General features: G+C 40.9%; 1 protein-coding gene across 2 annotated transcripts; it reads right to left on the reverse strand.

Annotated features, from left to right (window-relative positions):
* Positions 1–14,707: 14,707 nt before the first annotated feature.
* On the reverse strand, positions 14,708–101,452 carry CHD1 (chromodomain helicase DNA binding protein 1). 2 transcript variants are annotated; one of them, XM_007054090.4, is made up of 38 exons: positions 101,065–101,417; positions 99,857–99,917; positions 98,940–99,148; positions 73,959–74,163; positions 72,782–72,889; positions 71,266–71,333; positions 69,104–69,253; positions 68,500–68,762; positions 61,192–61,417; positions 60,040–60,140; positions 58,797–58,975; positions 58,277–58,404; positions 49,858–50,074; positions 48,384–48,473; positions 47,065–47,255; positions 45,192–45,380; positions 44,557–44,719; positions 40,128–40,280; positions 39,656–39,727; positions 38,183–38,332; positions 36,924–37,072; positions 36,499–36,595; positions 36,311–36,406; positions 34,412–34,588; positions 34,104–34,264; positions 32,680–32,721; positions 31,702–31,832; positions 31,099–31,237; positions 30,149–30,299; positions 28,588–28,710; positions 28,088–28,225; positions 25,506–25,769; positions 25,049–25,189; positions 20,976–21,154; positions 18,984–19,080; positions 18,677–18,734; positions 17,384–17,594; positions 14,708–16,251 (listed from the first exon to the last, which is right to left on the reverse strand). In XM_007054090.4, exons 3-38 carry the CDS (start codon positions 98,990–98,992, stop codon positions 15,888–15,890), a joined length of 5,424 nt encoding a protein of 1,807 aa, XP_007054152.2. In that variant the 5' UTR covers positions 98,993–99,148; positions 99,857–99,917; positions 101,065–101,417; the 3' UTR covers positions 14,708–15,887. The 2 variants fall into 2 exon arrangements, with proteins under 2 accessions (XP_007054152.2, XP_027686476.2); XM_027830675.3 differs by lacking the exon at positions 99,857–99,917 and having other exon boundaries at positions 101,065–101,452.
* Between the last annotated feature and the right edge of the window lie 42,727 nt (positions 101,453–144,179).

Here is a 144,179-nt window from a genome sequence, read left to right on the forward strand (position 1 = left end):
CTGCCAAACACATCGTATAGGTCTAATAGAAACCAAAGGCAAGGAAATTCAGGCAGATGGCTGCTAATTTGTCTATAACTCACTCTGTTTTGCTTTGATATTGTGTCTCAATGCGTGCTGCAATACAATAGCTAGTTAGCCCTGAATTTCTTGGCATCTCTGTGTGCTCATATTGTGTTCCTTACCACAATACTTTGCTTTGCTTTTCTGGGGGAGGGGGGTCAAGAAAGGGGGAGAGACAGACTGGAGGCATTGGGGGGGAAATAAGGTAATAAAAAAACTGAATATTAGAAAATGTTAATTAAATAGAAAAATATGAACACAGAGCCAGAAATAAAGCAAGACTGGTTTAAACCAACTAAGGATCTGGCTCACAATCCCCTAACACTGGAATGGGCATTTGAAGGAAAAAAAAACACTTCCATGAACAGCCTGTTTAGCTTGTGGTTCAATCAGATCCAGAGTGAAGCTGATGAAGTAATTATGATTCACTCACTATATGATACTTCTCCTTTGACTTCATATAGGGTGGACTTGGTCAGATACAATATTACAAGAGCCCTTATGATCCTTCCATTGACAATAATGTAAAGGTTCAGAGAATTATACAATATCAGGGCTGGAAGGAACCTTAGGAGGTCATCTAGTCCAACCCCCTGCTCAAAGCAGGACCAATCCCCAATTTTTGCCCCAGATCCCATAAATGGCGCCCTCAAGGATTAAGCTCACAACCCTGGGTTTAGCCAATGCTCAAACCACTGAGCTATCCCTCCCCTCAATGATAGCTTCTCACTGCTCAGAGAGGACGTTGTGAACCCAAAAGGTTGCAATCTAACAATTTCAAACTCAATTCTTCTTACCAATATGCAGATCTTGTAAAATTAACCCAAAAGTGCAGTAACTGATTTTATAAGTTAGCTGATGTGCACTTGAATATCAATGGCAAAATCTAGTCCCATTTGCAGCAATAAAAAATGGTTTGAAAAGGAACTGCTGAATAGGGGGACTGGGACCTAGATCCATGAAGGTTCTTAGGCATTGCAATGCTGAGCATCACAGCACCCAACTTTTAGGCACCTAGAAAAATCACAGGACCAACACTGATCACAAAGCAGAGTTGGGCACCTGGACTCCCTATACAACGCATGGAGAGAGATAGGAACCTTAGAATGTGATACACAAAGCCAGCAGACTAGGTGGGGAGCTGCCTACACTAGCCAATGGGAGAGGCCAACCAGAGGGCTGTGTTCTAAGCTCTGCCCCGTCACAGAGATGTAAGTCTGGGCTGCAGGTTTGTGGGCAATAAGCTTATTGCAGGTTTGTGGGCAATAAGCCGCACATAAGCTTAGCTCTGCTAGTCACTCATGAACCAGGGGAAATTAGGCATCTGGCCACCCAAGTTGCATTTGAAGGCAAGTATTTGGTGTTACCATTTTAATGTTGCTTTTTAATGCAAAAGGGTCACCAAACTCCACTGAAGTTCTAGGTGCCTATGACATTGCAATTTTTAAAATTCACTTAAAGAATGGATCACAGAAAATATTTAGAACTAATCATTTTAAAATAACAGCCTATACTTCAATTGCTTATCAGATTCAAGCTATTTTGGGAAGGATACAAGTTATGCAATCCAAACTAAAACACATAACATGTTTTAATCAGACTCAAACTAAAATGGCAGATCATATTATGTAATTCCATGAAAAATTGGGTTTGAAATGTAAACAGCTATTGATCCTCAAGTCTAATGGCACCTATGGAATTTGCTCCCGAAACAAATGGGGATCAGGGGAAATCAAAAATCAATAGTGCGAAGTACTCAAATTCACCGTTGTTGCTTAGGAAATAGGCTACTAAGTGTTGCTTGAGATGTAGCCTCTATATGACAATTATGTTCAGTCCCACACAGTATACTGTAATAATCTAACCTGAAAGTGATGAAAGCATTGATCCCTGGGGGTTGGTCCTTGTCTGAGAGCAAAGGATGCAGTCTTCTGGTCAATGGAAGATTGAAGAAGGCATTTCTTGCCACTGTTGTAATCTGCCCAACAAAAGGGAGGAGTCCAGTATCAGCCCATTGATGGTCTGCTGTCCTCGAGGCCAGCAATGTTTGACTGTTGGCCCATGACAAGACAATAGGTAGGGGTGTGTGTGTGTGTATAGTCCTAATTATTTTGTTCCATTTCTAGTTATGGTACACAGGTTAAAAAAAACTGTGCTTCTCAAATTACAATGATTTTACCATCAGTTTAAATATTAATGTCTTAATGTTGTATTCAGAAAAACAGGGACACACTGTAAACACTACATTTGAAACAGCAGCTAAAAATCAATTAAAGACCAGAAAATAATACACCAGTATGGTTGGAAAAGGGCAGTGCTAATTTGTGCCAGAGCTGAATTTACTGCATCAGTTATGAAAGTAAAAAAATTGTTTGAGCCCCAGCACCTCTTTCATTACAAATTAAGCACTGGAAAAGGGCACTGTTACTTTAAAGCCTTGAGTCTATTTCCATTGTGTTCAAAAATGGCCTTGGATAGGGGCAATGCAAATCTGAAAAGGAACAAAAAAAAAGAGTATGAAACCAGGAGTATCCCTGAAAAGTAGAGATGTAGCTCTCTACCAGCTGTAGTAGCAGATATCATGGCAGAGCACAGTTTGGCAGCTAGCTTCTGTCAACAGTTTGCAGGGGAATGAAGAATCCAAAGCCCCCCTTAACTTGTGAATTTAAAGTCACCTCAGCGCCTGCTCAGAAGGGAGCAGGAAAGAGGAGATGCATCCCATCTGATAAGAGAAGCCTCAATGGCCTCTGAAGCAAATCTACATCCCACAGTTTCTGAGTGCCAAAAGCCCCAGCTCCCCACTACCCACCTTTCCCCTGGCACTTTCTAAACATCAGTTCTCCATTTAGATACAAAAACCAACAGCACACTGAAAGCCTAGGGGCAGCAGAAAATGAATTAAATGTATAGTAAAAGAAACAAGGAGCACTGCACTGTTTGGATTATTTATTTTCTTATTTAATTCATTAGAAACCTCAATTTTTTTAACTGACTTTAATCTGCCACAGACTTTCTGAGGGAGTGCTGCAAACACAGGGGACTGCGCCACTACACTTAGGTTCATCTTAATGCAGAGCATGGGGCCTGGCTCCTGAGGTGCTTTGGTTTGAATCTTGTGGACTTCAGGGAAACCATCTTGGGAAGTAGGTGGGCTGGTGGCTTTGTGGTTGTAAGGGGGCTTGAAGGACAGCAGACTAGAGGGGAAGGGCATAGGTGGGACCAAAGAAGGTCCAGTTCACTTTAGGAAAAGTGTAGCTTTCGTTTGCTGAGCCATGCCCCCCATTAGACTGCAAGATCTTCAGAGCAGGGAATGAGTCGATCTATATTTTCTATAAGGTGCTGAAGTCCATTGTGCTATGCATTTAAAAAAAAAAGTAGTAAACAACAATAAAAATGATGATAGAATGATAACCTTGCAAGAGAACGGAAGGAAGCTCTGCCACTCAAGTATTGGAAAATTTGAGTGGGTGACATGCTAGCAACAAATCTGCATTTGCAATAGGGTAGATGAAAGTCCTAGATCACTGCTGGAAGTGCTGCTTCTCTCTCCTACTCATTCCTTTGCACTTACAGTGCTCGGCTCCAGGGCAGTGCAAGAATTCCAAGGGACTTTACAGTATGAAGAAGTTCACTAATCCCTGTCCAGGAGCTGGGGGATGAGAACTCCACTATGAGTGGCTTTGTCGTTGATAGGGGCAGGGAAGCAACTGCAACAGAGGAAGGAGGTGGGAGGGAACAAATTGCTCCTTTCCTTGGCGTCCGTGGGGCCTTAGCATTTGAGTAGGACTCTGCCAGTTTTTCTCCCTTGGCTGGTGTAGTGTGATCCCTTCCTCATCTGGGTCACACTCAGCCAGTGGGTACCTGCTTGCAGCCTACCTTATGATCAAACCCACCAGCTAAGAAGCGCTGTACCATCCAGTAGGTCTTTTCCATCTCTAATTTTTGCAACTCTTTTACAATCTAATATTTGAACTTTCTAAGGCTATGCAGTGATAATTTCCCTAGAATTATAAACTTGTAAATTAGTTCAGCCACAGACATAACTGATCCCCTCTATATTTGTACATTTTGACTGTTTTTCAATATGAAAATCATGTAGCTATTTCAGTTTATGATTTTAGCTGAACATATTGGCTCCACCATCTTCAAAATTCCAAATTCTGGAGTGTAACCAAGATGATCGTTCTGCTCTGGAATTCAAAGCATGGCTAAATTAAATTTCCTTTACATATGAATTAGGATCAAGAGCAAATAGACACTAGCACAAGCCACACTGAGCATAAAAATCTTCCCTGTTGGAACATCCACTGGGCTTGTAATAAAAAGAAGTTTATGGTTAATCTTCAATATTTCACTATCTGACCAATCATTGCATATCCTCAACTCTTCAGGAGAAATCATCCATATTAAACTGAAGGTCACACATTTTTGGAAATTATTGCCCATTACAAGTAAACTATTTTTAAAAAAAATCAGTATTTACTAAACAGGCATAACTATATAAGCAAAAGTTAACACCTTGCCCCTGGAATTTATTTAGGCATTTTAAAGAATAGTCTTTAAAAAAAAAACAGACACAGATCTGAATTTTCTATAAAATATGCTTAAGCCAGGCTATTGCTCAGCATAGTAACTGAAGGCATACTCCCCTCTAGTGGTTTGAACTGGTCCTTTAAATATATTGGTAGAAAAAGATTTTTTTCCCCCACAAAGATTAGAATGTGTTTTCTACCATAATACCCACAGTGAAAGATTAAACCATAGTTGCAGGACTGCATCTATGCCGCCTGAGAAGAATTAGCAAACACGAAAATGATGAAAATATATATATATAATGCTAGAGAGACCAAATAATTCAAAGGCAATTTAGAAAATAAAAATCAGAAGTGATGAAGTTTGGTAAATAAAATACTGAGACCTTCATTTACAGCAATGCCTTTCAAACTGTGGTTGACTGAGCACTTCCTGCTCACATAGTGCTCATTCTCATTTTCAGTTGCTAAAATATTTTAAAAAACTAAAAGTACTTCACTAATATCAGAGTTTGAAGTAAGCAATTATAGCAGTTGTCACAGGAATGTTATTCAATAACGAATGGAAGGGGAAGTGATCTATGAAGGGTGAGTGTGGGACATAAGTGCTGGAATTAGAGATGCTGTGGGTGCTGCAATATTCAGGTTATTCCCAATCCCTGGCTTGAAGTGGCTTCCATCATACACAGGGTTTACAGTTTGGTTCAATGGCTCTCAGCACCCCCACTTTACAAATTGGTCCAGTACTCCTGATGTGGGATGATTCATGAGACACACTCTCCTTTAAAATATGATTTACTCTGTCAGAATTTTGGTAACACCTTGTGACAGATATGGCAATTTTCTGGAATATCCTTGAAAAAACCTTATTGAATTAGGTTTAAGTATTTTGGGAGCCAACCCTATTAAATGCAAAGGGTATATATTGTTGTGAACATAGATGTATGGAACCTCTCTAGGGGAAGATGGGATGTGAACCCAGGCAAGCAGTATCCTCTCAGGACCACGGCAATGAGGAGTATCAGCTGCATCAAAGATTGAAGTACCACTCTCCCAAACAGGGCCGGCTCTAGGTTTTTTGCCATCCCAAGCTCAGGTGGGGCTGGGGCTCGCAGGCGGTGCTGGAAGCAGAGGGAGTGATGTCATCTCCTCCCAGCGCTTGCAGGGGCTTTGCCCCCTTCCCTGCCTGGCTGCGCAGATGAGGGGTGGCACAAGGCAGTGCAGCAGCCAGTGCGCAGATGTGGTGGTGCAGCCCCGGCTCCCCGGCAGGACTCGCCCTCTCCTCCCCAGGTAGCAGCTGGGCCCTGGCAGCTCAGCATCCCGGGGCTGGGGCTTCCCCTTCCCGCTGTGGCCAGGGCCTCATGGCGCCCTCGCCCCATTTAAGTGTGTAGCTCCGAGAGCGCAACTTATCTGGGGAAAAAAAAAAGGGGTGGCTGGAATGATGCTGCCCCTGGAAATGTGCTGTCCCAAGCACGTGCTTGCTTTGCTGGGGCCTAGAGTCGGCCCTGCTCCCAAATTTGGCATCTGAGCTAGCAGCTAAGTCCAGCGCATAGTGCTTTACAAATATAAAAGTATATTGCGCCGCCTAGCAGCCTCGTAAATTTCAGATATTGGAACATTTTGGAAACTGGCTGAGGATGTTGCCTGGGCTTTGGTGGAGTGAGCATTAATAGACAAGTGGGAGAAGTACACTCACCAGCTGGTAGCAGAGTCAGATACAATGCATTGTCCATTTTGATAGTCTTTCTGATGAAATCGCCTGGGTGTTGGAGAGGCCAGCTATCCACACAAATAAGTATGGGAACAGCGTGAAAGATCTGGCCCTGTAGATGTAATATCAAAGAGCTCTGGAGATGCAAAGTGCTTAGCTTCTTCTCCCTTTGTGAAGAATATGGTTCAGGGAAGAACCGAGGTGAATGTAATTGATTAACTTAAGTGGAAGTTGGAATGAATTTTGCACGAGGTCTTAGTACCACTTTGTCCTTACGAAACTTATGGACTTGAACATGAGTGCCTGCTCACTCTCCTGGCTGAGGCAATGACCACCAAAACACCATTCTGAGGGTGAGATGGTGGATGGAGTGCTCCAAGAGCGGCTCAGAAGGGCACTCCATCACAGCTTCAGAAGGATGATACTGAGGTCCCATGCTGGAGCAGTTTCTCTGACGGGTAGATAAGTGTGCATTAGGCCTTTAAGAAACTTGAAAACTGGTGGATGAGAGCAGTGGCGCTGGAACACTTTTTATAGCAGGGGTCCTGAAAGCCAGCTAACAAAACTATAAACCATGTGTGTTGAAAATAATGTGAAAAAGCGGGTTTCAGAGTAGCAGCCGTGTTAGTTTGTATGCGCAAAAAGAAAAGGAGTACTAGTGGCACCTTAGAGACTAGCCCATTTATTTGAGCATAAGCTTTCGTGAGCTACAGCTCACTTCATCGGATGAGCTCACGAAAGCTTATGCTCAAATAAATGGGTTAGTCTCTAAGGTGCCACTAGTACTCCTTTTCTTTTAATGTGAAAAAGCACAATTCCTGCTCACACCACACGGGTGCAGCACAGCTCCTCGATTCTGAAGAATCATGAACTAATGCTAGCTTCCTTCTGACAGCACCTGCAAACTTTTCACAGTGAAACCTGGAGGTGCTGCAGCACTTGCTGCTCCCCTAGTTTCCATGCCTCTGGATGAGAGAAGATTGAGAGCAACTGCACTGGTGGATGGTGTGCTCGTATTGCTGCTAAGTGGACTTTGAGCAACAGGAAAGGCCAGAGCCGTTTAACTGCAGCAAGAATTGGGGATCTTTTGTATCTGCACCAGATCTAGGCGGTGTTAAGCAGCCCTTATCAAGAATCTTTTCAACTTGGTGGAGTAAGTTGTTGGGTGTTTTTTTTTTTGCCCTCCCCCCCGGAGGTTTTCTCGCTTTGTAATAGGATTTCTTGACCAGAGCAGTCCTTCTCCATGGTGCTTCAGCAGCCAACATCAATTGTAGGGACTGTAGGGCTGGGTGGAAAACCTGGCCCTGATCCAGAAAAAATAAGTCTGGCTGGCCTGGAAGCTAGATCAGTGACTATGTGTACATCTGCAAAAGGTCTGTCAGCCAGAACTGTATTGGCCAGTAGGGAACTGTGAGGATGAGTGTGGCCTGGCTTTGGCAGTCACCCTGGGGATTAGTAGCACTGGTCGGAAGGCATATAGGAGGCCTTAATTCCACTGTAGGCATCTGGCAATGATCCAAGTCTCATGCCACCTCCAGAACTGAAATTTGTACTGGTTCTTGGTGGGAAATAGGCCTATCCGTGGCATCCCCCACAGACTTGGTGATGGACCTCAGCAGTGACCATTCATGATTCCTGAGAAGACAGTCTGTCACCAGGTCATTGCGGTCTTCTGGGGGGTGCAGCTATTGGGGTTATGACATCTGGCACCATTTCCACAGCTTGACTGCTTCTCTGCAGCAGGGGGAAGAGCATGCTTGTTTATGTAGGAAGTGGTGCATGGTTCCATGTTCTCCGAAGGAATTTTTGCAGGCAAATTTGGAGAAACCTTCTCAGGGATGAAGACAAAGGTTAAACTCTTGATTTTTCACCCTAGTTGTTCATTAGCAATACTAACTGCTGTCTTGAAAAGGTGAGGCTTGCTTCAGTATCTGTAGTGGGATCCTCACTGACACATACTCAAAGAAACTGTTTTGGCAGATCAAGAAGATCTGTATTTCTGAACTGTTAGGTCTAAGTTGGGCTACCAAGTTTCAATACACCTTGTTTGCTCATTTTTTAGAGTATGTGTGTGGGGAGAAATGAAGTCTGGCAGACTTCACTACTGACTTAATAACTCACATTGGTTTTTATTCTTGCTGCTCACATCTGCTGGAGAGAATATATTGACAATCATGTGAAGAGCCGATGTAAAGACTTGGTTTAGTATAAAAACAGTTACCTACCTTTCTGTAACTCTTGCTCTTTGAGATGTGATACACATGTCCATTCCATTGTAGGGGTGTGTGCACCTCATGCACAGTTGTTGGAGAACTTTTTCCTTCAGCGGTACCTGAACAGTGATTGTAGGACAACCCACCCAAAATTGGCATTGTCCCTGGACTGACAGGAAATGGTATAATGAGATGCAAAAATGGAGACTGATGACCAAGTAACTACTTTACAAATATCTGTGACCAGCATTTGTGCTAAGAAAGCCACCGAATTTGTCTGTGCTTTAGTGGCATGCATCAATACTCTATCTGGCGGGGCTATATTACCCAACTGGTAGCATAAATGAATGCACAAAGAGATCCAGGATGAGATTCTCTGAGTGGAAACTATTTGGCCCTTAGCCCTATTTGCAGCTGCATGGAGGATCTAAAGGACTTAGTATACTCCAGGTAGAAAGCTACAGCTCACCTCACATCCAGTGAATTAAATGTCTCTTGCACCTAGGGTTTTGAGGAGAGCATCAGAAAAGAGAGTGCCTGGTTAACACACAAATTAGAAACTACCTTCATGAGGCTGGACATAAACTTTTTCCTTATGGAAAACTGTATAGGGAGGCTCAAATTAGGGCTCTCAACTTGCCCATGCTTCTAGCTGAGGTAATGGCAACTAAAAATGCTACCTTCATAAAGAGGTGGAGCAAAAAAAAAAAAAAAAAGTTGCAAGGGGTTTAAATGGCTGTCCCATTAACTTCGGTAGGACCAAATTCAGATCTCAAGGAGGGATAGGACTTGCACACGTGGGTACAATCTGATCAAGCCTTTTAGGAATCTGGGGCTGGAGAAAAGGGATCTACTATCCACCAAGGTATGGAAGGCTGAGATAGCTGCCACATGTACTCTTACAGAGCTAATCTCTGATGTTTTAGGTATAGAAGTTAGTCCAGGGGGGCATGCTCTAGGGATACACCCATATGCCAGGACAAATGGAGAAGCGCATCCATTTGGCCAGGTAAGTGCCCCAAGTTGAAAGTTTTTTCTACTATTCAGAAGCATATCCTGGACATGCTTAGAACAGGATCTCTCAATTGGGTGGGGGAGGCAGAACTAGTAATAGATATCCCAGAAATGGTGGTACCAGATCATTGGAGGCTTGCCCTTTGATTACATCAAGCATGGGATGTTACGGTACCATGAGTTTCTGACACAGAGGTAGGCGCTGCAGGCATCAGTACCAGTTGCAGACCTTCTTTCACCACTGTGGATAGTAGCACCAAGAGGCTAAGCAGGTCCCTCTAAGCAGGGTGGTTGGGGGTAGAAATGACTGACGACTCTGCTGCAGAGATCTTTCAGGGAATGCCTTTGATGATCTTGGCATAGGCTCAGGTCTTGGCAATCCCTTCTTCTTAGCTGAAGAGTGCTCCTGCAAGAGACTCTCCCCCAAATGTCTCAGTCTCTGCTTCTACTCTGTTTTGGCACAGACACCCCTGAACATGGAACTGAGTCTGAGGAGGGTCGAAGCCTTTTCTTTCATACAGGTAAACGGGACAGAGGAACTGCAGACATTTCTAGTGTGCTCTGTACCATGGGGGTCGAAATGCTGCCTGCATGAGCAAATATTTGAGCCTAGCCACTCTCTTTCTTTGAGCAGGGTTTAATTCCCTTACAAATATGACATTTGTCACTTATTCAGGATTCTCCCAAACATTTCAAACAGGATGGATGTGGGTCACTGACCAGCATAGGTTTAGCGCAAGTGCGGCAGGACTTAAAAGCCGGTGAGTGTGGTATGGTTCCAGTACTGATCCCGGTATCCAAAGATGAAAACTAGTCCAAAAAGACCTAAAACTAAAATCTATTGCTAAAACTAACTTAAACTTAACTAACTACTTCCTAACAATAACAGGGTTTAGAGACAAAGGCTTGAGAGAAGCTTATGACAAGTCTGAAATTGCTCCAACAACTGTCATGGGGGGGGGGAGGGGGATGTCGCTGCTTCCAGGGAGGTGCAGAGTGGGGGTCCCAGGCCTTGCACCACCACCCACCCCCAGGATCCATGGCATGTCCCAGGCCTCCCCCATACCCCAAGATTTAGTCAGGGGGTAGATAGTACAAGACAGGTCACAGGCCACGAAATTTTTGTTTACTGCCCATGAGCTGTCTATGACTTTTACTAAAAATACCCATGACTAAAACATAGCCTTACTCATGAGAAAATTAATAATTCCGCATTCAGTGCAGAATTTGGATGGTGTGCATTACATAACTCCTAGGGCCAAACACTGAATGATGAGGATAAAAGGGAATACTGAATGGTTACCCTTTCAGTGAGCACTGTCCACCCTAGTAAATGAAGCTGGGGTACATGGGAAAAATAGTCTTTAATTACATGGCCACATACTCTCACAATGCATACACACAAGGGGGCTGACTTAAGGTTGCACGAACAACTTTAAAATCTGGTATTTCCTAAATTGTGAGTGCTTGAGTTTGCAATCTTAACACATTTTTGCAAATGTTCAGCTTTGTGGTGCAGTAAAGTGCCAACTAGTGAGGTGGTATTGTAAATTCTTTTAAACACTACAAAACATTGTAGATGGTTTCTTCCTTATCCTTGAATATTTAATATGTACAATGTTCTGAAAGTATTCTATTTGAAATTCACAGGTTGTCAGCATATCTATTAATTTTATGACATTACAAGCTTTCACTGTATGTTAAACCTCTGTTATGAATGCAAAAATAACGATTCATTATTAAAACAGCAAAGTTAAAATTAATAATTTTAATGCATACTGCATCTTTAATTATGGAAGTACTGGATGTTCTTGCAGATCCATAGTTAAGACTGAGTTGAATTCTGCACTTAAATCAGGGATTCAATCTCTTTGTTATGTATGAAGAATGCAGTGAATCTTCCTTTTGTACTCAGAATAAATGTAATTTTGAGGAACTCTCTGAAATTTACAAGTAAATCAATTAGCTTGAGTTAAAATTGATGCTTTAAGAAATTGAGCACCCTGTCTCAGACCCATTTTTGTCCTGAATGATTTTAATAACCAAATAACACAAACTTTTCAAACTTTTCCATAAAGTTACAATTTACTGACATCTAGTAGATTGGCCACTCCTGAAGAACTTTAATTAACATTCCTTTTTTGCCATTATTCTTCATAATGGTAAATTTCTCTCATCAGAAATTGACAAATGTTTTTTTCTCAGAGAACTTCACAAAGAACTGCATTCTTTCAAAATGGTTGCCATCTTCTATGGTTCCCAATGGGAACGAGACTAAAGGCTCCCTTAGCAAAAATAGCTACCTCCTTCCCTTGGCAACAATGAGAATGATAGCCCCTAGATGTTTAGAGACCTTAGAACATCCAGCTCCAGTAGTATCTTCTGTATGGCTTTCAGAATTTTCAGCAGTGATGTCTTTGATCAGTGAATAGGTACATCAGAAAATTTGTTACTTTATGACTTAATATCTATGACCACCAACCTACGTTCTCTTCCTATGAATAGGATCCAAAGGTGGCTAAACTCTTTGTCTAACAACCTTTTGCTTCATTATATCTCTTCCAATGGCCACCTCAAATGTTTGTAATGCTGTATAAATAACTCATCAAATTTGATCATCAGTGAAAATTCAATTTTAACTTTACTTTTACTAATACACTTCTAATGACCACCCACAACAAAATTGCTATTAGTCAATTACATCATCACTTTTTCTGGGTGGTATGAGCTAGAAGTCTAGACACAGAAAAGAAGTGATCTGGTAAAATTTTTAATTTTGTATAAGTGGCAGAGTCCTGTGGCACTTGTAGACTAACAGATGTTTTGGAGCATAAGCTTTCATGGGCGAATACCCACTTCGTTGGATGCATGCATGCAGATCCAGACTAACATGGCTACCCCTCTGATTTTTAATTCTGTTTCTTAACTTGGGAAGTAGCAAAATGCTTTCAGTTTATGATTTTTCCATTACAATGAGGAATATGAAGTGTAGCCTATAGAAAGAACTTCTCTGATGAAGTTTGTAGGAGTTGGGTAAACATCTTTGTGATCTTAAGACTAATGCCTAGACCTTCACAAAGGTAAATTTCACTTCGGAGGTGAAAACAATCTCAAACCATAATAGCTTTGTAATTGGTCAATTCAGAGAAAAGAGAAATGAAGATTTCCTATCCATCTGCTTTCATCTTCTTGTCCCTGAATCCAGGACATGTCTAAAGGCTTTCCGAGAGTGAAACATATAATCCATTATATCCAACATATCATCCAATATATAAAGTTTCCTCTTTGAACAAAAAGGATGAGGTACTTGGAATAGAAGACTACACAAGAGCTGATTGGATAGATTGGGATTTCACACATCAACAATTTGACTGAACACAGAGTAGAGGAGGGGCTACAGAGTGCTTATTCAAATTCTTGTCGCCCGCAGATCCTGGTGTACACCTGATCAGAGATCTTTCTTCCACTATTAACTAGAGATTGTCTCGATAGAATGTGCTCGAGAGAAATAATACGGTTTTAGAGGAAAGTTTCAGGGTCTTTTTTGCTTCATTGAAATTGTTAGTGGAACAGTCTATTCCCAATCAATTTCCCTCTCTAAAAGGTTTATGATTGATTGGATCCTTACCCTTCAGATTCAGGAACTTGAAAATTGCCTGGGCTGAGTAAGCCCTCAAGACCTCTTGAGGATACAGGTAAGTCTCCTATCTTGTTTACTTAGAGTCCCAAGGATAAAAGGGACACAGACCAAGGAGCCCCAAGGAGAATGCCCTCCTCCTTCCAGACATCTTAAATATACTCTTCTAAAATGGACATTTAGGTCAGACCCTGCATTACCAAATTCAATAGGAATTTTGTTCACGTCAGTTGGGCAGGATCACCCCCTTTACTACTGCAGATCTTTTAAAGCCTGATCCCTTTTCCTGCTTCTCTATCCTGGGAAGAAAGACAGGCCACAAAGTCACTAAATCTAAATTTTACAAAGAGGGGGTGAAAAAATTAACCACTAAAAATTTCTTGCTCAGATAAACAATTTCCTGACTATGATGATACCAGAACTGAAGAGAACAAGATGCCAGGTTTGCGTGCACAAGATACACAAATCTACAGGGGGATCCATGTGGGCCAATTCTTGAACTCTCATTTCAACTTTAATCTTTTCAGACATAGAAAAGTTTTATTTTATACAATTAGAGATAAGAATGAGACATCTGAGTGATATATAATCTGACATTAGTCTGAAATTTAGGGATGATAAATTCCATGTCACACACAGTTACCAAACCAGACCTAACTGTTCTGAGGTATTTTATATTACAATTTTATTTTCGTTCTATAAAACAATCAAATTATTTAGGGAAAAAGCTTATTTTTCTAGATTTATTCTGTTCCAACAAAGCCAGCTGACAGACAGATTGTGGGTTAAAAATAGAAGAGCAACTATTTTTTTTTATTATTTGTTTCAAATGTGAAGTTACATTTCTCTTTTATATATATATATATATATATATTGCCAAGATCTCAATCTTAACTTATTCACTTTGTGTCTAAGTATATTGGATTTTTGTAGATACTCATTTTTTTCTGTTAATATTTTAACTGTCATCTTCAGGAAAAAGTTTGGGAAAATTCTGCTTGCATACCTTTTTTCTGTCATTTGTCTTCCGCATTTTATTAGGGACATCCGTATAAACATCCAGGATCTTTGAATTTTCTTAAATTGCATCTGCTTATTATCCTTCTGGACTCAACCTCTATTTGTGACATCACAAATAATTACTGTTCAGATGATGATCATAATGTAAAAAACAAAAAAAAAATCCACAAAGACAAATTGTAGGCAGGGATCACAGAACATGAACTAACTAAACAAAAGAGATGCTGACCTAAAAAAATATGTCCTAAAAAAACCACCATAGAAAATAAAGACAAATATTATCTAAGCACCCTAAAAATATAATTTGAAGTATTCCATCAAGTCATTGTATTTTTAACCTTATTAAATTATTCCTCCTGACATACATTTTAGAGTATGATTTTGCTACAATATTCTTAAATTTGATATAATCACTAAAATTAGTATACATTTAAGGATTGAACATTTTAATAATGTTTAACTTGTAAGGAAGGCAACACCATCAGAAAACAGCATCAGAAAACTACAAGAGCCCATATGTCCTTTAGTTAAATTTAATTTGTCAGATAGAAGTTATCTATTTACAATCAGTGTGCATTGTAACAATTTCTATTAATAAAGTCACTCAAATCTTCTAAAATATTAACTGGCTGCATAGCACATTTGACATTATTGCCTATACTGAAGAGGGAAAACAAAATGATTTACAATAAATTTTGGCTGATATGGATTCTGAAGGGTTCATGTGTTGAACTTTCCTTTTAAAACAAATCACCTAAATTTTTTTTCAGAGCCTAATTTAGTTGTATATTTCTCACCATTTCATTACAACAATCACAACACGGACATTTTAATAGAAAAAACAAAACATGTATCGCACACAGTATCAAAAAAACAAACAAAAAAAAGGAGCACTAAATGGAATAAAGTGTTCCCTTTCCCCAATTTTACATTCTGAACAGTGATTCCATCAAGATATTTTATTCAAAAATGTAATACACTGATTTTGTTCCATACTTGTGACAAGAAGGCCTGAGTTGGTGGGGAAAGGAACAGTCAAAAAAAGCCTGAGAGGGGGAAAAAGCTCATTTAATTAATTTACAATAATTTACAGCTCTTTTTTGTAAAAAGGCATTACAATTGATCACAAACAGGAGAAATCCTGGCTATTTTACAGTTCTCGGTACAGAATTTAAATATTCAAGCTTGTGATGAAAAGCGGCAAGGTGGTCGCAGTGTACAATGTAAACAAGTAGCTTTGGAAAGTGAACAAGGTCCTTGAGAGTTCTTTACTAAGAAAAATAAAACAAAATAAAACCCAAACGCCTCATTCCTTCCTGATACACGATCACAGGTCAGTGTGTAAAAGTTCATTTACAAACATAATTTAAACTGTATTCAGCCTAAAAGCACTTTGACATGAAGAGTTTTATAGTAAGATCCAGTCTGAATGGGGCAGTGTTGAGGTCCCTGTAAAAGTAAACATCTTCCATTTCTTAAAAAAAGTGCCACAACATTTGCAGCACAGTGCAGCATAAACTTTAAATACAAAAATATTTTTTTCTTCTGTTGGGATAATAGACCTTGCATCCTGGAAAGAAGTAACAATACTGCTACTGATAGAATATCCAGTCCATGTCTTTCAAGTCATGTAAGGCAATTACTGTGTTAGTTTACTGTATATGGCTAAAAGAAGGTCCAGAAAATGTTAGTCTTTGTTATGTTTTCCGGCTACTCCATGTATGTTCAGGTGTACTTTTGTGATCTGCTGAGTGTTCAAAGGGAGATCTGTGTCCTAAGGGAGACCTTGAGCCATAAGGAGACCTCTGATCTAGTGGTGACCTTGGGCCACTACTGGAAGCTCTATGGTCCATTTGCCAGTCTGAGTGGTATCTATAGTCCCTGGAAGATTTATGATGGCTGTAGTCTGAACTGGATCGGTGATCTGAGTGTATCCGGTGGTCTGAATGGGAACGGTGGTCTGAATGAGACCGACTGTCTTTTAAATTTCCTTCCAGGCTTGACCTGTGATCTCTACTCCTGTGGTCATCCAGCTTTCTATGTTTACTATCACTGTAGTATCTGAAAGATAAGATAAATTGTTATTTTGGTAACAGTAATAAAACCAAAGGTTAAAATGGTGGCAACCTAGCAGAATTACTTTAAGAGCGCATTCTTTTAAATTCTGCACTATACACAAAAATGAAGCTTTGGTGCTCAGAAGCTTGGCTATTCTTGTGTATGTCAAAGGGAGCATGGATATAAAAAAAACAGATGAGATATATACTTTGTCAAATTCAATTAGAAAAAATGAAAGTGTTATAAAATGAAGAGATTCCAAAGAGCCTGGTAACCATGTTTCGTTCCATGCTCTCATGCCCCATCATCACTGACGGCTTACTTGTCCAGTGTTACTGAAATACGTCTACCTCTTACGATATCAGAATATCAACTTTTCCTCCCATCCAACACAATTTCCTTCATTTTGATTACCTATTACTTCCTGTCTTATGTTATCTTCTGCTGCTTTTTTTTTTTTTTTTAGGGTCAGAATATTCACTTATCAGAACTTTCTATTCCTTGAACTGACTTCAAATCTTACCTTTATTGCTATTTATGATAAGTTTATAGTAGAACATAATGTGCTAGGTATTTGTCCAAAAGAAAAGAAGACAAAGTCTTTGAAGAAAGGAGCTCACAATCTAAGAGAGAGAGGTATGGGGAAGTAGTACAGAGGGAAAGGATTTGTATATGTAGATGCACAGGGGGAAGGAGGTATCCAGTTTACTGGTTTGATCCTGAAATAACTAGTTTCAAAATGCTGCATCTTGGCAAAATAAGGTCTCTCTCTCACACTCACACACACACAGTCTTCAAGAGGGATTTAAATGCACAGAGGGTAGATGGTCTTGTGGATGAACTCAGGAGAGGCATTACATTATTGGGTAAGTGTGGAAGAAAGCACATTTTAATTATAGCACAGTATTCTAATCAACTGAATTTGAGTTTCACTAAGTTTCTGAAATCTTTGTATGTGAAAACATGTTGGATAGGTATCTACAATGACCTAACAAACTGGCAACTTGTTTTTGGTATGAACCACCTACTTAACTGAAATACAATTAAAAAATCCCCAGAAACAATACCAACAACAACAAAACAAAAAACAAAACATCCCTCCCCCAGATTTCTATGGATTAACAACAAAACTCACCTGCTGTCCTGTTTGTAGTGATCCCAATCCCTGTGATCTTTTCCATTGCTGAAGGCAGAATAGGGCCTTTTCCTAGAGTCGCTTTTTTTGTAAGCATCTCCCTGATGTCTGTCTTTGTGATGATCGTGGTATTGTGACAAATGTCTGTCAGAGGAATAACTGTCCCTGCTACTGTCATCATGGTTTGTATTCTCTTTCAGTCTTTCCACATCTGCTTAATAAAATAGATAGCTATGCTGAATATGCATTTCTGTGTCAGGTAATTTCATAAACTACAAAACTTCTAGTTGAAAAGTATGAAAGGATTATTGTACAGGACAACACTTCAACTTCTTAGATTTAACTGTGTGAGAAAAATATAATGATTTCTAACAGAAGCTGATAATGGGAGCAAAAATGTGTGAACTGAGAGAAGTGGGGGTGAATAGGCAGAAACAAGAGTAGAAACGCAGGGTAGAATTTAGAGGTGTAGAGATAGAGATTATGTAGGATCTAGAATGAATTGATGAAAAGTTCAATTTGATTAATTAAAGGACAGGAACCCAAAAAAGTGTTTCAATGAGAGGTCAATGTGGGTAATGTTGCCTTTACCAGCGGAATGTTGAACAGTAGTAGGGGGAGCAGAGAAAGTTATAGTATTCAAGGTGAGAAATGTCCAAGGCATGGACAAAAGTTTTAGTTGTGCAACTAATGAAACAATGGCATTTTAGGGTAATTCAGAGGAAGTAGTACCATGGCTTCCTGATCAGATACATATAGTGAAAGAGGAAACACAAAAGTCAAATATTGCATTGTGGATGCAAGCTCATGAGAGCGGGAGGATAATGTCACTGTCAATGACAAAAGGCACACATTGCATCCTACACATAGATTGCTGGTCCCTGCTTTAAATGAAGACCTTAGAATCCATGATAGTGATTACAACAGCAGCAAGAAAACAAAAAACAAAGAAAAAACCCACGCTGAAACTAGTCTAGAGTCATCAAGTGTTTCTCTTTCTTAACATAATTAAACACAAAAGTGTATTTTCAAATGTGTTCTAATAAAAAGGACTGCCAAATAGCAAATTATTGTTAAAAACACTAGCTGCAGTTGGATTTGTGCTTGACTTAGTTTCATCAACAAAAGTATGTATGCTGGGGCTCACTAAGTAAATCTATCCCTCTGTAGGGACAAGTTCACTTAGTGCTAGGAGGAGTTTTAGAAGGTTTCAGAGTTATTGAAGTTTTATTTCATTTCAAATACCCTACTCGACAACATTTCAACACACCACCACCACGCAGAACATCTTACCTGGATTTCTAATCACATGTGTGTTCACATTGCTGCTGATGTTCTGGTCATTGTGTTGCTAAGAGAAATAAATACAACATTGCTAAACATGGCATTGCTAAATCTCAAAATTACAAATAGTAAGTGCTAAAACATTCCATCTGATCAAAAAGGTGATATTATTAAGACACAAAAATATATCCTCTAAATCAGACATTTTCATTTGTACAAGGTAAATTCAGAGTCCATTAACACTTTATCCTTAAAAGTTTTAATACTTCAAAAAAAATCTTTTCAGAATGTCTCTAAATATAAAACAATATATTACCTGAGATTCCTGGCGTTTTTTGATTGCGTGTTTATATAGTTTGTGCAGCTTTCTGGCATCAAATTCTGTAAACTTTGACACAAAAATCCACAAATTTCTAGAGAAAGGAAAATTAAAAAAAAAAAAAAAAAAAAAAAAAAGACAGGTTAGCCTTCCCGCATGCACGGGTTTTCCTTTATGCTACTCTACAATGGGCCTGATTCACCATTGTGATATTTCAGAGCCACACTGGTGTAACCACATTGAAGTCAATGGAGTTGTACTGCAGTGGTGAATCAGGTCCCATCACATGAGAAGGTAGCATATCTAGCAATACAAGAAATAATTTTGCATAATTCTTGGAAGATATAAAGCACTAAATGCTACACATGTATTATTAATTCCTCTCTTTTTCTTTACTGCTGTGTGATGTTTATAATAATTAGTTTAGAATGCAGATATGACCATGAAGATGTAACTGACATCAGTGAAAACTCTGCTAATTAAGGGTAGGATGGACCTGCCTTTACAATAGGAGCTGAGTACTCAATTCTCTTAAGAGAAACAACATGGGTGAGGTAATATCTTTTGATAGACCAATTATTAGTGTTGGACAAACTTTTGAGTGTTGATCTCTTCTTCAAGGTCAAAAAGCCCCCTTTTTTTGAAAATCCCCTCTAAAATGGAAACTCAATGATGTAACTTCCAAGATTTTTCCCCCCAGTGCAAGACTTTTGTGCTCCATGCCTAATTTCCTGAAAATAGCAGAGGCAGATAGGATGCATCCATATGATTCCAAGGGTTGGTCATGTATCTACTGCCTTGAAACCAGATTAATTTTCACAAATGAGTAATCACAAAGATACTAGTGGAAATGAATCCTAATTCATTTTCTGGAAGTTTGTCCAGACTGGGAGAGGGAACAATTGGTGATAAAGAATTTGGTGGGAGGTCCCATGTGGGGAACAAAGTCCTTGAAATTTCAGGCCCCTATTGATTCAAAAGAGAGTGGGAAAGATACATTTCCTTGGTGCTGTCCCCAATTTAACTTTAAAAGCCAGGATTGCAATATAGAATGTGGACGCTTTAAGTGCCACTTTGATTTTCATGGTTGAAAGAGAAATTTGAAAGAGAGGGTGGAAGTGGCAAGGCTAAGCCTGGAACTACTCGGAACTACCTAACACTATTTGGAAGGAAGTAATGAGGTGCAGCCCAAGTTCTTGGGTTGTGGAGAGGCCATTATATTTACTCACACAGTGGCTGTGCAAACTCTGGCTTCTTTTTGGCCATACATAGGGCACTGAGAGACAAACTACACCAATATCTGATTGGACAAACAGCATGCTAAAGACAATCATTCCCTACAGTTCTCAGAGATTCCATGTATGACCAATTATACAAGTGTAATTAAACACAGCTATTGTGTATACTTAAATAAAGCTCTTAGGCCAAAGTAGTAATAATAAATCATTTGCCAGGACAGAGCAAAGTTTAAGTGTACTGAAGAAGTAGTAAACTAAGCACTGAAGATGTGTTTTGAAACCCTATGAGAACATCAATGAATGCTCTGTGGTTTGTTTTCAGCACTACATCAGCAAACTTCACAAGTACAATGTCTTCTCCAGAACTGAGAGTTGGAAACTGACAGAAATCACTCTAGTTCAGTGGTTCCCAAACTTTAACAGCCTGCGAACCCCTTTCACTAAATTGTGAAATCTCGTGAACCCCCTCCTAAAAAAGAATATTTCCAGGGATTTAAGTTTAAATTTCCTCTGCACTCCGCGGGGCTCCCGCTGCTGGACCCTGTTGACTGCCCTCAACTGGGTCCCACCCGCTGCTTCCAATGCCCAGGGTCCTCTGGCCGCCATTAGTGAAATTTTTCTGGCGAACCCCCTGTAACATTCTGCGAACCCCCAGGGGTTCGCAAACCCCAGTTTGGGAACCACTGCTCTAGTTAATAGAAACAGTGATGGATTTTTCCCTTTCATTCATGAAAAATGTAGGATTACTTACTTCCTCCACTGCTTAATTTGTTCCGGATTTGTGTACTCTTTTAGACATTCAGTGATGTGATCCCCAATTTTGATCAGACACTGTCTAGTATGCTCCAGCTGTTCCCTTTCTGAAAGACCTTTTTCTGGTCTATCCAGCTGTTTCAGCGCTGCTTTGACAGGCCTCATTCTTTCTTTGCACTGTAAAGTGGAAAAAGGAATATATAAGTCAGGAAGGAGGGGGGAAAAAAGCTAAATTCTACAACATGACCCACCTTACTACTGTGATATTTACACAGGCAAAGACAGTGCTACTCTAAGCCAAATGAATCATCAAGCCTCTGGCTCACAGTTCCTAAAATTCTTTTACACTACAGGTTTCCTTTGGAAAAGTAATAATTTAACCCGCTGCGATATTAGCTCCTATATGAAAGCATTAGATTGTATTTAAGATTTAAGAAAATACTAATTTACATGGTAAGATTTTCTTAGAAATAGGATATTAGAAACAGATACGATGACTCTAGGTATTACAATTCTAATGTCTTTTTTTTTTCTGACCTTTCTGCACAAATACACAATACAAGACCTGTGTTACTTTCAAGAAACTTGTATACAAATTCAGTGTCAACCATAAATGGCAGTATTCAATAAATCTAGAATAGATGAATCCTGAAACAATTGGAGCCTAGAGGCCAAGTGACATTCCACTCAGGAGAGGATCTGCATTCCTTTTCTTCTCTTGTTTGGGAGTGGTTCCCCACCCTTCAGAAAAATCTCTGCAGCTCTCTCTCAGACAATCTTGCCAGTGGACTGATCCCTCTGAATGAAGCCAAGACTACCAAGGAGATGCTGGTATGGACAGACAGACGAAACTCAGTTCAAGTTTTCCTTGCACGGGGAAGAGTGGAAGAGGCTGGCTCTCCTTGTCCCATATCCAGCCCTCCCAAACACCCATTTCTTCATGAACCAGTGGAAAAAAGGGGCTATTAGGCTCTTCTTGTACCTATCTTGATTCTCTAAGTAAAAAGAGAGAAGGGGGTAGAAGAGGACAGACTGAACTGTAATATCTTATAGTGGAAGTGATGCTTTCAGTAGGTGAATAGGAGAAATTGTCAAAAGCAGGGCCTGATTGGACTTTGTAGATAAGCTCCTGCCTGGTTCACTGATATTAGAAGGTCTTCTGGAGAGACTGCAGCAAAAGTGCTATGATTTCCATCACAACTTTGCCTCCTTCATCAACCTGTTCAGTGTCTTGAGCACTAAAAGCACCTGGACTACTCTCTTATTGTTTTCTTATTATGATGAATATGGGGAAGAGTATATTTTTTAAAAAACTCACACGGCCAGAGCATTCAACAAATACTCTTTATTCAGCCATTTGTAAGCACTGAGAGAATAACAGGATAATAAGCAATAGCCAGCATAGATTTGTCAAGAACAACATTGTGCTAAACCACAATAAGTCCCTCCTTTGACAGGGTTACTGGCCTAGTGAATGGAGGGGAAGCTCATACATGATAAATCTTGTTTTTATAAGGCTTTTGACATAGTCCCATATGATATTCCCATAAGAAAACTAGGGCAATGTGGTCTACATGAAATTGCTATTAAATTCTGATTGAAAGACTGTACTCAAAAAGTAGCTATCAATGGTTCACTGTCCATCTGGGAGGATGTATCTAGTGGGGCCCCACAAAGATCAGTCCTGGGCTGGTATTACTAATATTTTCATTAATAATTTAGATAACAGAGTTGAGGGTATGTTTATAATATTTGTGGATGACATCAGGCTGGGAAGAATTACATGTACTTTGGAGGACAGGATTAGAATTCAAAACGACCTTGACAAATTGGAGAAATGGTCTGAAATCAACAAGATGAAATTCAATAAAGAGAAGTGCGAAGTACAGTAGATTTCACTTATCAGCAACCTCTCTGTGGCTAGCAAAAAGTTGCCATTATCTGGCAGTTGCCAATAAGCAAAAGGCAGGTTTACAAGGCTGCAGCTGGAGAAGGAAGTGCTGGGACGTCGCTTCCCTGGCTACAGATCTTCTTGTAGCCAGGGCAGCCAGTGGGGAGAAGGGACTGAAGCCCAGATTCCGGGGCTTTCTATATGAAACGGGGCGTGCTGAGGGACCACAAAGCTGTATACCACCTTTCCCTACGCTCTCCAGTGACTGGGGCTCACCATTTCCGAGTGATTTCTTCCCTGCATGCAGTCACCGACAAGGCAAAGCCAGGAGAGTCAGGGAGTGGTCTGACATCCAAGCTACAGCCCTCTCCACATTAGTGCCCTGCCCATAGCCTCCCCTCCCAGCCCACAGCCTTGACCTCATGCAGGTCCCCATGCACAAGTAGGTTTGTGGGGCTGCAGTCCCAAAAAGAAGCACTGAGACATGCTGAGCACTGGTCAAAGGCAGCTTTGTGGGGCTACAGCTGATGCCTCTCTTCCAAAAAATGTTGTTAACCTGTTAATAAGCTGCGTGCTGATGCAAACGTCTGAAGCCCCATAATATTAAAGGCAGTGAGAAGGGATTGGTTCTTGGCAACATGTTGCTATTAACTGGAAGTTGTCAATATCCAGGTTGCTATTAAGTGGAATCTCCTGGATTCAGTGTACAAGGGAAAAAAAAAACAAATGCACAAATACACAGTGGGAAATAACTGTCAAGGTGGCAGCACTGTTGAAAAGGATCTGGGGGATTATAATGGATCACAAATTGAGTACGAGCCAACTACATGAAAAAAGCTAATATTCTGGTGTGTATTAATAGAAGGATCATATTTAAGACACAAGAGGTTATTACCCCACACCACTTAGTGTGGTGTCCAGAACACCTGCTAAGAAAGATGTGACCAAATTAAGGAGAGCAACAAAAATGACAGAAGGTTTAGAAAAACTTACCTGTCAGAAAAGGTTGAAAAAACTGGGCATGTTTAGTCTTGAGGAAAAAAAGACCCAAGGGGGGAGTTGATTTTCTTGTTACCTATCTCTCTTATGGTTCTCAACTTTGAGTTAAACCAATCTGGATTCCTTTAGATTCAGTGGGCCCAATTCAACAGGAATGTAAAATTGGTTAGTAAATTGGGTATGGATGTTAGTCAATCAAAGTCTGCACAGGTACAATATACACAGTGAGTGCAAAAAAAAAAAAAAAAAAGATGTAAATCATCTCTGTATCTGACATGTTGTGCTACACCCAGACGGAAAATTCAATTGAGGGAGTCTAGGCAGTCTGAGAACTCCATGTTGCCTAAGGTAATCTGTCACAACCTTCCGCATTAACATTTTCTATTAAGGTAAGATGAGAAACCGAGTGACAGTCAGCATGATAGTCAGTGTTAAGAAATGCTTCTTGAGCATGAACCTGACTGCTAGTTTGAACGAACATGGCATATTGTGTCTCAGTATGCATGTTTTATGGCCAAACAATGGCCACAGTACATGCATCCCTCTTGAACACAGACAGGCCCATCTTATAGATTGCAGGCCACAGCTCCCTCAGCATAGGCACAACCTCAATGATCAAGACGAAACAAAAGATGAAATATTACATTCATCCATTCCTCTCACAGACCAACAACAAGGATCCTCACATAGACCTACAACAATCAAAACTAATTCTAACCTATCTTGTCTGTGAAGCACACAGATCTCAGGATTTCACATTTTTAAATGTTATATGTTGTTGGGCATATACATATCAAATGACCTGTGAAGAGATCAGAGCATTATTTAGGCACCATGATATCACTGGGTGATCATTGTCATAATGTTTTCATAGGACCTCACTAAAAAGGAGAGTGCATATTCAATATGTAACTCAGAAGTGCAAGCATACATCTGAAAAAGCTGCTATTGGGCTTGTGCAGAAATTTTGTAATGTTTGTCTGCATAAAGACAGAACTGAACCTTTTATATATATCTTGCCCACGCTTTTGGTGTGCTATTCTGAGACCTCACTGACAATGGATCAAGTGCCACATGGCTAGGCACATTGGCATTAACTGAGCACATGGAAGCAGTTTTAATTCAGAACGTCATACTTTCTGTGTTAAAAGTCAGCATTAAGATAGCAATAAGCAACTTACTACACTGAATGTCTTCTGATCCAGTTCTTCAGATTCTTCAGATATAGGAACTGGGTCACTAATTGCAGTAATATGGACTGGAGTATCTGCTGATGTAGCTTTCTTGGTTTTGTCTTTGTGGTCAGATTTGACTTCGTTTATCTATAAATAAAATATTAAAATAGATCTGAAAAGGGAATTGCAGTTTAGGTCTACAATTACACTATCTTACTACACATATTTACCATTCACATATATTTAATTTTTTCTTTCGTTTTTTTGCCTAGGGATGTGGAAAGAGAGGGGGAAAAGGAGTGTGAAAGTTTCTTATCCCGCTTGCACTTTCAGACAGCAAAACTAGGTGGCAGTAACAATAACAGAGCACTAAAGTGATCTGAAATGCCTTTCTGCCTCAAAACCAACCTGTGCCTTTTTTTAAAAAAAAATTGTATTATATAATATACTGAAGTCTAATTACCTTCTCTTCCTTTGCTTCTTTTTCTTTCTGTGTGGACTCCTTTACTTTGCTTTCTCTCTTTTCTTTCATATCTTTTTCCTTTAATTCTTTCTTATCCTCTTTTTCTTTTTTCTCCCTTTTCAGCTCCCTCTTATTTTCCTTTTCTTTTGTTTCTCTCTTTTCTTCTACCTCCTTCTTTATACCAATATCTGGTTCAGATTTTTCATCATTTTCTTTTTCTGCTTTTATTTTTTTATTTGGATGTTTCACTGAAGCGATCTCATCCTGCAATATTTAAGTATAGGCATCACATTGAAAACTCAATTCCTAGCTTTAAAAATTTTACAGTAGTCAGATTAAAAATAATACCATTCTTCCTCTAAGTGTGATTTAATATCTATAAAGTGCAGCTAAATCACACAGTGATAATGTAAAAATCAATTACAATTCTGAAGTTTAATAGGCATGTGCCAGAGAACATTGAATTGGTCAATGCCAGCTTTATGGGAACACAAGGGCATCACATTCTAAAAGTTTTATTGAGAAGGAAATAGAAAAGTCAGTTGGGCAGTCTCGTGGATCCTTTGCTTGGAATGGAGGTGAAGAAGCTCATCTGGGGAGTGGACTGAAGAGTCATTATTTAGCTTTAGTATTCCATTGTTCCTCCCAGAAAATAATTTAGCAGGTTAAGCTTCTGAGGCTACGCAATAGCATGACTGTAGTCTAAAATATCAAGGCTGATTGGAGGAGGAGAAAAACAATCAAAAGGGAATACATACAGGAATTCTTAACTAAAATTAAGTATTGATCCTTATAGTAAAGAAAACCAAGATGATTTACATCCGGTTCTGTTTTTGTTGTTGTATTTGTATGTATTCCTGATCTACACGAGAGTTGTACTGGTTTAACAAATTATTTTTTTTAAAACCAGTTTAGTTTAATTTATAGAAACCTACGTGGATGCTCTTATTTCAGTTTAAAGGTGGCTTATTTTAGTTTAGTTTAAAACAATTCCTAATCTACTGAAGTTAAACGAAAATAAGCCTGACTCAAACCAAAATGACTTGCACCAGTTTATCCCACAAATGCACCAGTTTATCTCAATATTGGTTTAAAAATCACATCTTTAAACATGTGCAACAAGGCCTTAGACCTTAAATACATTTTATCTTTTTTTATTGCTTTACATGATACATTAAAAACAAATGGTAGCAAGGAAGCCTGGAGGTAGGGAAGGTATGTGTGAGAGAAGTTACTTAATCTTGCTGTGCCTTGCTTTTTCCAACCGATAAATGGAGAAAGCATTACTCAATATCATTTGAACATTTGACCGAAAATGCTTCAAGTGCTAAAACTGGCTGTCTTTGAGGGTTTGGTTCAGGCACCGACAAATAACTGTTAAAAAAAGTTCCACATGAAGAATCAGTACAGCTAGTAATGATGCCCTAGGCACAAAGCAGTACAGCTTTATCTATAGCTCCAATGCTGGATTAGTATTTCTAGCAAATTTGAAGTCATGGGTGGGAAACCTATGAAATCACACAATGTCATTTTCCAGACTATAATCACACTATTATGTAAGAATTCAGAATCCCACACTTTATTATGTAAGAATTTAGAATACTGCCATAGTTGCAGTTTTCTTTATAATTAGGGCCATACCAAATTCACGGTCAGTTTCATAGTCATAGGGTTTTAAAAATTGTAAATTTCATGATTTCAGCTATTTAAATCTGATATTTCACAGTGTTGTAATTGTAGTGGCCCTGACCCAAAAAGGAAAGGGGGGGGGGGACTACAAAGTTATTGTAGGGAGGGCTGCGGTACTGCTACCCTTACTTCTGTGCTGTTGGTGGCGGTGCTGCCCTCAGAGCTGGGCAGCTGGAGAGCGGCGGCTTCTGGCCAGGAACCCAGCTCTGAAGGCAGAGCTGCTACCAGCAGCAGCGCAGAAGTAAGGATGGCATGGTATGGCATTGCCACCCTTACTTCTCCACTACTGCCTGCAGAGCTGGGCCCTCAGTCAGCAGCTGCTGCTCTCTGACCACCCAGCTCTGAATGCAGCAGCGCAGAAGTAAGAGTGGCTTGGTATGGTATTGCCACCCTTCCTTCTGCACTGCTGCTGGCAGGGCGCTGCCTTCAGAACTGGACGCCCGGCCATCAGCTGCTGCTCTCTGGCCACCCAGCTCTGAAGGTAGCGCAGAAGTAATGGTGGCAATACTGCGACCCACCTGAAACTCCCTTTTGGGTCAGGACCCCCAATTTGAGAAACGCTGGTCTCCCCTGTGAAATCTGTATAGTTTAGGGTAAAAGCATACAAAAGACCAGATTTCACAGGGGGAGACCAGATTTCATGGTCCATAATGCGTTTATCATGGACGTGAATTTGGTAGGACCCTATTTATTATTAAACTAAAAGGGATTAATCCTCCTCCATAATGTTTAACTAACATAAGATTAACAAGAGCTATCACAGAAAATATGAACAACTCAAAGGTTAAACATGCTTTGCTAGGAGAATGCCATTCTAACTATTTTGTGTAAAAGCAATATTTAAGTGAGATGGAACAAAATGAACTAACAGAAAACATTTCAAAAATACCCACCTTGTTATCCTCCTCTTCCTCTTCATCAGATTTTTCTGAGAGCAGTGGAGAAGAATCACTTTTTATCTCCTCTTTAACTTTTGCGAGTTTTACCACTTTATTCTTCTTAGCTCTTGTCTTCCTCCTCTTTGAGTTTCCCTGAATACAAAAACATCATCTTAATTCTGTCAACTGAAATGCCTCATTGCCATGAGCCATTCAGAAAGATTTATTTCTATATTAGATAGAAGTTGATTTTATTAAATGGTATTGAGATATACAAGTTACCTCGTTAGACCAGAAATAGGAAAGGGATCCAGCCTGACAATAAAGAGCACATACAAAATAAAGACAAAAACCCTACGTAATCTGATTTTATAAATCATTATTTGAGCTAGCCAGACACGCTCTGATTAAATGGTCATCAGTGTGACGAACAACTGGCGAGAGCAGGGGTGAGGATCTGCTAACAAGCAGATTATTACTTTATCATATTGTTAAAGATCTGAAATTTCACTTACTGCACCAGAAAGTCTTTGTGCTTCCTTCCTGGCAAGATCTTTATTGAGTAATTTAATGAGGTAGTCTGCTCGGGTCTGCAACTGCTTGGCCTGGGGTTTCTTATCTGGATCATCTGGTAGAATCTGAGAGGAGAATAAAAAACATCAAGTATGAATAACAGTATTTCCAATTTGGAAGATGCCAGAGTGGAAAAGCTGCAGCAGGCTGGAATAGCAGAAATACAGAGGAGAAGAGCACTGGAGGTGGCAAAAAGCTGCATGATTCTGGATCCACTCTGACGCTACGCTGTAAATGTGCTAGTGTGCCTGAAGGAGTGGAAAACATCTTGAAACCCACCTTCAACTTTTTGCTCCTTCCCACTATGTACTGTGACAGGGTCAGGCCAGATGGCTACAGGAGAGTGACAGAAGGCAGATATATTAGCCCGAGGTTAAGTAGGTCCCTTTTCCCTGGGTAAGGTAACAGGGGAAGGTTCCAGAACAATCAGGAACTTTCTGGAAACAATTAAGGCAGACAGGCTGATTAGAACACCTGCAGCCAACCAAGAAGCTGCCAGAATCAAATAAGACAGGCAGGCTAATCAGGGCACCTGGGTTTAAAAAGGCGCTCACTTCAGTTTGTGGTGTGTGTCTGAGGAGTTCGGAGCAAGAGGCACTAGGAGCTGAGAGTGAGAAGGCGTATTGCTGGAGGACTGAGGAGTACAAGCATTATCAGACACCAGGAGGAAGGTCCTATGGTGAGGATAAGGAAGGTGTTGGGAGGAGGCCATGGGGAAGTAGCCCACGGAGTTGTAGCTGTTGCACAGCTGTTCCAGGAGGCACTCTAGACAGGGCATTCCACAGGGCCCTGGGCTGGAACCCGGAGTAGAGAGCAGGCCCGGGTTCCACCCAAACCTCCCAACTCCTGATCAGACACAGGAGGAGTTGACCTGGACTGTGGGTTCACAAAAACGGCCAAACCGAGGGCAGCTATGAATCTCTGAGGGGAGCAAATCCGCCAATAAGCGAAAGACCCACCAAGGTAGAGGAGGAACTTTGTCACAGTACGCTAATACGAGAGCCTCAAAAGCAATTCAACAACACAATAGTTACCAGCCCTGGTTTTGTGTTTCTGCTCTCATAACACATAATTCAGCTAGGAGAAGCTAGGCTCCTGCACCACATGGACATCAATGGATGGAACTTCCACCTCAAATAGCATACTTGCTTCTAGTGAGTGGGGGAAATGAGTCAGGTGAGCAAACAGGGATGGGGAGCAAAAAACAAGAGTAAAAATGAATGCAAATAGCCAAAAAAGAAAGGGGATGAGAGGTAATAGGAGAGGAGAGTGTATCGGACTGAAAAAGAAAGATAAACGTTGTACCAGGACATCGCACAATGGGGTAAAGATGGCCATGACATCTACCAGTCAACCACAAGAAGGGTTCCAATAAAGCAGAGTTGACGCATACTTTTTGTGAGATTTCAAATTACCATAAAATAAACAGTTTCAATGGCTCTTCCTTACCAACTAAGCAAAATGAATTTAAAATATGCTCACCAGCTGGATGACAGGACATACCTTGTGTGTCAAGCTGAGGTCAGGATCCATTTTTATCATTTCCCAACTACCATACCCATATTCATAGATGCCTATTAAAAGATTGGAGTCATCCTCTTTGCCCCAATCTATATCAAAATGAGCTGCCTTAGTGTGACATGGAATGGCATACCTAGAGGGAAGAAATCAGAAAGACAAATATTCTTATTTCTGAAAACTAAAGAGGTGGGAGAAGATTTGCTGAGAAGGTAACTCAGATGTATTTTCTAAGGTTTTCAAAAACATTTCACAACAATTTCGTTTAATTAAATTAATACTGTGATCTTTGCGCTAAACAGGCCAAGATTACTAAAGAGGCATGATAAGGCCCGTGTCTGGGACCATCATTCTTGAAGTCATGTGACTCATTACATTCTTAGCACTCATTTTAAAAAGTTTCTAACTTAACATAGCTGTGAATAAAAGTTGAAAATGTGACCTAAGTGTAGCCAATGCAGTGTCTGCAGACAGGCTAAAACTATAGCTATTAGAGGTGTGAATCTCAGTGAGTTAACCCAAAAGCCACACAGTTTGGGAGGCCCGGCCATTACCACCAGAGCAGAAGCGTCAGCATATGGCTAGAGATAAGTGCCCATCTCAGCCATCCAACTAGATACATTCCAGTAACCAGGGTAAGTACTGCCATACCCCATGCTTCTTCAGTGATGGGAGAGGGAGGAGGGAAAGAGAGGGGCCCCCTGTTGTCACTCCTGGAAGGGAAAAGAAGGGAACTCTCCACCACCATTCTAAATAGGGGAGAAGGAACCACAGGGGAGCTCCCCTCAGGTCCTGGTATGCCTAAAATCCAGATTGCTTTAATCAGGCCTGGGTGCTAAAAATGTTTGCATAGGTCAGTATATAAAGGCATTTAATGTAATAAGTTAACAGAAAATAGCTTATTTTTCATATTAAAAACAATTACTACTACTCACCGTTTCCTTTCTTCTGGATCTGAAGGAATAGACTTGTGCAATGGTGCCAACTCTTCCTCATGAGAGATGACTAGCTTTGCATTCACTTGTACTCCTGATATTCGGAATGTTGGGCCTTTAACTTTTCCAAGTCTGCCCCCTTGAATTAAGAACCATAACAATGTAAAATATATTGTACATAAAATGGATAAATGTTAAGTGTATTTTATCAACTGGCAAGTTTAAAGAAAATATAAGCCAGATTCTGATCTTATATGTCCGTCATGCAGCGGTGCACCTTAACATTTTATTCATCTACTCAAATTAATTTTGGTTAAAACAAAACTCCAGTCAACCCCCAGAATCTCAAGTATTGTCAATTACTGATACCCAGATTTAATTTAAACTTTTGAATAAAGTGAAAATGAACTGTCTACCCTTATAATTCACCCAGAAAAAAACCTTACACACACTGGTATTGATTTCACAATCCACCTATTTGATGTTTTTAGTGTATCTGCAATAGTTAGATTAATAACTCTGATATCATACTTAATAACTTAACAAAACTTATTCTTGATAAGTCCTTTTTATTCCATTTTGTTTTGCTCAAACATACTGTACCTGCTCTTTCTTGTCCAGAGGAATTGTCCTTTAAAGCCTTAATGCATCCACTGTGTACCAGTTCCCCCAAGCGCCTAAGGTCTGTCTCAGATTTATCAACTAATTCAGCATCTCTAGCTATAGCATCTAGCCTGTAATAAAACACAAGTTCTTCTTACACCTCTGAAGTTTTGACACTTTGTGAAGGACTCCTTCAAAATACAAAACTAAAGAGGTAATGTCAGTCTGCATTCATCCTACGCATGCACATCTGGTATGTTGTGTGCAGTTCTGATCCATACAGTTTAGAAATGCTTTAGAAAAACTAGAGAAACTGTAAAAATGTCAGTAAAAGTGATCTAAAGATCAGAAAACAAGACAAACAGGAAAAATAAGGGAGCTAATTTTACTTATACAGTATTGGAGTGTGTACATGGTGGGTGTTTGAGACAGACACACCCACACTGACAATTGTTGGTAACATGACCCAACAGTTTATGGAAAGAAAGACAGAAAGAAAGACAAATTGCTCACATAACGCAGAGTAACACAGTTTAAGAAGAAAAATGAGGACTGACATGAAAAACATACTTAACAGTAACACTAACTGGGCAACTGGGGCCTGACCATTGTGAGTCTTTTCACACACTTCAATAGGCATTGAACAGGCTTTATGATAGCTTACAAAATGAGGTGGATGAATAACCATCACTGAAGATGACTTAACACTGTGCTAGTTAAGACAGGACTCTGAAGGACATAATGAAGAGTCCTGCAAAATGCAAAGGGTCAGGTTAAATGACCTGAGGTGTCCTTTTGGCATTCAGTATATATATAAAAGAAGAAAAATAAAGAATATGAAGATAATTTAATATTATTATTAAGGTAACAGACTAGCACAGTGTTCTCTTTTCAAGATATGGACTCTTGGTATATTGTTTTGATGTTTAATCTTATAAAATTCCAAATTGTTACGTAACTATAATCAAATAGGTTTACCTTTCCAGAGGGCCACCAAATTTCTTGTAACTCTTGATAAACCTAATAACAGAAAATAATTGCACCGTTTAAGTGTAAGATTAACTAATCATGGTTTAAAAACTACAGTGAATAATATGCTTATTGCAATATAAAAACCAAGTGATATGGATAATGCTAAAAAGAAAAATCACTAGGATAGTTTAATGAATCAAGATAATCCACATTTAAAAACAAGTGCTTCATTAAGTTTACTAGAGAATATAAATAAAACAATAGAAGCTACAATTTATTTCAGAAATTACTTTATTAGTTTCACAAGACAACAGATATTCAAAGCAACTAGATGAGTTTAGTCATAAGATCAAATGTGGATTTACAGTAAATAGTGAATTCAGAGATATTATCTCTCGTATAGTTAAGAAGGGGTAATGATTCAAGACAGATTATTTCAATTAGGATTTAAGATACATGGCAGAAAGGAGAAGGAATATTATTGCAATTAAAAGAATCACATGTGGATGGTAGGTTATTAAGAAATATGAAACATCCGGGATAAAGAAGAGAAGCAAAGCAGCTCAATTTCCTTTTCGCACATGATCAGAATCCGAGTTACTACTGTAGTCACAAAAGCACCCTTGAAAAAAAAGCAGCAATCCATTAATGTTGCTAGATGAAATGGAGAGAGAATGAGGATCTTAAAGTTTAAAATTATGTTTATAACCCAAAATATTCAAGTGTTACAATCGTTTTAATGGAGATAAATTTAAATACTTAAATTATAGAAACAAATCAGCATTTTGAAAAGGTAAGATTAAAAAAAGTAATTATTATTCTCCCTCATGCCAAACGTTGTTTCCCGAACCAACTATCTGAAATGATCATGTCATGTAGTTTACATCAAAAGATCACTTAGCTTAAGTGATTTCTTATGGTTTTAAAAACTTAAAGCATCATGTCACAGGAATTCAATTACAAATGGTGAGAAATTCAAAACAAAACCCACTCAACTTCTTGTAGGTCTCCCTGCAAAGACGTGCAGGCTCTTTCTCCACCTACGGTTTATAAATAACTATGAAAAAGAAAATATTTAGCCTACTCATACATCTTTTATAAAAATTTCTCACCATTGTAACAACTGGTTTTTGAAAGTGCAGTATCGGGGGAATGCAGGGATTAGGAGCTGTACATACTATGAAACAAGTCAATCAGGCATCACACTCAACTTTAGTATACCATATTAAAATGGGATCTCACTGTGTACATATTAATAGTCCATTATGTCAGCACCATATAAGTACTTAAAGGAAAATACTCAAATGCCTAGAATAAAAATTCTTAATCCAAATTCAGTTAAAATTGACTTTGTTCCATAGTTTTAAACTATAATCTGATGAAATTTCATTTCACAGCTATAACAAAGCATTTCTCCCCCCACATCTTACCGCCTAATCTCTGCATCACTAAATCCTTTAATATTCTCTCGTGGAATAGTGCGTGGTCTTCCTCGTTTTTTGGGTCGTTTTCTTTCAGAGATAGAATCACTATCAGAACCAGAGTATCTTCTGTTCCTACTACGCCTCCCTTCACTTCCATTGAAGCTGATCTGGAATTTTGAAAAGGAGTAAGTCACAAAGTTATATAACCAAAATTCATAATAAAATGTTTCTCAGTTTATCTAAAATACACTGTAATTAATAAAAGAAAAAGGGGAATGAGAAGGGAAGAAAAGTTTGTCATAACCCAAAGATACCTGTTTTGCACAGTTTCGCATTCTTGGAAGCATATAAATTTCTTCAAGCTCCTTCTGTCTTTCCTCCTCTTCTAATCTTCGCCTGTGGAGCTCTGGAATGATTTCTTCCCAGTTCCTTGAATTTCGTTCAGGCTCCAACCCTATGTCATCTTCATCCATATTGGAAAAATTGGCCACCTTGTAAAGCAGAACACATTTAAGAGCCAATAAGAGTATAGGAATCTACCTCTACACCATCACAAACTATAATATTAGGAAAATATGGTTCATATATTTATGACAGCACATGCTTTTATATATATACTTTTATATTTACAACTCACTCCAATTATACCTACGTATAATGTATACCTTATGTACTCTTTTTTCTCATGTGCATGCATGACACACAACACCTTGCCTTGTAGTGACACTGGGTGGTGGCGGGGTGGGTATGAAAAAAATATGGAGTACAAACATTAAAATGCCTTAATCATAGTTAGTACTACGACTTTGTCATGGAGGTCAAGGAATCCATGACTTCCAGAGACCTCTGTGACTTGAGCCTCCAGGGCATAGGAGCTGTAGGGTCCCCACCAGCCCTGGCAGCTGGGAACTGCGGGGCCTGAGCTTCCAGCCACAGAGGACGGCAAGGGTGCCCCGCAGCTCCCAGCTGCTGCTGGGTCGCTCTGCAGCTCTCTGCTGCTGCGAGCCCCTCCCACAGCTCCTGATCACTGTGGGCAGCGGGGGTAGCCATAGCCAGCCCCAGAGCTCCAAGCCAGAGCCAACACAGGTGGTGGGGGTGCCCTAAGCTTGGAGCCACAACTGGTGTGCGGACCTTGCAGCTCCGAGACAGGCCCCCCCGGTGGCGTGGGGAACTTGCAGCTCCCCATTTTGTCATGCATATTTTTAGTAAAAGTCACTGATCGGACAGGTCATGGCAATTAAGAAAAATTCATGGAAGCCCGTGACCTAGCCATTACTTTTACTAAAAATATGCATGACAAAAATCTTAGCCTTAATCATAGTCATTTGGTCATTTCATGGTATCACTACAAGGTTAAGGTTGTTTTGGTGCCCTAATTGTACATTTCTTATCTTAATATATTTGAACTTTGTTTAAGTGCAACTTTGACTCTCTATTTTTTAGCCTTCTAAGGCTTGATTTGGGGATAATTACAAAATCTCTGTAATGTTTCGTACCCTTAAACTACAGATATATTCTCTCAAGCCTATCTCCATTTTGATGGAGCTTTTTCCTCAGGAATTATTTTGATACACTGCCAAAATTTTCCTCAGGAATGCAACCAAGACTGGCAAATGGTTATTTTAACCATTTATAATTCAGTTAAACCCAAGTAGAATTTCATGGGACAAAGACAAGATACTTCTCTAGCCCAAGAGCTTTCTCCATGCCAAACTTCAAAGGCCTGCTGCAAGCAATGAAGGTGTTATAGCTTCTCCAGACAAACCACCACAAGAAGCTTTTAAAAATGAACGTATTAAGCAACCTAAATTTAGAGGCTGCGACCAGCTCCCATTAGTATGAAAGAGGTTAGACCTGAACACTCCCCCGACACCCTTTTAAAATAATGTTAGATGTATATGACAATCTTGACATGAATAATTTATAGATATCACAGTAAAGTTGCAACTAAACCGACAGCAGGTGAATTACTTGATGTCTTACTAATCAGGCAAAATTATTCAAGTTTCAGGTTTTTTTTAAAACCTCATGTTGGAGACAACCACCTTGTGCATGTGAAAAGAGATTTATGAAAAAAAGTTTAATGAATTTCCTTAATTTGATATGGTTGTTACATATGAATAAAGATAAGATGGATATTTCAGGTATTTCTGTAAATTAACAAATATTGTAAAGGAAACTGCCGCTAACAGAAATAAATGAGAGAGCAGTACCTTAAACTGGGAAAGCAACTCGTCTCCTACAGTTAATGGGCCTGGCTCATTTTCCCGTGTTTCAGCCCTCTTCAAGATTTCATCTATATCCATTTCCTGAAAAAATAACATTTCTTGTTACCATTAAAAGACTGAAAACAAGATTAGATTGATGTGTCCAACATATGTAGAAAGTTAGCCCTGCTTACCTGTGGCTCCTGCTCTTCTCCTTCAGGTTCCTTAAAAAGTTCCTCAGCACCAAACTTTAAAATTGCCGACAACTCTTCCTTATTAAAAGGAGTAGAGCTGAAAATACAGGAAACTAAATTTCACTGTCAACTACTTATAGAAAACACCTTAACTTTAGATTAGTGTGACAAATTCTTCATCATGATTCAAGCAAGTTTTCTTCTCAGTGCATTGTTAGAAAAAGTTGCATCTAAGATGCAATATGAAAAAAAGTTTGTGAAGGTAGCAAAAGTAATTTTGAATCAGAATTAAGAATTCTTTAAATTTTACATATACAAGTTCACTAGATACTTCCTCACTCAACATCTAAAAAAGTAACGTTATTTTAATTAGATGTCAATATATTAAAAAATCATCACCCTTTCTGGATTGTGTATCAATATACCTTGAAGGAGCGGAACCTGTGTGGAGTACGGTCTTCCCTGTAGTGTCCATTCTCTGAATTACTAAATGATCTAACACCATCTTCTTCTTGGCTCTTTCAAGAATATCCTCCTCTACTGATCCCTTTGTGACTAGCCGATAAATATTAACCTATGTACAAAAACATAAAAACTTGACAAACATTTGGAAGTTACACATTAAAACTACATTTAAATTAATCTAAGACTAACAAAAAAACTTATGCAAAAAGGGGAAGAAAAAAAAAATAAAGATGTCAAATCTTTGTTTTCAATCTCCTGATTGTTGTTGATCTGTGTTTCCAGATTTAAATTCAGTTTAGAGACTAAGTCAGCTCTTTCACTCAAGTCTCTCCATAAGCAGTTTCATAACTAGTATAATTCCAGAACTTTTAATCAAACTCCAGTGATGAGGCACATAGATTCAGTTATCTTCTAGAATGACATCCATGCACAATTTATGCTTAAATCATACTACACTTGTGGCAGACCCACAGCTTCCCCCATACTACTTGCAGCTGTCATCTGGTATTCATTGCCATGAAGGAGCAAGTTCCAGCTGTTCAATGAACAAGTCCTATTTTAGTCAATATAAGGCTCAGTTAAGCACTAGCAAAGCAGAAATTTCACATTATATTTGATGTAGGGAGCACAGCACTATGAATGTACTATTACAAATTTACTAGTGTGACAATGTTGTAGCCAAGTCCGTCCCAAGATACGAGAGAAACAAGGAAAGCTCATCTCTCCATCAACAGAAGTTGATCTAAAAAAAAAGATATTACGTCACCCACCTTGTCTCTCTAATTGCTCTAATGTGTATTTTATAAAATGAAAATTCTTTAGCAAGTAACATGGTTATTGTTATTAAAGTCAGCATCCTACTTACACAGATTTTATATATATTATACACAAAAATATACAAACACATTATACTGAGACACCTTAGAGACTAACAAATTTATCTGAGCATAAGCTTTTGTGAGCTACAGCTCACTTCATCGGATGCATCACGGAAGCTTATGCTCAAATAAATTTGTTAGTCTCTAAGGTGCCACAAGTACTCCTTTTCTTTTTGTGGATACAGACTAACACGGCTGCTACTCTGAAACCTGTCATTATACTGAGAGTTATCTATGAACCCAATATTTATTGCTCTAAAAATATACGCAGACTTTGGCCTCCAATCCTGCAACTGACAGAACCCCATTGCAGGTTTGGGGCTTAAAGCTGAAATACATACCTGTTTCTTTTGGCCAATCCTATGAGCTCTAGCCTGTGCCTGCAGATCATTCTGTGGGTTCCAGTCAGAATCAAATATAACTACGGTGTCAGCAGATGCCAAGTTTATACCTAGCCCTCCAGCTCTCGTAGACAGTAAAAAGCAGAAATCCTGAAAGTAGGGAAAAAAAAAGAAATGCATCATAAATACAATATCAAAATCCAGCCAAAAATCAATCTGAACTTAAATGAATTTAGATTGTGTAAGCTCTTTGGGGCAGAACCATCTTTTAGATTGTGTATTTGTACAATGCCTGGTACAGTAGGATCTCAGGTCCATAACTGGAGCTTGTTCCTGCTGCTACCACAATATAATTAATTGACAAATAAGAACTGACATCAAGTGTATTTTTTTTTAGTAAATGTTAAAGTAGATTTTCATGCTGATCGAAGTCCCAAGGATGTGGGGACTCCCTACTGCAAAAGGTAAAGCTGAACCTATCTTGCTAAATTTAGATGACATCTTTTGGTGCAAGTTATCTCCTACTGTTGGATGACAAAAGGAGCCAGAATTCTAGAAGGTAGACACCAACAGAAAGAATAAGTGAAAGTTAAACTATGAAGCGGAGTATTTGTGACCATTTGGATAAAATTAGTTGTAGGTCTCATTTAAACCTAAATAATATGATCATGGGCACTTTATGTATACACAAACGGATGTGAAACAGTAGAAAATTCATAATCCAAATTGTTTTTAACAAATGAATTTTTAGCTACATGCCTAGAAATCAAATTAGAATATTGCAATGGACTCTTTTGGACAAAATGTTGGTTCCTTTGTGAGGTGAGGGGAAACAGCTTCCCAAGTACAGACATTGAATTATGATGTAGACAGCAAAATCCAATAAAGGAAATAAGCTCTATTCAATGTAAGAAAAATCCTATTTTTATAAGAATCATTTTATAGTGTTTTGTTACATAACAAAAGGATAATCCAACTAATATCATTCAGATCTAATCTAAAAGTATATACTTTTCTTAAGGTTGAAGAAGGTATTTTACATAAGTGATCAGGATCATACTTTATGTTAAAAGAAGATGCATAGTCTTGTTGCAAAAGCACAGAAATAGAAGTTATACCCCCCACACGTGTGAGGTTTAACTCTTTATGTTTGTTAAGTGTTCTGAAATATTTGGATGGAAGGTGCTGGAGAAGTGTGAGGCATTAGGATATGGCCAAAACACTCTAGTGAACTTGTTTTGTCAATGTTTCCAATAATAAGTTCTACTTAGGAGATTTATTAACAGTTGTAAACATTCCAGATAGATAAGGATGACATTTCAATCTTAATGCTAAATTTCCTTGGTTTTAAGCCCTGAAATCTTGGCTTTTACTGTAATGGTTTTTATCATAATTATTAATAGCAAGAAACAAAATATAAATAATTGAAAAAGACATAGCAAATTCCATAAATGAAAATACACAGTAGCCTACCTCTGATCCTTCCGCGTTAAAATGATCCAGTGCTTGCTTCCTCAATTCCCCTTTTATTGAGCCATCTAGTCTCTAGAAAGATTGAACGCTCCAGTTAAAATACAAGTCTATATAAAGGTTAGTCCTTACAATGTACACTAATTACAGTAAATTTGAATTCTGAATTGACAAAAGTACAGCCATAAAAAAATACAGTAACTTGAAATCTAACCCCCCACCTCAAGTTCCCCCTAAATCCAGCCAGGCAGTTTCAAAATAAGTTTTAGGCTATATTATTAGTCTTAGTCTTCTGTTCATAAGTTCAGTCTTCAAGAAGGGTATACAACACTGCTGATTAATTTTTCTTAAGAAAAAACTGTACAGATCATTTGGCAAGGCATTTTCTGCTAAATAAAGGTGACATTAAGACATTAAATGCTAAAAGAGAATGTAGACTCTTTAGGCCGGTACAAGAACAAGAATAAACTCTTACCTGAAAGGGGAATTGACGATACTTCAAATATTCTGCTAGGATGTCCAGCATCCTCACCATCTGAGAGAAAATAAGAACTCTGTTGCCACGCTCCCTTAGGCGAATCAGTAGCTTGTCAAGAAGGATTAGTTTCCCGCTGCTACGGATTAAATGCTGCAGGAATAATAAAAATCTTTACTAATTTATGTGGATTCATTTTGTAATATTCTGTGATCAGAAGAGTACATTTTTTTTATTATATTGTAGTCAGTGTACTGTGTGAATGAATCAAAAGTTGAATCATTAATGAACAAAATAATCAGGATATTATATTCAATTCCACCCCAGTATAACAGAAGAACAGTATGAATTTAGCCTGCCTAAAGCAGGCAAATGTGTGCAGTGAGAGCCATGGTTGTTAGGCAGTTGATGAGAGCTTTCACATCATACATATACTTGTAACTTCTTGATACTTTAAACATTTAATCTAAAATGACTCCTCATTCCCAAAAATATAATTTGCTGGGCTGTCCTAGTCAGTAGCAGCAGTCAGAAGAATGTTCATGCTATTTTAATAGAAAACTTTATGATGAGATTACTGGTTCTGTGGATGAAGGGAAAGCAGTGGACGTATTGTTTCTTGACTTTAGCAAAGCTTTTGACACGGTCTCCCACAGTATTCTTGTCAGCAAGTTAAGGAAGTATGGGCTGGATGAATGCACTATAAGGTGGGTAGAAAGCTGGCTAGATTGTCGGGCTCAACGGGTAGTGATCAATGGCTCCATGTCTAGTTGGCAGCCAGTGTCAAGTGGAGTGCCACAGGGGTCGGTCCTGGGGCCGGTTTTGTTCAATATCTTCATAAATGATCTGGAGGATGGTGTGGATTGCACTCTCAGCAAATTTGCGGATGATACTAAACTGGGAGGAGTGGTAGATACGCTGGAGGGGAGGGATAGGATACAGAAGGACCTAGACAAATTGGAGGATTGGGCCAAAAGAAATCTGATGAGGTTCAATAAGGATAAGTGCAGGGTCCTGCACTTAGGATGGAAGAATCCAATGCACCGCTACAGACTAGGGACCGAATGGCTAGGCAGCAGTTCTGCGGAAAAGGACCTAGGGGTGACAGTGGACGAGAAGCTGGATATGAGTCAGCAGTGTGCCCTTGTTGCCAAGAAGGCCAATGGCATTTTGGGATGTATAAGTAGGGGCATAGCGAGCAGATCGAGGGACGTGATCGTTCCCCTCTATTCGACACTGGTGAGGCCTCATCTGGAGTACTGTGTCCAGTTTTGGGCCCCACACTACAAGAAGGATGTGGATAAATTGGAGAGAGTCCAGCGAAGGGCAACAAAAATGATTAGGGGTCTAGAGCACATGACTTATGAGGAGAGGCTGAGGGAGCTGGGATTGTTTAGTCTGCAGAAGAGAAGAATGAGGGGGGATTTGATAGCTGCTTTCAACTACCTGAAAGGGGGTTCCAAAGAGGATGGCTCTAGACTGTTCGCAATGGTAGCAGATGACAGAACGAGGAGTAATGGTCTCAAGTTGCAATGGGGGAGGTTTAGATTGGATATTAGGAAAAACTTTTTCACTAAGAGGGTGGTGAAACACTGGAATGCATTACCTAGGGAGGTGGTAAAATCTCCTTCCTTAGAGGTTTTTAAGGTCAGGCTTGACAAAACCCTGGCTGGGATGATTTAACTGGGACTTGGTCCTGCTTTGAGCAGGGGGTTGGACTAGATGACCTTCTGGGGTCCCTTCCAACCCTGATATTCTATGATTCTATGAAAACTTCACTGGAACTTCCAACTAAGGAACTCATTCACCTCGGTATACTACACATAAGGCCCCTTTAATTTTTTTTTAAAAAAAACTGATTTTTACCAAAAAATCCCCATGTTTTACAAAGGCTATTCTTTTTTTAAAAACAATTTTCACCTGAATTTTGGACCACTCAAGTACATGAAAATATTGATTATGTTAAGAAAACCCAATATTACACGTTAGGTAGATGTGTGTAAGTTAATATTAACTTAAGTGTAAATGTGCTGTAAGGCAGCATAGTTTCAGATACACATATATACACACAAATGGGGTGTGTGTGTACATATGTCAGTGCTTGAGTCCTAAAGAAAAGTAGTGCTGGAATTCTCTGGACTTGTCTCCTCACTAAGGAAGAAGAGATGCAGCACTGATAATCTGATCCAACCTGACCTCGGGGGTACAAAGATTCCTCTCTTTTCAGGAAGAAGCATGTACAGTAATATAGTATTATGCAGCTAAATACACTTAATTAAACAAACAACCACAGCATTAACCTTTTTTTCCTTTCAATACTGTTATTTTTCTCTATTTGTTGCTTTTTTCCTGCCTTCCCGTCCCCCAATATTAAGCCCACTATTTATCCAGAAAACTGGGAAAGCAACATTTGGCACCAATTTTTGCCAGTTTTTAATTTTTTGTAATAAATACTGATATTTTTCCTGGGAGATTTTAAACAAAACAAAAACCGAAAACAAAAGATCTTGACTATACAGAGTTACCTTTGTAACTAAATACAGTAGCTATACGAATACGTTACTACCCTAGGTGATGTTCAGGTAGCGGGGAGGTTATCTGGATATTTTATACCAGGAACATCACTATGGTATCTGAGTGCCTTAAAGGTGAAACAGAAGTAAAACAATGTAATGCCTTAAAAGTGAAACAATATCATCGGGGAAACTGGAAACAATATAAAAGTGAGTGGCTTAAAAGTAAAACAATATCGTATTTTTCCTCTCACACTTTCTCTTTCCCCTCTCTCCTCACATCCAATCCTTTCCTTCCCTCTACAAAAAAAATTTAAAAAATTGCACTATAACTAGTTGGATTTGTTTAATTTTTAGTTTTCTAGCCTGAAGGAATGTTGGGTATTGCAGAGTTCCTGCAAAAAGTGTGTTGTCCCCTAGGTACAGTAGCACATTGAGTTAACCACCATTCTCTTCTGTACATAGTAAACATGCATTCATTAGAAATTAATATTTATATAGTGCAATAGGTGCATGGCACTTTACACATTGGTATGATTAACTAAGGTCTTAATCCTGTAAAAATTTACATACATGCTTAACTATAAGCATGTGAGCAGCTTCACTGAAATCAATGGGACTACTCAGCTGCAAACACTTAAGCACAAGTATAAGTGTTTGTATCATCAGGGCACAAGAAATATCCTAAGGTAAAATTAAGATGGAAATTACACATCATTTACAGTTTTTCACTAATGCTAACTCATTATCTTATTAAACTGGAGCAGGGAAGTATCACTTTGAATATGCATCTATTAAAAAGATGAATGAAGAAGTATTTCTGACAAATATGGCCCATGATTTATGTATGATTTACACTCAATATGCCTAATTTTAAGATAACTATCTTTCAGCCTTCTTAAGAACTACTTTAAAATGCAGACTGGGTTGAAATCATGGGCTGTCACTGCAAAATTCAGTACTTCTGCAAAAAATATTTAAAATGAGAAAAGATCCAATGAATAATTTTTCCTCTCTGATCTTCAGAAACATACAAAAAAGGCCCACACTTCTGTCACTACAGCACACCGTTACTATAACGCCCTTCACAATAGCAAACCTTGGGCTATAGCGAACCTAGTCCATGGATCCCACCTCAAGCCCCAGGGCTGCTTTGCGGGACTGGGAACTCCTCTGGCTCTGGGGCTGCAAGCATGGGGGTGACAGCTCCTCCGGCCCTGGGGCTGCGGCAGAAAATTCCTCTGGACTCATGGCAGAGTGCTCCTGAGGTCCTGCGGCCAGAGGAGCTGTCTGCCTCAGAGACAGCCGGTCAGCTCCACTGTGGGGCTTGAGGTGTCGGCCACAACCCTCATCCCCACAGTAGGACACTTTCCCTTTAATGAACCCCTGGCTAGAACAACCAAATGGCTTGGATCCGCAGGGGTTCCTTATAGCAAGGGTGTACTGTATTAATTGTTTAGAATGCTATATTTGTCATCAGTTATTCTATAGTCTACTTGGCTACAAATTCGCATAGGTTTATACTTATACGGCATTAGAAAGCAATCATGACAGAGGCATCTAGGCCTTTTAATTTGTTCTATTTCAGATTGATTTAAAATCTGTCAAGTTTTGCTTTGGTTCAAAATACAGTCCCAAATTCTCAACCCAGTAGACTACTTCCTTTTTAATTTAATCAAATCAGCTCTATTTTTATTCAGAAATAAAGGATGGATCACACTAGTAACTACGACACAAAATCTATTCAATACGTATCTATAATACAGAATGCACATCACAAGTTCAGGTCTTCACTTTACACAGTATACTTCAATAAGACAGTTGATAAATAGATAAATGCTGTATAAACCACTTGCATGCATATTTCAGAAATAAAACTAAGAGAATAATTTCATTTAAAAAAAAATGTTTTTTACCTGTAAGGCCTCTTGTTTATTATAGAATTCATTATCATCTGGTGGTTTAATGAGGTAGCAATGGTTACAACACTTCTTGAGTTCCATCATGATGTTCAAAAAGCCTGAGGTACTGCCCTTTGAACCTTTACTCAGGGCTTTGTAATTCCTGGTTAAAATCCACCTATAATAATAGAATATGTAGTGTAATTCTTAACCAGATTTTTTTTGGGGGGTGGAGGGAAGGAGCAAAGAGGAGACGAAAGGTGGCAGGCAGCTATTAAAATATGCAGTAACTGCAGGAAAAGAATGAAGCTCCAAACATAAAACTCACAAGTATCCCATATAAGACAAGCTGATTGAAAGGAATTAAATTAATATGAATTACACTAAAACAAATCTTAAAAGCAGAGAGCATATACTAAAGGAAATCCAGGATCCATTCAAGTCAATGACAAAAATCACATAGGCTTGAATTAGGCCAGGATTTTACCGAAGCGGTTTTTACAAGTTTTTATTACAAGCTGAAAAATATCTGTTTAGCAATTAGCATCATGCAAAGACTCAATAAAATACGGCAATCACACTTATATAGGAGGTGGATGTATTTGTTTTTTTGTTGGTTTTTTTTGGCTATTTCAAGGTAGCCCACTTACTTGTAATATTGCTTCTGCAATGCACTCATCTCCATTCTCAAAATCTGTTCAACCTTGGCAGGTAGAGATTTTTCTACATCTTTCTTAACCCTCCGTAACAGAAATGGCTCAAGTTCTCTGTGAAGACTTGCATAGCCAAATTCTCTCCCTTTGCCATGCTCCTCTTCAAAATCTTCCCAGGAAGAAAACCTTAAGGTAACATAAAAGATTTTAGTGGTATCAAGTTTTTCTATTCCTCTGCAGTGTTTGAAAAATGAAGCATTGATGCACTGTGGATGACCTGAGAGGAATGTGGACTAGAAAGTCAATATATGGAGAAAAGAAAATGACTAGCCGTTAACCAAACTAAGAGCAGATTGGAGCAAAATTCAGATCATAATCCATGTGTGGTGCATGCCTCTCGCATTTGGGGAGGCTAGCCCGAGCGCTGGAAGCTACCCTGAAGAGGCGGAGTGCAGATGCCCAAGGCATCCATGCTCTGAAAGGCAGGGGTCGGCGGCTGCACCACAGGGGAGGCTTAGCCTCCCCGGTCTATTATACCCACCACCTATGATATCCACCAGTAAAAAGATGTCAACTTTTCAACATTTGTTTTAATCCTGAATTAGGATGAAAAATTGAAATTTCAAAAATTTTTCTGGAAAGGGAATTCTGATCAGGAAACACAAACATTTCTTTTTGACATATTTGATCAAGAAATGAAACATTTTGATATTCCGGAAACTAAAATGTTTCATTTTGGTTTATTGAACAGACCGAAAATGCTTCATTTTGAGTTAGTTCAATAAATAAACTACATTTGCTCATAGTGGTACACTGCCTCATAGGAACTGTAATACGAGAGCCTGGTGCTCCTAGCTTCCCTATGGGTCAGGTTCCCTGGCCCACACTATATTTCCTGTACTTCATCCAGTCACATTTCTCCCATAATGTACCATGTAGCTCAGAGGCAAATCCACACTGCATTATGGGAGACGTAAATCCTCTGAGGAGCCCAGCCCATAGTCAAGAATGGGGGTCAGAACTACAACTCCTATTAAGCAATGCACTAAAAGGGAAATGCAGTTTCGTTTGCGTTCAGATCAGTTCAACAAAACATTGATTAATCCAATTTGGGTTAAGATGACCAAAAATGAAATATTTCATTTAGATTTTTCCAAAAAAAAATCAAAATTTTTCAGTAAAACTGAATTTTTCATGGAAGAAAAGTCTGAGTTTGCAGAAACTGCATTTTCCAGGAGAAAACCATTTCAATGAAAAACTCCCAGCCAGCTCTGAGAGAAATGCAAATATATTAACAGCACAGTGAAAACCAAATTACTGTTCAGATTGCTTGCATTTTTATGTAATCGTAGTTTGGGGGGCGGGTTTTAGCCAATGATTTTCAATAGCGTTTAGTTTAGTGCAATGGGCCATACAGCATCACTGGTTCTGAATCAATACGGACTTCTTTATAGGAACCAATGACATTGTATTTCCATTGTATTTTATGGGCAAAAATATGTGACAGAGAGGCATTTGCTATGCAAACATAAATGACATTAACTGATAACCTTATTAGCTGTCTCAAAGACAATGATTGAAAGGATGTTGAGAATTAACTGTACAGAGACTATCCTCCAAAACAAGGTAAGGCATACTGTCAGGGTTGTAACCCATATAAAGGCATTTGGTTTTCAGTACCAATCCATTTATTTTAATGGTTTTCTAAAGCAGAAAAGTTTTAAACTATTTGTCAGATGTGGCATGAAAAATAAGTGCATCTGCTACATGTTTAAATATTATATGATATTTTAAAGTATTTTTCACTGTGAAATTTTCTGTTTAAGAATACTATAACTATGTTAACAAGAGTATGAAAGATCTTATTTACTTTTCTGGCATGATGAAGTGCAGCAAAGACCAGAGCTCTTTGAGGGAGTTTTGCAGAGGAGTTCCAGTGATAAGAAGACGATGGTTTGACTTAAAGTCTATTAGTGTCTTGTATAGAAGGGAATCATCATTTTTTAAACGATGAGCTTCGTCCACTCCTATAAATGCCCAATTTAGACCACCAAGGAAAGACTTAAAAAAAGAAAAGAAAATTATGTAAAAGAAGCATTTGATAGTTAGAATTATGAAGGCCATATACTATTATTTTTCTACAATAAATAAATAAATTAAATAAAATTCAAACCTTAAAAAACTGACTACTAGTTCTGCCAGTCCCTTTTCACACGCCAAACATGAAGCAGAGTAACCAGTAACTGGATATAATGTTCGTTAACAAACCTTTAAATTAATGTTATATGGACACCAGTGTGTTTTAATATTGAACTATGTCTTTTAAGTTGGCTGGGATCAACAGCAGAAAGAGTTCTTAATTGTTAAAATATTATAGTTAGCTGAAGTGTGAGCTATACCAACAAAAACTCAGGCCTCAACACTTCATTAGCTTCCATTAGCTTTCCTCTGGATCCATTAGCTCAGACCTTCAATTAGCTTTCCTCTGGTTCTGAAAGAATTCACAGGAATGCTACCCATCACACATGAGGCAGTACAAAGTACATTACAAAAAGAAATAACTATGGTCCTTCTTCCCAGAATATATAAAACAGAAATGAGGGGAGAGAACACAGCACTTGCTGCTAGAAATAGGGAGAATAAGAAGAGAAAAAAACTGTCAGTTAACCACAAAATAATTGTGGTGGGATGCTCTGACATGCTTTTGTGATGTTTGTATTGATAATTAAGGTATAAAACAGTTTTTTTGTTTAAAGCTCAACTCTGAAGTTCTAAGTGCTCTGAAGTCCACAAGGTTAACTGGAGTGCCTTCAAACTGATATATGAAAACACTGCATTACTGTTCATCATCATCATCACACATTGACCAAACCCTGCAATTGAATTACAGTATATGGTGCCGTATTTGTGGCTCTCTGATGTCACTCCTCAAGGTTCAATATCAAAATTGAAAGAGCAGCAGCAGGTAGCAGCAGCATAAGTAGCTGGAGAAACAAATCAATGTGTCTCAGAAATTTGAACAACAATCTAAACTGCTATAGAAAATCTATCATATTTATAAACCAAAGTGTGCACATTTCCAGGAGCCAAAATAAATGTAATGGCAAGTACAACTCTATATGTTGTGGTACAGAATAAATGGTGATCTCTATTAATGGAAAATAAAAATAATTCAAAATTATGACCTACCTTATCCTTTAGCAAAATTTCATAAGTTGTCAAAAGAATATTAAATTTTAACCGTTTGGTCTGTGGATGCATCCATTCGTGAGTTCTTATCTACAAAGAAAGATTGTAAATTTGTGAGAAATTTAAGATAGAAAGTTGGAATGGTCATTTTCAACCTGATTATCTTTAAATGCTACAGAAGTATGAATGTTAAATAATATACAATAATCTGACTTTTTTTTTCTATTTTGTGCTTGTTTAAAATAATCACTAACAGGAAAGAATTAGACTTACAAGTAGGATAATATATATTTGATAAACACACAAAAGTAACTTGTTAGATATAGGGGCAATGTCATAAAGTGATCAAAGAAAACCACGAAGGTAATTTGCTCCTCTAAAGTGAGAAGGTGCATTTGAAGGAGGAAGGTGAAGAAAGAGTTAGTCAACTATTTTCCATTTTGAAGTATATGCCACGTTGGTCTACAAAAACATTTGAGATACATTAGCAATTTATTCCAAAATAATAACCTAGACAAGCTTTAATGTCATTTCTGGCCATCAAATGATTTTATTTCTCAAGTAAACATTCAGTAATCAACTCATAAAATCTGATCACTGAAATGATACAAATCTATTGTAGTATTTTAAATTAATTTTAAAAGTTATTGTATGTTCATGGTGCATCATTAATCTGTGTCCTAAAGCAAGTTTGTAGCTAAACAATACTTGGCTACTTCATTGTTACTTTAGTAAAATAAGAACTGTTTAAAGCCTCCTTAACTGCAAAGGAGAAAAAGTAACAGGTGATACGTGGACCGTGCTTACTTATAGAATATTCCACGAATTTTTGGGAAGCTAACATGAAAAATTAAAGGTTTTTGATTTTTAAACTTCCATTCTGAAAGAAATTCACAACTCAGAACATTACATCCAGAGGTTGAACTGGAAGAGAAAAAAAAAATGGTACTCTTCCAAATTCTGGCCACAAATGAAGCTCAGCAATTCTGCGGCTCCACTCACATCAGATCTTATGTAACTGTTGTGACCAGCAATGAAATAGTCATCTATGACATTTAGTTAACAATCCCTTGATGTGAATAGGGGCAGTTAGCACTTTTTAAAGTTATTGTTTTATGCTTCTCTGCACACCCGGACAGATGTCATTGTATTACTTTACATTCTGTTTACAATTTTAAATTTTATCTACTCAACCACAAGGGAAAGAGAAAATTTATTTTTAAATGGAAGCTTAGATTTTTAAACAAGCTCCCTGAGTGTAGTAAGCAGAGACTAAGAAGGAAATAAAAGAGCATATATAAGTAATTATTTTAACCAAAATCTAAACTTTCAAATTTTCATATTAAATATTGTATTTCAGGCAAATACACGTTTTCTAATTTTTAACCAAACACACAAAAGATGAGTAAGAGGCAAATGTTTGAAAGAACCCTTTTTAGCACTGTGTTTTTCATTACTGTTCAAATGTACTCACCATGTTTCTGCTATTGATGTCTCCTAAATAAACCACAGCGTTCATCTGAGGAGCCCACGTCTGAATTTCTCTTTGCCAAGATGTCAAAGTAGAAAGTGGCACTACCAGCAAGAAAGGCCCATACAACTGATGTTCATGAAACAGGTAGTTCAGAAAAGAAATAGTTTGTATTGTTTTACCCAAACCCATTTCATCTGCAAGAATACAACTGTTCCCTCTGCAAAATGAAAGAAATATAAAAAAATTATATATCATACTGCTAATCACCAGGATAAAAATTACATTCCTTTAAGCATTTGTAAACAGAAGTTCATAGATGTTTTGCAAGATTTTTCAAATGTATATCCTCTGAGGAAATTTAATTAGCTCACAGATTATGAGGACTATTACTTATAACTGTATATTCAGCAATAAAACAAAGAATGTTTTCATACTACCAATTCAGAAAAAAATGGTTACAAACTTTTTTGTAATGGTGGTTCCTTGAGATGGGTTGCACATGTCCATTCCACTGCAGGTGTCGATGTGCTCCAGTGCACAGTTGTCAGAATTTTCCCCTTAGTGGCACCCATCAGGGCCGCACAAGTGCCCTCTGCTGCCTCATGCACAGGCATAAAGGACCAAGCCACCCAAAACTGCCCTCAGCTCTCTCCTACCGAAAGACTCAGATAGAGATGGGAAGGAGGGTGGATCATGGAATGGACATGTGCAACACACCTTTAAGAACAATAGTTATGGAAAAGATAGTAACCAATTTTAGTTCGAGTGACTGCACATGTCCATTCCACTGTAGGTGACTCACAAGCAGGCTCAACTGGAGATGATTTCAGAGTCTATTTGAACAGGGACTGGAGGCCCACTCGTCCAAAAAGCATATCTAGATTACTGAAGGATAGAGTAGTGAGAGGCAAATGTGTGACATGATGAACAGGTTACCACTTTGCAAATATCTAATATGGGCATATCAGCCAGAAAAGCCACAGAGGTTGCTTGGGACCTAGTCGAATGAACCAACACACTATCTGACAGCTTCACATTAGCCAACTGGAAACATAGTCAAATACAGCCAAAATCCTTGGTGTGGACATAGGAATGCCCTTCATTCTGTCCGCAAACGTAATGAATAATAGGGAGAAAGACCCGAGAGGTTTAGTCTGTCCCAGATAAAATGCTAAAGCTCTTCTATCATCCAGACAGAGCGCGTAGTCTCTCCTCCCCTTTACTACTTACTATCAGTCTTCATATTAACCCAGCAATACTCTTACCGACCTTTCAGAAAGAATGTCCCTACAGAAATAGGTTTCAGAGTAACAGCTGTGTTAGTCTGTATTCGCAAAAAGAAAAGGAGTACTTGTGGCACCTTAGAGACTAACCAATTTATTTGAGCATAAGCTTTCGTGAGCTACAGCTCACTTCATCCACAGTATGCATCCGATTAAGTGAGCTGTAGCTCACGAAAGCTTATGCTCAAATAAATTGGTTAGTCTCTAAGGTGCCACAAGTACTCCTTTTCTTCCTACAGAAATAGTCTGTCCAAACCCTTTAAAAATCTTTCAGCCATCAGGTTGGAAAAGAAAACGGTTACCCAGAGATGGGTGAAGTGCCAAGATAGATGCTATGTGTACTCTAACTGAGCTAATCACTAATCATTGATGTTTCAGGGACTGAAAGTAGTCCAGTGTGTGCTGAATAGAAGCAAGAACAGGCGGAAACCCCTTTCAGTCTGGAACAGGAGGAAAAGCTCTTCCATTTAGCCAGGTAAGTAATTCTAGCGGATGGTTCCTACTATTCAGCAGCATATTCTGAAATTTTCTAGAGCAGGACTCCTGCCTAAGTTAAACATGAAACCTCCCTGCCGTCAGGTGAAGGGCCTGAAGACTGGGGTGGAAGAGGCAGCCGCAATTCTGTGAAATCAAATCTGCGTGGTGTGGGAGTAACAGTGGGGGTCTAATTGAGAGGCTTAAGAGCTGTGAAAACCACACAGCGGCAACCAGTGTAAAATGGGCCTCATCCTGCTTGATCTGGGCAGAAGATGGATTGGGGGTGGAGGAAAGCATACAGAAGATCCTCTGACCATGACAGTAAAAAAGCATCCACTAACAAACCCGGACTATGGGCCTCTCAGGAGCAAAACTAATATATTCTGTTGTCTTTTGTTGCAAGCAGATCCACTGGGGATCTCCCAGAGCAGGAAAATTACCCTTGCTATATCTGGGCAAAGGAACAACTCGTGGTATTGACAAACAACCTGTGTACTCTATTCTGAGCCCCCCCCCCCCCAGGAGGCAGGTCACCTTCAGAATTCCTGATGCAGAAGCCCAGAGTAGGATTGCTTCCTCACAGTGTAAAGAGGACCACCTCTGCGCCCCATCATATTGGCAGTCAACACTAACACATTCCTTCCGCTGACATGAGGAAGGAACAACATGCAAGCTAGTGGATATCTCAAAACTCCCTCATGTTTATGTCTAGACTGAGATCTGGGATAGACCAAAGACCTTGCATCTGCAGGGGTCCCAAGTGAGCCGTTCACCCCAGGTTCGAGGCATCCATGCCTAATGTGGCACTGTATGGAATATGGGTGACCATTTATAATATTATTGATATCAATATTACAAAATCACAATGAATCTTATATAATATAAGCCATGTAAGGTATCAGTGGAAAGGTTATGATTTGCTAAATATGATAAGCTCATTTATATGTACCGTCTTTGTTTTGTGAGTTATACATATGCGTAGTATATTTGTATCTCAAACTTGTGCTGCGTATCTGGGTGACATCCCCAGACAGATTGGCATCAGCATTATCCAGCCTGCTTGATGGCCCATCAAGGACAACCAGCAGTACAATGAACCCATTGAGAGAAGCCAGGGGCTAGCTTATGAGTCACCAGGACATATAGGAACATGCTTACGGATAGGGGACTCTACATACTCTTCAATGCCCATGTGCTGTGAGCGAGCTTATGTTTGGGGCAAAGGATGTACAAGTCACACGGCAAAGGATATAAAAATGCAGCTACATCATCTCCATTTTGTCTTCAATCTTGCATCTCACCTTTGGAGTAGCTTCTCTACAAACTGAAGCTTTGAACAAAGGACTGATGGACCCCTCCAAGCTTTGGATGTGTTCCAGAGGGACTTCACAAGCCAGAAAACTCACCAATTCTGCTAAGATGCTGCTAAGAAATCATATCTATGTACCTCATTGCTTTGGCCATTTAACAACTCTCTTCTCGTTCTTTTTTTTTTTTATTATAATAAACCTTTAGTTTTAGGTACTAAAGGATTGACTGGCAGATTGGTATGATCCAAACTAGTATTGCTCTGGTAATGTGGCTGGCCCTTTGGGGATCAGAAGAACATTTTATATAGTGAATAGAGTTTTAAGTAACTTCTCATTATAATGGACCTATTTGCTGATTGGGAGCCAGAGACTGGAATGCAATAAAGGGGACTGTGTGAGTTCTTTTTTTCAGCTTCTTGATAACCACTGTGGGGAAGCAGGAGCACAGTTTGTGACTGGTTAATGAATCTAACTACAACCACCAGTTTTGGGGGAATCTGCTCTCCTTTTTCCAGCCTGCCCTGACCTTGGCATTTTCAGTGTGGGCTACTCTTCAGGTACCTCATGTCACACCTAAGGTAAAACATTGTTGAGGCAGGCCAAAGGGAACTCCCTTGCAGACACTGGTCAGATCTGTCCACCAATCTAGGGAGGATAAAATCCAATTCCGTATGTGCAGTAACATATCTATGTGATGCCTCCTTGGTGAATACACCTCAGCCCATCAACCAGCCGTGAAGGAGTCTGAAACAGCCTGGCATATTGGACTACATAAACGCACACTGCCTTGTGTGCCAGCAGCCTTGATCAGTTTCTCACCATGATGAGGAGATAAACCTTTAAGTCTAGAATGAAGTTTTGCATTGAATGAAACCTGGCCTGCAATAGTAAGGCCCTCGCCATTGTCAAATCCAGGACCAGTCCAATAAATTATATTTTTTTCAACTGGAAATGGGACTGACTTGTCTGTGTTGATGAGCAGTCTGAGCACATCGAAGGTGGATCAGCTTATGTTTATGCTGAACCACCTCACTGTGACCTGGATCAACCTCTTATACCAATCATCAAGGTAAGGAAAGACATCCCCTTACCACCAGAGAAATGCTGCTACCACATCCCCTGACCACCAGAGAAATCCCCTTTGGTCTCTTGTCTGCCTGGTATGTATTTACAAAGTGTATGGCGGTGGTAGCAGCATTTCTCTGGTGGTCAGGGGCGTCTTTCCTTACCTGGATGATTGGCAATAAGAGGTTGATCCACGTCACAGAGAGATTGTTCAGCATAAACATAATGGATGATAAGCTTCAGAGGGATAGCCGTGTTAGTCTGGATCTGTAAAAGCGGCAAAGAGTCCTGTGGCACCTTATAGACTAACAGACGTATTGGAGCATGAGCTTTCGTAGGTGAATACCCACTTCCTCGGATGCATGTAGTGGAAATTTCCAGAGGCAGGTATAAATATGCAAGCAAGAATCAGGCTAGAAATAACGAGGTTAGTTCAATCAGGGAGGATGAGGCCCTCTTCTAGCAGCTGAGGTGTGAACACCAAGGGAGGAGAAACTGCTTTTTAGCTGGATAGCCATTCACAGTCTTTGTTTAATCCTGAGCTGATGGTGCCAAATTCGCAAATGAACTGAAGCTCAGCAGTTTCTCTTTGAAGTCTATAATGGATGATGCCATCTGCCTTAATAAACTGGCAGATACAGATGGTGGCTGTGGGTGTCTTTTGTAACCTCCGCTTCTTCTCTTTGGCAGATCCTAGGCTCAAGGGGCAACCCCCTGAAAACACTGGGACTGGCAAGGACAGAACACCCTCTGCTTCACTGCAAGGGTGCAAATGTGCAGGGATTTCAGGATTCCTCTCATCAGTTTTTTGTGATAGGAGTGATGGCCCTTCAAATTGGGGTCCTGGACTGTTGGTTGCACTTCTGGAGGGAGGCCAGAAGAGCATAACCAAGATGAGTGCCTCATCGTGATGGCAGAGGCCATGCCACGACTGTAGACAGGGCTGGATTAATGCAGGAGCTTTAGGGGCTGCAGCCCAGGGCCCTGGAGTAAGGGGGATCCCGGCGCAGCAGGACTCAGGCAGACTGCCTGCATGCCATGGCCCCTCGCCACTCCCGGAAGTGGCCAGCGCTGACACATTTCTGCGGCCCCTGGCAGGGGGCGCAGTGGGGAGGCAGCTCTATGCGCTGCCTATGTCGCAAGCACCGTCCCCACAGCTCCCATTGGCTGGGAACCAATGGGAGCAAGCACCGCCCCCTGCTCGCCGGGAACCAATGGGAGCTGTGGGGGGCAGCGCTTGCGGGGGTGGGCAGCGCATGAAGACATGCTGTCTCCTCCCCCGCCAAGAGCGTGCAGAGACATGGCAGCAGCCAGCTGCTTCCAGGAGCAGCATGGGGCTATGGCAGTCAGCCAGCCTGCCTGAGCCCTGCTGCGCCACCGGCCAGGAGCTGCCTATGGTAAGCGCCTCCCTGGTGAGCTGCCTATGGTAAGTGCCACCTCGAGCCCCCTCCTTCACCAGCCTGGAGCTCCCTCCTGCACCCAAACTCCCTCCCAGAAAGAAACTAATACAACAGATGTTCTAAGGTAAGAAGTAGGCTATTTTGAATTAACTTAACTATATTCTACATGTTTTAAGACTGAAATGTAACCACAGAATGGCTTTATGTTAATTGAAAGGCAAGTTTAGTATAGCGTTAATAACCTCGATGCCATAATTGTGATCATTTTGTTTTAAAATTAGGAAAAAGACTTGTATACAGGGGCCACACAAAATCTAATAGCCCCAGGTCTGCAAGAGTGTTAATCCAGCCCTGACTGTAGAGGCTTCTGCATCCTCCTGCAGAGCTGTTCTGGCAACCAATTTGTCTTCCTTGATCAAAGTCTGTAACATCCTGTTTCGCATCATCTGGGCGCTTGTCCTGGAACTTTGGAACTGTATCTCACAGGATGAAATCGTAGTGCCCTAGAAAACTTGCTGGTTTGCAATATGAAGCTGTAATCCACCTGTAGAATAAAGCTTCTTCCCAAGTAAGTCCAGCTTTTTGGCCTCTTCATTTTTCGGGGTTGATGCCTGATGACCTTATCACTCTCTCTCATTGGCTGTCAACACTACAAGTGAGCCCAGAGGGCAATGACAATAGAGGTGCTTGACCCCCTGACAGTGGACACAGCATCTCCTCTCCAGTCTTTTTGTAGTCAGTGACAGGGAAGCTGGGGTCTGCCAAAGGCTTTGGTAGGCTCTAAAACAGCACAGGAGAGATATTCTAGCTGAGGTCGCAGATGCCAAAATGTCCACCAGTTCAATGGATTTTTCCTGAATCTCCTCAGGGAGAATGTCCAGGGCCACAGACATCCTCCTCAACAATTCCTGATGAGTCTTAAAATCATCAGGAGGCAGAGAGATAGGTTCTACCACAATTGCCTCATCAGGGGATAGAGGAAAAGGATGACAACAATACCAGGGACTGGTCCAGTTTCCACTGCTTTCGTGGATACTCGTGAGAGGTATCCTGAATGTGCTCAGTGCCAGGCTTAGTACCAACACTAGGATGTTTGTGGCATGGATGTTCCTGATTGCCTGTAGATGGAGCCAGCTGAGATGGATGTGGGGACACATTCGATTTGAGGGGAATCCCCACTGGTTCCAAAATGGCCCCTGGTATGGCCCCGATCCCCAAGTGTATTTGGCTCAAGGGTCGTTTCGGTAAGCTCCTAGCTGAAATTGAGGCTGAAACCAGGGAAAACAGGCGGTATTCTCTTGATGGTGAGACTGGCTAGGGACACACAGGATTTCACTGCAGAACCTGATGAAGAAAAATACTCTTCCTGAGACCATGGCGGGGTTGTACAGTTCGGTACCAGAGAGGACGGTTCAGACCCGGGGAGATCACCTCGATTTCCCTAGACAGTACCATCTTGATTGGTACCCTGATGGCCAAATCAGTTGGATCTGCCCAGTGCAGAGGTGAAGCTGCTAATTCCAGTATCTTGGGCACTGGTGCCAGGCAAGACTCCTGAATTGCCAGTGACAGCAGCACCAAGAGGTTCAACAACGCTCTCACAGCCTCAAATGCCTCAGGAGTAGATGGTTCTGGGAAAGTACTCTTCAGTACTGGAGAGTAAGGTGATCCCAATGATGGTGCTTTGAGAGCCAGTCTCAACAGGCCCATACTGGGCTCTGGAGTCAATGAACTTCCCTGCTTAGAGTCCTTAGCACCCTCCCGAGTCCTTAGATGACCTCAACCTCTTTGCTTCCTTCCAAGATCCTGGTATCAAGTCCAATTTACAGTGCCTCTTCCTTGATAATAGCAACGCCGATCTACCGCTCTGTGCTGGTAATGCCGAAGACACACTACTGGTGCTGAGCAACGACAGTATCTGGATTGAGGTAGATGGTTGTGATAGAGGACACAGTGCCGATTCCAGCAGCAGATTTCAGTCTAGTTGCCCTGTCCTTTTTGGAGCGGGGCTTAAAGCCCTTACAATCAGCACATCTGACACTCAAATGAGCCTCCCCCAAGTGCTTAAGGCAGCTGGGATAAGGTTCACTCTTAGGTATTGCCTTACCACAGGAGTGACAAAGCTTGAAACCCAGAGAGCACGACATACCTCTTGTACCTTGGCCGGTATCCACACAGGGTGCCAGATCCACACACAAACACAATTTAAAAAAATATATATACATTTACTTACTACTGTATTAAACTATATTAATAATACAGGACTACAACAGGTACTATTCACGTGCTTGACTAGAGACTTGCAGAAGGAAAAGGAGCTCTAACAACCAACATGGGCAGCGGGAAGGAACTGAGGGGGGTCAGGGACAGCTCAGCCCTTTATGCCTGAACATGGTGCACGAGACCTCAGAGGGGAAAACTCTCTGACAATGTGCACTGGAACACAGACACCTACAGTGGAATGGACATGTGCAATCATTCAAAGAAGAATCTTAATTACTATCATTACTGCAGTTTGAAAATCTTTCATTAATCAAATGGTAAAAAGGGACCCAAGATAAATGTTGTTCTATATACAGCTACTAAATAGTTCCTGTGCATGAATTTTAAAAATAAACTTCAATGTGTGATATTTGAGGATAACGTAGTTTATTTTGTATTTCACCTACAAGCACCAGAGGGAAAAAGGAAAACCATAGAAGTCTTGCCTGTACAAATCAACTACGTGCTAAACTTATGTATTTGCAGGTGAAAGCAATCCCTCTCAAATCTTTACTGTACAATTTACTACTCCAATGACAAAATAATCCATTCTGCTAAGGTTTTCTGAATTTCTACCATTTACAAGTACTAGAAAAGCATCAGACTTTCAGAACATACTTACTTGCACCAGGAGTGAGCGAGCCAGTTTAGTCCATTTAACTGATAGTCTCTTAACTCTAAACCTTCATGGCCACCAATATATGATGGTTGCTTCTTCAGTGCAACAAACCTTGGCCTCTGTTTTAAAACCTATCAAAGTGATATTGAACATTAGCCCTACTACTGAATGTTTTAAGATTCTAAATATAATTTTACTGAAGTTGCAGGAGAAAATGGAAAATAATTTAAATTATGTTTATATACATTACTATTTTAATTTCTAAAAGTTAACATAATTTCACTTTTGAGTGAAAATAATCACAATGGGGACATTTGTCTGCTTAGAACTAATAAGACCACTGACTCAAGTTATATACCTTAACAGTCATTACTAAACTAAACAATTTTAATATTTCATTCTGTGATCTGAAAAACTTTATAATGCATACCATCCCTAATGCAGGAACAAAACAGCCAGCTACAAATATTTTTATTGTCTCAATTCTCAGACGTCTATGAAAATTATCTTAAATCTCACTCACCTTGCAGTCCTTAAAAGGAGTTGTCTTGGATTGATTTCTGCTAAAATACTCATCGATGCATGACTGAAATTTTTTGGCAATGAGAGCACCATCTTCCCAGCTGCACTCTGAGTAAGGGAGACCCTGCCACTTGCAATAATAATCTGGATAACCTGCTGCTGACTTCTGATTTGAATGAGCTGTAGAATACATTTGAATGTAGAATACATTCATCAATAATTTTGATTTTAATGAGACATTTATTTCATTTTTGTGACACAATCAAGTGACAAAGTGCTCAGAATTAAAGAACCCATGATTAACCTCCATCCTAATTTATATACATATTATTTTAGTTTGAAAGTAAAATAATTAAGAATTCTAATAAATTTATTATCCACAGATATAAAATTTGGAGAATTGGGTCTGAATTCAACAAGATGAAATTCAATAAAGACAAGTGCAAAGTACTTCACTTAGGAATTAAAAATCAAATGCACAATTGCAAGATGGGGAATAACTGGCTAGATAGTACTACTACTGACTAGGGTCTGGAGGTTTAGTGGATCACAAATTGAATATGAGTCAACAATGCAGTGCAGCAGCAAAAAAGGCTAATAATATTCTGGGTGTATTAACAGGAGTGTCATATTAAGACATGGGAGGTAATTGTCCCAGTCTACTCGACACCGGTGTGGCTTCAGCTTGAGTACGGTTTCCAATTCTGGTTCCACATTTTAGGAGAGATGGGGACAAATTGGAAAGAGTAACAAGGAGAGCAACAAAAATGATAAAAGGTTTAGAAAACCTGACTCATGAGGAAAGGTCAAAGCAACTGGGCATACTCAGTCTTGAGAAAAAAAGACTGAGGGGAGACCTGATAAGTCTTCGAATATGTTACAGGCCGTTAAAAAAAGAACAGCAATCAGTTGTTCTCTATGTCCATTGAAGGTCGGATAAGTAGTAATGGGCTTAATCTAACTGAAGGGAGATTTAGGTTAGATATTAGGAAAAATGCATTAACTACAAGGGTAATTAAGCTCTAGAACAGGCTTCCAAGGGGGGCTGTGGAATCTCCACCATACAGGTTGGACAAACACCTGGGATGGTCTAGGTTTACTTAGTCCTGCGGCAGCACAGGGGGCTGGACTTGATGACTTCTTGAGGTCCCTTCAAGCCGTACATTTTTAAGAATCTATAAAAACAGAAGCAATGACAGTATATTATCCTTATTGTTATTTCCAGTCTCCAATTTGTCACTTACCAATTATTCTCTCCACTATTTGATATTGTTTATGAAGATCATCTGTAAGTTCTTGCTGGCAGTTATAATATTCCACATCTTCTGGAGAAGCATTTTTCAGCCTGGAATGGAAATTATGAAAATAGTCATTACATTGTTTCATTCTAAAACTAAAACAATTTGACAGTCCAAAAGCCTTCAGTGTAACCACCAAAGCAAAGTTAGACGGAAAGCTTCTTTGAGAAAGGAACTAAAGGATATCTCAGTGGAGAAAAAACACCTGCTACAAAAAATTCCTTATCTCTCCTGACTGGAAGCTGAGGAAAAACTACTGAGAAACTGTACTAGTTTCAGCTACACCTGATAAAAAATAATTAATGTAGATATAATACGGAATGTCCACTCCCAACAGTTAAAGTATTTTACTCTGTAGGACACTTTTTTCACTTAACGAGAACAACATTTGAAGGGGGTTAAATCCAGGGAAATCCATCTCAACCATTCCTAAAAGTAATGGACAAGAACCACCACTTTTCATATAGGACACTGAATAACCCACTGGAAACCAGCGTCAAAAGAAGGCAGTAGAAGGTAAAGATTTTCTCCTGAACGAAATGTTTGGACTTCTAACAACATTGATAAGAGAGTGCTTGTTGATCCAGACAATGGGCAGAAAAATTAGACAGTAGAACTGGAAACCCTAGCAAAGTGAATAGAATTAAAACTTCTAAGAAAAAGTGTGGAGAATGTAATGAACAGTTCTGTTAAAGTACAATGGTCAAGAAAAGCAAATGGTAGGCTATTTGAGTAAACAGTAAACAATGCATACTGTTTATTGTGTAAATATTTTATTTATACTATGCATATTATAAACATTTAAGAAAAATAACTTCCAAACAACTTAGCTATTTATTAAAGGCATGATCCTGCAAGATGCCACATATCATCATTCACTCATGAGTAATGAAGTTGAGGATGCTGTACACCTTGCAGGACCTTAAAATGTCAAGGTGGTTTTAACAATAAAAAGATCATGTATTATCTTCTTGCTGAACACATACTATGGAAATATATTCTCATACGGAGATCAATCCCCTTACAATACTACATAAGCACAAATGCTGGTAAAAAAAAAAATCTGTATTATGAAAGATGACTATCGATAACATTCACCATCGTTTTGTTTCCTGATCCTTTTTCTTGTAGTTGTCCAGTTTCTTCATTCCTTTAACATTCTGCTGCTTCAAGGTTTCTTCAGTCTCCCATGTGTTATGGATATGAGACCAGCCTTTCCATTTAATTAGATACTGTGTTTCTCCTGGCTCCTTCGATTTATCAAACCCTGCATTTGGATCACCGTCTGCCTCAACTGCATAGATGGTGGTTGTAGCACCAGTGGCTGAAAAGGAAATCACAAGAGAAGTTTTAATAGAGCATAAGTACCGGTGAATCACCTAACAATGAATTTGATACTAATATAATTCAATTGGTAATTTTTTATAATATGAGCATTTATCAACACATGATCAACTACTTCTGTAGTTCTCTTCCACCTAGTGTTACTTGCGTAATTCTGCTGCAGAAGTATATGCCAGTCAATAAATAGTCTCAAAGACTTGATTTAATAATAAGACAATGTAACCAATAAAACTGAGCATCTAAATTAACTGAAGGTGAAAGGAGGGTGGATGAAAGAAGGGGTAGACAGCCACCTTACAAATATCTAAAATAAACTGATAGACGAGAACTGACAAGCTTGTCATGACATCTCATGACAGAGAACATCAATCCCAGCACTCAACGGACTTTTTTATGGGACATATAGTTGCTAAGAGGGAGCAATTATCATAACCAACCTATTGCAGGCTACCAAAATTCCAGCAACACCACATTCCTAGATATTCTGGTGATCCAGGAAGAGGTGACAAGGTCAAATTCTACCAATGCCCACTTGTCTACCGTGACTTTGCAGTGTACGACTACAATGCAATCAAAGATGTGACTAGCTGAGATAGGAACACCCATGCTAGCGCTAATCTAGCAAACAAGGCTAAAAATTGCAGTGAAGATGTGATGATGGTGGCTTCAGCATGGGCTGTACATGTTAGTACAGGACCTGGGTACATACTTGCATTGATCACACAACCATTTGCATACAACTTGCTTTGAGAAATGCAAACCACATTGTAGTCATCCACCATCTGAATCTCCACCAATATAGCGTCAGTGAGGTCAGAAATAGGTGGCATGATAATCCTACTGCCACCAATACCATCCCACTGATAAATGTCCTATTTAGCAGACTTTCTGCATTCTTCTGAAAAGGGGTTAAGTTTGTAGGAAGCTACTTAGTTGTGCATACAGTGTAGCACACAATATGAAGCTCATTTGCATGGCACTGAACTAGCTTCCCCTTAAACTCCTTCCACAGCAGCTGTCCTCTCATTCTCTTCCATTCCTTGACCATGGAAGTTTCCCTATAAAGTATTCAATGAGGCTTATTTAAAAGGGCACTGTCAGTTTTAACACACTTTCTGTCTGAAGCTTTTAACCTAGCATTGTTACAAATTAACACCTAAAGCTACCTATAACTGAAAGAGATAACAGAAAATTCCACTTGTTTACTCTTTTCATTTGTCATGCTGTGCATAGTTAATTTCATGGTTTCACCTATATAGTCAGTCTGTTTCCCCTTCTGTTTGGTGGTTTCTCTCATACCAATAGGGGGTGATAAACATTTAAAAAAATCAAAAAGTGTTATTGTTAAACAACAAACATTGACAATGGGACTCATAGATATGTTTAATACCTGAAACTACATTTAACTTTTTTGTTAGTTTGTTTTAAGTTGATGAGATTTCATGTTGTTGATGTCGTTTTAAAGCCTTGGAGTAATGGGATGATGATGATGATAATGAGATGGAGAAAAAATCAGGAACAGAATTTCTTATGGTGAGAGCTGTCAGACCTTGTCTACACTGGTATTTTACTCCAGAGGTGAAATTTAGACTCCACTGAAGTCAATGGAAATTCTGCCATTGGCTTCAATAGGCAAGGATTTCACCTCTAGCGTAGGCATAATTTTCACCAATGCAGCAAAATTTGCACCAAGGTAAGATGGACCAATGCAGCTACACTGGTAGATGACATTCCCGAGAAGACAAAGCCCTACTTTCTGGAATACCAGAAGCAATAAAAGCTTCATCGCTTGGGATATCAAGGCCAGGTCTACACCACAAACATTTGTTGGCATAGCTACGTTGCCCAGGGTGCAATGAGGTGCAATTTACAACCAAGATAGCTGTGCTAGCAAAGCCACTAGGTCAGATACAGTTATACAATCAAAATTGCATTTATTTTGCTTGGAAATGGGGGGGCAGGAGGACTGGAATAAGCAATGCTTGCAAAAGCAGAGTGCCAGCAAAGCACTTCTAGCATAGACTTGGCCAAAACCAAGACTGTACAGAGCCCTAAAGAATACACCCTAAGGTGGCCAACCTGTGGCTCTGGTGCCACATGTGGCTCTTCAGAAGTTAATATGTGGCTCCTTGTATAGGCAGCGACTCCAGAGCTGGAGCTACAGGTGCCAAACTTTCCAGTGTGCCAGGGGGTGCTCACTGTTCAACCCCTGGCTCTGACACAGGCCCTGCCCCTACTCCACCCTTCCCGCCTCCTCCCCTGAGCCTTCCATGCCCTTGCTCCTCCTCCCCCGCCCCCAGCCTCCTGCATGCCACGAAACAGCTGATCAGGAGGTGCGGGTAGGGAGGAGAAGGTGCTGATCAATGGGGCTGCAGGTGGGCGGGAGGTGCTGAGAGCGGGGAGTGGAGCTGATGGGGGGCTGCTGACGTATTACTGTGGCTCTTTGGCAATGTACACTGGTAAATTCTGGATCCTTCTCAGGCTCAGGTTGGCCACCTCTTCCTTAGAGTATCACAGCTGGCTCCACAGAGAGGATAACATGCCCTAAAATGGACCTTTTCTAATTTAGTTCTGTTATTTCCAAACACACTTGATAAGCAAAGTAGTCAGTTGTTTCTGTTAAAGTGAACTATCAGCAGTGATTAGCAATGGAACTGTATCAACATTTGCCTCTCTGATATGAATGGGGCAGTTTAAACCTCTACAAACATAGTTTCACAAAATCACAGAAATGTAGCGCTGGAAGGGACCTTGAAAAGTCATCAAGTCCATCCTCCTGTGCGGTGGCAGGACCAAGTAAACCTCGACCATCCCTGACAAGTGTTTGTCCAACCTGTTTTTAAAACCTCCAATGATGGGGGTTCCACAACCCCACTTGGAAGCCTATTCCAGGGCTTAATTACCGTGGCAGTTTGTAGGTTTTTCCTAATATCTAACCTAAATCTCCCTTGCTGCAGATTAAGCCCATTACCACTTGTCCTACCTTCAGTGGACACGGAGAACACCTGATCCTCACCTCTTTGTAACAGCCTGTAACGTATTTGAAGATTTATCAGGTCCCCCCTCAGTCTTCTTTTCTCAAGGCTAAACATGGCCACTTTTTTTTTTTTTTTTAAACCTTTCCTCATAGGTCAGGTTTTCTAAACCTTTTATCATTTTTGTTGTTCTCCTCTGGACTCTTTCCCATTTGCCCCCATCATTCCTAAAGTGTGGGACCCAGAACTGGAAACGGTACATAAGCTGAGGCCTCACTAGTGCCGACTAGAGTGAGACTATTACCTCCCATGTCTTACGTAGGATACTCCTGTTAATATACTCCAGAATATTAGCTTTTTTTTTTTTTTTTGCAGCCGCATCGCATTGTTGACTCATATTCAATTTGTGATCCACTAACGTCTCCAGATCACTGTCAACAACCATTTAGCCAGTTAGTCCCCATTTTGTAGTTGTGCATTTGATTTTTCTGCCCTAAGTAAAGTACTTTGCACTTGTCTTTATTGAATTTCATCTGGTTGAATTCAGACCAATTCTTCCAATTTGTCAAAGTCATTTTGAGTTATAATCCTGTCCTCCAAAGTGCTTACAACCCTTCCAGCTTGCTGTCACCTGCAAATTTTATAAAGATAGTCTCCACTCCATTATCCAAGTCATTAATTAAAAAACATGGAAGAGTACCAGCACCAGGACTGACCTCTGCAGGACCCAACCAGACACACCCTCCCAGTTAGACAGTGAACCACTGATAACTACTCTGAACATAGTCATTAAACCAGTTGTGCATCCACACTCATAGTAATTTCATCTAGATCACATTTCCCTAGTTTAAATATGAGAATGTCATGTGGGACTGTGTCAAAAAGCCTTACCAAAAGGCTTCAGGTGGTTAGTAGACTCACTGAGCCTCAATGCATTCCAAAGCCGCCTTCACAACATCAAAAAATATGAAAAAAAGTTTGGTTTGTAGAAACTAATAAGGTGGAAGGAAGAGTGTGCTGGAAAGATTCTGGTGCACTTCAGTTCACTTCAAGCCTCAAACCTAAGCAAGACGAGGTTAATACATTCCATATTGGGGCAGAGATGGGAATGTTTTTATAAGTTTTCTAAAACAGAATGAAGGAATTTAACTTCATTAAAAGAAATTTCTACAGAAGTACAACCTGGTCATCGTAGGTAAGAGACGCGTAATTAATGTATAAGTGTAGGCCCTGATTTTGTCAACACATGTACATCTGAATATAAGTGAAACAGTGAAATTAAGAAAGAGTTGATAAATTTGAGTTTTTGAATTCGAATCTGGAATCAGTTGGGAGAAAAGATGGTTTATCCATTATATTACAAAAAATTAAAGCCTCTTATTATACAATAGGCTTCAGAAAAAATTAAGTGTTTGGGTATAGGGCTAGCTGAAATTATTTATCAGTGTAAGGAAATATGGAGATGTGGACAGATCTTCCACTTACTTACAGAAGAGTTAAATATTCTAATAATGAATATGCTCCCTAAGTTTTCGCCTCTCATGGGCCAGTTTTTCCAAAATGAGGCATAAAGTTATTTACATTACTTTAATGGAAAGATGCTCCTTAGGGTTACATTCATTAACATTTTGTTTGCCATAGGGGTGGTATTAAATTACAGCTCCAAATTATTAATATTGGGATGTTCTAGTTCAATCCTTTTGTCATCAGTACAATGTGTTTTGACATCCTTTGCACAGAGAGACAAGGTGGGTGAGGTAATATCTTTTTTTGGACCAACTTCTGTTGGTGAGAGACAAGCTTGCAAGCTTGCACAGAGCTCTTCTTCAAGTCTGGGAAATGTACTGAGTGTCAAATATACTAAATGCAAGTGTGCTAAATACAAGGTGGAACAACTAAAGAGTGTATTTAGTTGTGATAGCCCGAGTATCTTTCCCAGACCTGAAGAAGAGTTCTTTGTAAACTTGAAAGCTTGTCTCTGGTCCACTAAAAGATATTACCTCACCCACCTTGTCTCTATAATATCGTGGACCAACACAGCTACAACACCCCTACAAACTGTACACAGGATAGATCAGGTTATTTTAGCATATTACAGTTTATATTTTACCTATGTTTAGTTTAAATGACACATAGGTTCAGGAGAAGAGTGGAATATATTTCATAAACGTAAGACTGTACCATTTGTATTACAGTTAGGCCATGGAGTTTAAATCAGTTATTCCCTTTGCAGTGAAATTTTACTTTGTTTTGGAGTTGCATAGAAAATATAAAACAGATTGAGCTGGTTTTGAATATGGTTTGGAAGAGCACTAATAATGCAAACCTTTGATCAAAAGGAAATTAATAAATAATTTAATAGACCATATTAAGTATCCATTCAGATATCACCCACAGACCTTTGAAAATGAAGATACAGAACCCATATTTGAACTTACATTTGGTATATCTTTGATTATGAAGTTTATTGTTTCTTTATATGTTTAGGCTCATCCAATTAGGAATGCTACTGTATATTTATAATTTAAATAATTTATAAAACAGCACATATTAAAATGTAAGGGGACAGTAGCAGTGGTGAATTTCTGGTGTGGATCAAGGTTATTCACTACGTCAGCAGTTCTCAAACAGTGCGTCGTGTCATCAGAGCTGGCTTAGTCTTGCTGGGTCCCAGGGCTGAAGCCAAAGCCCACGGGCTTCAGCTCTGGGCGGCCGGGCTCAGATTACAGGCCCCCTACTTGGAGCTGAAGCCCTCGGGCTTCGACTTTGGCCCCCTTGCCCAGGGTGTTGGAACTCAGGCTTTGTCCCCTGTTCCCCTGCCCCACCTTGGGCAGCAGGGCTCAGGCAGGCTCAGGCTTCAGTCCCCTCCTCCTGGGGTCGTGTAATAATTTTTGTGGTCAGATGGGGGTTGCGGTTGAATGAAGTTTGAGAACTCCTGCAGTACATACATGAGCTTGTGAATTCCCTTTCAAAACGGCCTATCTAGTCTGAAGAAAAAAGATTTCATGATATTATGAAACTGTATTTTCCCCAAATTCTTAATACTTCACTACCAAAGAGAAATAATTCACAATGTGTTTTAAATTTAATGTATGTTTAACATTATTTTGGGGGAAGAGGACAAACATAAAAAAGTTATGCACGCTATATATTTTTTGAAATGTAAAAATGTTTTTTTCTTTAACTGTAAGTTACAACAAAAGTTTAAAAAGAATTTAAAACAGGATTATCAAAAGCTCATTCTGGACAGAGCCAAATTGCAATTTTAATTATGGCTGTGGGACAGGGCATAAATATTGAACTCCATATACTACCCTCATAATCAACATGAAATTCCCACTAATATCAAAGGAAAGTTTGCACACAAAAAAAGTGTAAAATATGTATTTTACATCTTAACTAAAGTTTTAGTTATCATTATTTATCCACTATCTTATTGCCACATTCAGCATCACTCAGTGAGGAAGTATGCTCACCTCTATGACCATCATTCTTTCTAACCTTCCCTCTTCATCCTCTCCCTCCCCGCCCTCCTTTGTGGCCATATCAACACCAGGAAGAATGGTGTATTTTAGCACATGTTAACTAACACGTTAAAATCTTAATACAGACAGGGTAAGTTGTGGTTTTAAAATGTTAGCTGGTGGAGATCAACCCCTAGGGCTGAGACTAGGGTTTTCCTTGACCAGTTAACACACATTAAAAAGGACATTTTTTCTTAGACATCTGAATTTCTTTCCCTCAAGCAACTCCCAATTCCCACCTCCAATGGTTTCATTCCTACACCCTTCTCTATTTTACCCCCCAAACTACTAAGCAATTCAACAGTTAACGCAGATACATAAACCATTATCATTACACTGGGGAGCTAACATCCAAAATGTATGCAAGCACGCACGCATGAGCAAGAATACTCCATTTGTTTACTCTGAATTCAAATTTAGGAAGTTATCTTTGCATTTATTAAGCTATAAACTGGTTTTTAAATGAAAGTTTAGATGCTGCAGAAACTGAAACAAATACATAAAAGTTGTAAAAACTGCTCTTGGATTCACTGTAGCATTTTGATAATATAGGTCAAAAATACCTCCTTTTCGTCCAACACGACTATCCATAAACTTTTCTATAGTTTCAAATTCATCTTCTTCAGGTTGTGGGACATCCTCTCCACAGACTTCCAGCAAGTCATCTGAATCTGTCTTTGTTTCTTCAGCTTCTTTGTAACTAATATTGACTGTTGCCTGGCGACGAGACCCTCTTTTATCATAATCATCATCCTCATCCTCATCGGATGAATCAAGTTGCCTCTTTTTCTGTCCTGCACTCTTTTTCCCACTTTTTGGCTTAATTCTTAAAAAGAACAAGAGTTGACAAAACAAAGATGTTTTCAATATAGAAATACCCACAAATGTTCTGCCATTTCTTACAGAGTATTAATATTTCACAGTGATTGTTCAACTGTACCACACTCAATTAGATAATGTAGGGAAAAACATTCACTATGACTCACTGCTGTGATAACATCTTTTGTAACTTCAAAAAACAACTTCCATTCTTGGGATACAGAACTCTACTAATAAATAGTTACATCTGGATTTGAGCTTAAAGAGAGAGAGAGAGAGAGACACACACACATTCATATTTCCATCAGAAATCTTATAACAAAGTATCTTAATTTCCAGAATTCTTACCTGCTTGGAGGTTTCCTGCTTTTCACTTTATTTTTTGGCTCATAGTCAGATTCACTCTCTTCACAACTGCTTTTCTCTCTCTCCTCCTCTGATTCAGAATCTGAACCAGTCCCAGAGACAGATCCTGATCCAGACATTTGCCAGTCTTCACTGCATATATTGAAAGGCAGAAAAGTCAAGAATTAGAATATTCAGCATTACTGTGAAGTCCATATATATGAACGCCAGCAACTGGAATAATCTTGTTGACAGAAATAAGCATTAAGGCAGTTAATAATTCAGTGTCATTAAAAAGATAGAAAATGTTATGAAAACTCATTGATCTCTCTACTGCCATGAACATGGATACTGCATCTGGAAGCATGGAATACCATCCAATTTCTGAACGCCCCCCCCCCCCCCCCCCACGTCAGATGGCTTTTCATTAAGCAGTAAATCAGGAAGTAATATAATGACACTAGAAACACTTTTCTTCACTTTACCTCTTACAGAAACAAGAAAGATTATATTTTCAATGTTCAGTGTTCCAGTAAATGGATAATTGTTCAGGAGTTACATGAACTTTTAACGCTACAGTGTTACATGAACCTACTATAATCAGAAAAGGAGGACTTATGGCACCTTAGAGACTAACCAATTTATTTGAGCATGAGCTTTCGTGAGCTACAGCTCACTTCATCGGATGCATACTGTGGAAATCGCAGAAGACATTATATACACAGACACCATGAAACAATACCTCCTCCCACCCCACTCTCCTGCTGGTAATAGCTTATCTAAAGTGATCACTTTAGATTGTTTCATGGTGTCTGTGTATATAATGTCTTCTGCGATTTCCACAGTATGCATCCGATGAAGTGAGCTGTAGCTCACAAAAGCTCATGCTCAAATAAATTGGTTAGTCTCTAAGGTGCCACAAGTCCTCCTTTTCTTTTTGCGAATACAGACTAACACGGCTGTTACTCTGAAACCTACTATAATCAGGGTTTCTTCCATGGATATTAATTCTGGGCATCCTGACAAACTGATATGTAGGTTGGCAAGTGGCTATTTGGACAAAGAGACAACAGCTATGAAAATTTGTCTTTTAGGGCTCAATATTCTGTTTCAGGAAACATGGACAGAGGTCTCTGCGTATTTGGTAAGATAATTACATACAAATGTACTAGTTAAAATATTCTTAAAACAAAACAATTGTTTATATTAGATTATTACATATATAAATTCAACAACAGTTTTTGGTTTTACATACTCTAATATAGATTTCTGTGAATTTTTAAACGACAAAGGATAGGAAAAAAATAAATAACTTTTGTCAATCACAACCAAAAAGAACTAAACATACAAAATTACACACTAATTTTAAAAGAGAGGTTTTTTGTTTTTAAAGAGTTCATGAAAAGTGCCAGACTGACAGTCCTAGAAATTGAAGTGGTTTATTTTCCACAGAAACTATATCACACAGGCAATGGCAGTACAAGCTTCCCTACACTGCACCTCTAACCTTCCTCAACTCTGACCAGGTGAAGGGCATGCTTCTTGGGGCGATAGGATAGTTCTAATTTCCATAAGTCATTCAATCCTTGGTTGCTGTACTGAGATCAGTAAGACTGCCAATTAGTGTCAAACATGATGGTCATTTTTGCCCTTGAGATTTCAAAAAGATGACAAATTGTAACAACTTTGTCACTAACTGCTTAATTCCAACTAGTAACCCAGAGATAAAATGACCTATATAGCCTATTCCCAACTACCTTGGCCATATATAGATAATGTTCAGGATATTCAACAGGAAAAGTAATGTTACAACTAATACACTCCACTGTAGATTCTACAAAGCATTGCTGGAGGTGCTTTTGAACAGACACAGTCAATACAAGTGTACCTGATGCAGGGTATTTTACTAATTGGGGAATTTAAAGTCCTGTTTTACATATAGGACTCAACCTGAAATATATGTTGCATCTAAACATCTATGTATTAGAAAATACCCCAACATTCTAATCAAAAGAGAGAAGTGATAAAATCAAGTCCAAAAACCAACCTGAAGTCAGAGTAGAACTGAAATACTTTTATATATTAGATGAAGTATATATAAATACTAAAATATGCAAGTAGGAAGGACATTTTTATATAGTATTCTTATATGTAAAATATCCTACTCTTTATGTTTTTTCCTCTTGGTCTCACTGGATGAGTCATCCAAAGTGTCTGCACTACTAGAGGAATCCTGCAGAGAAAGCAAAGAATATATAGAATTCATTATCAAATATTAAAAGAGCAGTGCAACTGTTAGCAATCTGGCTTCCATTCTTGAATTGGTATAAATTTATTTTTCATGTTTGATTCCCTCTCCTTCAGTACACAATGATGCACTGAATACGACTAGGGTTTCCATATTTTAGTATGATTCAAAATCTATCACAATTGTTTATGCATTCACAGTGCTCTTCTAGAATATCTTTTTGAAGACTACTGTGCCTGCATGAAGTACATTTTTAAAACTGTCATAAATTAGTCAAAACGAACTTCCATCAGGAGACTGAAAATCTCCTCTGTAGTTTACAGATGAGCCCTGTACTAAATACCACCTTTGTACCTACTCAGGCCCTAGAATTGTTTAAACCGTTTTTTAAGAAAGGCAAAAATATATATGACTCCTCACTACCTTTACTCTCCAAAAAAATGGATGGACCCTATCAACTCAGACTTCCCTAAAATAATTTTCACTCAGGCGGAGAACAGTTCTGGAAAAATTTCATCCTGAAAAGAAACTTTTAGGAAGAACCATTTAGCAATAGCTGTAAGTTAAGATTTTCTAAGTGTTTACATGGAAAATCTTAATTTACATTTCCCATAAAACTAAAACAGTTAAAAATGAAAACAACTGTATACAAAAACAGAAGTCCAGGGTAACAGAAGAAGTAAATGGAGAAATTATGAGAGAAGATACTTCTGACCATAGTGTTTAATTATTCTTTAGAAGTGAGTAGAGATGTCCACAAACTTTTTTGTTTAACAGATAACTTTCACCCTCTCAACCTCAATAGTATCCCCTTTAAACATGTGCTCGCATCCTAGATTCAAATAAAATCAACTGTTCAGACTTTAAAACCTTCTATTTTGTATTTGAATAATTCTAAAAGCACTACAACAAGAAAATGAAAGTGATTCCTTGGAAGAGACTACAAGTTTAGGCCAAGGTTTCTCAAACTTTTTTTTTTTTTTTTTTTTAAATAGGGTGGACCATGTTCTCACAGGGATTGGCATGGAGCTACATCTCCTCCCATTCACTACTGCATAACATACTTTCAGAAACGACAGCAATTGCTTAGATGGAAAAGTAATATTTGGAAAGTACTTTTATTACTTTTAAGTAATTTAGAAGCTGGAAACACAAATGAGAGCCAGTAATACGTGACTTGCCAGCTTGGTCAATCGATCACAATTTGACAGCATCTGGCTAAAGCTTTCTAAGAAAGGTAATTTCTTCATCACTTACCCAAATATACAAAATTAAAAATGATTCAACATTTCTCTAGAAGAGCAAAATTCTCTCCTGAGATGTGTGTACACAATGCTTATTGCCTTCAAACAGACTTTCACACATACATATGGAGTGAGCTAGGACACCTCTATGTTTACATTTAAAGCATAGATTCAGAATAAGCTATTCACCTCTTCTGACCCACTGTTTGATGAAGCTGCTTTCTGCTGCTGCTGCTGCTGCTTCCTGAGCATTGCTGATCTCTGTACAGCCAAAATACTTGGATTTGATTTCCAAAACTGAAACAGAATTCAAATAGAAGAGTCATGCAATCAAATACGGTGGAACTTTATAATGATTTAATACAGTCAAATTCCCAAACTGAAGTTTTGCTAATAAAAGTAACTATTTTCAGTTTAAAGAATGAGAAGAATGTTTCAATTTGTTACAGCATTTTAATGCAAAATGTAGCATGCTTTACAGTAAATTTAAGTAAGAACCCTTAAATCAGCACAAAAGAATACATATGCTATAGTCATTGCTAACACATTTCAATTTTAAGTTGTTATAACTCAGATAATTCCAATAAGGAATGTAGTTAATACAATTGTCAAATAATTTTGCTTCATATGGAAGCATTGCAACACTTTAAAAAATGAATGAAGAGGAAAAACTTTGAGTTTTAAGCAGAATTATGTTAATTAATATTCTGTTATATTTCTTATACTTTCTTTCATTCAAGGGGAGTCATAATACTTACAAATATTATATATTACACACAGAAGGAACTAGAGCAAATCTGAGGTTATTTTATCCCACTGGATATGCTCAGAAGCAATTTTCTGAACAATTTAGATTTTCTTCTGAAATTTTGCAAACTTCTTCCTCATAGAAGACTGACTACATGCAAATTTGAAGTTTTCCAGTTCAACAGTTTATCAGATAACAGCAAGCTAAAGTATACAGATATGATTTTCAAAAACGAATAGAGTTAAGAAAGGATTTAGTAGCGTAGAGGCCTAAATAAGTGGCCTGATCTTGAAAAGTGGACTATTAATCTACTACAATCAATACGAGCAGCTGGGAGCTCAGCCCTTTTGATAATCAGGCTATTTAGGTACCCTGGTAAGAATTTAGGAGCATAATTTCATGTATCTATTTCTGAAAATCTTGGCCTTAATATTTTCCATGATATTCAAGTCATGGTATGCAGATATTTTACTCATCAATCCAAGCTCAAATCCTAACAGTTTAACAAGTCTTTCATTCTAGTTCTTATTTATAGCTTATCTAGAGTGAAAATAGCTATAGGAGATAACCACACAAAGTTGAATATCTTTCATTGGAATGTTTATTTGTGCATTTTACCTCAGCTCCACCAATTTTTGGTGGTTTTGCTTGAACTTGTTTCTTCTCTCTAGATGTGTCAGACTCTGATTCTGACTGACTGCCTGACTCTGAACCAGAGTCAGAGTCACTGCTACCTGACTGGCTGCTACTTCCATCGCTACTGCTTCCAGAACTTGAACCAGATCCAGAACCTGATGCTGAACCAGAATCGTCATCCGACTGGCTATAATTAGAAATAAAAGAATATTATGCAGCATTTTGAGTAGTAAAATAAAATCAAAGTGAAGTTAGAAATAATTTAGCTTCACCTGTAAAATTAATTGTGAAATTAGCCAAGCATGCATATAATAGCCTACCCTTAAATAACACACTACATCCATTTATAGGACCCCATGCTGTGATAACTGGGAGCACTTCACAAGTTGGATTAATTAACAACATATCCATAGACTATGCTCCCCTGCAGCCCACAGCTTCAAAGAGAGAGGGTAAAAAGACTTTGCCAGTTGATTAAATGTCCACAGTTTTACTTTCAAAGATATGGGCAAAACAAACATGCCTTGCTTATCTTTATAAATAGGGCCAAATTCAAGATAAGAGGTATCCATCTATTCCCTATAAGAGGAAATTGTATATTGGTGAAAGCCCTACACCCAACTTCCATGAGGTTCAGCTTTGGGACAGGTAGGTTATACGATGGGTTCCGGATAGACACACGTAGTATGATTTTCACCCTGGAGTTAATTAACAGCTGATGCACAAAGAAGAACTGAGATGGAAAGAAAGGGTCAGAGATAGCACCTCCTCTTTCCAGACAGCCAGACAACAGGAAAGGAGAAAGGGGTCTGATAAACTCAGAGCTATTAGCCAAACCTTGTATAAAAGTTTATGCGTCAAGCAAGGACCAGGGACAGCAGCCTGATATAGGACAGTTCATCCAGTCCAGGCAGGCAGAATGGTAATGGCACTGCATTTCACACCCATATCAATTATGTATTTGTTTGTTTTAAAGAACATCTATTTAATTTCTGTATCACCCATCACTCTCAGGTGAGAGAGAGAACAATAAATATGCTCTAAGACTGCAAAGAGGTCTTCCAGCAAAAGAAGGACAGATCAGATTGTCTTTCCTAATATTTTTGAAGTAAAAAGAAAAAGAAAAAACTTTTAAAAAACCACACATTTCAGCCCTTCTTTGTATGTCATAGAGAAACCAAAATAGGACAAGCTATCAATTTAAACAAAATCCTTTGTAGGTCACATTTCATGCCTTGTGTTGTAAATCTGGACCTGGTGATTTATACAAAGACAGCGTTATCAGGAAGGGTTATCAGGACCCTTGGATTCTATTCCTGAGGGCTCCCCTTCATAGGTAATTATACTAGCATGATTTTACTGGTATAGTTATCCAAATATAACTCCCCATGTTGACACTCTTATGCCAGTAAAATTCTCCCTTTAGAAAAAACGAGTCTCCCACTAAACTACTGCATGACCATCAGCAAGTCACCTGCCCTCCATACATAGTTATGCTTGAGATGACTAACTGTCCCCTTTTCTTTCTCTTCCTCCTTTTTAGTTACAGCACACTTCAAATAATTTATTTAATTTAAAAGAATGAATTAGTGTACGTAACATTTTGAAACAGTATTTTTATATGCACATATGGTGAACTATGCTCAAGATACAAACAAATCTGGTTTCTCAAAACAATTTTCTCTATAACCTGTGCTAAAGTCTCAGATTCTGAAAAAAAAAACAACATAATATTAATCTAACATAGAAGCCCCAATATTTTTTAAACAGACATCTTGACGGAAAGCATTATAGGGACAATATTGCCTTCAAAGTAGCCGACTAATTTAAAAAGAATGATAACAGGACTGTAAATAGGCATCTTGATAAAGAACAACAGGTAATACCAAAAAACAAACTATTACAAAAATCAATCCATCCTCTTAACAGTCTTTCAGTTACATGACACGTTTAAAAAACAAAAACAAAAAAAAAAACAACCTATCACATAACTTTAAACAAACTTTCCTTTGTGCTAAAACTATTTGAACCAATGTATGCAAGTTGCAAGTTTCTCTATCGATGACTGATGAATACATAAGACTACAAAGCATGCAGTAACTATTTTAAAGACTACCAGTAGCTTTATTTTAACAAACAAAAAACCAAAGCCTCTGTAAGCTAATTGGATATTTGTTAAGAGCATGTTTTCTACAATAAAATAATGTGGTTGGAGCAGTGCTTTTTTTAAAAAAAAAAAAAATTATGTCCTCATGGATGCCAAGACAGCATTCCACATATGAACTGAGAGTAATATTAGCACTAAACAACTAGCTATTAGTCAATGGGAGCTGTGAATGCTCAGCACCTCGGCTTTTAAAAATTAGGCATCATGAAATTGAGGCAATCGTGTAAAATTTGGCCCTTAACCTCCCCACCTTACTTTTCCCATGTCTAAAAGGGGACAATACCCATCTTTAGGGAAAAACCCAACATTGATATCCTCAGGATATGTCTACACTACGAAATTAGGTAGAATTTATAGAAGTCGTTTTTTTAGAAATCATTTTTATATATTTGAGTGTGTGTCTCCCCACAGAAAATGCTCTAAGTGCATTAAGTGCATTAACTCGGCGGAGTGCTTCCACAGTACCGACGCAAGCGTCAACTTCCGGAGTGTTGCACTGTGGGTAGCTATCCCACAGTTCCCACAGTCTCCGCTGCCCATTGGAATTCTGGGTTGAGACCCCAATGCCTGATGGGACTAAAACATTGTCGTGGGTGGTTCTGGGTACATATCGTCAGGCCCCCGTTCCGTCCCTCCCTCCGTGAAAGCAGCAGCAGACAATTGTTTCGCGCCTTTTTTCTTGAGTTATCTGTGCAGACGCCATACCACAGCAAGCATGGAGCCCGCTCAAGTAACCGTCACCGTATGTCTCCTGGGTGCTGGCAGACGTGGTACTGCATTGTTACACAGCAGCAGCAACCCATTCCCTTGTGGCAGCAGACGGTACAATAGGACTGGTAGCCGTCATCATCACGTCCGAGGTGCTCCTGGCCACGTCGGCCAGGAGCGCCTGGGCAGACATGGGTGCAGGGACTACATTAGAAGTGACTTGACAGGTCACTCTCTTTAGTCCTGCAGTCAGTCCTACTGAACCATCTTATGGTGAGCAGGCAGGCGATATGGATTGCTAGCAGTCCTACTGTACCATCTTCTGCCGGGCAGCCATGAGATGTGGATGGCTTGCAGTCCTTCTGCACCATCTGCTGCCAGCCAAAGATGTAAAAGATAGATGGAGTGGATCAAAACAAGAAATAGACCAGATTTGTTTTGTACTCATTTGTTCCCGCCCCCCCCCCCAGTCTAGAGGACTCATTCCTCTAGGTCACACTGCAGTCACTCACAGAGAAGGTGCAGCGAGGTAAATCTAGCCATGTATCAATCAGAGGCCAGACCAACCTGCTTGTTCCAATAAGAACAATTACTTAAGTGCACCATTTCTTATTGGAACCCTCCGTGAAGTCCTGCCTGAAATACTCCTTGATGTAAAGCCACCCTCTTTGTTGATTTTAATTCCCTGTAAGCCAACTGTAAGCCATGTCGTCAGTCGCCCCTCCCTCTGTCAGGGCAACGGCAGACAATCGTTCCGCGCCTTTTTTCTGTGCAGACGCCATACCAAGGCAAGCACGGAGGCCGCTCAGCTCACGTTGGCAATTAGGAGCACATTAAACACCACACACATTATCCAGCAGTATATGCAGCACCAGAACCTGGCAGAGCGATACTGAGCGAGGAGGCAACATTAGCGCGGTCACGTGAGTGATCAGGACATGGACACAGATTTCTCTGAAAGCATGGGCCCTGCCAATGCATGCATCATGGTGCTAATGGGGCAGGTTCATGCCATGGAACGCCGATTCTGGGCTTGGGAAACAAGCACAGACTGGTGGGACCGCATAGTGTTGCGGGTCTGGGACGATTCCCAGTGGCTGCGAAACTTTCGCATGCGTAAGGACACTTTCATGGAACTTTGCGACTTGCTTTCCCCTGCCCTGAAGCGCATGAATACCAAGATGAGAGCAGCTCTCACAGTTGAGAAGCGAGTGGCGATAGCCCTGTGGAAGCTTGCAACGCCAGACAGCTACCGGTCAGTTGGGAATCAATTTGGAGTGGGCAAATCTACTGTGGGGGCTGCTGTGATGCAAGTAGCCAACGCAAGCAAAGATCTGCTGATATCAAGGGTAGTGACCCTGAGAAATGTGCAGGTCATAGTGGATGGCTTTGCTGCAATGGGATTCCCTAACTGTGGTGGGGCCACAGACGGAACCCATATCCCTATCTTGGCACCGGAGCACCAAGCCGGCGAGTACATAAACCGCAAGGAGTACTTTTCAATAGTGCTGCAAGCTCTGGTGGATCACAAGGGATGTTTCACCAACATCAACGTGGGATGGCCGGGAAAGGTACATGACGCTCGCATCTTCAGGAACTCTGGTCTGTTTCAAAAGCTGCAGGAAGGGACTTTATTCCCAGACCAGAAAATAACTGTTGGGGATGTTGAAATGCCTATAGTTATCCTTGGGGACCCAGCCTACCTCTTAATGCCATGGCTCATGAACCCGTACACAGGCAGCCTGGACAGTAGTTAGGAGCTGTTCAACTACAGGCTGAGCAAGTGCAGAATGGTGGTAGAATGTGCATTTGGACGTTTAAAGGCGCGCTGGCGCAGTTTACTGACTCGCTTAGACCTCAGCGAAACCAATATTCCCACTGTTATTACTGCTTGCTGTGCGCTCCACAATATCTGAGAGAGTAAGGGGGAGACGTTTATGGCGGGGTGGGAGCTTGAAGCAAATCGCCTGGCTGCTGGTTACGCGCAGCCAGACACCAGGGCTGTTAGAAGAGCACAGGAGGGTGCAGTACGCATCAGAGAAGCTTTGAAAACCAGTTTCACGACTGGACAGGCTACGGTGTGAAAGTTCTATTTGCTTCTCCTTGATGAAACCCCCTGCCCCTTGGTTCACTCTACTTCCCTGTAAGCTAACCACCCCCCCCTCCTCCCTTCAATCACCACTTGCAGAGGCAATAAAGTCATTGTTGCTTCACATTCATGCATTCTTTATTTATTCATCACACAAATAGGGGGATGACTACCAAGGTAGCCCAGGAGAGGTGGTGGAGGAGGGAAGGAAAATGCCACAGAGCACTTTAAAAGTTTACAACTTTAAAATTTATTGAATGCCAGCCTTCTGTTTTTTGGGCAATCCTCTGTGGTGGAGTGGCTGGTTGGCTGGAGGGACCCCCCCCCTCGCATTCTTGGGCATCTGGGTGAGGAGGCTATGGAACTTGGGGAGGAGGGTGGTTGGTTACACAGGGGCTGTAGCGGCAGTCTGTGCTCCAGCTGCCTTTGCTGCAGCTCAACCATACACTGGAGCATATTGGTTTGATCCTCCAGCAGCCTCAGCATTGAATCCTGCCTTCTCTCATCACGCTGCCGCCACATTTGAGCTTCAGCCCCGTCTCAGTCCGCCACTTACTTTCCTCAGCCCGCCACTTACTCTCTTCAGCCCGCCACCTCTCCTCCCAGTCATTTCCTGCAGTCTGACATTATTTGCCTCCACGCATTCATCTGTGCTCTGTCAGTGTGGGAGGACAGCATGAGCTCAGAGAACATTTCATCACAAGTGCGTTTTTTTTTTCTTTGTAATCTTCACTAGCCTCTGGGAAGGAGAAGATCCTGTGATCATTGAAACACATGCAGCTGGTGGAGAAAAAAAAAAGGGACAGCGGTATTTAAAAAGACACATTTTATAAAACACTGGCTACACTCTTTCAGGGTAAACCTTGCTGTTAACATTACATACATAGCACATGTGCTTTCGTTACAAGGTCACATTTTGCCTCCCCCCACCGCGTGGCTACCCCCTCAACCCTCCCCCCTCCCCGTGGCTAACAGCGGGGAACATTTCTGTTCAGCCACAGGCAAACAGCCCTGCAGGAACGGGCACCTCTGAGTGTCCCCTGAAGAAAAGCACCCTATTTTAACCAGGTGACCATGAATGATATCTCACTCTCCTGAGGATAACACAGAGAGATAAAGAACGGATGTTGTTTGAACGCCAGCAAACATACACTGCAATGCTTTGTTGTACAATGATTCCCGAGTACGTGCTACTGGCTTGGAGTGGTAAAGTGTCCTACCATAGAGGACGCAATAAGGCTGCCCTCCACAGAAACCTTTTGCAAAGGCTTTGGGAGTACATCCAGGAGAGCCGCGAATGCCAGGGCAAATCAATCCTTTCACATGCTTGCTTTTAAAATAGTATTTTAAAAGGTACACTCACCAGAGGTCCCTTCTCCGCCTGCCGGGTCCAGGAGGCAGCCTTGGGTGGGTTGGGAGGGTACTGGCTCCAGGTCCAGGGTGAGAAACAGTTTCTGGCTGTCGGGAAAACCGGTTTCTCCGCTTGCTTGCTGTGAGCTATCTACAACTTCATCATCATCTTCTTCGTCCCCAAAACCTGCTTCCGTGTTGCCTCCATCTCCATTGAAGGAGTCAAACAACACGGCTGGGGTAGTGGTGGCTGAACCCCCTAAAATGGCATGCAGCTCATCATAGAACTGGCATGTTTGGGGCTCTGACCCGGAGGGCCATTCGCCTCTGTGGTTTTCTGGTAGGCTTGCCTCAGCTACTTAAGTTTCACGCGGCACTGCTTCGGGTCCCTGTTATGGCCTCTGTCCTTCATGCCCTGGGAGATTTTGACAAAGGTTTTGGCATTTCGAAAACTGGAACAGAGTTCTGATAGCATGGATTCCTCTCCCCATACAGCGATCAGATCCCGTACCTCCCGTTTAGTCCACGCTGGAGCTCTTTTGTGATTCTGGGACTCCATCATGGTCACCTCTGCTGATGAGCCGTGCATGGTCACCTGCAGCTTGCCACGCTGGCCAAACAGGAAATGAGATTCAAAAGTTCACGGTTCTTTTCCTGTCTACCTGGCCAGTGCATCTGAGTTGAGAGTGCTGTCTTGAGCGGTCATAATGGAGCACTCTGGGATAGCTCCCGGAGGCCAATACCGTCAAATTGTGTCCACAGTACCCCAAATTCGACCCGGCAAGGCCGATTTCAGCACTAATCCACTTGTCAGGGGTGGAGTAAGGAAATCGATTTTAAGAGCCCTTTAAGTCGAAAAAAAGGGCTTCATCGTGTGGACAGGTGCAGGTTTACATCGATTTAACGCTGCTAAATTCGACCTGAAGTCCTAGTGTAGACCAGGGCTCAGATAAAAATGCCATATGAAAATCTGTAACCCACCAAATCCCCTCTTTTTGTCCTATACAGAGGTGTTAACAGGCTACTCTACCTTGAATGATCCCTTAGAATATGAGCTAACTATTTATGCTAAACCATCTATTCCATCTTGCAATTAGCTGTGATTCTCAGAATACCTTTCCCAGACCTGAAGAAGAGCTCTGTGTGGCTTGTCTTTCTCGCCAACGGAGGTTGGTCCAATAAAAGATATTTTCTCACCCACCTAGTCTCTCTAATATCCTAGGACAGACATGGCTAGACCAACACTGCATATGTAGTGTAAAGTATTTTTAAGGTAGCTGGCTGTAGCTGTTGTAGATATTAAGGGAAGAGCCCTACTATCTACAACTGCCCCATTACGAGCTGTGAAGCCCAACAGTGTCATTCTCTTTCCCTGTCTCTAATCCTAGAGGAAGTCAAAAGAACAATGTTAAAAGCTACCTCTGTTCCCACCTTTGCTTCGCCCAGTGGGAGAGAAACAATGTTTCTGTTACCTAGAGAACAATCAGCTATTTCTATAAAGTGCTCATTGGGCATGTCTCCACAGCAAAAAAAAAAAAAGAGGTGGTGAGGCTCAGATCCCAAGTCACCTTCGGTTCACACTGCAGGGTTAAAAATAGCAGTGTAGATATTGGGGCTCAAGAACCTGCTGAGGGGGGAGGGTCTTAGAGCCCAAGTTCCAGCTCCAGCCCAACATTTATATTGCTATTTTTAGCGCCATAGCATGAGCCCTGCAAGCTAAGTCAGATGACGCAGGCTCTGAGCTCACAGCCGTGGGTTTTTTCACACCCAAGCGACGTAGCTGGTTGTCCTAAGTTTTAGGTGCAGACCAAGCCCCAGTGTTCTCAAGTAGGCGTGTGGAGAAACATGCTATTGAGCTTCTGCATCCTTACCCAGGAAAGAAAACAAGGCACTGAGATTGCTCCTAAACTTCCGCATTCCCTGATCAAGGGCTTGTCATTTCCTATATGGGAATTAATGAGGCAAAACACACAACAGAGGCAGTCCTCAGGGGTGTGTCTAAGTTTCTAATGTAAAAAAAAAAAAAAAAAAAATTTAAATGGACAAACCCTTTTTTCCCCTTTTCAGTTTACCTTTAACAGGTGGATCACTCTGCTCTAGTACACTGAAGAATGGATAAATAGTTTATGCCAACATGGACCACTGTTGTACCCCTTTAGATTGATACTACAGCCCCAACTGAGCTTTTGTTTTTTGTCCCTGCGTTCTACTGGATCACTGAAGCCTGACAAGTTCTCTTCTGATGGTAGAATATCCTTCACAGCCAGAAAGGGACAGTCAGCTTTTATCCTCAAGAACAATCCAACCCAAAGTATGGTTACATTTGTAAACTGCTTTGATATATGAACATATTATGAAAGTTTAAGTTTTAAAATTTACTTCGTGTGTGTAGGTGAGAGAGGGGAAGAAGGGATTTATCTTAGGAAGCATAACACTCCATCCATATTTCAATTCACAGCTTCTACCTAAAATATGACAGTAATTATTTTTCTCAAGCTCACACACTTGCTGGGAGATTAGTTCTTCCTAACCAAGCTGATGGAGAAAAGAAAGAGGAAAGAAAAGGTGGGTGGAGGAGAGAGAAGAATCCATTTGTACCACCAGAAGAAATGAGAGGAACAGAATTAAGTTGGAAAGTTTGGCAAAAGTGAGAAGGATTGTTTTTTTTTATTTACTTTGAAAGTCTACTTCATCTACTCCTGTAAGTTTAGTTTCAGTAATGAAGAGCTAACCATTCAAAATTATTAATAAAGGTTAAAAACAAACTTGTACACATCTCCAAAGAAACAGTTTTAGCCCAGACTCCCACTCCATAGGCTTGTAGGGTCTGAAAACTGTATGTAATTTGTGTCAACAAACATTGGTGTTCATGAGGTACCTCATTTAATTCTGAAATAACCCTTGTAGCAAAGCAGAGTTGATTAAGTTTTTCCAAGACCCAGAAAGTCATCATAAGATACAGGGGTTGTCTGGAGGAAAAAAAAGTAGAGTGTTGACTGGAGGGTTTGTCTGGGGCATGCAGAGGGTGAGTGGGGGTGTTGCCTGTGTGCACTGGGAAGGTTTTGGAGAATTGGGATGGTCAGACTGGAGTAGAACATCATGGTTTTGGCATTCCTACCCTAGGTCTATGAGGACTTGGGAGGATATGCCCTACTCCATTCCCACCAGCCCCTGGCCTTCCAGTCTTCTCTTCAACCAGTACCTGCTCTCTTAGGCAACATGTACAAAAAAAGAATTGAGGCATTGGTAAGTGAAACAGTGGTAAGTGAACCAGCACCAGCATAAGTACCAACAATGCAGTGAGTTCATATCAGTCATGCTATTTCATCTGCAGGTTCTTTGCATTTTTGCCCCACGTGCATACTAGTGTTCTGTCCACTGACACATCTCTCCCCCTCTGGGTACTATTCCACATTTTCCAGCACAGCACTTTGCAACAGGTGTAAGATTATACAGTATATAGTGTATGTATTTGCACTTATTTACATACTTTTATTTTAGTTGTCACTTTTGAATGGTGCTGTCTTGCATGAGGAATTGCTCATCTGACGCTGAGGGGCAGAAGCTATGCCCTCCTAATTCACTGCAGATACCATGACAAAAAGCCTAAACCTCTGCTGACCACGTTCCATGCACCCCACCCAGTTCCTCCATTGCCTTAGGTGCGAAGGCAGAGAATAAGAAAAAAAAAAAAGGGAAATGGGCAAATGAGAGGCTGAGATTATAGTCAGAGATGAAGGGTGAAAAGTCTGTCTGGGACATACACATTAAAGCCTCTGTTCTGTTTTTCAGAGCGTAGGGCTATGGAAGATGGTCCTAAGAGAAAGACTTGTAGTTGTAGCAGCCCCCAGTAAATATGGAGAGGGGGAGTCTGTGTGTACTTCAGACTAAATACTCATTTCATGAGGAGACAGGTTTCCAGGTGAAATTTCATGAGGAAAATATACATACAAAAAGTTACAGGTTTAAATTACAATGTACTTCAAGCTATTTTTGTGCCCTTCATTGTTTCTCTGTAAGATGGATTTGGGGATGTATCCCTTGGAAGCCAAGTGGAGCCAACTTCAGCAGAGTTCTATCTTGGCTGCTCTCAGGTAAACACTGAATTGGGACAGGAAGACTGGGTTTGAGCAGTTTGCATGCCAATCTGTAGTCAGTTTGACAGATGATAGAGGCAGTAGTCTGATCAAAACTGTCAGTGAAGAATGAGTAAAGGCATTCTAGGATAGCACTAACTCCCATCCAAAAAGTGGTTTTTATTTACACTTGAACATCACTGGAAACACCTGGGTGTACATATGTGCTAAGTGATCCACAGTATGATTAAAACTGAAGTTTTCCTAGTGCATGCAAGACCTATCTGCATCAACTGCCTTGACATAATATGGTTCTAGAACAGTGTTTTTTCCATCCCCAACATTCCACATCAATCTCACTGTCGACTGGCCTTAGGAAAACAGTGCATCCATTCAATTTTTGAATGAATTTTCAATTTTTTTGTTGAGTGCTAAGACACTTAGCATTTAAGCTTTCTTAAATTAAAATATCAGATCTACCAGAAAAATGGACATGAGAAATTCATCACCCAGATTTCCAGTGCCGCAAATGAGATTTATTTCATCCTCCAAACTACTTCCTGTTCTAACAGCTTTAGTTACAGAAGAGAAAGAGGAAACTATTCCCAAATGTAAATCAGTTTGAAAAAAAAGTTTAAATATAAACAAGCTGGATTTATGGAACTAAAAGACCCCTCTCTCTCCAAGTTGTATGACAGTGCCAGAAGTGGTTTAATCTTTCTTGACGTGGAAAAGGAGAGATGTGACGTTAGAAGGGAAGTGATCAATATGTTTCAAGCAAGAATCATTACAGGCTTTCATTTTTAACTGAACTACTACTGGTAGTGTTTCACACTATACCAAACCTGACCTTTAAAATAATTGTTTTACTGGAGAACAACTACATGACAACATGACAATTGAGTTAACATTACAATGAAACAGTACCTGGGCTCCCTAAGTGACAAAGATGTTAAGATGTGAATCCAAACTAATAGCTGCAAGCAAATGTAGTCAAATCTTAATGCCTCCTTTGCTTGAGGTTTGCCCTGCTTTAGAAGCAGGGTTACTTCCTCAATATATTATTTCCTTTTTTTTCCACCCTTCACCACTTTCTCCAAAGGCACTTTATGCCAGCAACTCCCTTTCCGAGCTGAAGATTGATGGATACTGCTCACAGTTATCAACTCTGCCTCTTTAGTTAGGCCCAATTCTGCAACCCTCTCTCACAATGAATACTACCTGTTCATGCAAGCAGTCCTATTGAGCTGTATGGGACTACTCACTGAACAGGTACTGCTCATTATGAGTTAAGGTTCCAAAACTGTACCCCTCATTCTCATAGTTCAAGGGATCACTGAAACATTTGTTCATCCAGGAGCTCAAAATGCTGTCATCACTGTTTCTAGAAATGTACGTGCTTGCCCACAGAGTAAGAGACCAAGGGCTTGTCTACACTTACATTTTATAGCGCTCTAGCTTGCTAGCTCAGGGGTGTGAAAAATCATCCCCCTGAGCGCAGCAAATCTGAGTGCTTTAAAGCGCTAGTGTAGACAGGCTCCCAGCACTGGGAGCCAGGCTCCCAGCACTCTGAGCCAATACCCTCATGAAGGTGGATTACCAGGAGCGCTGGGAGACCTCTCTCCCAGCGCTTACGCGCGACCACACTCGCACTTCAAAGCGCTGCCGTGGGAGCGTTCCCGTGACAGCGCTTTAAAGTTTCCAGTGTAGCCATGCCCCAAGTCTGACATGTGGATAAATATCCTTGAATAGAACTACTGCAAATGAACATGCCTTCGTTCACCAATGTAGTTCCTCCATGTTTGCCTCTTCCCTTAATTTCTATTTGGGTTCAACTCTTCTCCTACTGTCCCAGGATCATATCTGTTTCATGCTGTTCAAAATCAGGAAATTAACTTGAACCTAAAGTTTTCATTCTGTTATTCTTGCTGGGATTGTGATCCTCTGCTCCTGCTGGAAGTGTTCTTATGTGAGGAAGGAGATGGGAAAGAAGAGGTGTGATTGGCAGTTTGTTCATTTACTTCCTCCCCAATTCAGAGAATTCCTAGCAGCAATACAGAGGATTGTATCTTTGCTTCAGCTGCTCTTAAACACAATAGCAGTGTTTTCTTTCCCTGCCCCCCGCCCCCCTGCTGGTATTAGCTCATCTTAAGTAATCACTCTCCTTACAGTGTGTATGATAACACCCATTTTTCATGTTCTGTGTGTATATAAATCTCCTCACTGTATTTTTCACTGAATGCATCCGATGAAGTGAGCTGTAGCTCACGAAAGCTTATGCTCAAATAAATTGGTTAGTCTCTAAGGTGCCACAAGTACTCCTTTTCAATAGCAGTAGAGTGAAACTAAGTATATGTCAGTCCCATCTACTGAGACCAAAAAGAATCTCTATGGATAGTAATTCCATGCTCTAATAATAATATAGCAGTAGGATATATTACCGACCACCTAACCAGGATGGTGACAGTGACTGTGAAATGCTCAGGGAGATTAGAGAGGCTATTAAAATTAAAAAACTCAATAATAATGGGGTATTTCAATTATCCACATATTGACTGGGTACATGTCACCTCAGGACAGGATGCAGAAATAAACATTCTTGACACCTTAAATGACTGTTTCTTGGAGCAGCTAGTCCTGAAACCCACAAGAGGAGAGGCAATTCTTGATTTAGTCTTAAGTGGAGCACAGAATCTGGTCCAAGAGGTGAATATAGCTGGACCACTTGGTAATAGTGACCATAATATAATTAAATTTAACATCACTGTAGCAGTGAAAACACTACAGCAGCCCAACACTATAGCATTTAATTTCAGAAAGGGGGACTACACAAAAATGTGGAAGTTAGTTAAACAGAAATTAAAATGGTACAGCGCAAAAAGTGAAATCCCTGCAAGCTGCATGGAAACTTTTTAAAGACACCATAATAGAGGCTCAACTTAAATGTATACCCCAAATTAAAAGACATAGTAAGAGAACCAAAAAAGTGACACTGTGGCTAAACAACAAAGTAAAAGAAGCAGTGAGAAGCAAAAAAGCATCCTTTAAAAAGTGGAAGTTAAATCCTAGTGAGGAAAATAGAAAGGAACATAAACTCTGGCAAATGGTAAAAATGTAATTAGGAAGGCCAAAAAAGAATTTGAAGAACAGCTAGCTAAAGACTCAAAAAGTAATAGCAAAAAATGTTTTAAGTATATCAGAAACAGGAAGCCTGCTAAACCACCAGTGGGGCCACCGGACCATCAAGATGCTAAAGGAGCACTCAAGAACAGTAAGGCCAATGCAGAGAAACTAAATGAATTCTATGCATCGGTCTTCACGGCTGAAGATGTTAGGGAGATTCCCAAACCTGAGCCATTCTTTGTAGGTGACAGATCTGAGGAACTGTCCCAGACTGAGGTGTCATTAGAGGAGGTTTTGGAACAAATTCATAAACTAAACAGTAATAAGTCACCAGGACCAGATAGTATTCACCCAAGAGTTCTGAGAGAACTACTAACTGTAGTCTGTAACCTATCATTTAAATCACCTTCTGTACCAAATGACTGGAGAATAGTTAATGTGACGCCAATTTTTAAAAAGGGCTCCAGAGGTGATCCCGGCAATTACAGGCCGGTAAACCTGACTTCACTACTAGGCAAACTGGTTGAAACTACAGTAAAGAACAAAAATGTCAGACATATAGATGAACATAATTTGTTGGGGAAGAGTCAACATGGTTTTTGTAAAAGGAAATCATGCCTCACCAATCTACTAGAATTCTTTGAGGGGGTCAACAAGCATGTGGACAAGGAGGATCCAGTAGATACTTAGATTTTCAGAAAGCCTTTGACGAGGTCCCTCACCAAAGGCTCTTAAGCAAAGTAAGCTGTCATGGGATAACAGGGAAGGTCCTTTCATGGACTGGTAACTGGTTAAAAGATAGGAAACAAAGGGTAGGAATAAATGGTCAGTTTTCAGAATGGAGAGAGTAAATAGTTGTGTCCCCCAAGAGTCTGTACTGGGACCAATCCTGTTCAACATATTCATAAATTATCTGAAAAAAGTGAGGTGGGAAAATTTGCAGATGATACAAAACTACTTAAGATAGTTCAGTCCTAAGCAGACTACGAAGAGCTACAAAAGGATCTCTCAAAACCGGGTGACCGGGCAACAAAATGGCAGATGAAATTCAATGTTGTCAAATGCAAAGTAATGCACATTGGAAAACATAATCCCAACTATACATATAAAATAATGGGGTCTAAATTAGCTGTTACCACTCAAGAAAGAGATCTTGGCGTCATTGTAAATAGTTCTCTGAAAACATCCACTCAATGTGCAGCAGCAGTCAAAAAGCAAACAGAATGTTGGGAATCATAAAGAAAGGGATAGATAATAAGACAGAAAATATATTGTCTCTACATAAATTCATGGTACTCCCACATCTTGAATACTGTGTGCAGATGTGGTCGTCCCAACTCAAAAAAAGATATATTGGAATTGGACATGGTTCAGAAAAGGGCAACAAAAATTATTAGAGGTATGGAACGGCAACCATATGAGAAGAGATTAATAAAACTGGGACTTTTCAGCTTGGAAAAGAGACAACTAAAAGGGGATATGATAGAGGTCTATAAAATCATGACTGGTGTGGAGAAAGTAAATAAGGAAGTGTTATTTAGTCCCTTTCCTAACACAAGAACTGGGGTGATCAAATGAAATGATCAGGCAGCAAATTTAAAACAAACAAAAAAGTATTTTTTTCACATAATGCACAGTCATCCTGTGGAACTCCTTGCCATAGGATGTTGTGAAAGCCAAGACTATAACACGGTTCAAAAAAGAACTAGATAAATTCATGGAGGATAGGTCCATCAATGGCTATTAGCTCAGACGGACACGAATGGTGTTTGCCAGAAGCTAAGAATGATGATTACCTGTTCTGTTCATCCCCTCGGGGGCATCTGGCATTGGCCATGGTCGAAAGACAGGATACTGGGCTAGATGGACTTTTGGTCTGACCCAGTATGGCCACTCTTATGCTCGTATGATTATGGGCAGAAAGGTAAGCATCCTACCCTGTGCGAGCTGAATTTCAGTAAAACAGGTTTAAGGTGGGGTTCATATAATACAGGGGTTTTGGTGGGTTGTTTTAAATTTTGAAATGAACAGTAGTTGTGCTCTGTTAAATTTCTGTAGCAGTGCTTCACTCTAATTTGTAAGGGGGGAATTAAACCCAAGAGAAGGAACTTTAAGTATCAGTACACTGTAGCATAAATAAAAGTGATGAGACAGAAGTTGTATGTTTTCTCCACCCACCCTTCTATTCTTCTGTTACCATTAAATCATATATTAATTTATTCTTGTTTCTTTTTCTGCCATTTCATATTTACCTCCACATTGTTTTCTTCCTCTTACTCTGTCCTATGTTACATTACCTCTTCTAAAGATCCCTTTCATTTGTTCCATCTTCCTTGTTTCCTCTTCCCTCATATTCCACTGTCTCACATCAGAGGGCCACCCACCCCATTAAGAGAAACTAAGAACCCAAAGGTATACAGGGAAAGGAAGGGATATTGGAGTGTGTCCACCCACCCCAGAAGTTCTTGGTGTTCTTCACTGACACATTAAGCTACTGTAGGAAGAAGGAACTGTTAATGACAACTGTGTGGGAAGTGGGCAGCCAAGCATCTGCTGTCACTAATTGTTGGACAACAGCTTAGTAACTGTACACTTTAAGTGCCTCTTCCAGTTGCCTAAAGTATGGGCTCACAGAAATTGCAATTCTTTGGAGAGGTAATATACAAACATTTTTTAAAAAGTGTGAGCCAAGCAAATGAACATTTTTGATACATAAAAACAATTATTCTGAAAAATTAAATTGCATCAGCACTGATAAAGATATTCTTTATTTATTTATTTTTAAAGAAAAACCTAAAGATGCATGCACTGCACTTTATTAAACAGAGCTCAAAACAAAAAAGCGACCAAGAGCACAGGAGACATAAGCAATGCACAAAGTAGTTTCAGGGCAACTGTGGGACTATGCAGGGAGGACAAATAGCAATGGGTCAGCTGCAAAGCCACTGTTTTCAGTCCTGATCCAAGTTAGAGGAGTGGCAAGCCTTGCTCCAAGCAAATAACTACAACAGAGCTGACACTGCTTGTACAGACACTGGATGAGTCTTCTCCATGAAAAATAGCATGTTCTTAAACTCATGTTAATTAATACACAGTAACTCACCAGGTAAAAATCTTAGATGAGCACAGTGTATGTTGGCAGATTGAGATAAATCTTAAAGGGGAGTTAACGGGGTTGGCAGCCACCTCTCACGAGTGCCCCCTCTGGTTAGGCGTGTCTGTGTTTTCAGTAAGTAGTCCCAGCCCTGGTATGGGGCTGTATCCCCAGGGCTCAGTCTCTACAGCCAACCAGGAGCTCCCTTAATGCTCCCCTGGTCCCTGCTAACAAACAGTCTTTTAGGCTCAGTCCTAGCAGCCAGACAGGAGCCTCTCACTCCCCTAGTCCCTGCCCCTACTTAGCTGTCTGTGATCCTGCTGCCTTTTCCAGCCAAGCACGCAGTCGTTTCTTCTCTGGCTTCAAGTAGCTACTAACTACTACTCTGTTCTGCAGCTCCTTTTTATATAGGGCCCTCCTGGCCTGATGGGCCATGCCAGCAGCCCCTCTGATTGGTTACTTCCTCACAACCACACTAGGCTGCTTGGAGGACCTCTCCACTGCTCCTTTCCTGGGACAGGTGTGGCAGAATCCTGAGGCCTCCAGCAGGGGGCCTTTAGGCCTAGTTCACCCCATCACAGGGAGGTTAGTGATACTTTTTGAGGGAGTCTCTCCCTCCCATCCCCACCCCCATGCAGCAGATATGTCATCAAGTGGGGCCTGGTGCACAAGTTCACAATGTATAGTTAAAAAGTTACATTTCATGTTCAATGTTTGAAAAGAACCTTTCACAACATTACACATGTATAACTGATAGTCTCAGAATCAGCATGAGGAGCAACAGTATGGAAAACAAAACATTTACCAGAGTGGTTTAGATTTCTTGCAAAAAAGGGGTACAAAGATAAGCATGACAATCCAGTGAAAAGTTGGCAGATTTAACTTATTCTTTCTGTATCAATACATTTTTCAACAAACTATAATGAAAAATAAATAGTACTCACAGTTTACAATCCATTTTTTTTTAATTGCCATTTCAATGAGATTCAACTCCTTGTCACAGGGTGAGCTCGCCCTTTGAGAATCCTGGGCTCTGCCTGACTCGTGACTTAGTTTACCACTCAGTGCAATGGTCACCTGACAGGAGTATGAGACAAGAAGCCAGGTCTGCTGGGGGCAGCCTGAATTCAGATAGGAGTGAGAATCAAAAGAAGCAGCAATTGGCTGAAGAATGTAGGATATGGGAAAAACAGGTTTTGACTTTCATGCACATTGAACTATTATTTTAATAAACTAGAACCCCAAGAAGGAGAATGTACTTGAATGACAAGGACCGTGCTATTATTAGAGACCTCAGGAGGGTAAACAGAGGGAGTGGAGACACCGATAGCCAGACTAAGTAAGCCGCTACTACATTCTTGTTAAACTGAAATCTGTAGTGTGAGTATGATGGATCCACCACTTTGACATAATTTCATAGACAAAGTTTTATAGACATATGCAGCTTAAAAATTGAAAACTCATCTAGAAATTTTTTCATAAGCGAGTTTTTAAATTAGCTTATCTGTGTGAAAGTACATAATGTAAGATTTAGCATCCTGGCACAAAGGGAACAAGGCAGTAGTGTCCACCTCCATACTTCCAATGTTTTTAAAAAAATTAAAGTGTAAATTTAACTTTGATTTTCCTAACTTAAAAAAAGCAGTATCCTTAAGCCATATTCCTCTGAAGTTACCAATAAGAATGTTCAACCTTAAACTTTTTCCAGAATACATATGACAGCATGAATAATTTCTGTACTGAGCATCTGTTGCTTTGCTCCTATGCAGAAACACTAACTCTGCTGATCCTCCCAATTCTGTTACCCCTCTTAACCACATACTTCAAAAATTCCACAGCATTTCCATGTAAACCAATGAAACCCCCATGTGGCTCTCTTCTTGTGCTTCCCACCTCCCCTTACCCCAACCCACTAAACTCTTCTATCTCCATGTGGCTCCTTGCCACCCATTTGCCACTCTGATCAGATTCACTGGCCTTCCGTATACAGAGACAAGCATCGGCTCCCAAGACGGCCACGAGAAGTCCATGGCCCACAATTTACACCCGTTACATCAGAGGTTGGAAAACTATGGCCCGCGGGACCGTCCTGCCCGAGCCCTGGGCTCCCGGCCGGGGAGGCTAGCCCCCAGCTCCTCCCCTGCTGTCCCTCCTCCCTCGCAGCCTCAGCGCGCTACGCCACCGGCACTCTGGCCCGCCACTCCTGCCGGGCAGGGCGGCAGCGTGGCTGCGAGCTCCTGCTGCTCTGAGGGGCATGGTAAGGGAGTGGGGAGGGGTTTGATAAGGGGCAGAGGGTCCCAGGGGACAGGGGGCGGTAGAATGGGGCGGAGGTTCAGGAGGAGCTGTCGGGGAAGCAGGGGGTTGGATAGGGGGTGGCAGTTAGGAGCGGGGTGTGGATAGGGGTTAGGGCAGTCAGGGGACTGGGAGCAAGAGGGTTGGATAGGAGGTGTGGTCCTGGGGTGGTTAGGGGCAGGGGACAAGAAGCGGTAGGGGGGAGGGGTTGGCTGGGTTGGGGGTTCTGAGGAGACAGTCGGGGCGGGAAGTGGGAGAGGGCGGATAGGCTGTTTGGGGAGGCACAGCCTTCCCTACCTGGCCCTCCATAAAGTTTTGCAACCCTGATGTGGCCCTCAGGCCAAAAAGTTTGCCCACCCCTGCGTTAGATAATGCCTACACAGGATTAGACTACCTGCATCAGAGCAAATGCAGCTGAATACATTGTGCAATAGCTAAATGAAACTCCTAAACTAGCCAGTGATGCCAGTCCTTACTGAATCCAACACAATTAAATACAATTGGAAGGGCCAGTTCTAGTTGTTTGAGATAAGCAGTACCACGCATTACTAATACCTCAAAAGTGAAAAACTCACTTTGGTTTAAACTTTTGTATCTCAAATACCCAGTCTGAGTTTTTCCAACCTAAAAAAAAAAAATAAAAAATACTCTGGCATCAGATGACATATGGGTAATTTCTCATTGATTTAGTTTTATTGTAGTGAAATGTAAAAACAAAAACAAAACAACTTGTGATAGTACACTTGAAACTTAGAGGCTCTTTGAACAGAGGTACTAATTCTCACCAACACACTTTAAACGCTAATGTTATATAAGCAACAGAGAAAGAGTCTCTCCCCTATATGGAGGACTGTGGTGAAGCTCAGCAGGGTCCATGAAGCCCATAGGTTGCCGTTAGATTTATAGCATTTTCTTCCAGAGGTCTTTTAAAAATATTAAATCTTTTGATGAAAAGGTGTCACAAACTGCTTTTACTTTCTGATTTGTGTTGGAATTCTACAGAAGGTCTTGTCCATAGTAACAGGTGTTTTGTTTCCCCCATTCCCCCCAGAAACATGTTTCCCGTTTGGGTAAGGGAAATGGATTGGCTTTAAAGTAGAATTTAAACAGGGCATCTCATTTAGCAGAATTAGCTCTCTGGCTAGTAAGTGTATGTAATGTTCACATAGAGAGGGTTCGGGGACAACACTATCCAGGGTCATTTCTTGACTACTAGCGGGGAGAATGACACTTCCCTCCTCCCCATGCACTCTTCAATGCTTCACTGCCCTGTTCTACCTGAAGCACATAGTAAGAGCAGAAAAATGGAAACCAGATCACAGCAACCCTCTGTTCAACCCATTAGTGTTGATACTATCCTTATGCAATTCAGCAGTAGGTAATACAGTAGTGACCTTCCCCAGTGGGGCTGTGCTAACTTGCTCACTAAGCTTTTCTTGACACTAACTAGCAGGCAATTGTAGCTGAGCCCCCATAAACAGCTACTACTCCCCAAAGGAAAACTTTTTCAAGAACACCTGATTCAAACAATGTTTCTTTCCTCCTTCATAGCAAAGGCCATTTGCACAAAGACAGTATTATTTTTACTGAATTTATCTGCTCATGCTTCCTTCCTACTCAGAGGAACAACAATTTGTGAGGCTACTGTTAACTGCTCTGGACACATTCCATAATCCTGTGATATTGTCTTTACATACTGGAATAAGCAGAAATAAAAAGAAGTCTCCATAACAATTATGTAACAGAACATTGGGATGACAAAAAGCCGGGTTAGATGATAGGATGTTTAGTCTTGTCCAACCTACAGTTTCCACCATTGCCAGCACCAGCAGTGAATTATAAGCACGAAGGCTGCTACCACAGACAAGGTTCATATGCAATATGCTTGGACTATGAACATAAAAGTTACATGTTTTTTTTCACAAGTGGTAAAATAAAGTTTTCTAACTGGCAGCTGCTATGGGTGAACAGGGATAGAAAAGCCAGATGATAAATTTAATCAACCTCTGGATGGGGTGGAGACTGGACACAAAAGTAAGGGAGATCGGCACTCTTCATAAGCAAGATCTTTGCTTCCTTCCTTCCCCATCCCAACTGAGGGGAATGGAAGACAGCTAGAATTCCATTACCAGGCTGCTGCTGGAACAATCTTTGAGGGCTTCACCTATGCAACAACTTCTTGCTAGTGTGTGAAATTTGAAGTCCGCAACCAACGTTTCCCCCAACCCCCTTCTCTGCTGGGAAGAAGCTGAATTCTCTCTCTGTTCCTCCCACTCCAGAGCCTTCTAATTATTGTGATAGACAGCAAAAGAGGTTATCTGATGATCTACTGTTACCCAGCCTCCTGGCTGCTACTTTACAAGCTCCATTTTAAGTCCAAAAAGAAAAGGAGTACTTGTGGCACCTTAGAGACTAACCAATTTATTTGAGCATAAGCTTTCGTGAGCTACAGCTCACTTCATTGGATGCATACTTAAGTCCAGTTGTCCTCAGTTACTGCTCAACTTTCTCAACCAGCAAAAGCACTCTAGATCAAAAGTGAAACTCATCTGGAGAGGGCTCATTTTTATGTTTAATTATGATCCATGGACCAGGATATACATTGAGGTCTACATATTCCCTGCAACACACAGCAATATCCCAAAGTTTGTACAGGGCTCAAGGGAAGAATATGGGAACAAAATTAATATTTTGTTCAGTGCCTTATTTGTTGCGTCGTCACCAAGAAGATAAAAGACCCTTTTAGATTCACCACTATTTCTGTTCTTTGTTTCTCTTACTTCCTCACCTCTTTTTAGCCCTGGTCTACGGGGGGGGGGGGGGGGGGAGGGAGGATATCGATCTAAGTTATGCAACTTCAGCTATGTGAATAATGTACCTAGACATACTTAGATCGACTTACCATGGTGTCTTCACCGTGCTGAGTCGACTGCTGCCGCCTCCCCGTCGACTCCGCCTGCGCCTCTCATGGCAGTGGAGTACAGGAGTCGACGAGAGCATGCTCGGGGGTTGATTTATTGAGTCTAGACTAGACGCGATAAATTGATCCCCACTGGATCTATCGCTGCCCGCCAATCTGGCAGATAGTGTAGACATACCCTTCGTGGTTTCTCTTCCCATTCCCTGTCTTTGAGTGCCTCCTCTGTCCTTTTCTCTGCACTTCCTTCCCTGCAGCAACTCCCAATTACCTACCCAGTGTGCTTCAGTCCTATTCCCACCACGATTCCATCCACTAAAATGATCTGTGATTAAATAGTTAATGTTGACAGTGAAGTGTCATCACGGGGCTTTAATGCTGATCTTCTAGTCAGATTAAAAGGGAACATGGGAGTTCATATCTCTGGGTTACGGGCTGAATGCAGATATCACTGCATTGGTTACATTTGGAAGCTTATCTCTGCAACAAGGAGGATTAGATGCCCTTTTAAAAAAGCTTAGATGCTGGAGACTCTGAAAAGAATTACAATATAACAAAACTACATGGGTGGACCACACATTTAAGAACCCTGTGTTAGATTTTACCTAGACAGTACTGGTGGAATTTACTTTCAGTTCAGATTACCTTCACAACTAGGGCTCAAAACTTTTTAAAAATGAAAATGTATACTGTATCTATCATTCACAAAGGAAAGCTTCCTGCTTGCAACTTGCAAGTAGGCAGGTGGATTGTTTAAGCTCTATTCATGCATTATTAGGCTATAAGGTTAATAAATAATACATTTAAACAAGCTGTGTTTAAATGCAGAGTGAAATTTGACTCCACATTTAATAATCAAGCTAATTCAGTATATTAGAATCTCTGCCTGGTATGCACTTTTAATCAGGTTATTGGAAATACTTGTAACAGCTTATTTAATAGTAATATTTTAAATTTATGTTACCTTTTTTAAACAACACACATACATTGCTATTCTATATACATTATGTAGCAGGTGCAGTGTTTCAGTTTGATATGAGGCATCTCTCTTCCTACATTATCTTTAATTAGGGTGACTTGTGTTTCTTTTTAAGTAGGCAATGCAATCCCATACATTTGCCAAAACATTTGAGATGTTCCAGACAAGTTAACCACAGTTTTTGAATTTTGATTTACAACGAGGCCAAGCTCTGTTGACATTTTTTTTCCTGAGAAAGTGAAAATAAGCAAAGCTCTGAACTTGTGCAACATTATGGTATTAAACTGCAGCTGAAATTCCACAACCTTGCTGCTTCTAATAAAAGCAAGATAATTGTCTACTCATCAGGTAAGCCTTCAGAAACATTAGAGTGAATCATTATCATTATCAAGCACTAAAACAAAAATTTGGAACTTGTAATTTTAAGATGCATATACATTACTCCTCCTAGGTATAACTGAAGTTCTCATTACACAGAGGCATGATGACATTTACTGTGTAAATACATTTTTGTATGTCTTGTCCCCTCCCATGTACAGCATGCATTATACTACTTTAATTTAAATAAAAATCTTTGAACTTCCTATAGTTATACGAAGCTGTTGACACCATACCAAGCACATTTGTAGGATAACAAATTTTAATTTCTGTCCACAGTGCTTAAACACATTAACCACATTAAATTGATTAGCTAAATAGTTAATATTTACACACAGAAGCTTGAATGAGAACTAGTTAACATCCCATTGAAAAAAAGAGGTAGTTCATACCTCCTTTACAACTGTTTCAGTCTAAAGATGGTAAAAATAAAAAAATGGAACAATTTGGCTGAAATTCTCTGCAACCAAGTAAAAAATCTTTTAGAAGGAAGTTGCATTTTCTACTATAGAAATCAGAAATCCAGAGAGACCCTAAATTTACAAAATTCATAAAAATTATACACACAGTTTTCATCTTTCCTACTCCAATTTACGAAAACCAAAAAATAGCCTTTGAGGTTCCATGAGGACTGTTTTGCTTGATTTGAAAACAAGTTCTGTATTACACTAAATAAATTTCCCTATAGCAAGAGGAATGTCTTCTAAACCAGTGGTTCTCAAAGACAGTCCGCCACTTGTTCAGGGAAAGCCCCCTAGCGGGCCGGGCCAGTTTATTTACCTGCCGCGTTCGCAGGTTCAGCCGATCGTGGCTCCCACTGGCTGCGGTTCACCGTTCATGCGGGAAGGGCAGCCAGCATATCCTTTGGCCCGCGCCGCTTCCTGCGGCCCCCATTGGCCTGGAGCAGCGAACTGTAGCCAGTGGGAGCTGCGATCGGCCGAACCTGTGGACGTGGCAGGTAAACAAACCAGCCCGGCCCGCCAGGGGGCTTTCCCTGAACAAGCGGCGGATCGGCTTTGAGAACCACTGATTTAAACAACTAAAAGCAATGTACATTCTCACGCACCAAAACAAAGTTTGAGACTAGTAACTTCTAGATTAGATTGTTAAATAACTCAAAATGCCAGTGAATCAATGGCCATACTTGAGAAGACAATTTTGCTACCTGGTTATGTGCTGGTTATGTCACACTGGTGAAGCTTTTGTAGCTCAGCAACTAAGGAAAACTACAGACTACATAACAAAATCAAAGACCTACCTCCTCTTGTAGGTTAGGTTGGGCTTTTATACTGTACCCATCACCATGGTATCTGAGTGCATAGGTTGCATTTCCAATATCCGAGGTTTAATTTGACATTCTGAATATATTTTTCCATCTTCAAATTTATTAGCCAAGACAAAAATTGGTTTATAAACAGTAAAGGCTCTTCTCTTGGACCAACTATATTACCTAAATACTAATTTAACACACTAAAATAACTTCCTTTACTAAGGTCTACAGTTGTTATGAAACAATGCTGACAGTTAATAAATAATGCCAAGCATGCGGGTTTTTTTTCGAAATGCATATAGCACAGGCTAAATACCAATAAACTGTATACTTATAATACAACATGCATTAAGATACCAAGCTGACGCATTATATAAGGATCGGAAGGGGACAGAATGAGACCTAAAAACTATGTTCTGCATCTATGACAAAGAGGTTCAGCTGTCCAAAATAAAGTTATAAATTCAAGCTGTCTTCAGACAAGACCATATAGCAGAGACTTGAAATGATTAGTGCTTACCTTGATTCTCCACTACTGTTTCTTATGCTTTCCTCATCACTGTGCCCATTCATTGTAAATATTCAGAGGTTTAAAATATAAGTCCACTCAGTTTTTGAGATGGATATTAAAAGTTCCCTTTATAGTCTTCCTTGTACTCCACGTGTTTTACAGCTGACTTGTTTGTTCAACTGTTCACCAAAGGTATTCGAGATCCTTTCCCAAATTACCTAAAACAGAGTTAGACATACAAAAGTGTTAAGAATATGACTTGAAATACTGCATGGTTCCATACAACCTCTAAAGATGCTAAAGATAACTGACCGAACAAACTAACACTTAAAAGGATCAAATATGAAATCTACTTAATTAAAAAAGTAGTTTCTGGCACAACCCGCTGCAATTGCTGATAGTTTTGTAATCACACTTTCCTGTTTAAAGAACGTTTCTCTTTCCCATTGCTCTGTGAAAGGCCCACACAAAGAACAGAGTATGATTGGTTATACAAAGGAACTGTTAAATTGAAAGTCCTGTGACAAACACAAACTGAAAATAAATAAAAGTATTTTTCTAATTTACAGTAAGTGAGAAGGTACTACCGGTCAACATTTTGGGGCAGGCACTATCATTTATTGTATGTATCAACAGCTGAACAATGTGATCCAGACCTACTTGGCTTTTAAGCGCTACTGCATTATAAACTTTAAACAAGTACTGGGCAAAAAGACAAGTATTTTATTTCAACTGATGGAACAATACTCAGATTACTAAAGAAATACTATAAACATACTGTAAAAGCGTTTCCAGGTTCAAGCATAACACTTTCTCTATCAACCAGCCTAACTGCCACTCGTTTAAAAAGTTATGCTTGTCAAGAGTTATCCAATAACAAATCTAATTCAAGATCCCACAGCTAGAATGGTCAATATTTCACATACCACGATAATCAGAGCTGTGTGTACTGAAGTATCCAAAGCGTCCGGGGTCACTGTAAGTGTCCTACAGCAAGAGTACAAGGATAAACCGCCTAACAAATCAGCGAATGAAGAGTGCCCCGAAGGCACTGAATGGATGTGAATGAGACGAGGGTTTCATACACAGCTCGCCCGTCCGCCGCTCCACCTCCTCGTCTGGCCACAATGATCCGACTGAGTCTGTCCTGCTCAGGTTTCCTCGGGCTACTGCTACAGGCATCATAGTCTCTCATCCAGACCAGTACACAAAGGACATGGCGGAAGGTATGAGCGACCAAGGAGCCCGATAATCCTGCCCCAGCCACAAGCCCAACCCGACTGGGAATCAGAGACAAACAGGCCGCTCACAAGGGGCAAAGCGCGTCCGTGGGGCGGCCCGTCGCCGCAGCACTTCCAGGCGCTGTTGCGGTGGGAGCGCCCCTGTCGATTACAGACCTTGGGGTCTTGTGGTTCAACAAAGCTGCCCGCTAGGCGGCCTGGCTAGCACCCGCTGCGGCCCGGGCTCCTCGGCCCTGCCATCCCGAAGCCACTCACCGGCATCCCCATCCCAGTTATTCGGCCTTTAGCAGCTTCCAAATTTACCCGCCCGGCCCGGTGGCCGCAGTTTCCTCTCCCTACCATACACCTCCCCTGCTGTGCTGTGGGACCCCCTGGCCAAAGAGCTTCCCTGGCTGTAATCCTCCAAACGCAGCGGCCTCTTACTTTCCCAACCACCCGCCCTCCAGGGGCGCCCAGGTCACAACCGCCCCGGCCTCCGCCCCCTCCAGGCAATGGTCGGTCTCCCTCCTCTTCCGTGGACGCTTCCCCGCTCCCGGCGCGGCCTGCACTGGCGCCGCTCTTGGCCACGGCTCCCCGGCCGACTCAGCCCCCGCACTGCACGCTCCTCACATCGCCAAGGCAGCCCGAGGGCCGCGCTCCCACCTCCCAGCCGGCTCCCCCACCAGGAGCCAGCGAGCCCAGCCCCCCGTCCCCTCCGTCGCTCACAGCAAGCCCAGCTCCCTCGCGCTCCTCATCCCCGCCCAGCCTGGAAGCGGTAAACAGGCCCCACTCCCGGCTTCTTCCCACTCAGCCCCCGGCCTGGCCGCCGAGCCCCCGGCAGCCGCAGTGAGTCCAGCTCCAGACCGGCGAGAAACTAAGGAGCCCAGCCCGAGCCCGGGCAGGCCGCTTCCTACCTGCGCGTGTCTCGGCCGGGCCTCCCCAGGGCCGCGCTGTCGGGACACAGCGTTATCCCAGCGGAGAGGAAAGTGCTGCCTGCAGCCCGGGCTCGGGGGCTACTCCGGCCGCCGCCGCCGGGCCTGGGCCGCTTCTCCCCCGCCGGCCGCACTGGGCCCCTCGCTGACCTACACGGCGGACTGGCCCGTGGCGCTTCGCACAATGAAGCCCGAACCGGGAGGGGGAGAGAACCAGGGTGCGCGCTGCGCCGCTGCCGCCACCGTTTAGGTCCTCCCGGCCGCCGCCATCACGCTACAGCCGCTCAGTACAGTCAAGTCTCCCCCTCCCTCGGCCCGATGGAAACCCCGGGCGTGATGTCAGCCCGGCGCCCTGGGACAGTGTGAGCAGAGGGAGGAGCTAGGCGAGGGGGGCAGGACTCAGCAGCCGGGAGAGCGAGCCACGGGAGGAAGTTGGCGGCCTGACGGGGACCAGGGACTCTGCAGGGTGGCAAGGCGGCTGAGGGCCCGGAAGAAGGGCACAGGGCAGGGTGAAGTAAGGGGGGTATTCACTGTTGGGCCTGCTACCTCCAGAGCACCAGCCGACCAGGGAAACACCGAGTGCTGCTGCCAGGAAAGGGAACCTTGAGGCTTGGCCTGTTGCAATGTACCAGGTTTAAGTCATTGTAATCTGCTCTGACTGTGAACCTCACTTATATTAAAAATCATCGCTCAATTTTGCTTTTTACCAAGAATCTTAAAAACAAGCTTAAAATTGTTCATATCCGTTTGTCTTCTTCCAGGTTTGCAAGTAACCTCACTAGAACAGGCAGGTGATTAGTTCCTACACCATTTCTGGGTTTATATGTGGGCTCTACCAAATTCAGGGCAGTGAAAAACGTGTCACAGACCATGCAATCTGGTTTTCTGTGTGCTTTTATCCTATACAGATTTCATGAGGGAGACCAGCATTTCTCAAATTGGGGGTCCTGACCCAAAAGGGCATTGCAGGGGGATCAGAAGGTTATTGGGGGGCGGGGGCATGGTATTGCCACCCTTACTTCTGCACTGCCTTTAGAGCTGGGTGGCCAGACAGTGGTGGCTGTTGGCCAGGGGCCCAAATCTGAAGGCAATGCCCCTCCAGCAGCAGCGCAGAAGTAAGGGTGGCAATACCATACCATGCTGGGCTCCGAGTCAGAAAGCTGGGCTCCCAGCCAGCAGCCACAGCTCTCCAGCTTTCAAGGCAGTGCTGCTGCTAACAGCAGTGCAGAAGTAAGGGTAGCAGTACCGCAACTCCCCCTAGATTAGCCTTGTGACCTCCCCACAACTGCTTTATGGGTCAGGACCCCTACAATTACATGAAATTTCAGATTTAAATAGCTGAAATCATGAAATTTATGGTTTTTAAATCCTATGGCTGTGAAATTGACCAAAATGGACTGTGAATTTGGTAGGATCCTATTTATATGCATTAGACTAGAGGACAATGCCATGCTCCTCTAAGGGCATGGAAGCCTACATACATGACTTCCTATATAACACAGGCCAGAGAAATTCCCCCAAAATAATTCCTAGAGCAAATCTTTAAAAAAAAATCCAATTTTAATTTAACAATTGTCAGTGGGGGAAACCCACCACAACCCTTGGTAAACTGTTCCAATTGTGAATTACTGTCACAGTTAATGCCTTATTTCCAGTCTGAATTTGTTTAGCTTCACTTCCCTTTCTCTGTTCAGCATCCCAGGATTGTATTAGCTCTTTTAGCCACAGCATCGCATCGGAAGTTCATAGTTAGCTGATTATCCACCATGACCCCCAATTTTTTCTGGAGTCCCTGCTTGCCAGGATAGAATCCCCACATCTTGGGATAGTATACCAGTATATCTAGTGCAGACATGGCCCTTGTCTCTATTTACCTGCCATTTTGTACCCTCAACAATTGTACAGATTTATATTCTGTAATAATCCATCTTTCTGCTGTTACTTACCTGGTGGTTGTTACTTACTGGGTCAGCGCCACAGGACAATTGTGGTGACAGCTATTAAAACCTTTATCACAAATGCTTAAAGGCAAGGTTTCATTCACAGTGTTGCCAGATTTTTAGTAACCAGAGGTATGAGTTTCTAACTTCTCCCTTCAAGGGTTGAGCAGGGTCAGAAGAATGTATTGCTTGCTCATCGACAGGAAGATAGCAAAAGGGAAGTATCATGAAGTGGGTACTAGAAGAGGGTTGCCGGATTATTAGAATAACTGGAATGAAGAGGTTAGACAATATTTCCCTGCTTGTTGGGCTCTACTGCTCTGGAGAGCGGAAGTGCAGCACAGCCTGAGCCAGCAGCAACTAATGCCAAAAGAACCTTTCAGACTGAATATATGGAGTCAGATATTTGTCACGTACCTGATGGCTGCTACCTCTCTGGAAGGGTAGGCGGTGGGCAACGGCAGGGAAGAAAAGGATAGGTGACAGGGCAGGCAGTGGGAGACAGCAGGGAAGAGAAGGACTGGGCAGGAGGAGTAGGGTAGGTGGCAAGTGATGGAAAGGTAGGGTAGGGTTGGTGGCAGGTGACTGCAGGGAAGAGCGGGTGATAGATGGTTGGGCAGGAGGGGTAGGGTAGGTGGCAGGCGATGGCAGGGAAGGGTAAGGTAGGTGACAGCAGGGAAGGGAAATGGAGGGTAGACTGCAGGGGAGGTGACAGCCAGCTGGGCAGGAGGACTAGGGTATGTGGCAGGCGATGGCAGGGAAGGGTGGGATTGGTGGCAGGCGATGGCAGGGAAGGATAGGGTAGGTGGAGGCAACAGCAGGAAAGGGAAGTGGAGGGTAGGCTGCAGGCAACGGCAGGGGAGGAGAGGGTGGGTGACAGCCAGCTGGGTGGGAAGGGGAGCATAGGCAGCAGGCGGTGGCTGGAAAGCCCTGCCCTGGCTGCTCCACTGCAGAGACTGGACAACTAAACTGTCCACCATCCACGGAGGTGACAGTTGGGATCTCCAACAGCCCCTCTTTAGAACTCTAGAGCTGATCCTTGAACTGGGCATGTCTGATTGGCTGTAGCTTATAATGAAGCTGCCACCTCAACCAAAGAGGTTTCAAAGTGGAGATAGAGACTGGGGAAGGGCAGCCACCATTCCACTCCTCACAACCTTAGAGAAACTGCAAAACCCAGTTTTTTGACCTTCCATTTCCTTACAGTAATTTGCACTAACAGTATTGAAAGACAAAACAAAATTAAGAAAGCCCAGCCCCTGAAGGGAAGAGAGAAGGGATTTGTTGAAAAATTTTAAAGTGTTCAGAAAAAAAAACCCCAAAAAACAAGGATTCAAGGCCTTGAAAATCTGCCTTACAAGCGACTTAAGCTAAATAGATTGAACTTCTTATCAAAGAAAAGTGAGGGTAAATAACTATTGGAAGAACTTATTTAGTGATGTGATGGATACTCCATTACTTGAAGTCTTTAAATCAAGACTGGATGTCTTTTTAAAATATATGCTCTAGTTCAACCAGAAGTGTTATAGATTTAGTGCAGAAATTACTGGGGAAATTCTATGGCCTGTATTATGCAGGAGGTCAAATTAGATGATCATAATGGTTCTTTTTCCCTTAAAATCTATGAATATGTAATTGTACGAGTACAGTTGATAAATTTGTGAGGGTCTCAGGTGTCAAGATGATGGGTTTGCAAATGATTTTATTCTGCTCCCCTTGAAGTCCGTTGCAAAACTGCCCCAACATCAGTGGTCCAATAACAAGATTCAAATGAGTTAATCTCTATCAAACAAACATGGTCCACAGAACTATGAACACCTTGAGAAAGTGAGCAGACCTTCAAAAAACCCCTAAATAAAAGCAGAGGAAAGAAATAGAAGGTATCCACTGAAGAGAAAGCAGTTGTTACATTGTGTCTAATCCAAAGATATATCAAAAGTGCCCAAGGAAGGAAGGAAGGAAGAAAAATTCCTACCAATATCAACAACAAAAATTGGACAACCAAGACAACTTCAATTACTTAATTACAGAATACAGTTGGCTCTTTTAATAAGCATCCAAACTCTAAATGCCACCAAAGATACCAAATGCTAGTCAAACAAATCCTTCCACTTTCCCGTCTCAGTTCTAAAATCCTTTACATACTCCTAATTATCCAAAACAAAACACATTTCTGTTTGTTCCAAATCAGAGGTGTATATGTAGAAAAGCATTAGCTATCAATAGAAAAGATAGTTAAAATTAAATAAATTCAAAGCTGATGTTTGTTAGAGACACTGGATAAATCCCTATTGCCAAACAATATATTTTTTTAAATTCACGGTTATATCTGCAGTGATGACAGAGTCATATAGAGGAGATGGAAACAAGGCACTGTTCCCAAATAAAATGATTAGTTTAGAAATCCATACCATCATTAATTGGAAAAAATTACACTTTCAAATAAAAGTAAAAATACAATGATTTATTTTTATACATGATCTAAATTTCTTCACGTAAATTCCAATCGTGGAAAAGAACCATGTAGGTGGATCTCTACATCTGTACATAGCTGATGGGGCTGCACCTGCAAAGTTTTCTTTGCAGGATCAAAGCATTAGCCCAGAAATACTTTAAGCAAGTGTATAACTTCATGCAAGTGAGTAGTCTCACTGAATGGTTAAGGCCTTGTCTTCACTAGGAAAAAATGCTCCCCTTTGTCCTTACCTTAACTTGCTAACATGTGAAAGCTACAAAGTTCCTGGTCTTCGCTGGGATTTTGACTTGTGTTACCATATATGTTCTAACAGGACCTAAGAACATACCTTTTTTCCTAGTGCAGTTGCATGCTAAGTGTTTCCAGAATCAGGATTGCAATGAAGTTACTATTGCATACAGCATCACTCATTAGGAAAAGTGGTACTAAAACCAGGGTGAAAAAACATCCGATGAAGTGAGCTGTAGCCCACGAAAGCTTATGCTCAAATAAATTTGTTAGTCACTAAGGTGCCACAAGTACTCCTTTTCTTAAAACCAGGGGCTATTTCTGCCTTTTGTTTATTAGATTGTTAGCATTTTATTGCATGTTTTGCACACACGTTGTCAATGTATTGCATAAATTAGGGGCACAGATTTGCACTTAGCACTTAAATTATTTTAAAATCTGGCTCTTGGAATTATCATTTAAATTTAGTATCCCTTTGAGATTAAAGGTGCCAGTTCACACTTCTCAGACTATCTGCAGATGAAGGAAGATAATTTCCATTGCTTTAAAATCAGTTCACATTTGGGAGCTTTTCTTCACAATCATAAAGGCATAAATACTTTTTTATTTTAAAAATGAAGGCTTAAAGGCTGCAGTCTTTCTTGGGGTGAGATAAATACCTAATACAAATAATAATAAGTATACCTGCCTTTGGGCCAGATGTTTAACACCATTAGTTTAGTGTTGTCCCTTTCCTTTGAAAAGTAGTGCCTCCATTTCTCTATTACGTCTCTTCTATTATTAATTCTCTGTGTTATGATAATGCTTAAAAGGTCAAGTCCCATTGTGCTACGCATAATACAAACATCATAAAAAGATGGTCTCTATCACCAACAGCTTACAGTTTAAGTATAAAGTCTTGTCTACATCAGTGGTTTTCAAACTTTTTTTCTGGTGACCCAGTTGAAGAAAATTGTTGATGCCCATGACCCAATGGAGCTGAGGATGAGGGGTTTGAGGTATGGGAGGGGCTCAGGGCTGGGGCAGAGGGTTGGAGTGTGGAGGGGGAGGGTTGTGAGATGAGGCATTCAGGGTGCGTGTGGGGGGCTCTGGGCTGGGACAGGGGGTTGGGGTGCGGGAGCGGGTCAGGGCTCAGAGCTGGAGGGTGCCGGCTCCAGGGTGGGGCTGGGGATGAGGGGTTTGGAGTGCAGGAAGGGGCTCCAGATATGGCGGGGGGGCCTCAAAGCTGGGGTGCAGGGTTGCGGCACGGGCTTACCTCGGGCGACTCCCAGTCAGCGGCGCATTGGGGTGCTAAGGCAGGCTTCCTGCCTGTCCTGGCACTGCAGACCATGCTGCACCCAGGAAGTGGCCAGCAGCAGGTCGAGCTCCTTGGCAGAGGCATGCAAGCAGCTCTGGGTGTCTCTTGCCCGCAGACACCGCCCCCCTCAGGAACCATCCAATGGGAGTGCGGAGCCAGTGCTCGGGGCAGGGGCAGCACATGGAGCCCTGTGGCCCCCTTGCCTAGGAACTGGACCTGCTGCCTCTGGGGCTCAGCGTGGTGTCAAAACAGGTAGGGACTAGCCTGCCTTAACCGGTCAGCACCACCAAGGGGACCTTTAACAGCCCGGTTGGCAGTACTGACCAGCGCCACCGTGACCCAGTGCCTTACATTCCGCGACCCAGTACTGGGTTGCGACCCGCAGTTTGAAAACAACTGGTCTACATGGCCTTAAACAAGGCCTTGTCTATTTTCTCATCCCTCTTCTATTCCCCTATTGCTATTATATTCACTCTTGCATTCTATGTTTCCACCATCGTTCTCTTTTCTTTTAGATAGCCATTGGATGCCACAATGGTAATTTATCTAGGTGTTTATCATTGTCTGAGAGTATTTCATCTTTCTTACCTTTCTCTCTAGCCTTCATATTTACTTTTTAATCCTAGTCTTTTCAATTGCTTCCCTTCTTGCCATTCAAGCCTCGTCTGACTTCTCTTCTCCCTGGACTTCCCTTCTCATCTAGGGCCTAATTGTTCGTTGCTCAGTAATGAGGAGTTGTGCATATTACATTTTGGTCGAAGACAGGGAAAAACCTTTTCCTCTTCTGAAAATAGCTATGGGATCTATTAAAATATAAGAAATATGATCAGTCATGTACAGAGAGAGTGAATCACGTGGCACTATTTTTATCTAAAGAAAAAACACAACATATGATGCCATAAGTGTGCCGGTATAGTTGCCATAGTGTATCCATGGCCTTTTCCTGGTTTACCAACACAAGTTACTTCAATTAAAGTTGTTTTGTATCAGTGTCTGTCCACTTTAACTAAACTGGTTTAATTAAATGAGTGGAAAAACTCTGTGAGGACCAGCCCTGACTTGTCCCACTATGGTTCCAGGGCCATGGCCTTGATAATAGGGCCATGTCTACGGTACAAAGTTTGGTCAACATAAATTACTTTGAAATACAACCACCAAAGTTTCTATATTGCTTAGGCATATGAATACTTGGCTGCTTGTGTCAGCACTGTGCATACTCACGAGCAGCACTTGGGTAGCTATAAAGTGTGGTGCACCACAGGTAGGTATCCTACTGTGCTGTGCACCAAGGGGTGGCCAGGGATCCCCTCCCTCAGGCTCCCCATGGATGAGGCCACTGAAGCAGGAGTCACACACATGGTTGAGTAAGTGTCCACCATTGAGGGCAGGTGGCAGGAACAGCCACTGGAAGGGAGGGTAGAAATGATAAAGGGAAGTGTCAGGGTAAGGAAAATGGAAGCTGTATGTGCGGGAGAAGGGTACAAACAAACTGGAGCAGTTAATGAAATAAAGCAAAGAGAGCGTGGGGCACAATGAGGGGGGGAGGGAAATGAGGGCAATCACAAGCGCAGGTGCATGGGGCAAGTGGGGCTTGATGGGGCAGGGAACAAACAGCAAGGGGGGGCTGGGTGGTGCAGGGAACAAATAGCAAAAGGGGAGAGGGCTGGGTTGGGAAGGCGAGTACAAAACCATGAGGTGGGGGCATGGGTAAAGCAGGTAGCACACAGCAAGGGAATGGGGCCTGAGCCGGGCAGGGATCAAACAGTGAAGGAGGGGCTCTGGGCAGAGCAAGTAACAAAATAGCAAAAGGGGCCCTGTGTGGGGCAAGAGGGACAGGCAAATATATAGCAATGGGGGCCTAGGGCAGGGCAGTGGAGGCAGATACCAAACTCGGGGTGGGGGGAAGCAGCAAGCTTTGGAAGAGGGGGAACACCTGAGCTGGGGGCAGTGAACTGCAAAGGGGAGGGGGATCGTGCAAGATTGGAGGGGTTGCAATCACAGGGGGGAGGGGCTGGTGGGCAGGCCTGGACAGAAGGAGGAGAAGGCAGCCCCACATCCAAATGTAAAGTGGGGGAAGAGAGGGGGAGGGAAAATCCAAGGGGCAGGGGGGAAGTGCATCCACATGTGCTTGTGAGAAGAGTCCCTGTTGCAGTAGTAGTCCCAGAGTAGGTGAGTGGAGGCTGGCAAGGAAGTAGGCCAGCAGTTGGTCTTCAACAGCAGGACCAAGAGTGGATGGACTATGGGGAGGGCTCCATCCAGCTCCCCCACTCACCAGCAGCAACAGCAGCAGGGGTAGCACAGTAGCAGCAGCAGCAATGCTAGCAGCAGCCTCCTCCTCCAGCAAGTCCTCTGCACAAAGCCACAGGCAATAGTGAAGGAGGCAGGGGATTGCAGGAAGAGAAAGGATGGTTGTGATGTTTTGGGGATCATCCAGTTCAGTAAGGGGTTCTGTCACCACATGCCCTGTAACTTCAGGGTGCATTGGTGCTGTGTCACTATGGTTCAGATGCTGACTCCAGTAGCCAGCCCACAAGCACAAGATCTCACCTGGCTCTCATGGACCTAGTACTCCTTGCAGGACGACACTAACAGCCCTTCCAGTCTCGAATCTTCCCAAATCCACCCTCCCCGAGTTCTTAATTATCAGACACTTGAATCATTCCTCTCTGGTTCCTCACCTTGAAGGTATAAAACCAGCCCTCCAGTCATCAGTTCACTATGGCGCACACACTCCACACAGTTTACATACGAGAGACCTGCTTGGGGTAAAAATAGAGAGTTTATTTTATAGAAAAAACACTGATTCAAAGATGAAATAATGAGGGAAAGCAAACATACACAAGTTATACTGAAAATAAACATAAAGACACACTTCAGGCTTTACACTTCCGTATTAGATAAAATCCCTTCTAATACAATATCTATTGCATTTGAACAGTTTCCCAGCATACCTCCTAGCTACAGTGTTTCACAGACAGCTTCTTGCCTAGAGGCTATCCATCAGGTTCTGGATAGATTTCATGTCAAACCCCTTCCATTTTACAAGGGTTTGCATTTTTTTTCCTTCAGTCACTATAGACATTCAAAGTGGGGAAATTCCCAGTTATCTCAATATATTTCCATTAACTCTAATGGCCTATCACTGTCTTTCCCTGGGTTGTACAATGGATGATTACTTGAGTTCGGTTTTGTGTAAACACTTAGCTTGGGAGGTGCCTCTCCTTGTCTGATCATTCATTGCCATGCTGTGAGCTGGAGTCGAAGTTTATGAGCACAGTTTTCTATATACACAAATACATACATTCATAACCATAGCCTCCATACATATCTCATAATGATCACCTATTTTAGAACATTGCAAGCTTTCGTAAAAGACCTTACTAGATATATTTTTACAGTACAATAACCAGGGGTGGCTCTGCCGATTGCGCCACCCCAAGCAGTCACCACTGAATTGCCGCCACACCCAGATGAGCGGCGGAGCTGCCGCCCAAAAGCCACCGCGGCTAGAAGAGAAGCGGAGCTGCTGCCAAATTGCTGCTGAGGGGCACGGACTGTGGCCCCATTATGAATGCCGTCCAAGCACCTGTTTGGAAAGCTGGCGCCTGGAGCAGGCCCTGACAGTAACCTTGTATGCACTCAGTTGATTTCACTGCTTATTTTTGGGGTTTAAACCTTTTGTTCTCCCCTTGGGATATGTGGACTCTGATTGTCACAATGGTCTCATGGTTAATGCAGTTTAATGTAGCCCTGGAGAACTGGATTATATCTCTGTCTCTGCTACAGAGTTCCTATGTGATTCTGGGCAAGTTACTTAAACCAGACTTTTCACAGGGGGTTATAAAGGCCATGTTTACACTAGAAACACTCTATCAGTACAGGAATACCCATAAAGTGCAATGGCAAAGCATTCCTAGTGTGGCTGCAGCTATGCTTTGTACTGTTTTAGTAAGACCACCCACACAAGCGTAACAAGCTATGGCAGTAAAATCACAAATTTGTCAGTATGGCTGCATCTGCACTGCAGAATTCTGCCAGTAAAGCTATGTCAGTCAGGGATCACACTTCTTCATACCCCTGACTGACATAGCTATGTAGGCCTTGCTGGAGCCCTAGGCATGGTGAATTGTATGAACCAAAATAGACCTGGCCTTGGCAGAAGAGTAACAAACCAGGTATTAGCTAACTCAGTAAGCACATTCCTGACCTGAGAGGATGGAATAACACCCAGAGTTCTCAAGTAACTATGTAAACAAATTCCCGAAAGATGGTAGAGGGCCACACTGAACCCTTGCAAGGTAAGTATGGAATGACAGGATAATGGAAGAGGATATTTTGTTCAAATTAGGAGGTACAAGGCACAGGATAACAACAAAAAGCATATGGGGTGTAATATGTAACTTTTATCAATATATAAAACAAGATGGGAAGGATCGGCATCTTTATACTAGCTTAAGGGACAGCATAATGTTATGTTGATTGAGTCGCTACCTTGTCGCGGGCATGTTACCCCCAAAATCAGACTTCAGGAACCCCTATAATGGCCTGCCTATATTTGTAATTTAATCCTCAGTTTGTCTGTTTTTGGTAGGTGAAAGGGGATAGCCTGCCATAGAGGAATTGCCAGGGGGCTTCCCTTCAACCTATGCAGAACTTCTTAGAATAGACTAATTCTCTGTCCAGGAGAACATGGATACAGCCTTCCACTCAAGGGATTGACACTCAGGCAGCAATTCTTCAAAAACAAAAATAACCTTTATTTTACATGAGATTTCCTAATACAGTACACCTAAACCATAATATTATGAAAACACAGCAAATCTAAAACATAATAAAAGAAATAAAACCACACATTCTTTTAACAAAGACATAAAATTCTATTAGCACAGATACACATTTAAGTACTCCTAATTACAATATCTTACAATTAGAAAATAGCTTTAAGAGGTTACATTTTATATGCGAGGACCAGTGCTGGTGCTGACAAATTCTTAAACATTAAAGACAATACATATAACAACAAAACTTACATACACAATCATCCAGCTTTATAATCTCAAAAACACCCCTTCATACATTCTAGTTATTCCTTGTGACAGTCATCATGCTTGCTTCTCCACAGTCTTCTGTCCTTCTTCTCTCTCTAGGTCCTTCTGATCTGTCACGACTGATGTTATTGCTGCTACTGCTTCTTTGCTTCTGCCTTTATTCTTCAATGGTTTCAGCTCTTACCTTCAGTTTCTGATGTCTCTTCTTGTAATATTCACTCACTCCAATACCTTCCACTCACATTCCGACACAGACTGACAAAAGCCTATCAGTTCTCTGCCTTATATACAGATTTTGGCCTGTTCTTATTGGTTATTTTTACAATCCTGAACATTTCCACAAATCAGGTTTAAGCCCTCTATTTGTCAATCAAAACTCTATCTGATTGAAAACCTGCACCTTAGAAGCTGGACCTGACTGAGAACCTGTGTTATGCTTAACTGACCTCTTCATTCCGGTTTTGGAGTGACCCTTGTTTCCCATCAGCCTATCTGTTTGCTATTGGCCAAATCTCTCCCAGACCTCCATTTTGGATTTCTCTGACTGTGACTGCTTGCTACCGCCATCTTGTCATTGCTAGCCATAACCAATTAAAACTATATTAATTATTAAAGATTTATAATTATAAACTACTATCAATATCTAAGCATACTCTAACGCTATGATTCACTGTCTCCACCCTCTTTTTATTATCTTAAACAAGCTTAATTTCAATCTCTCTCTCTTTCAGCTAAGTGGTGGCAGCACAGCGCTCTTAGTGCTGTCTGTCTTATACAGAACAGAGTAGCCGAAAAATCTCTTGTATCAGGCATACATGTGTCAGTGTACCTGTAATCATTGAGCCAGAACACTAATACCATGTTGGCCTAATGCCTTTGCCACCGAACCAAGCCTGTGGTCTTTCCTTATGAGTAACATTGAGATCTGCTGAATCTACACACTGCACTCCGCTGGTGCGAGTTACACAGGAGCTCACCGAACCAGCAGCACTTAGCAATAGGAACAACAAACTATAATGGCAGAAGTCCGTAGCATAGACCTGGCCTAACCATTTTTGGGTGTCCAGCTTGAGACATCTGGGGTCTGGTTTGCAGAATTCTCACTCACAACTGCAATTGTGGTCAAATTAGTGGATACTTTTGACCCTAATTTCTCTGACCCACAGTTCCCCATGTGTAAAAGAATAATAATGTTCCACACCTCACAGGGATCTTGTGCAGATAATTTAATTAATATTTGTGAAGGACTCAAATGTTACAGTAATAAGCATCTCACAGGGATCTTGTGCAGATAACTTAATTAATATTTGTGAAGCACTCAGATGCTATAAGGATGAGCCCCTGAGGAAATTAATAATTCTGTATTCAGAGCAGGGTTTGAATGTGTGCAGTAAATAAGGCACAAAGCACACACTGAACAATGAGGATAAAATAGAATTCTGAATAAGTGCTCATTGACTGAGCACCATCCATTCTGTGCACGGAATGAGGAAGGGATCCTGTAACAAAAATAGTGTGTGAACATGAAATTAGGGACTGAATGATAATCCATACGCCCAAGAAGACCAAATTAAACTGGAACAAGCAACCTTAATTATGGCATATCCTAACTTTTGAGTGCTAAACTTTGCAGCCTCAGTGTTCTTTTAAAGCAGGTTTTGGTAAGTAATTAGATATAATGCTCTATCCTAAACGCAGTTATAATATACACTGAATCACAGTCTTTCCATTTCCTAATTCTGCCACAGAAATAGAGTTTTGCAGCCCAGCAAATTCCACACTTCATCAGAGGCTATGTTCTTCTCTGCAAAATGTGTGTTTTGACATCAAGATAGCCATTTTCATATACCTTTATTGTAGGGAAGACATAGCAAGTGAGCACAATAAAAAGACCTCTTAGTGCTGTCTGTTTTATACAGAACAGAGTAGCCGAAAAATCTCTTGTATCAGGCATACATGTGTTAGTGTACCTGTAATCATTGAGCCAGAGCACTAACACCATGTTAGCCTAATGCCTTTGCCACCGAACCAAGCCTGTGGTCTTTCCTTATGAGTAACATTGAGATCTGCTGAATCAACACACTGCATTCTGCTGGTGCGAGTTACACAGGAGTTCCCCAAACCAGCAGTTAGCAACAGGAACAACAATGCCCTAATTGCAGCTTGAGAATAATATCCTAACCAATTGGTTACAAAGTGATCACAGACCCAAACCCTGGGTCTTAGGGCAATAGAAAAATCAGTCAGGTTCTTAAAAGAAGGATTTTATTTGAAAAAAAAAAAAAAAGGTAAAAATCACCTCTTTAAAATCAGGATGGAAAATAACTTTACAGGGTAACAAAAGATTCAAAAACACAGCAGAACTTCCTCTAGGCTTAGTTTCAAAGTTACAAAGAACAGAAATAAACCTCCCTCCAGCAAAGGAAAAATTCACAAGCAAAGCAAAAGATAATCTAACACGCCTTGCTTGGCTTTTACTTACAATTTTTGTAATATGAGAGACTTTTAGAATGGTTTATAGGAGAATGAGTTTTCTGACCTGATGCTTCTCTGCTTCCCAAGAGAACACACACAAACAAAGCCTCCCCCCACCCCCCAAGATTTGAAAGTATCTTCTTTCCCCATTGGTCCTTTTGGTCAGGTGCCAACCAGGTTATTTGAGCTTCTTAACCCCTTACAGGTAAGGAGGAATTCTAGGCTACCCTTAGCTGTATGGTTATGACACCTCACAAATATTATGCAGTGTACAGCAGGCTGCTGTAACCATAGGAATATTTTCCTCATTTAGGTCTAACCTGCCATAAAGTCAGTGCCAGGGAGCTTTTAGTCTGCCAAATGCACATTCAACAGTCATTCTGCATCTGCTCAGTCTATGGTTGAAGCATTCCTTGGTGCTGTTCAGGTTTCCTGTGTAAGGCTTCATAAGCCATGGGAGTAAGAGGTATGTTGGGTCTCCCAGGATCACTATTGCATTTCAGCATCCCCCATTGGAATCTTCTGATCTGGAAAGAAAGTCCCTGCTTGCAGCTTTCTGTACGGACCAGTGTTCCTGAAGATGCGTGCGTTATGCAACTTCCCTGACCACCCCGTATTGATATCAGTGAAATGACCCCAGTGATCCACAAGTGTCTGCAATACCATAGAGACGTACCCCTTTCTATTGATGTACTCCATTGCAAGATGGTCAGGGGCCAAAATTGGGATATGTGTGCCATCTATCGCTCCGCCTCAGTTGGGGAATCCCACTGCTGCAAAGCCATCCACTATTTCATGCACATTTCCAAGAGTCACAGTCCTTCGTAGCAGGATGTGATTAATGACCCTGCACACTTGCATAAACACAACCCCAACGGTGGACTTCCTGACTCCAAACTGCTTTGTGACTGATTGGTCGCAATCTGGAGTTGGCAGCTTCCACATAGCGACTGCCACATGCTTCTCCACTAGGAGGGCAACTCTCATCTTTGTGTCCTTGCTGAATTGAGCTCTGCACACAGTTCCAGGAAGGTGGATTTGCACATCCAGAAGTTCTGCAGCCACTGCTCATCATCCCAGACCTGCATAACGATATGATCTCCCCACTCAGTGCTTGTTTCCTGAGCCTATTACCGACAGTCCACCATGTGTAGTTGCAGGTGTTGTTTCTTCCATGACACACAGCAGGATAGACACCACAGATTCCTGTTTAGATTTGGAGCTCATGGTACACTGCATGATCAGCTGCATTGTGTTTATAACACTGACCACAACAGTAGAGATCAGTGCAGGATCCATCCTTTGAGGCAGAGATGGCAGGCGTACAGTAAACAGAGTCCATTGAAAAATGGCACGAAACATAGTCGGAAACCCATGGACTTTGCATCATGGGACGTTGATCCCACACCCATGATGCACTGCTATCCACTCCGCCTTCCCACACTCCTAGCTGCAGAAGGTGGCAAGTTGCACAGTGGGATAGCTACGCACAGTGCACTGCTTTCACTATCGATGCTAAAGCGTCAGCTGTGGATGCACTCTGCTGACAGGAGCATGTGTGAACATGCACAAGCAATGTAATTATACCGTTTTTGATCATCGGCGTAACTTGCATCTACTTAACTCTGTAGTGTAGACATAGACTTAGTGATGGTTGTGACAGATTGACAGTGTCCTGTAATATCCTGAACAAGCCTTTTTGAATTAAATTAAACCTTAATGAATTAGGGTTAATACCTTAGGGATACATTCTGTTGTAAAGGCAAATGTTTAGGTACTATTGTGAGACTGTATGGAACTTCTTTAGCAGACAACAAAAGTAATGCAAACTCTGGAAGATATGAAGAAGTTCAAGGGACTTTGTTGTGGAACAGTATGTGTGAAGTGGATTTCCTAGGCTGAAAATACTCTGGTCAGAGGGAGAGACTCATGTCCTTACCCAAAAGAGGCAACAGCGAGGGAGCTGGAAGCCTGAGAGTGGCTGCCCTTGCTGAACCCCTGAGGGAAGATACAGGTGTAGTTGCCCTAAACTGTGACAATAGTTTTACAATCTATGGCCCCAATCCTGCAAGTACTTAGGCATCGTCTGCACTTAAAAATATATATATTTTTATATATAACTAAAACTATTTTGGCTAGAGAATTATTATGTCAGAAAAAGCCTTACTGTGGACAGTTATACTGGTATAAAGGTGATTTATACCAGTATTGTTATTTCCCTTGACTTAAGGGAATAAGCTTATACAGGGAGACACTTTTATATTGCTATAACTGTATCCACACTGGGGACTTCTATTGCTTTAATTATACTGGTAGAGCTAAAGCAGTATCTTTTACATGTAGCTGAGTCCTCACACATATCCTTAACTTTACATTCTGTGAGCTGTGTCATTGACTTTAACAGGACTATTCACAGCATGTGAAGTTAAGCATGTGTAATGCCAGGTCTACACTTGGAAGGCTTTGCCAGTATAGCTATAGCAGTACACTATACTGACAAATGCCCTTGTGTAGAGGTAGCTTGTATTGGCAAAGCTTAATCCCTATCCCACCACGCATTCAAAATAAGCTACACTGGTAAAAGCGTGATTTAGCCATCTTCACTAGGCGTTTTTGCCAGTGCAGCTATGTCGTCACAAATCACATTTTTTCAAACAGCTGACCAACATAGCTATGCCGATGAAAGTTTGTAGTGTAGATCTGGCATAAATCTTTGCAGGACTAGGGCCTAAATAGACAAGAAAGAGGCCATGTCTATACTACAAAGTTTTGCCAGCATAACTATGCTGGTTAGTGATGTGTCCTTTTGCTGGAATAATTTATGTTGTTTGGGAAAGTGGTTTAACTGTGCACACAACATAACTGTTTGCCACTAGAGGCAGCATCTCCACTACAGGGCTTTGTTGATATAGTAAAGCCAGAATAGCTATACCAACAAAGCCTCTGTAGTGGAGACTAGCTCAGACAAAGGATGGGAATACAGATGGTCAAAAAATGAACAAACAAACAATTTTGTGAAAAATTTCAACATTGTTTTTGTTTCTCAGGATTCAAAATTATTTATTTTTCATTTAAAATAAATTAATGAATTCCCTTGCTTCCCCCGCCCCCATTTGTATATTTTTTCCTTTTTCCTTCAAAAGATTTTTGAAAATGACTTGGAAAAAAGAAAAACAAACAGAAATGAAAACTGTTAAACTATTTTTAAAATAATTAAAATAGTAGTAGTTTTGTGAAAAAATTCTAAAATGGACAATTTTTCATGAAAATTTTGAAGTTTGAAACAAAACAAAAAATTTTGATAAAAAATGTTTGACATTTTTTGAGTATTTCTAGGTGGGATAAATTTAATATTATCTCCACGTGACAGATAATGGGTCTGATTCTCCCCTGACTTTTACTCTAGTGACACTCCATTGCCAGTGAAGTAATTCTCAATTTTCACCAATGTAAGTGAAAGGAGAAAAAGGCCTTAAGTGATTTTCCCAAGGTCACACAGGAGGTCTACAGCAAACCTGGAACCTGAACCCAGATTTCCTTAGAAGCTTAACCACAAGACTGTGCTTCCTTTCTGATTACATGCCTCTTCTAAGTATCTCATTCCCAATCGTTACATTGAAGATTTTTATGAAGTCAATCACTTATATCCAGAAAGGAAGAGGGATGGTCTATTCAATCTCTATTTTTAGATGAGAAAAAGTGTTTTTTATAAGAGAGTACAAGTCTATCTTCAAAATTAGATAATTAAAATAATGTCCCCACTTTTAAATCGGATTTTTTAAACTAAGTTTCTGGATGCAATATTTTCACAGGCCTGGTCTACACTTAATTTAGATTAACATAGCTATGTCATTCAGGAGTGTGAAAAATTCACATCCCTGAGTGTTGTAGATATGCCTACTTAGCTCCTGGCATAGACACAGCCAAGTTGATGGAAGAATGCTTCCATCATCCTAGATACCATCACTCAGGGAGGTGGATTATCTACAGTGATGGCAACACCGCTTCTGTCGCTGTAGGAAGCATCTACGCTATGGTGCTACAGCGCCGTAGCTATGCCACTGTAGTGCCCAAAGTGTAGAAAAGCCCACAGTAACCGCCCATAAAGACTAAACCTGAAAATAACTCCCTTCCACTGCTGCCGACTCAACCCCATGTACAAATTCTGACTTCAGAGAATGATGAGACATTATTTTGTAACAAACTGATCAAAGGAAGGGAGGCAGCTTACCACAGTGGGTTGCGTAAAAATAAAATGCCTTGTAATTTCTTGTCTCTCTTCCTCCAAACAAGAACTATTAACTCTTACTATTTATGAAAGCTATTTTTTATTTGACACTGACAACATGTTTGATATTTTTAAAAAGCATAGGGCTCACCTACACTACAAGAAAGAGTATGAGAGAACATGGTTCTTTGCCTCGGCTAGAGGAGCTTGTGTTATAAATAATACAGATGTTTATTGCCACTGTGGATGGGAAAACACAGTTTTATAACTTTCTTAGGGAAAGTTCTGCTCAGGTCTTTGAACTACATTGTAAACAAGGGTAGAAGAAAGTTTCTGCAAGAGTTTTCTTACAAAGAATAATATTAATTCTGCTCCCCCTCTTAGGTTTAGAATCTCATCCTCATCGGTGTGGAGAGAGGGGCGGAATGTGTTTTTATCCTTTTCAAAGGGGTCAACACTATCATTAGGAACAGGAGTCTGAGGAAGTAGTATGGAAGCACTATGACTCCTAATAAATACCTTACTTTTCCAGAATAGCTCAAGATCTGATCTGAAGGAACCTGAGTGAGTTAAAACTTGCTGTGTTTTTTGAGTCTTCTGCAGGTCTTTTTGGTGTAAGACATGATCTGACCCATAAAGCTTTGAAGATCTTGTCAGGGAAAGATCCCGGTGGGAAAGGTTCAAACCGTATTAGAATGGCCCGAGCCCCCAACAAAGAGGCAGGAATGACATTTTCAGGGATTTGTGCTGTATTATAGATGGTTTATTCCAGATTTTGCCACAAGTGTGGCCCCACTGGTGGACCTAGTGAAGGATGCGGCCCCCAAGGAAGTCCAGTGGTCTAAACACTGTGCCAGTCTTCAGAAAATTTAAGGATCAACTGACTTGGGAACCTATTCTGATTTTTCAAAACCCTTCATCTTGCAAATGGACACCTCTGACATCAGCCTGGAGGTTGTATTGTCCCAGAATACAGAAGGAGAAGAACACCCTATCTTTTACTTCAGCCAAAAATTGTTCTCCTGAGAAGCTGTGTACTCAGTAATTGAGAAGAAGGACCTGGCAGTGAAATGAGCTATCAAAGCACTCCAGCCATTCCATCTTGTGACAGGTCATACATCCCTTCACTGGCTGCATGCTATGAAAGACCATGAAAGATCATAAACCCTGGATCATGCAGGTTTGAGGAACTGCACCAAGCAGGAAGTGACCATAAGGATGCAGACTTCTTCTCACGGGACAGAGGAAACTCATCCACACAGATTGAGCCCACAATGTCCAGACTGAATTCTAATGGCGCTTTGCAGACACCACACTAATGCTAAGGGAGTGGTGGAGCAATACTGGGCCAAGAAGGCTTGCTTAAAAGAGGACTTTGACAGTCAAGCAGTGGGATGAGTAAAGGAGAGAATGTCTTCAGGAAGGCAGCCAGGTGTAGCTTCTATGACAGAGTGATCTACAGAAGGGCATGAACTGTGGGTAAGACCTGACCAGAAGGTCAGGGGCCTGAGTCCCTTCTTCCCTCCCTCCCACCTTTCTTCTCCCTGACTACCTGAATTGTTGAGATTGTGTGAGCACCCTCTGGTGGGAAGGAAGGAGATCAGCTGGGACCATGCCCCAAACTGAAGGGAGAACAGGGGAGGTAGGAAGTGGCCCTGGGGAGGCTGGTCTAGTGTATCAGCTAAGTGGGGACTGAGAGACTCTCCTCTTCCTCCTTGGTCCTTGGACTGAGACCCAGTGGAGAGGGACAAGCCAGGTCCCCCTACCCTTCCCTTCTCCTCTGGCCAACTAAGAGAACCCAGGGAGCACTGGTGGACAAAGGACTGTAACTTGACTGCCAGCCTCTCAGACTGATCAGCAAGGCCATCCTAACAGTCTAGGAGATTGCTGAATTGCAGCCTGCCCAGTAGGCCTGCTACTCTCTAGTGAACTTCCCTACACTAACGCCTGTTAAAAATATATAGTGACAACAAGGCCATTCTCTTGATGAACATTGATTTCTAGTACAAACGTCTTTTCCTCATCTTCCATTTTTCCCTTCAAGAAAATGCTAGGATGTTTAGACATTATGAATATGCAGTAATGCATCCAGAGGTTTTTGTTTTCTACTTGTGGTCCAGCCTGCACTGCCTGAAAATTCATACATTCATTAGTCTTTCCCCCCACTCTCTCTGAGCTGCAAGGATTATATCCCTTTAGATATGCTTAAGGAGATTTATAACTTTGGGAGGGAAGAACGACAGTCTGGGGAGAATGCTGTTGTAAGTAATCTAGATAAAAGCTAATGGACCTCAAATAAGTTAGAAAGCATGTATTATTAAATTTCAGCTTGCACAGAAGTCACCAGTGCTGTTTTAGTTGCAATGCAAAAAGTGATAGTACAGAAAACTACACATTTGTTAGAAGCATTTTAAAAGTAGAGCTGAGTGAAATTTTCATACAGTTTTCTTTTTTGAAAAAAAAAACATGTTAATCAACCAAAACATTTCTCAAATTTGTGTCAGTTTTGCTGAATTATTTCAGTTGGAAACTTCCAACACTCCAAATCACAGTGTTTTGTTGCAACATTGTTGAAACATTTTGTATTTTCTGTTTGAAACAATTTTTTTTCCAAATGTCCTTTAATGTATTAAAAGTAAAATTAAGAACATTCAAAATCAAACCAAAATATTTTGTTCTGGGTCAAACAAAATGTTTGTTCAACCCAAGAAATTTTTTTTCAGCTTGCCAAATTTTTTTTTAGAATATTTTCATTTCAACTCCAAATAATTTTTCTCCATTTTTTCAGGATTGTCTGAGAACCAAAAAATCTGTTATTTTCATAGCTCTAATTATTATTAAAATATTAGGATATTAAAAATTAAGATATTATTATTAAAAAGAGAAATTAAGGGCATTAAGTCGGTGTCTGCAAATACGCTATTATTTGCATGTTTCTGTCATGTTTTTCCATACATAGACCCCAAATAAAGTCAATGGGGAGCTGTACAGGAGGGATCTACTGGTGGAGATCTTATTGCAGGATTAGGGCAAAGTGCAAGCATAGATGAGATCAACAAGTGGTTTAGCTTTGTCTAGATGACTTAAGGGTTAAATCTGACCATTGGAGGAATATTTACTGAATTCAACAACAGCTCTCTGTACATGTGAGCGCACAGGATTTTCCTTAAAATGCAATGTGAACACCACATACCAAAGGTGTTCTGGATTATTTTTCCCACAACCCTATATCAAACAGGCAGATTCTTTCCATCCTCATAAGATCTATTAAAACCTCTAAGTTATTCACCTAGAATCTGACGTCAATAGGAGTTTTGAGCACGTTAGAGCTGGATGAAATTTTTCAGATGAATACTTTATTTGCCAAATATTGCAGTTTTTGTCAACCTGAAACTGTTTGTGAATTTGATGCAAATAAATTTTATTTGGGACTAATACACCATTCACAAAATGTTTGGAGGCTGTTCCACTCCATATAAAATAGTCTACTAGTTAGTAGGCTATAGAGGAAGAATGACTATAGCCAGGTGGTAAGGGCATTTACTGAGGAAACGGGAGACCTAAATTCAAGTGCCTGTTCCTATGACTAAGTACCAATACACAGTAGAACAACGACCATAGAGGACTTGCAAGAGACCTAGCCCAGTGGCTAGGACACTTTCATAGGGTAGGAAAAACCTGAGTTCAAATCTGTGCTCCCCACCAAATCTCCCACATACGGATAAGTACCCCAATCAATAGGCTGAAAGTTATAACAGAGGCGGTGGTACATAATCCTCTTTCTCTGTGAAACTTCACCTTTATTTCCTTTGCATTTAACAAAGTGCCCAGAAACTAAATGAAATAGTATGTTTTGGGTTGAGCAGAATGCTTCATCTGAGCTGAAATGAAATTTGTCGACTTCTGCAATTCTCTGGAATTTTTCAGAATTTTTGGATTTGTGTCAAACTATTTTTTTTCCAGAACTGCCAGTGAACCAAAAAATCAGTTATTTTCCCACCTCTAATGCACAGCAAATATGTGCAGAGTAGTGGATATTAGATCCATAGTTCTAATGAAGAGAACTTTATATCTGTTTGGATAAGGGGATTCATTCTGTGCATTATTTCTTATATATGTTAGGGAAAAATACAATGTAATAATCACATCTTTCTGTAAGATTTAACATTTTAATTCAGTTTCATTCAACCTACTAATGGCAACCTGTAATAGAGAGACCAAGCAGAAAATGACAAAGCTTTCATTAAATAAATTATCAAAAAATCTCTTTTATTCGGTGGAACTGTCATAAATATAAAGGGAAGGGTAAACCCCTTTAAAATCCCTCCTGGCCAGAGGAAATCTCCTCTCAGCTGTAAAGAGTTAAGAAGCTAAAGGTAACCTCACTGGCACCTGACCAAAATGACCAATGGGGAGACAAGATACTTTCAAAAGCTGGGAGGAGGGAGAGAAACAAAGGGTATGTGTGTCTGTCTATATTCTGTCTTTGCTGGGGATAGACCAGGAATGAAGCCTTAGAACTTTTAGTAAGTAATCTAGCTAGGTACTTGTTAGATTATGATTTCTTTAAATGGCTGAGAAAAGAATTGTGCTGAATAGAATAACTATTTCTGTCTGTGTATCTTTTTTGTAACTTAAGGTTTTTGCCTAGAGGGGTTCTCTATGTTTTGAATCTAATTACCCTGTAAGGTATCTACCATCCTGACTTTACAGGGGGGATTTTTTTTTTATTTCTATTTACTTCTATTTCTATTAAAAGTCTTTTTGTAAGAAACTGAATGCTTTTTCATTGTTCTCAGATCCAAGGGTTTGGGTCTGTGGTCACCTATGCAAATTGGTGAGGCTTTTTATCCAACATTTCCCTGGAAAGGGGGGGGTGCAAGTGTTGGGAGGATTGTTCATTGTTCTTAAGATCCAAGGGTCTGGGTCTGTAGTCACCTAGGCAAATTGGTGAGGCTTTTTACCAAACCTTGTCCAGGAAGTGGGGTGCAAGGTTTTGGGAAGTATTTTTTGGGGAAAGACGTGTCCAAACAGCTCTTCCCCAGTAACCAGTATTTGTTCGGTGGTGGTAGCGGCCAATCCAAGGACAAAGGGTGGAATATTTTGTACCTTGGGGAAGTTTTGACCTAAGCTGGTAAAGATAAGCTTAGGAGGTTTTTCATGCAGGTCCCCACATCTGTACCCTAGAGTTCAGAGTGGGGGAGGAACCTTGACAGGGACATTTATGAATTGACTGGAAATCTTTCTAAGGGTATGTCTTCACTACCCGCCGGATTGGTGGGCAGCGGGGATTGATTTATTTATTGATTTTATTGATCGATCCAGCGGGGATTGATTTATTGCATCTCGTATAGTCGACTCCTGTACTCCAGGTCCGTGAGAGGTGCAGGCGGAGTCAATGCGGGAGCGGCAGCAGTCAACTCACCGCAGTGAAGACACCATGGTAAGTAGATCTAAGTACGTCGACTTCAGCTACATTATTCACGTAGCTGAAGTTGCGTAACTTAGATCGATCCCCCTCCCTAGTGTAGACCAGGGCTAAAAGTGGTCAAACTGATACACTGACTGCTAACTTAGCCCTGGCCTACACTGGGGGGGGGGGTGGGAATTGGTCTAAGTTACACAACTTCAGCTACGTGAATAACATAACTGAAGTCGACGTACTTAGATCGACTTACCGTGGTGTCTTCATTGCGGTGATTTGACTTCTGCCGCTCCCCCATCGACTCCGCCTGCGCCTCTCACCGAGCTGGAGTACAGGAGTCAACAGGTGAGCACTTGGGGGTCGATTTATCGCGTCTAGACTAGTCGCAATAAATCGATCCCTGCTGGATCGATCGCTGCCCGTCGATCCGGCGGGTAGTGTATACATACCCTTAATGATCAAAATGACTCAAAGATCACAGAACTTAAAAACAAAAGGTGATTTTAATGCAAAGTTCTAAGTTTTGACCTGTATTCTTGCTGAATTTCAAATAAAGCCAGTTTGTGAAAGTCACATTGTTTTCTCACTCTAAGAAATTCCTTGATGATAATGACACTATACTATGGGAGAGCTAAGAGGTCTGTGTGATTGTGAATGGGTGGGAAGGTAGTTTATAAGACATTTTCTCTATTAAAATATAGCCTAGGTTATGAAAAAGTTTGGAAATCCCTGATTAGTGCTTTGTTCATCCTGTTTTAAATGTTAGGCAGTGGGGCTTTCATTAGTGTGAACAACATCTGACTTGGTGTATGGGCAACAGGCAGTTGCAAATGTCAGGGAGATGAAAAGTTCACACAAATAGGAGATGATCTTTTAGTTACATAATATATATTTGCTTACAAGTACTGGCTTTCTGAGCTGAATGGCAAGTCAGATTTTTTGATTTGCAAAAAATAATGTGTTCTGTAAATGTAAATGATTTTTAAAAAAAGTTTTCATAGGACAATGAAACAGAGGGTCACAGAGCAAGGGAAAACAGGAAACAGATCCTGACTTACCACTCACAATGCTAGATTATGAATAACTACTGAAATCTATGGATTTGCATCTGTTTTCTGTGAATATAAATAGAGGATAATTAGGCCCATAGTAGCAAATAGGCGAGAGAGAGAATTCGTGAATGGAGAAAGATTATAGCCCCATGGTGGCCGAATTTACTGATCCTCTTTGCCGCATATGATAATCTTCAGAAGTTCAGGAGCCAGGACATGCCTGCTCCTGCCCCTTGTGGGAGATGCTTGTCAGGTCTCGGGGCTCCTGCTCCATGTGGAAGGCACTTGGCGGGGCTTCAACCTAGCTCCTGCTGAAGCCCCAAGCCCGGGCAGGTGTGCCCGCCTGAAGCCCCAAGCCTTCCCCCTCCCTGCAGGCAGAAGCCCCTAGCCCCATGCTCCCCACCCTCCAGTCTTGTAGGCGGAGAATGGGGAGTCATGGGGGGGCAGGGGATTCTGCGAGCAGTACTTTAACTGTAAAAGAGCCACATGTGGCTCATGAGCTGTGCTTTGGCCACCCCTGTTACAGCCTGTCTGAGAGGGGCTGTTTATCAATGTAATTTTTTCAAATATGTTGAACACCAGCCAGACTTCCTGACACAACATATTCAAATCCCAGCAAGACTGGGTTTACAAAAGAGCTAGAAAAATCACTTGAAGTTTGGAAAGTGTACCTTATAGTCAGAGACTGAAGAAGCTCAATCTATTTAGTTTATTCAAGAGAAGGCTAAGAGGTGACTTCCTTACGGTCTACAAGTACCATGGAGAAGAAATTTCTGATAGTAGACAGCTCTCTAAGTTAGCAGGAAAAGGCATAACAAGATTCAATGGTTGGAAGCTGAAGCTAGACAAATCCAGAGTAGAAATAAGGCACACCCTTTAAACGTCAAGGGTAAATAAGAATGGGAACAGTTTACCTAGGGCTATTATTCTCCATCACTTGAAGTCTTTACATCAAGACTGGATATACATTTCTAGAAGATATGCCATGGCTCAAACTGGAGTTATGGCCATGATGCAGAAATAACAGGTTGACGTGTTTTGACCTGTGTATGCAGGAGGTCAGACACTAGATGATCAAAATGGTCCTTTCTGGCTTTAAAATCTGTGAATCTATGACTTACTATTTTCCGTTCCAAAGGAAGATAAATTAATAACCATTTAGTTTACTATTTGTGGGTGTTGTAGATGAGACCTTGGAGTGATGTCTTATCTCTTCTATATATATCCCATAGCTTTTTTTTTTTTTAAAGAAAAGCGATTTACCCTGATGTCTTTAGTCATCATTGTCCCTCCTGTAGTATTATGCTGCTTGCAGACTGCTGTCCTCCATCCCAGAGATAGCTGCATTTCAGTGGATCTGTATGTTTGAAAAGTGCTCTGCGATGGGTTTGCAATGGAAATCACTATATGAAATATATTATTATTTTCTATATACTAACACATAAGGCATACAGATGTAAGAAACTAATTGTCTCTGGGACTGACTGATTCAAATCAAATAAAACCAAAAAATATATTTACCTACATTCTGTGGATGGGTCAGATATAGTGAGAGAGCACTACCTTTTTACATCACTCATTACAACATCAAAGTCAGTATCAAGTATTTATCCCTGCACTATTTTTAACAAGAGCAGCGACACTGATATTTATCAATAATAACTTTCCAATTAATAGCTTTTCATAAGTTAGTGATGCAAATCCTTGATCTCGCTTAGCAAGAAGGCATGAAATGCTAAATTAAAAAGGAGTGTTCTGGGCTGAGCAATATCATGTGTGGTTAACATTATTAATTATGAATCAAAACCATAACTTCCAATATTTCTTACAGGTGCATAAAATTCATAGGTTATTTAAAGCTGTCCTAAATCTACTAATTTTAGAACTAAATTTACATTAAAAAACTTACATGCAGTATATATTCCAAATATTCAAACCCTTTGTTGCTTTCCATTATTACACTACTGTGTTATATGACAAGAGAATTCACTTCTTCCCAGTTTTCTTTCTTGGTGTGTATATAAAATAAACTAAATGTGGAATTTCAAGGCTGAAAAAAAAAAGAAAAAAGAAAAAAAAAGAAGAGATAATGGATCAGGCCACATTAAGCTCAGGCTTCGGTTTCAGCCCTGGGTAGTGGGGCTTGGGACCCCAGGCTTCAGCCCTATGTGGTGGGGCTTTGGCTTTCTCACCTGGGCCACAGCAAGTCTAATGCCAGCCCTGCTTGGCAGGACTCCCCCCCCCCGCCCCCCGAAACCTGCTGGGGCCAACCTAATGGACCCCAGACCGCTGGTTGAGAGCCACTGCTTTAGAACACAGTTTGACAATGCAAAATTAAGGGGAAGATTTTGCACTCCTCACTCACACAAAACTCCCTTTGAAATCAGTGCAAGCTGCATTGCATTTACACAAAGAATGGGAGCTCCAGTGGTAGAAGTGCTAGCGCTAGACTGGACATCAATGTTTCTACCACAGTATCTTCTAATTCTGCTTATAGCAGTTCCAGGCACGATGGGCTGTAAAACCACTTGTGGCTGCTCTACCTGAGTACTCTGAACCTTGCTAGTACAACAGAATGAGATCAGTACTAGAGCAACAGTGGAAGATTTTCCCAAATCCTCAGGGTGGGATTTAGATGGGCGTAAATTGGGATTTGCAGATGTTAATAATAAAAGACAAAGAGATACTTGACACTACTCTCAGCCACTGATTTACTGATTTGCAAGCAGACATTGTGTGAAGTGTTACATTTTTTAGGGAAATTTCAGCTATTAAATCTAAGTTAATATTGTTTTGGTTTGGTTTACATGCAGAAATAAAGTGGTATGACTTTCAGAAGTGGTTTACATGATTATGTCCACACCATTTCACTTTAAATGTTTTTATTTGTAACTTAGTTTCCCACCCCCACCCCATTCCCATTCACAAAATTCATGTTTATTTCTTGTAGGTAATTTTTTGCAGTGCTAAATATGACCCAATTCAAGATATTATGAGAACGTGGAATTTTGCTAGTGGACAGTCAAGACACAATGCAATGGAAGTCCTCTGCTCTCAGTGGGCCAGTATAACTTTGAAGCAGTTCCATTGGTTTCAGTTAAGTTACTGTGGATTTATTAGTGTAAGAGATGGGAATCTGTTCCTTTCTCCCTTCATTTCTATTTAAAAAAGTAGTCAGACAGCAGCAAAAACTCCTCATTTAAAAATTAATTGTAAATAAAATGAAAAGTTATGGCTAAAGAATTAGAACATATAGTATGGAACATCAAAAGAGATGTCTGCTCCTAGGTGTAACTCTTTCACAATTAACATCCAGCCTGACACAGAGCATGATATTTTAGTCCCCAGGTAGAAGTCTTACTTCCATTTTTTTAAGATTTGTTAGCATTCGGGTCTCAATGGGCAGATTCCATTTTCTGGAAGTTTTATTTCTCAAGACCATTTCACTGTGTAAGATGTCTCAAGAAAGCCGTTAATGTATCAGAAAAGGGCTGATTTGAGAATTTTTTATTTCTAGATAATTGTCATGGGGTGTGTAGACCCCATGTGGTAACCAAGGAATTAATACAGGAACTGTCACCCAATACCGATTAGCAGCCTCACAGCAGCCAGGAGAATACAAGAGCTGAGTAGCAGAGGTGTGCAGTGGCTGCTAGACAAGAAGCAGGCCAGAGACAGAAGGTCTGGCCAGCAAGCTGTTGAGAAGCTGCCCCACATTGACAACACCCCCTAAAAGGGATGACCAGAGCCACAGCCTGCAGAAGCCTACGAAGGTAAGAAGGAGCACATGGGACAGCAGGAAAACTGTTGAGGACTGATTTGCCTGCCTGGGTTAAGGGACCTGAGCTGGAACCCACTGGAGTGGGTGGGCCTGGGTTCCCCTACCAACCTCTTAACAGAGACTTAAGAGCCAATGTGGGTTGCAGGACAAGGACCAGATAAACCCTACCAAACATTTGGGGAAGTCTGTACACCCCAGTAGGAGAAAAAATAACATCCTTGCCTCCAGAATAGGAACATAGAGACTCAGACTCAGGCAGGGTTGGCTGTCCTCTCTACCAATCTGAGCAGACTCTGTGCAACATTCTGTCTGACAAAGGGGGGCGACCGTGCACTGGGGCATCAGCCCACATAATCTATATAACAATACAGCCTGAAGGCAAAACAATTCTTGTGTTAAAGAGGGACAGTGGTAAAGGTGAAAAAATTTATGCCATTTACACAAAGGCAATTTTCTTTTCCAGTAACTTTCTGAAGATTTATATTTTGGGAGACGTTTTTGTAAGAATAACCTTTTCCCTCCTAACCCAGTTTCTGCCTGATCTTCTGTTTGTGCCAGTTGTTGCCAATTCAGTATTGTGACTTCATCAGAGTAGCAAGCAGAAGATGGACTAGGACACATACATTTGTCTACATCCATTTCTTTGATATTTGTGCAAAATTATATTGAAATTATGAAAAAAAAGATAGAAGCTAAATACAATTTAGCAGAGAGATACATCTGTAAATTTTGCCCAGTATAATTGTCTCACTTTGAACATGCATTATAAAACAGTACATATGGCCTTATGTACATTTATTAGTAGGCCAGATAGGGTTCTGTGGACTCCTGCACACTTACTCCATAAACACTGTACTCCGATTGAACTCTGTGATTATGGCAATTACACTGCAGTGTTCTTAACACAGTCTAACTTCTTACCTGTACACACAAATACGATCCTCTCACTCCAGTTCTGAAAATCATCCTGTGCTATTAGGCTCCTATAAAATAATTTCCTCAGGTCCCTTCATATCTTTGTTCCCATCTACCTCTGTATTCCCATTCAGTCCCTCACTACCATTATGGCCTCCTCACAGTCCCCAACTCCCACATCGTTGCTGTAGTGGCTAATGGTACATCCTATGCAACCAACTCATGAGCTGCTTGAAACTGGCTGTATGGCTCTCTTTCCACCACAATAACTTCTCTATCCCCTTTTAAAAGGCACTTTAAAACTTACTGGCCTATGGCCAGTAAATTATCAGCACATTCCCCACGCATCCCCAACACATTATTATCTCTTCATGTCTCTCCTTATCTATTTCCCCCAATGCATGTGTGCCTTGTTGTTAGAGATTTCCATTGTTGTAACTGCTGTGCAATATCAGGTATTTGTATGAACAAGGCACGATAAAGGTAAGTTGAATTACACAGTATTTTTTTGGATTTGAGGACTGGCAAACAACTTTGTTCTGATTATGGTTTAATAGCTGATGTGCTCAGACACAGAATAACTTACTCTCTCTTCCCAGGATAGAAGTGCATCATCTGTCACTGTAAAACACGCCTTTAAATTCAGTGCATCCGTTCTTGTAAATTGCTACTCAGATTAGGGATGTTGCTTTAATTTTTTTAGTTTCTGTCTGTCAGTCACAATAACTATTAATAAAGAATTAGAGAAATGGGAATGAGGCACACATAACATTTAATTATGCTTCAGATGCCTGGCAAGGAGTAATAACAGATTCTGGGTCCCTCTAGTGGAGAAATACTTTTGGTTCCAATTCACAACCAGGAGACACTGGAGAAAATCATTCCAAGCTATTTGATGTATTATATTGATGGAGCATAGAACTTCTGTTTACAAAGCTCAGCGCATAATTTGATGCCATAAATGCCAGTGATATGTGACCCTTTACAGAATAAAGGACCACTTAGTTCTGAATTTCCCTTATCTTAGAGATAGATCTCTAGTATTTTATCTGCTGTACAGATAAGTTTCTTCTCTTCACTGTCTGAATTTTACACCACTGATTTAATTACTGAACACGTGGGAACCAATTCTGAAATAGTTCAACAGTATTCTAAAAATAGCGTGCAACGTATGTTTTGAGACTCTCCCAATTCCTCTGCTTCTCATTGTCACTTGTCTCCAGACTCTGCTGACCTCTTCTTATTGCATCAAAACAAGAAATTAACAACAACCATATTAATACAGATGCTTTTTCTTTCCTGTGGAAGGACGGAAGGCCCAGAGTTGAGGGCACTAACCTAAGAGCCCAGAAACCCAGGTTCCGTTTCCTGCTCTTCCACAGACTTCCTGTATGATGGTAGGCAAGTCACTTAGGCCAGAGCTACACTAGAAAAGATATGCTGGTATAACTTCATTTTTGTGAGAAAGTGTTTAGGCAGCTAACTGTAGGGGATGGTTCACGGTTGTGGAGGGAGGAGCTCCTCCCATCTGATACATAACTTCCTCTGAGTGAGACCTAAACCTTGGCATTTCCCGTTGGCTAATTTGGGTGGCTCCTTGCTCAGCTTGCTAGCTTTTGTGAAGTCCCTCATTCTTAGATTCCTTACTTTCCCCATGCATTGTGTAGGGAGCTTGAGCACCCAATTCAGGTCTGTGGATTGCAATCGGTGGCAGGGAGCCTAAAGCTAAAGGTTGAAATGCTGAGACTATGCCACCTTTGTGGACCTAGCCTCTAGTGTACATGCAGTTTTCTACCAGCAGCAAAGTGCTATTGCTAGTATAACTTATACCATTCCTCAAGCGAAATAAGCTTGACTGATGAAAGCATCACTGCCAGTATAACTGTGTCTATATTAAGAAAACTTGCCGGTATGGAATTGTCTCATAAAAAAAGAAAATCACACTCCTAACAGACATTACTATATGAGCAAAAGTTTCCAGCGTAGACCTGGTCTTAGGTTCTCTGCACCTCAGTCCCCCAGTAAAATGGGATTAGGAATAGTTCTTCCTCACAGGGGTGTTGCAATGATAAATACATTAAAAATTGTGGGACAGTTGGATACTATGGTAATGAGGCTATACCAGTACCTAAATAGTAATTATGAACATTTTTAAAAAATCCTGGCACTTCATCTACCGACTTCAGCACATGCACTCGTGTTTCCCCATATTGTTATGTTTTGTGAATTTATTTACCAGTTATCTGAAAAGGTGTGGTTAGCCCTACAATGCACCAACAATAGTTCTAGAAGAATACAGCAACACATGCTACAGAGAATGGGAAGAACAAAAAGAAATGCTGCCCAGCAAAGCCAGATGCTAGCAGCATGTTCCCCAACCTATTCCGGTGTGATAGCCAGAGGAGAAACATCTGCTGTTCTTTGCACAGCTGAGAAGCATAAAATCAAGGTTCAGTATGGCATGAGCAATTCAGCCTGATTAATGGCTGCTCTTAGTGGAAGGAAGGCTGATTGTGGTGACTTGTCTTAGTACTACATAAAGCTCATTAAGATGTAGGGGGTTGGGAGGAATAAAAAAGTTAGCAATTATTGTTCTGTAGGTTGTGAAAATGGATGATTTTTGATTTATTCAAAATGGTTGTTTCTGATTCTCTTCTAACTTCCTATCCCTACTTTTGTTTTCCACTTAAAACATGAAACTTAAAACTTGTGAGGAAGGCTGAGGGAACTGGTCTTATTTAATCTGTAGAAGAGAAGAGTGAAGGGGGATTTGATTGCAACCTTCAACTTCCTGAAGGGGGGTTCCAAAGAGGATGGAGCTCGGCTGTTCTCAGTGGTGGCAGATGACAGAACAAGGAGCAATGGTCTCAAGTTGCAGTGGGGAAGGTCTAGGTTGGATATGAGGAAAAACTATTTCACTAGGAGTGTGGTGAAGCACTGGAATGGGTTACCTAGGGAGGTGGTGGAAGCTCTATCCTTAGAGGTTTTTAACACTCTGCTTGACAAAGCCCTGGCTGGGATGATTTAGTTGGGGTTGGTCCTGCTTCAAGCAGGGGGTTGGACTAGATGACTTCCTGAGATCTCTTCCAACCCTAGTCTTCTATGATTCTATGAAAAATCAAACAACTAAACTTCATTTTCAAGTTTTCTTGGAAAAAAGTGGGAAAGTTTCAAGATAACTTTTCCACAACTGTTTCTGAATTTAAAAAAGGCTATTTTCCAAACAACAAACACTTGTTTGAAAAACTTTTGGACAACTTTAATAGCAGCTACTGCAATAAGTATTGCTCAGCACAGAGCTTAAAAATACAACAGAGCTTTAATAAACAGGTTTAAAAATGATATGAACCTAGCAGGTGTATAAATACATACTGTGAGAGGAGACAAGAAAATAAATATATTTATTTCTCCAAAACTTACTGACAACTCTAATAGCTTCTCAGAGCAGGGATTCGCCAATTGCTCATTCTCAATATTGAACTTTAGTTTTTAGTGTATTTGAGCTTCCCTGAGAACTCTTCCTATACAGAACTTTCCCTCCTTGAACACTTTGTATTGAGAGACTGTTTGCTATAAGAATTTTCTCAGGTTGTTGTTGTTGTTAAGAAAGAGCCCATGACTCACTTTTATATTCCCACTTCTACTAGATGGATACCTGGACCTCCCAGTTGCATTTCAAAAAGACAAAGGAAAGAGAGTCCTTAGGTTCTGGAAAATCAATTCTAAGATACATAACCCCTTATGATGAGATTCTTGGGGAAATTACCAATATGCATTTTCTTTTTAAACCACTAAGTCATAGGGACTCTATCAAATCATTCTGTAAGTTAATTGTTGGTTCTGTTTTTCCTAGAATCTCCTACACATAGGCTTTTTGGTACAGAGAAGTAGCTATAAGCAAGTACATTTAAACAAGGAAAGGGAAAAAGGGAAAGAATGGTGTAAATACTTGAACAGAATATGCAGCATTTGCTTGGACTGTCGGCTCTTAAAACAGGGAAGTAGCAGAATGGGAGAAGGAAGAATGACAGATTTGTCTCTTCAAGAAGGTGTCTTAATTTTCTGAGGAGAAGGTGCACTTTTCATGTAGGAGGATTTCTAGGAGTGCGGCTGCACCAGATGGGGACTGGATTGAAAGCTTTGCTTATCCCCTCACTGGGACTCTGGCAATGTCTTTCTTTGGCCCCCTAGTCCCTCTTCTGCCTTGGGAATCTGTGTGCATAAGTGTGTGCTAGTGAATGTGATATAGATGGTATATATAATGTAGCTAACATTTTCTTTCTTTTGTTAAAATACTACAGCATATTTAACTTCCACCAAAACTAGGAAAATCTCTTAATAATCATAGCTGTGTAAGAGAGACTAATTGTGTAGCACGATGTAGCTCTAGATTCATTAACGTCAGAAAGAAGGATGAGGGTTTGCCAATAAAAAGAGCTCTGATGGTGTGTATAAGCCCCACACAGATTAAACAGGTTAACAGAAGAACTGAGGCCAGTGGGGATATGTCTGGGTAGACAGACCCATGCAGTTTCACTTGAGCTAGCAAGCTAAAAATAGCAGCATGGACATTTCAGCTTTAGTGGCAGCTCAGGCTAGCTGGCCAAGCTCTAGCTGAGCTGAAACTTTGGGTCTGAGCTTGGCTGGCTAGCCTGAGGCCCCCAAGTATGCCACAATGTCTATGCTGCTTGAGCTCCAGTGCAATATGGACATACCCTGGGTGGTATCTGAAGGATTATTAGGATAAATCCAGCTGGGTCTTCATAAAGACAGGAGCACAGGACAGTACACAGAGAGTCAGGGAGAGGGATCCAAGACAGAGACACCCAGGAGACAGAAGGTAGGAAATTCCTTCTCTGTGGGAAGATTTACTGAAGGCAGACTAAAGAAGGCTGCAGAGATAGAATTAATCTTCTGTGGTGGGCCCTGGAAAGAGGCAACAGGAGGAGAAGTGCTCCAGAGTGGTTGGAGTTCCAGGAAAGGAAAGAAGGAGCTTGGAGCACCTAAGGAGAAGCCAGGAAACGAGAGGAGAGGCTGGGTTAAGCCAAGCTATAGGAAGCAGCATAAGGGATTCAGAGGTAGGAGGTGGCCCAGGGAAAAAGCAGACCCACAGACCTAGCTGTCTAATAGAACCCAACACAGAGAGTGGGCCTGGGTTTTCCTATCCTGAGTAGGGGGCATATAAGCTTGACATAGGGATTACTGAACCCAGCAGGCTGTGACTGAAGATGGAGCCTCAAGGACAGGTTGAAGTGTAGCCCAGGAGAGGGCAGACATCTCTTGTGTTAGGATGTTTTGGGATTCTTAGTTGTACTTTTGTTACCCAAAAAGGGATATGGAACTAAGTTCTAAGCTGGATGGAGGGTTGAGTCATGAGAAGAGTCAGACCAGCATAGGCCTGAAGCAATTGTCAGCAGGGGCCCCTAGGGTGGAATGACCCTGCTACACGGCACCCAGCCAGGAGGGAGCACTTCAGCTGTGAGTCTACTCTTCTATGAGCATTTAGTTTGACTTGTTTGAATTTTTCCCTGAAGCGGTGGTCGAGGCTAGAGAGAGAATGCAATTCCTATTTAGCAGTGGCCACTAAATCCTGCCTACCTTAGTTGTAGATAATGGAAACTCAAAAATGCAGTAATTTCTATTTAAATGTGAGACTATATGAGAGTTAGATCATAAAAGTCAGTAAAAAAGGAGTTTCAAGGCGGGAGGACACTCAACTTCAGAAACGCTCAAGAGCCGGTTCTGAAATTATTTGTACTAGTCTCTGGTAATTAGACTTTTGTCTACTTTTTTATTTAGGTGTTAAATTTTAGTTAATTGATTTCCACTAGTTTGAAGCTTTTAGTTTAAAAGAAAACAAGCCAAACTATATTTCTGGCCTGTGACAAAAAGGAAAACTAGTGTTTACACAAGGGCCTGGTTTTTTTGTCCTCTTTACCAGTGGTTTTACTCCTGACTTAGTGGTGTAAGGGAGAGGAGAAATGACTCAGGATTTCCTAGGACAGAGGTTAGTAGATATTGTCTGTCTGTCTGTCCCTTTCTTTTTAATCCTTTAATCCTTTTTAAAACAGCATCACTTATGTTTCATGACACTTGCAATTTTAAGAAGTGTAACTACGCTGTGAGCGGCTACACTGTTGGTACTTTTTAGTGGTCTTAATGTGGCCATTAACAGATGCTTGTATAATGCATTTTCTCCAAAGATCTCAAAGCAGTTGACTTTCCTAATTCCCTATTTTACTGATTCTCTGTTTTTGTAGACTTGAGTAATCACTTGCACCCATGTAAACGGTTTAATACATCATAAAATAAGATTGGTAGTATTTGTGCTCCCTTATCACAGCTGTAAATGACTACACAAAATGCAAGGCAAGGGAGAATCAAACCAAATGTATACCTGAAACACTAATCTGGTCAATATTAGCAGGGCAATAATACACCATTATAACATGCACCTGAATTGATTCTCAAAAATAAATTGTGACTAGGTGCATTGGTCTGTCTTAACTAAACTAAATGTATTGTGGGGTGTCTCTTTTGGTAAAAGTGACTTCCTGTTTAACAATTATATGGATGTCTGTTCAATGGTAATAATTACGTTCATTTTGGACTTCCATTTAAAAATATGCATAGTCTTGCAAATGACTGTCTTGGAACACAAACTGTCACAGTTTTGCTTTTGTATTTGGAATGTGTTGTACACATCCATAGATAAATTCACTTTTAGTACCCAGTCCCTCAACGTTAGGATGTCAGCAGTTTGGTTAATGCACAGAGCTGATTCTCTGGGGACAGCAGCATTGCATTAATCAAAGTTGTTACCTGAATAACTCAATATTTATCACTTTTCCCCTGAAATTTAGTGACCACTTTGGAAAAGAACTGGACAAGTTGAGGAGCAGTTTGAGCCGCAATAAATATACATCAGGAAATTTCAATGCAAAAGATTTTCAGTGCCAAAGAGCTAAATGAATATTTGGCAAACAAGGCACCTAGAAGAGTTAACAGAGAGAGCTTGTGAATCACACCAGAATATTCAGCTCTTTCCTTTACTTTGCAAAGCAAGTTCAGTAGCTTCTTACTGCTCTTAAGTTGAAGCTAACTTCCCATGATTAGCCTGATTTCCTCCCCTGCTCCCAACTTTACTTTGAAAATATCTGGAAATGAATGCCTAGTTCTTCACTACCATATAATCCCTCATGGTTCGTCACACTGCATGATTTATAGACAATTTTTTTTGCCAACTCCCCCCCCCCCCCCCCCAAAAAAAAAAAAAACCCAACCCATGCAAAGGTCAACAAATTACAAAGTGATTATAAAATACCATTTCTCATTCAAGAGATGAATTTTCAATAATCTAATAATTTATATATATATTATCGTGAGGCAATGTTAAATTTGCGTGGTTGGCAAGCTGATACAGATAGCTACCTTTAAGGATGGTAAACCAGAATGATTACTTAAAAATGAACTAAATCTCTCTTTTCTCGTCCATTTGATATCACTTACTACTGTAAACTCAGGAGCAGCATTTGTTAGATTCTTGAGTTAAATCAATTGCAAATATTTAAATTGGATATATTTGAACAGCAAATGAAAAAAAAAGTCAAGTATTAGAGACCTATTGAGCTAGGCAACATACAAATGAAGTAGATACTCCTTGTTCTAGAGAGCTCAACATCAAGGGCCCAGGTCCTGCATTCAGTTCTGTATGGGCAGAATCTTGTGCCCTGGTGGAGCCTCATTGATTTCAGCTCTGCGTAAGCAGTCTACCTGCATAGATCACATTGCAGGATCGGGGGCCAACTGTCAGTCAGGCTGCAACAGATGTATGAAACAGACAAGGAGGGGAGGATGAGGTAACAAAATGAGCAAAACTTAGCATGAATGAAGAAGATTCAGCCTTCCACTTACTAAATCAATTATAATTAAACTCACTAAGCAATTTAGAGCCTGATCCTACAAACTTTACTCCTGTTAGCAGTTCCATTAGTTTAAATGGGACAATTTGCATGAGTAAAGTCTGTATGATGGACTTATTCAATCTTATAGATGATCAGAAAGCCATTTTTGTCTCTTTGCATCCATCGAACCCCTATAATTTGAATGATTAATAAAATCTTATTGATTTAGTTTATTCTGGTTTATTGTTTGACACTTAAACAAGTATGGTGGCTTAAAACAATATTGTCAAAACTTCTGCCTGTGGTTCACCTTTGGTCCATCAAGAAATAACAAGTCACTAAAATCCTCACCAAAAAGTGAGTGTTTATAAATTAAATACTTTTCCTGTGCTGTAAAATGCAAGAATCATTGTCCCTTGGCTATGGGGAGTGGCGTGGTGCTGGTGGTGGGAGGGTTTGCAAACGTTATGATATGTTGTCGTCTTCCTACAGGCTTAGGCCATTTCACTTACAAGATCCACTTCCAGGTATATGATAACTTATGTGTCACATAGGACTAGTGAGTAGATAGCATTTCCAAGTCCTAGAGTCACTATCCCATTTTTCAGACTGCTGTTTAAAATGAAAAGGCATGATCATTTTCCTTTTTCAAGTTGCCTGAACAGGAATAAACTGCATCTGACAGATATAATCTTTCGGGCTTCTCCGCATTCCATTTCATGCTAGTTTGAAACTCAAAGCTATAGTGGTTCTTAAAATAACATGAAATATATTTGTGATTACTTTCTCATCCAAGAGTTCCTTTACAGAAATGATGTGTAAATAAATAAATTACAGTATGGTGTGACCTGATAAATAATCCCACAAAAGTGTATTTTTGGAGGATTAGTTTACAGCACCTGTAAATTTATTTATATATATTTATTATAATCCAACTAGAATAGTATTAAATTCAGTAGCAGTATGACTGACAACTGTTCTTCCAGAGATGCCTGATAAAAATCAGTCTTTCACATTCCTTTTTCCTCTGACTCTGAAGAAGTGTCAAACTGCAAAGTGGGGAAAAAAAGTCAGATTTGTATTAAAAAAATAATAATAATGCAGTTGGTTACAGTAACAGTGAGGACCTCAAAGATTAATCCATTCTTAGGATTAATGTCTGACCTGAGGTGAAAAGAAAAGGAGTACTTGTGGCATCCGATGAAGTGAGCTGTAGCTCATGAAAGCTTATGCTCAAATACATTTTTAGTCTCTAAGGTGCCACAAGTCCTCCTTTTCTTTTTGCGGATACAGACTAACACGGCTGCTACTCTGAAACCTGACCTGAGGTGAACTCTTCCAGTCTGTCATGAATCCCTGGGAAGCTCTTGTGTCTCAGCCATTGGAGTTTAATTACTGGGTTAGGCTTAAGTATATCAGTATAACTGTGTCTCTTACTCTTTTAAGTGAGAGGTTAATGCTTTTGCTCCTATAACTCTATGAAAAATGAAACTGTGTTTTGCATATACTGTGTAAGTAGTTGGATACAGCTCTGTCTTCATGGCAAAAGAACATTGGGATGTTTAATTAGTGTAGTTGGCCATGCATGCTCACATTGCAGTTGGCTTCTGGGGTGGTTTTGCACAAGACAAAGGCAAGGTAGACACCCAGGGCACATAATTTAGGGGAACTATTGGAATAACCCCTTCCCCCATCCCACTGGAATAAACTTGGTGGTTCCCTAATAGGTCAGTCCTCCTGAAATGCTCTTCTCTGTCTGCAGAATTTCTTCCACCTACTTAGCCTTTAAAAGGGGATGCCCCTGTTTTGTTCTGTCTCTTGCACAGCAAGTTTCCTCAAGCTGTGGTGCCGGAACAGGGACCCACTTTTTGAAAGTGGATGGGTTTGGCTCATCCATGAACCTGCCCCTTCCCCTCCTCTTCCTCCTGCGGTCTCCACCCCGCATCCAGACCAGCATGGAGCCCAACTGGGGAGTACAGGCAGTTGTGGGAGCTGCATGGACCCTCCACCTGCCCGTGATGCAGGGAGCCTGGGAAGAGTCTCCAGCTTGTGTCCCCACACCCTTAGTTCCCTGCCTGGCCCAGGGCAGGTGGAGGTGCAGGGTCCGCAATTCCGCACCAGTTCCCCAGAGCTGCCCACATGGCTCTGTCCCTGACCCAGCTCCAGCTGGCGGGGGGGGGACAGGCCTTCGGAGCTGTAGCACGGCATGGTAAGAGTCACGTGGACAGCTGTGGGGCAAAGGGCCTGGGGAGCAGGGACACAGGCCGGGGCTGCTCTTGGGGGCCCCTGCCCAGGACAGGTGGAGGGTCTGCGCTGCAGCTCCGCATGGCTCTTACATCTTATCATGGCTAGGCTGCGGCTCCGAGGCCCCGCCCCCTGGCCGGAGCCAGGTCAGGGACAGAGCTGTGTGGGCCGCTGTAGGGAGCCTGGGTCCCTCCACATGCCCTGGGCAGGGGATTTGGGGGGCGGGGACATGGGCATGGGGCTGCTTTCAGCCCCATCCCTACCCTGGACAAGCAGGGCCAGATTAACCCATAGGCTAATAAGGCTATAGCCTTAAGCCTTCCTATTTTTAGGCCCTACTGTAGGCCCTCCATTCCATATTGAAGTAACAGTTGAGCGATGGTAGCAGGTCCATTGGAAATTTTGTGTCTCATTAGATATTGCTTTGTACAAATTAATCCATCAAGATTGTGAGTTCAGTTTATGGTGATTGTGATTTTTGTCTTTGTGGGCTAAGTAAGTGTTTGTGGGCCCAAGCAATATTGAACTTTGTACACAGTAGGCCTACACTGGACAATAGAAATATGTCGAAGAAAGGAGGATGGCAGAAATTGAAGGAGGCCAAAGAAAGACAGCAAAGACAAGATGTAGTGCTGAAAGGTTCTCCTTCTCTCCGAATGTTTTTCCTAAGTCTGGTGGTGAGGAATTCCAGGTGAATACCAGCCCAAGTGAACCTCCTGTAACTTCTCTAGCTGCAGTCTCATCCCACTCCTCTGAAGACTTTCCTAATGATAGTAATACAAAAAAATATCTTTCTCCAATGATCCAGGCGAGTGGGACATGACTTCTCAAGATCTCATGGCATATTGGACTGAGAAGGGCCCACAGAAATGCCAGAATCTAGATGCTGACTTTTCATTGACAAAGCGAGAATACACCAGTTAGAATCGTTATCTGACCAATTCAATGTTTGAATAGGTGAAACATAACAAACAGATTGGCAAGTGAGAATGGCTTATCTATTCACCTTCTAAAAAGAAATTTTATTGTTTTTATTGCCGCCTGTTTCCTGATACGAAAATGTGGGGAATGTTCTGCAAAAGCTTCAGTGATTGGAAGAATACTGCATACATTACCTATGATGCAATGAGTGAGCAGCATACATGGTCAGTTAGCAGCTACCATACCCAAAAGAAAGTTAGTGGCAGAATTGATACCCAGACGGAAATCAGTTTTTGGAAGCTCATGCTTATTGGAAGAACATTCTCAGATGTGTAGTTGAAACCATAGTTTTTCTTGCTGAACGTGATTTGCCATTCTGTGGCTCAGATGGATCTGTTGAATTGAAACACAAAGGCAATTACCTTGATGTACCAGAGCTAATTGCTAAGTCTGACCTTTTCTTAGCTCAGCAGGTCAATGAACATGCAAATCATGGGAAAGGCCATACATCATATCTATCAAAGACTATTTGTGATTAATTCATTGCACTGCTGCAAAAGAAGATGCTGTCAGCCATTGTAGATGAGATCAAAGGTGTGGGATATTTTTCAGTGTCCGTCAACTCAACACTGGAGGTGTCACATGTAGATCAGCTGACTGTCGTCTTGCGTTATGTGCTACACAGTGGACCAGTTGAGCATTTCATGGCCTTCATAAATGTCACCAGACACACAGGGGAGAAACTTGCCTTGTACCCAATGTTTCCTCTAATTTTTGACAGGCCCTGTGCTCAAAAAATTTCTTCTGTGCAAATTGTTGTGCTTCTGTGCAAATTTTTGTGCGTGAGGTGTTTCGCCGTGTACGTGGGGTTTAGGATCTGTGTGCGTGTGCACACGCGCACAGCTTAGAGGGAACAGTGCTCGTACCTACTTGATTTCCTCACTGAAAATGGGATTGACATCAGCCTTTGTCGTGGCCAAAGCTATGAGTGGGAAATATTCAGAGATGCAGGCAAAGAGAAAAGAGTGCAATGCTTTGGTTGATTACATACCATGCGCTGCACACTCACTCAACCTTGTTGGCCAGTCTACCATGGATTGTTGTGTTGAAGCTGTTTCTTTTTTTGGATTTATCCAAGAATTGTACAGTTTTTTTCTCTGCATCAACCAGTCGTTGGATGATTCTTAAAAATTCACTACCAAAGGGAGGCCCAGTGCCCAAATAACTATCAGGGACACTGTGGAGTGCCAACTCTGAAGCTGTGAATGCAGTTGTTCTGGGATATCTCAACATCCTTGAAGTACTAGAGAGTATCAAGGATGATGAATCTCAAAAATCAGCAACAAGAAAAGTTGCAAAAGATCCTGGGTGATGCAATGTGCACTCTGAAAACTGGTATTTTGTGTGAGGTCTGGAATGATATACTTCAGCCATTCAGCAGGTGCAGTCTAAGCTTGCAAAGTGCTCAAATTGACCTTCCCAGTGCTGTAAACCTAATGAGCAGTCTTGGAACTGTTCTTCAACAAATGCGGGATAGTTTTGATGAATATGAAATTCAGGGAGCTTCAAGGACTGCTAACCATGACTATAAGTCAGCCAAACACTGCAGAAGAAATGCGACGATGAAACTGCCCACTTATTCAGTGACAAGAAGGCTTTCAGAGTTAATACCATCATCACAATCATTGACAAACTGAAGCGTTCATTAGAACATTGGATCGAGGCTTACGAAAATATTGTCAAAACCTTTAGTGTACTGCCAAATTTTTCACCTAACATTTCAAGTTCCAAAGTCAGTGAAGGTATCAAACGTTTGTGTCAGACGTATCCAGATGATCTCCCAGTAGATTTTACTAAAGAATTTCTTCAATTTGTTGAATTCACATCACTCTCAGATATATAGAGAAAAGATGACAAAAGCAAATCTATTTTGATGTACCGAGTTATCACTGGATCCAGTGTGATAGAATGTTTCCCAAATGTTGAAACTGCCTTATGGCTGTATTTGTCACTAATGATCACTAATTGTAGTGAAGAATGTTCCTTATCTCTTCTAACAAGGGTCAAAAATATCCTCCTATCCACTATGACTCAAGAGTATCTCAGTGCTTTGTCCATCTTGAGCATTGAGAATGCAATTGTCTGGTCTTTGAATTACAATGACATCATTCATGACTTAGCCACAGCTAAAACTAGGGAAAAAAATTGTTTGAATAATTGAGTGTAGTGAGAGTAGAATAAAGTTGTTAATTTTACATAAATAATATGTAAATATGTAGATAAATGTTTGATGACTTAATAATTTTTTAAAAAATATGTAATTCATACTTAGGCCCTTCCATCCTATTAGTCTTCGGCCCCTCATAACTTAATCCGGCCCTGCGGGCAAGGGGGGCCGGGCTCCTTGGCCCCGCTCTGGCTTCTGGCTTGGCTGGGGGCAGAGCCGCCAGGGAAGAGGTGGGGCCTTGGGGGAAGAGGCAGGGCCTCAGGGGAGGATGGTAGGGCTTCGGGGGTGGGAGTGTGGGACCCCTGCCTCCCTTACTTTTGGGAAGGCTCTGATGTCCTTGCCCTTGAGTCTCAAATCTATTCCCCAATTTTTTTCACTGACTTTCACAGCATCCCTTCTGAAACACTGCTTCAGCTGATGCAAAGAATTTTGGAGTGCATTTGGGAACGGAAGCTGCCTGCTGCAGAAGCAGGGAATGGGAGGGCTGGTGGGTAGAATGTGTGGGAATGGAGCAGACCAGAGAGCAATACGAGTGATAAGGAGTCAAACTATCTTTGCCTAAGAAGTCATCAGTCCATCTACAGCTTATGCTTCTCTGAATTTGAGTGTAACAGATCTCTTTTCAATTTAAGCAATAGAGGTTCTCTTGGTATACAGAGTGTACAGCCTACAGAGTAGGTAATGAGTACAGCTACCATTACTATGACAGCCAGATTTTCAAGTGCTCAACACTCTCAAGTGGGCTAGATTTGCATAAGAGCTTAGCCCCCATTCAGGCACCTAAATAAGGGCCAAATTTTCAGAGATGCTCAGCACCTGTAAACATAAGGCAAGATTTTTACAAAGATCTCACTATATAGGGTGCTAACTCTTTTGAAAAGCTGATCAAAGTGTCCCATCACTAATTAGTTTTTTTTATAATAAATCAATACTTCT

The sequence above is a fragment of the Chelonia mydas genome, chromosome 5 (genome assembly GCF_015237465.2).
Source record: "Chelonia mydas isolate rCheMyd1 chromosome 5, rCheMyd1.pri.v2, whole genome shotgun sequence".
NCBI classification, from domain to species: Eukaryota; Metazoa; Chordata; order Testudines; family Cheloniidae; genus Chelonia; species Chelonia mydas.

Bases quoted from the DNA above. Each gene is read 5' to 3' on its own strand.
- CHD1 (XM_027830675.3), bottom strand. From the start codon at position 98,992: ATGAATGGGCACAGTGATGAGGAAAGCATAAGAAACAGTAGTGGAGAA. The intron at 36,407-36,498 runs GTAAGCAGGGCT...TTATTTTTTCAG, and splicing joins GAGAAGAGCAGGAGCCACAG to GAAATGGATATAGATGAAAT. The intron at 32,722-34,103 runs GTAAGATGTGGG...TTCTGTTATTAG, and splicing joins AGTGATGCAGAGATTAGGCG to GTTTATCAAGAGTTACAAGA.